The following is a 144,179-nucleotide window of genomic DNA, read 5'->3' as shown; positions in this document are numbered from 1 at the left end:
AAAGAGAGTATTCTGAGTTTTCTGAATGTTTGAGTAATACAAGGACATAGAACTGACTGATGAATTTATGGCAACAAAAGCATTGGCAACACCGATAAGAGTGATGAGTGAGGATAAAAGCCTGATTATAGAGTTAAAAGAAAACGGAAGGTGAGGAAGTGAAGATTGACTATGGAAAATGCACTCATTGGTTTTTTTTTCTAAACATGGCAGAAAAAATTGAAGATAGCTAGAAGGAGATGTAGGATCAAGATTTTTTTTTTTCACAATGTGTTTACAGGCTTCAGTGGTCAGGATAGGCTAAAGTATGCTTCAGTAACAAATTGGACCCTAAATCTCAGTGATCTACAACAAAGGTTTATTTTTCACTTATGCTATATGTTCAAGGAGGGTTGGCTGAAGGCTATGCTCCCTAGTTTCTCAGGGTCACAGTCTGATTGAGGCTCTGTTGTTTTATACTCTATATCTACTCCGTATCTCAAATATGGAGCCAACTCATTGCTGCAGCAGAAGATAAACACTAGAAAAGGATGAGTGGGGTTTTCACATTTAATTTTTCACACATCTGATTGGTCAAAACTAATCACATGACCTGCCTAACTGCAAAGGCCCATGGTAAATATAGGATAGCAAAGGAAATCTTTTGTGGCATCACTGCCTCTACTACATAAGTTGATGGGGATTATCCAATAGAAAGAATAAATTTGATATAAGAGCCAAATTCCAGAGCAAGCAAGAGGGAATGGAAATCAGTACTCTTTGGAGAAACAGTTTCCAGCAGCCTTAACTGAGTAAAGATGTTTTACCCTACCCACTGTGTCAGGAAACAGAGTGGGATATATGGACAGAAATTCATTGAACCTGGGAGATGGAAAGATGAATGTGTCCTTTTCTGAATAATTTATTTTCTCAGGGAAATAAAACCAAGGTCATCAATCAAGAATGAAGAAAAGGGAATGATTCTTGTAGGTTTTAGGAGAAAGTATGTGTGTAAATATTGGTCTTTAACAGTGGAGAACCAAGTTTACTAGACACATGAGAGAAGATGGCAGAGGCAGTATAGTGGGCTGGTTACTAGTTACTGACTGTGGAGCCAGACTGTCTGTGATCCAGTCTGGCTGGTTCACTTATGATCATGGCCTCAAGTAACATACTTACCAGCTAAGTACCTTAGTTTTCTGATCTGTAAAACTGAGATAATAATGGTAGTTATGCCATAGAGTTGCTTGGGAGTTCAAACAGAGCCTGGTACTTTGAAGTGTCAGTTGGTATCATGAGGATAGCCTAACAATGGGACAATTTTACATTGACTGTCCTAGAGATGAAATGATGCCAGTTAATATGGCTGTGTGTTTTTCCTCTAGCCATGTTCAACTGCTTAGGAAGTTCCACTGCTCATCTTGCTAGGAAGCAGGTGTAGAGTAGGTAGAGATTTCAATGTAACCAGGGTTAGACGAGATGTGTGTGAGATAGAGTATTTTGTCCAGTGCTCTACTTCTAGGTTTCTCCCTCTCCCAGGTATAACGATGTTGCATTTCTTATCTGAAATCCAAAGTATTTTTTTTTTTAATTTTCTGTGAGCCATTTCAGATTTTATAATGTCAAACTTATAAGAGCCCTATGGGATATTAAGAGGTTTAGAATTCCATTTCTGATTAAATTAGTCGTCTTCTCCAAGGAAAGCACCGTTTATGATTCCATAAAAGTGGCACATTTGGCGGAGACCAACTGACAAGTCTCTCCATGAGAAACCACCACCAAGAACTACAGAAGTCAGGTAAATTATATTCAAAGCTTTCCTCTTGGAGGTGAAAGAAATGATTTCTATACCAAATAATGTTACATTATTGGCATAAAGTTCACATCATATTTGCCTTAGGTGACTGCTTTTTTGTCTATTTTACATCCCTGAGTATCTGAACCTTGATCTTTAGTGGGAAACAATACACCAGAGTGTCCATTTCAATTTTTCTGCCACCTTATATACTGCTTTTTTGGTTGCTAATGATCTGAAGCAAATGTCACTAAGTAGAAAAGAGGAATGATTCCAATGAGACTAAATGGGCAAGTCAACTCTACCACATCTTTTCACATAGGAATCTGCGAGGTGGCCAACAGAGGAATCTGTTATTGTATAATGATTATAGGACAATTTTCTCCACGTTTTTCTTTGCCTTTAGAAATTTTTTACTTTGGCTTTTTCTGCCAAAAATTGCATCTAGCATCCTTAACAACCCATATTTTACGGAAACCCTTATACTGTTTGGCAGTAGATCTTACTATCAATTCATTGGTATTCCCCATCCTAAAAATAATAGATTTCTGATTTAAAGGGGTGGGTAGCATTTTCCAACTATCATTAAAATACAATTGTAAGTATATGCAGGTGAAAATATGGAAATAGCAAAATATGTAAATTTAGGACAAACAAAAATTGGAAAATAATGTGATCAAAGAAAAATTATAATATTTATATTGCCAATGGAGCCAGATGGGAAGACACTCCCCATTCCATCATTCTATTCACAGACGCAAAGACCTAACACCTGGACAGCCAAAGCAATAAGCAATTCTTCTATGGCATTATATTTATAATGTTTACTTTATTTGCACGGGTAAATTGTGAGTGATTTTGATATTTTTTTCTAATTTTTACTCTTTACTTTGTAATTTTTCAGTCTAAATAGCTTTTAAAAGGGAACGTATATTTTATATATGTTATATATAGTATATTTTATATTTCCAAATATTTTTACTGTATTCATGTATTACCATGTAATTAGGGAACAAGGTATAGTCTTTAAAAGACAGTGCTTTAGAGGACTTAGAAGAAATTGGTTTTATTATCTCTTATTTTAAGTCAAATTTGCAATAAAATATTTTCTTCCCTACTTGGTGTGTTTTATCACCGACGTGAAGATTATCCCTTTTTTAATGAAGAAGGTTAATTTATACAGTGAATTTTGTTTGGCAAGCAGAGAAACAAAATAGCTATCTGAGTTCTTGTCCAAAATGGAGGATATGTTTGGGTCTGTTTTGAACTGTAATCTCGTTAGTATGAAGAACAGCCATGAAATAGCTAGATTGCCTTAATGCCACAACTGAGGATGAGTTTTTAATACAAATAACTCTAATAATGTGGAGAGAATTATTGAGATGGTCTGTGTCATTGGTGAACTTTCTTTGGGTGCAGGAGGAGCTGTGGCATACCCTAGGATATAGGAGTCATCATCAAAAACTACAACTGAAATGTGATAACAGACCCTTGCATCTGCCAATTTGGAAGCACCTGTTTTAAAACGTATTTTTTAATATTGTTGACATTATTGTTATTACTGTTATTATTAAACCATCATTTATATACATTAAAACATACAAATCTTAACTGTTTAGGTGTAACTGGCATCCATATGAAGATATGGAACATTTTCATCACCCCAGAAAATTCATTCAGGCTTCTTCCCAGCTAATTTGGTTTCTTTCCAGTTTAACACTTCTATGCATAAAGAGGCTGTTTTTGTATATTATGGTGAACATAAGCACTCATTTCTGTTGGGCATATGTCTAGAAGTGCAATTGCTGGTTGCAGGATATATGTATGTTAAGATTTAGTAAGTACTTTAAAATATTTTTTCAGTGTAATTGGACCAATTCCCACTCCTCCAGCTAGGCAAGAGAGTCACAGTTGCTTCATAAACTTGCCAATACTTTGTATTGTTTGTATCTTTAATTTTACCCAACGTACAACCATGATGGATTCCTACACATATGTAAAGATGATTCATGATTTGAGTCATTTTTCATGTTCATTGGGTATTTTGCTACCCTCTATAATAAAAAGCCTGTTTATCACTGTGTGTTTTAAATGTTCGTTTTCTTATCTACAATTATGTCCTAACAATTGGTCTCTGATTTCCTAAAGGTGAGGGATGCTTTGAATAGATTTTTCTATTCCTAATGCTTAGCACATTGCTCTAGCACATTGCATATTCTTAAAAATATTGATTTGAATGAAATGAGAATAATTATTAAATAGTTCCTCCTATGTTCCAGGTGCTTTTCATGTATTTCTCAGTAATCCCCATACCAAACTTCATTTACAGATGAATAACTTGAGGTTTAGAGAGTTTTAGGTACCTACCATGGTCACAAAGCTTCTAATTGGCTTGCATTGCTATAGTCTGAAACCAAGATTGTTGGATTCAAAAACTATTTTCTTTGTTCCTCCATTCACCACAATGACTTCAGATTAAAAAGAGGCTTCCATTGTACTCATTCTACACCCATTTACTCAGCAGAATGGCAGAGGATGCTGTCCCTTCAAATATCCATGTCTCTCTTCTGTTCTCTGGGCATGCAGCTAAACTACATTTCCCAGAATGCTTTAAGTTAGATAGCATCTATTATGGCACTGGAATGTGATATAAAATTGTATGCCATTTCCAGGTCTCACCTATAAAAATCTCCCACATGCAACTTTCTACTTACTGCTCCTGTGGAACATTTGGAGTCTACATATTGAACATAGAGTTGTCATAATACATAAGAAGTCTGGGTCCCTGAGTGACTGTGTGGAACAGAAAATCTCACCCCACCCCCACACACACCCCCTGCTATCACAATGGCCTTTCACGAGTAAACATTAAGTTCTCATTGTGATAGACAACAGAGATTTCAGGGTTTGTTAGAGCACCTCAGCCTACTACAATTTTTCTCTAGGTGTTGGTGCAGAGATGAACAGCTATTAGCCTTAGGGAACTTCAGTTTGATAAACAAATGCAGTTGATCCTTGAACAATGAGAGGCTTTGTGGTGCTCTCACCCCACCCCCACACACACCCCCTGCTATCACAATGGCCTTTCACGAGTAAACATTAAGTTCTCATTGTGATAGACAACAGAGATTTCAGGGTTTGTTAGAGCACCTCAGCCTACTACAATTTTTCTCTAGGTGTTGGTGCAGAGATGAACAGCTATTAGCCTTAGGGAACTTCAGTTTGATAAACAAATGCAGTTGATCCTTGAACAATGAGAGGCTTTGTGGTGCTGATTCCCTGCACAATAAAAAATCTGAGTATAACTCTTGACTCCCAAAAATCTTAACTAGCAGCAGCCTAATGTTGGCCAGAATCTTTACCGATAACATAAACAGTCAGTTAATACATAATTTTTATGCTATCTGTAATATATACTATATTCTTACAATAACGTATGCTAGAAAAAAGATAGTTTTTTTAAGAAAATTGCGAGGAAGATAAAATATTTTTACTATTTATTAAGTGGAAGTAGATCTTCATAAAGATCTTCATCCTCATCATCTTCATGTTGAGTGGACTGAGGAGGGAAAGAGGAGGGATTGGTCCTGCTGATTCAGGGGTAGCAGAGGCAGAAGTGATCGAGGAGGTAGAAGGTGAGGCAGAAAAGGCAGGAACACTGAGTGTACATTCTATTGAAAAAAATTCCACATATAAGTGATCTGTACTGTCCAAATCTGTGCTGTTCAAGGATAAACTGTAACTCTAACACAATATGACAAATGGAGTTCTATGGCAAATGATGGAGGCAGAATAATTCTGTCTTATAAACTTACAGAATACCTCATTGAGAGGATAATATTTTTATGTCAATCCTGAAAGATCAAATCAAATTGATGGGCCTTTCAAGTTATAGAAACACTATGAAGAAATGCATGGAATAATAAAGAGCATGGTGCACTTTCTCTGGAGATTTGTGAAGTTCTAGGTAGCTGCAGTGCAGCTCTCAAAGCATGGTAACAGAGAAGCCCGATAAAATAGACTAGTAGTTGAAATTGAATATACTATTAAGAGGAATTAGAACTTGGTCTTATGATCAATGGGGAGTCATCTCTTATGAACTGTAGGGAGAAGAAATTAGAAGGTGGAAAATCATTTGAAGGTATTACAATTATCCAGGTGAAAAATAATGAAGATCAGAACTAAGACACCATAAATAGGAATTAAGAGGTGGTAGAATCTTAAAATTAGTACTGTTGTGGATGCAAAAAGAATAACATTTAGATTATTCCTTTTGTTGAATGTCTCCCACTATTAAAAAAGTATTACATAAATCACGTTTGAATGAATCTTTGGTATTTGCAGGTCTCATTCTAGAATCAATGTTTCCAACTTCTCAGAACATCTAGAAGTCTTGTCTGTACACAAAATGTGCTTATCAATAACATTTTATCAATGAAAAAGCTGAACTTTGATTCTGGAATTATTAATTTTTTACATGTCTTTCCCCAATTTATCATTTCTTTATCTACATGGAAGACAAATAGTTTAATTCCACAAACAGTTATTGAGCCACTATTATGTTTTCATACAGCAATAAATGCTAATGATAAAGAGGAGTGTAATCTTTTATCTCAGTCTTTATGAAATTCCTGGCCTAATAAAGGTAGAGAAAAGTAGGTCAAGAAGGACAAGATCGCAGCATCAAATGGCTACAATGCAGTCTAAAGGAACTGTCAAAATCAGGTGGTATGAGGGTTCAAAGTGCTAACAGGGTTCAAAAGAGTGATGTTAAAGGATTAGGCATGGTTGGTATTAGTCATGGTTCTGTGCAGACCACAGACAACGTGGTATAGGTTTTCATGATGAAGATAGTGATGATGACATGACTGTGATAATGATGATGATGACGACGATGGTGATGGAAAAGGAGAACAAGTTCCTTTTAGCATTTACAGTTTTATCAGCTACTGCTGACATCTGTGGGCACACGGCCAGGCAGGCCATTCATCCACATTCATGCCTAGTTTCCTGCATGAATGACTCAAACCACTGATTATGTAATAATAATGATAATAACTATTAGGCAAAGAGTCAATTCCCACTGTTTGTTTTTTATCTTCAGGGGATTAAAGGCAGTTTTACAAAACCTCCCTTAAATTTACAGAATAAAGAAAATACACAGGAGGAAATATACCACCAAGGATTAAAGAAGGTCATGTTAGGACCAGGGCAGGAGATACCCAGAAGCTTAGCAAAATGAATGAATGAGTAGTTTATTTACTTTTGCTCCTGAAAATATATGTAAAAACAGAATCACAAGTGGAGGAGAAAAGAGTAGACCATTGTATAAGGAGGGAAGGTAGGGAAAAAAAGTTGAAAACAAGATTTTGACTTGTTTTTAGATTAAATAGGGCTGATTCCAGACACATCGTAAATTTCCCAAAGGGGGAAAATTTTGGCAGAAAATCAGAATCACGGTTTTAGAACTGAACATTATTCTTCTAACTGTAACAAAAAAACTCTAAATTTTGGAAATAATATAATAGATGCATTCATTTATTCTCTAAGCACATACTGATAGTCTCTTTTAGACCAGATCCCATACTAGGTATTGGTAGAAAAAATGTTAAGAGAATGTTGTCTCCCTCAAGGAGTTTGCAGTCACACAGAGTGACTCCCAGGGTAATAAAAACAAGCAGTAACTACGGTGGTGAGTATTGTGGAGCTATGTGTGAGAATGCTAAGAAAGTATGGAGAGATGAAACGTTGGTCTGCTTGGGACTGTGTGAAAAGGTTTCTCAGAGAAGAAACAATCTTCAACTGGGATAAGCCATATAAGGAGTAATTAGATAGAAGAAAAAAAATGGAACTAGGCATTTAAGGCAAAGAGGAAAACAATGAGAAACTGGTCATGTATCAGTAATAATTGTTGCAGGTAAAATTCACTGATGAGTCTTAAATTTATAGGGTAAAAGCTTAAGAAAAAATAAAATTTACATATCCTCAAAGCATATCCTCCAAGGTATGATTGACTATGAAAGCAAAGATAATTTTACAGAAGTAAAATCTGGCAGAAACAACCTTCTAATGGATAGAATATAGCTTTGCCAATAACAAGACATATCAACATTATGAGCTCCGTGATATGATGCACTGAGAAAAACACAATATCATTTTGTGGTGTTCTTGCCAAAAAAAAAAAAAAATTAAATAAATAAAATAACATTACTCTGATCCCAAGAAAACACATGAGACACACCACACCTGAGGAACATTTAGCAAAACAACTGATCATTGCTCTTCAAGAGTGTCAACGTCAGGGAAGAGGAGGAAAGACTAAGGAACTATTACAGACTGTCGGAGACTAGGAGGAAATAACAACTAAAATGCAAGGTGGGATTCTGAATATGGTATGGAACCAGAAAAAAGTTAGTGGAAAAAAGGGTAGAATTTGAATAAGGTCTTTAGTTAATAGTATTTCCTCATGTCAATTCCTTTTACTTGATAAATGAACTATTGTTATGCAAGATGGGAGGGGAAGAGGAGTGAGGAATATACAAAAAGTCTCTGTAATATTTTTTCAACTTTTCTGTAAGTTTAAAATTGGTTCAAAATTTGAAAGTTGAAAAAAAAAGGAAATGCAAATTTAAGATAATGAGGTGTACATTTGGCAGATAAGTACATTGATAGAGTCTAAGTGTTGGATATTTCTAGGAAATGAGGTAAGCCAAGCCCTTCCTAAGGACTTTGGGCTTAATCTTCTAGATAATAACAGGTTATTGAGGCAGTTCAGCAGCAGAGCACCATAATGACATTTGTGGTTTATGAACAACCTTTGTTGACAGTGTGGACAAGAAGACAGCAACAGTGGAGTTGTGAACACTCAAGTAGCTATAGGCTCAGGGAGCGATGTTAAAGGTTTGTAACAGGATAGTCACAAAGTGGGTGACATAGAATGACAGACTTCCACAACAGTCTTTTCAAAGATTAATCATCATTCCCATGCAATATAATTAAAATTAAATATGAGTGTTTCCTAGGCCTATGTTATATGTGAATGTTTCCAAGGCTATTTTTCATATCTACCACCCATATACCCACGTGTGTGGTCTACATTGTTGTCCATTTTACCCTGATTATGAATTTACTCATTCTCTACCTTTTATGCACTCTTTCCTGACTTTTAGCCTGAAATTTGGTGTTATTACCTGGAGAGCACCTATGCCTCACAAGAACAAGTCAAATTTCTTTCAGTGGATCATACGACTAGACAACGCATTTTTTTCCTTCCCCAAAACATGCTCCATGTAGGCATCAAGAAACAGAGACAAAGAATTTTCACTCTTTTTCTGTGCCAAAGTTGCCAATCCATCTAGCTTATCAAGACAGCTAGGGCTGAGAATCAAGTAAGTTTTTAGTCAAGGGTAAAATTGAAAGAGATAAAGAAAGAGAGAGACAGAAAAGGAAAGCAAGAGAAAGAAAGAAAGAGAAGAGGACAGGCATAGTGGCTCACACCTGTAATCCTATCACTTTGGGAGGCCGAGGTAGGTGGATCACCTGAGGTCAGGAGTTCAAGACCAGCCTGGCCAACATGGTGAAGCCCTGTCTCTATTAAAAATACAAAAATAAATAAATAAATAAATAAATAAAAAATAGCCAGGCATGGTGGTGCGTGCCTGTAATCCCAGCTAGCTGGGAGGCTGAAACAGGAGAATCACTGGAACCTGTGAGGCAGAGGCTGCAGCAAGCTGGGATCACACCACTGCATTCCAGCAGGGGCCATAGAGGGTGACATTATCTCAAAATAAAATAAGGAGAGAAAGAAAAGAAAGTAAGGGGAGAAGAGAAGAAAGAAAGGAAGAGAGAAGGAAGGAAGGAAAGAAACAGGAAAAACAGAAAGAAAGAAGAAGAAAGAGAAAGAAAAGAGAGGTAGAGAAGAAAGGAAGAAAGGAAAGGTAGAGAAGGAAGGAAGGAAGGAAGGAAGGAAGGAAGGAAAAGGGAAGGGAAGAAGGAAGGAAGGAAGGAAAGAAAGAAAAGAAAGAAGAAAGAAAGAAAGAAAGAAAGAAAGAAAGAGAGAAGGAGAGACAGAAAGAAAGAAAGAAAGAAAGAAAAGAAAGAAAAAGAAAGAAAGAAAGAAAGAAAGAAAGAAAGAAAGAAAGAAAGAAAGAAAGAAAGAAAGAAAGAAAGAAAGGGAACCAGGGAAGGAAGGAGAAAGAGAAGGAAGGAAGGAAAGACAGAGAAAGAAAGGGAAGAAAAAGATTGTCCAAAAAAAAATTCTTGAACCTCAAAAAAGAAATAAATCTCACATCCTCCATCAGTTCACTTCTTTGGATTTGCCACTACTTATTACTCACTGCAAAATTCAACAACTTGTGTTTCCACTTGGGGTTGCTTAGTTTTCCTGTGTTGTGATTTACTCTGGAGCTTCTATTTTAAAAGACACAGAAGTGGAAAGGCCTTCAGTTACAACAAGAAGGCTGGCAAATGTATCTTTCTCCATCCTGCACTCTCTACTACTTTCTCAAATGCCTCCCTGAAAATGGAGCCCAGGTGACCATCAGGTGGCTTCATAGTAAATTGTTTTGATTTTATAAGTAGAGGAAATAAGAAGTTGCCTTCCCCAGTGATTTTCCATCTGGATTTTTATGCTAGGGATTTACGCCATGCCTTTTAATTAAGCATATCTTCCTGTTCTTCCTAAACATTTTTCTTCCTTTTTTTTTGCGGGAGAGGGGGAAGGGGGACAGAGTCTCTCTCTGTTGCCCAGGCTGGAGTGCAGTGGTGCAATCTTGGCTCACTGAAACCTCCACCTCCCAGATACAAGTAATTGCCCTGCTCAGCCTCCCGAGTAGCTGGGATTAAGTGTGCACCACCATGCCCGACTAATTTTTGTATTTTTGGTAGAGGCAGGGTTTTACCACGTTGGCCGGGCTGGTCTCAAACTCCTGACCTCAAGTGATCCTCCTGCCTCAGCCTCCCAAAGTGCTGGAATTACAGGCATGAGCCACTGTGCCTGGCCCCACAATATCTTTTCTAATAAAGCAAAGACTCCTGATAGGAAGGCTACATTAGGCCACCACCGTGTCTGTGTGTTCAATGTTATTAGATCCATTTTCCTTGAGTAAACAGATGGAAAGTCTGAATATGCTGGACACCTTCAGTGGAATTGTGGCATAGGATCCAGTGCAAAAAATATACATAGTGGAGATCCTTGCCTTCCAAGATTCCAGGCCTCCAGGTATTAGCAGAGTACTTGATTTTTTCCAGGGTCTCCTGCCCTACTTCATCATATCATGTGTAAGATTGCCAGACCCATCAGGTACAGCGCTCTCCATTGCCTTAAACATTAGAGTAGGTAAGGAGTAATCTTGGTCTTGGGTGACAAAAAGTAGGAAAGGATCCTTGAAAAAGATCTTGAAGGGAGTAAAAAAGAGACTTTTCAACAAAAAAAAAAAAAAAAAAAAAAATGGAATTTTTTTTTTTTAAATGAAGATATGCCCCAAAAAATAAATAAATAAACAAGTCTAATGCCTAAGTTGAGATGGGGAACAGAAAAAGTGAGGGAGTGGAATTTGTAACCAGAGGGCAGGGCATAGCCTGGTGACAGGGAAAGATGCAGTGAAGAGAGGAACGTATAGTGCTTGAATCTAGCTACCTGGAATGTAGCTTTGCTCCCATCAACTGGTGTAAAAGAATATGATCAATGTGGCAAATTCTAGCAAGTCTGGTGTTCAGGGTGTTGAAACTTTTGGCCTATTGTGTGGCCCTGACATGGGAGTGGTGGGATGGTGGGAGATAAGTCCAACAACACCACCCCTCCACCCCGAGAGAACTAGGGGGTATGTATTTATTTTAGGAGAGTTATCAAAATATTTTGGAAGATTCACACTCTTTCTCAGAGTTTAAATTTATTCATTCATTTTATAAAACAATGGGGATGATTCAGAAAATTTAAGAGACATTTTAGACAGGTTTTCATCAAAGTCCTTTTGTTTTCTACTCAAAATGACGTTAATAATCAGACATTACCCACATTGATTTCTCAGAATGCTCTGAGTGAGTCTTTTAGGCCTTATTCCTTTTTTTTTTTTTTTTTTTTTTTAAATTGGAGTATAGATTCAAGATCTGTTCTTTTTTAGAAGAAGGAAACAAAAAAAATTTTCTGTTGTTAAACTGTTGCTTATGCTTCCTCCTTCTTGAGGGGACTCATTCTCTGTTATACTCAAGACTGTTAGCAGGAATAATAACTATACATCATTTCATTTCTCATTTGAGAGTAAGAGGTAGGCTCTCTCCTTTCCGTTACACAGGTTTTACAAAGTAAAAAGCAGGCAAAGTTCACAGGACACACTATAAGATATAAAACCCAGAGAACATGTTACATTCGCCTTCCTGTTCCTTGCTATAAATCGTGCACTGGCGTGTCGCATGCTGTTGTAGGGACAGTACTCTCAGTCCCTTATACTGACACAGAGGCAGTGGTCAAGTAGAATTGATCATGGGACATGTGACATGGTTCCCAAGATAAAACCTCATCTATTTCACAATTTTGCCCTGAGTCAGCCCTGAGTCTAAGGAAAAGTCCTAACGACAGTGTGGTGGTGGCTCTGTTGCCATCACAGCTCCACTAGTCAGGACTATAGAAGCATAGCACCATCATCACCCGATTCATGGACTCCCCACCAGCGGAGTGAATGGCTACTGGCAGGACGCAGAGGTTCTCTATGGGCATGAGCAGGATTTCATAACAATGACAAAAAAATTAGTTTTCAGTCAACCTCCATGAAGTATGATGTGCTATATATTAAAAATATTACTTACCACTGAATAATTTATCCATGACCTTTTGAAATATGAAGAATTATCTTGTCATATATTATCATACTAAATCATCTCTCTCTTTTGTTTAATGGCAGACATTTTTAATATGCCTGTGAGGATCTACTTTAAATATTCAACCTAATATAGAATGTCTGTATACACATATCTTTTGCAGATGAAGTGAGCTGCCTTTCTTTTGCCTTGGACGTTCTAGGCTTTAGATTGAGAGATGGCTGGGCAATGTGAAATGTTGAAAGCCTTGTTTATAATTTGACCTCTTCATGTTGAAGCAGAAAGCTAAGGCTAAGAGATGAGTTGATTGTCTTAAATTCTAGGGCAAATCAGAGACAAAACTTAGACTCAAACTGAATTTTCTTGATTCTCTGTCCAGTACTCTATGCTGCACATTGACTAAGAGCAGTGTTTAGAAGCAGCTGTTGTTCAGCAAACCAAGATAGGAAAAGAATTGAGGAAGAAATTCATGACATATATAGTGAATGATGTCTAATACTGTGCTGCCAGGAAATTAATTATTTGATTCTGTGTAGAATAAGGAGTTCTACCTGAAATCCTAACATAGACCAAGTTACATGTGTACTAGCTTTGGGACATTTATTCTTTAGGAAAATATTTATTAAACACTTATCGCATGCTAGACATTATCATCAGTGTTGTCTAGGGATATGGGAAACTGGGGTGGGGACCTCCCTTCCCTGGCTCACTGTTTCTACAAGAAGGAGAACATCAGCAAATATATCACACTTGGCATCTCTAAACCTCCACACTCACAGTTTCCCAGGCTGGGAGTTGATGTGAGAGTGACTTACCACGAGGAAGTTTCAAATAGAAATTTGGCATAACTCTTCCCCTTGTTCTTTTCCTTATTTTTGAAACGTGCCTGCACAGCTCTTGGTCATGTGTTAAGCTGAGCAGTAAAGTTTCTATTCTAATGGGGGTTAGTGTGTGGTTTCCCCTCACTGTTTGTGACCAGAACTGTCAATCTGTCTAATATGAAGGCTCTACATCGTGAAACCAAATTTGTCTCACATCTATGTGAAGTTTCCTATCAGTTATACTGGTAATGAATTGGGCTGAAGTTAGAAAAAGGGATGCTAAGTCTACAAACAACCTATAGGCCATTACAGTGCAGGCGCTTGTCATGGGTGTAGAAGCAGTGCAGTCACACAGGGCCTCTGACTTGAAGGAGCCCACATTTCCATTTTGCACTAATCCCCACAAATTATGTCATGGATCTTGCCAAAGTTTTTAGCCCAATGGAGGGTACTTACTTATGGTACCAGCTGCATGGCTAAATCTTAAACTACTCAAGTTCAGCTTGAACAGGTATTGGAAGATCATTTTAGATATAATATGTGGAATATTTATCACTTTTAAGCCCTAAGGTGGCTGAGATCTATATATAGAGCTCTGGTAAGGTTCTAGTATTAAAATATGCTGGATTGTATTGGATCTGTTACTCCAAATTCAATTCAATATTGGGAATGTGGAGAAAATTACATAGCCCTGGGGCTTATTAGGTGCCTCAAGAATCACCCTTCTCTTACACACACACACACACACACACACACACACACACACACACACACATTGACCTCACATTTGTCCTGGATTAATTACTAAACTTTTTTTCTATTTTATTGTATTTGAAGAGCACATGTTAGAAATTTTGGTCCTCAGGGCCCCTCATTACAAGTTTCAGAAGCAGCAAAAACCATCTCAGTTTCCAGGTATTGGTTCAACTGAAAGTCAGATACGACAAGGGAGAAACTTCCTCTAGGAGGCAGGTGTTTTAGTCCTCATCAATTCCCTGTCAAGGAGTTTTGTTAATAGACATCAGGGAATAAGAATGCCTGCTGGCATGGGAGTGAGCAAATATGCTTCTAGAAAAACCCATGCTCCGTAGGGGACAAGGATGCCAGGGACACAGGGATCAAAGGAAACATGGAAATTAGGGAGGTTTAAATGCACTTAATGGGAAATAATGTTACTTCAAGAAAGGCTTGATGATTGGACCGCCACCATTGCATATTTGTAAACTCTAGAAGACACAATGTGATGCCAAATAGCCCTTTCTGCAATGGGAGACAGAATCCCTGAGTGAAACTCCATCTCAGATAAGACAAATGTACAGTGCCCAAGTTAACTATTGTTCAAAAAGATCTCCTAATTGAGTTTAAATTTACAGTTGATCATCTTCTTAAACAGGAAAGGCCTGATTGGTACATTTGGGCTGAAATTAGAATTTTCTTTATCTACTCACTTTTTTTCAGACACCATCAAATCTTTGCTATAGTCTTTGGAAGCCCTAAATTCTGGGTTTCTTTATCTAAAATAAGGTCTTGAGGAGTAGGAATTCCCTTTGTTTCTACATGTTTAAGGTTTGCAGCAGTACTGGAATAAACTCTTGTGTTTTAAAATATCTTTGGACTCGTTAAAAAGTGAGGTACATGACAGACTTGATGTTGAACTAATTCAGTTCCTGAGGTTCAGAGAAATGGCCTGTATTCTAGCGATGGATAACACTGGCTGCGGCTTCTAAAGGAAGCCAGGCATTGAAAATCTCTTGAGCTAAGACTGAGTAGAATACAAAGAGGGCTTCACTTTTCTTTGGCTTTACATGGCCAACGAAAATAATACTCGTTTTTGGACTTAATTACTTTGAATTTTGTTATATCTAAATTTGAATTTTCAAGGGGATCTAATCTATGGAACTTATTTTCTCTCAAGGAGTTTGATCCTGGAAAGAAGTTCATATTCAGCTATTTGGAATTTTATTATTGTGTTGATTTTACATTTCCTGTTGATTTATATTTGGCAATGTGCTGAGAAAATAGGTAGGTACTACAGGTACCTACTTTTACAAGATTGTTATAGACCAAATGAGTTAATGGAAAATGCTTAGAAAAATACTATATCAGTGTTTTCTATTAATCTTTTATCTTATCTATCAATTTGTTCAAAATTTAGGGGGTGGTGATGAGAGAAGCTGTTGGGTCTTCCATGAAGTCCAACAATCAGTACTAGTTACAGACACATAAGAGTATTTCGGTTCTGGCTTCAGTCTAATGGTAGAGGCAGATGAATAAACTGATAATTGTAGTACATTATGTGATATAACCAAGCTGTGATATGCTGTGGAAACTTAGAGATGAGAGCAACTGACAATTAAAATGTTACTACAGTTGTACACAAGGCTAGTCCAAGATAAATTGTGAATCTGAGCCTAATATTTTTCAGTGCTACAGCTAAGCCTTCCTGTTAGTGCTCCCCACCATTTTTCTGCCACATAGTGACCCATGTCCTTTCACTGGCTGCCTTCCTAGAGTTGCTCCATCCAATATTTAGTTCCAGATTCAATAACAGGTTGGTACAACAGTTGCCTGAAGCACCCATCCATATGAGCTGCCAAACCATCAGTTGAGGATTGAAAACATCACTGAATATGGAATAAGGTAGAGAAAATTAAGATTCTCAGAAAAGAAAGGACATTGTGTACTAGATGAGATTTGCAGATCCAGGCAACAGAAGCTAGCTTAGGACAATTAAACAGGAAACGAATGTATTACACAAGTCACAGAATTATTAAAAGAAAAGTCACAGAATTATTAAAGGAATTTAACAAGTCACAGAATTATTCAAAGAAAATTGGAGGCTAAGTGTTCAGGGCAATGTCTTTAAACCACACTGTGAAACTGGTCTGGTAAGAAAACTGCACACTCACTAGATAATACAATTTGTACCAACACCACTTGTGCATCAAGAACTCACTGCTTCTGAAAGCACTACTGATTCCTTCACAATGCCTCTTTGACGTAAGAAAAGCACCTTTGCAACTTCTGCAGCCACTGCAAACTTCAGATGCTGGACACTTCACTAATCTTGGCAACAAAAACAAAATGGATTATGTGCAATTCTTTCTTCCTCACACTGCTTGCTTTCTATCATATTTTGCAAAGTGCATTCACTTGATGTCTACGTAACATGCCTGAATTCAAGCTGCAATGAAGCTGGCAAAGCCATTTCTATGGCTTCTTTGTTGGAGTGGTGTTGGGAAAGTCTTAGTCAATCAGAAAACATGGCAAATGTCTATATACTAATGATAACTTTGTAGGAGGAGTGAAACTCTTTAAAAAACTTGATTATATAACGATTGATATCACAAAATATCTTATAAGGTGCTTCCGTTTCAAATTAATGGAGAAGTTTTGCTATGGTCTGAATGCTAGTGTTCTCCCTAAATTCATACACTGAAACTTGATCACCAATATGATGTATTAGGAGGTTAAGCCCTTGGGAGATGATTAGATTAGGTGATGGGCTTAATGCTTTTATACAAGAGGCTCCAGAGAGCATCCTTTCCCCTTTCACAATGTGAGAACACAGCAAGAAGGTGCCATCTGTGAACGAGAAAGCAAACCTTCACCAGACACTGCATCTGCTGTCTCCTTGATCTTGGACTTCCCAGTCTCCAGAACTGTGAAAAATAATATTTTTGTTTTTCATAAGACACCCAGTTTATGGCCTTTTTAAATAGCAGCTCAAATGAACTGAGACATAAAACAGTTTTTCTTTTTTATTTTACATGAAAGTTTGGAGCCAGAACTCAGAAAAAATATATACAAGTCCAAGTATTTCCACTATGAGCTTCTTTTATTCAACATTCCCCAAACAGTGCTCTGCTTCTCTTTTCAATGCTGAGTATATATAAAAAGCAATTTGTTTTTTGTTTGTTTGTTTTCTTGAGATGGAGTCTTGCTTTGTCACCTAGGATGGAGTGCAGTGGCACCATCTCGGGTCAACGCAACCTCTGCCTCCTGGGTTCAAGCAATTTCCCTTCCTCAGCCTCCCTAGTAGGTGGGACTATAGGCACATGCCAACATGCTTGGCTAATTTTTGTATTTTAGTAGAGGTGGAGTTTCACCATGTTGGCCGAGCTGGTCTCCAACTCCTGACCCCAAGTGATCTGCCTGCCTTGGTCTCTCAAAGTTCTGGGATTACAGGTGTAAGCCTCCATGCCCAGCCCGAAAAGTAAATTATTTTGAAGATGCATCTAGTTATTAACCTACCTGGGGGGCACCTGTGGTATTAACATTTAACTATGTGTCATAGTAAAGGTTCCCTCCTTTTCTGGAATGGACAGTATCAGGGACTCTTGTTCAATAAATGGTGTCTGATATTGTCTGATAGTCAAAGACTTCTAAAATCTGGACTAAATTACCACTTTGTCTTCTGCTACATTTTCTCCCTCACCAGATACCACAACCACACTGGACACTATAGGCTTTGCCCAAATATAGTATTCTATTTGTCCCTCTCAGTTTTATAAATTCAGGCCTTGATGCCAAATATGCTTTCAAGTTCTGGCTGTGCGATGTCACACATAAGATAAATTGGTCAAGATTTCCTCCCTAAAATAAAAATCAGTAATATTATCAAGTAATTACACAGAAAATATTCGCCATTATTATTATCTTTGTTTTTGCCTTTACTTCTCTCACTGTTGAAGTTCTACTAAACCTCCAAGTCAAAATGAATTACAAATGCTCACAACAAATGAATTCCCCACTACCACCTTCCACCCTCAACACCATGATGCTTTGTTTTCCACTTATTGCACCAATAACAGTTATACACTGTTGTCATCTCCATTGTGGCCTTCTTTCTCTATAGAAGTCAGAGTTGGTTTCATCTTTGTGTTACCCACATAAAAATAAGTTGCTTATATGGAGAAGAATTTCAGCAAATATTTGTTGGCTTGAGCTAAACGGTGATTATTATTTTGTCCCATACTCCTACCCTTTGTTAATTAAGCATAGAGAGTTAAAGGATTTTAATGGAATACAGAGTTATTTCATCATATAACTTATTTATTTTTATAAAGGGTTTCTGGAACCACACTGGAAACTTCTTAGGTGTAGGCTACACTTGAGTTGAATGCAGCACCGAAAAGCACTTTCAATCTCTTCTTCTCTTGAAATATCACTGATGGATGCTGGTGGTATTAGTCTGTTCTCACACTGCTAATAAAGACATACCTGAGACTGGGTAATTTAAAAAGGAAAGAGGTTTAATTGACTCACAGTTCCTCATGGCTGGCGTGGCCTCACAATCATAGCTGAAGACAAATGAGGAGCAAAGTCACTTGTTACTTGGTGGCAGGCAAGAAGGCTTGTGTAGGGGAACTCCCTTTTATAAAACCATCAGATCTTGTGAGACTTACTATCACGAGAACAGCAAGAGAAAAACCTGCCCCCATGATTCAATTACCTCCCACCAGGTCCTTCCCAGGACATGTAGGGATTATGGGAGTTACAATTCAAGGTGAGATTTGGGTGAGGACAAAGCCAAACCATATTATTGGTCTAGTGAAAAACTGCAGTGCTGGACATTATCAGCCAGATTCTTCAGTGACACTTTTTGCTAATAAAAACCCATTGGCTAAAGAAACTGAAACAGAAGGATTAGAAAGTGTGCTTCTCCATCTTTTTACACGGAAATCAAAGAGGAAGAGATGGCTAACACTTTTCTAAACTTCCTGTAAGGGATTGATCTAGTTTTATTTTAATTTGGAGAAATAGAGTATGTCATCAAACTTGCATCTTGAACTTTTACATTTCTGACCATGTTTTTACTGTTAAGGCAGTTATGCATGTGTACCTATATACACAGATAAGGTCTGGGGAAAACTGTGAAGATGCAATGGGGAAATATATAACAGTATAAAATATAAGCATAATGATTTAACCTGTTTGCAGACAATGTCAGCCTTACTTCAAAGCAAGTTCTAGTTGCTATTTAGTCTTCCATTGTCTTGAAGGATTTTTTGGAGGGAAGAGTAACAGAATGTTTGACTTAGAAGGAACTTGGAAATTGTACAGTACTTTCATATGATGTAGAAGTACCCTAAAGCCAGTGCAGAAGTAAGACATGATAATGGTCACATGGAGTAAACAGCACCAGTGAGACTGGAATCGGATGTTTCTATGTCACTTCCTTCTGATCAAAAGCTACCTAAGTAACTACTCAAAGATAGCATTCTTTGCTTTCTCCTAAGCATCAGGCATGCTTTATTTCAAGCCGTTTCCTTTGCAAAATTATTACTTTGCAAATATTAGCAGCTATGTTGGAAAACAACACAATTTCAGTGTTCATTATGATATGAAAGAAGGAAAGTTTTGCAAATATTTTTCTAAATATAAGTAATCCTAACTATGGGGCTAATCATTTTCCTGTTACCTTCATCCTCAATCTTAGTCTAAAAGTATATGCTGTTGAAAAACTTGTTCTGACCAGTCCTGTTTTGTTGTTTTGTTTTATTTTGTTTTTGTTTTTGTTTTTTTAAGATAGCAACACTTTTCTTTGCATCTCTTTAACTTTGGATATCTGTAGGTCCTGCTTTGGCTTTGCTCCTAATTACTATATTATTAGCTGATTTTCATCTGTTCTTGGCCATTTAGCCTACGTGGACTTGTTTCTCTGCCCTGCTAATTAGGAGTTGAGCAGTGGGGTAGCCAAAACAAGTCTGCCCAGATTCAAGAGATAACCTCATTCAGTATCAATTTTCTCATTTCAACAAACTAGGGCTTCTTACATTTGGATGCCTTCCCTTGCAATCCTAATCCACTATTTAATAAAGTTCTCAAATTAACAACCCTGGGTCCATGCAGCTTATCCAAGGGAGCCCTGTGAGCTCCTGTTAATCCAATCTCAGTGGCAGAGCCTGAGCTTGGGCTGCTTCCTGAGAAGCTATATCTAGTTTTAAGCAGCTGTGTTTGGCAGCTTCACTTGGAGAGAATTTACTAATAACTCAGAATGTAGTTCCCTCTGGGTGCCTCTGCCTGTGTGTAGGTTTTACATACCACAAGAGAATGAAACTATTGATAAAAGTTGAGCTTTACTGAACTAAATAGGAAACTCACACTGGATGGAAAAGAAACTTAGACTCTTTGAATTGTTCCCATTTAATCTGAAAAGTCCTAATTAATTCTCTTCAGTGGTCTGCATTTCCAACCATTTATGGATTACAGTGGAACAGGGAGAACTGGGCCTATGAAGAGCTCTCACATGGTTGAACACTCTTCTGTTGCTGTCTTGAAACTCTAAAAGCTGTAATCTTTGAAGGTATGTTTGAATGTGCAACCTTGAAGCATGGGGTTGAACAAAGGATGTCTATGGAAAAAAAGGTAAATGCTTTCCCTTATAATGACACTGTTGTCCAGTTTTTTTGAACAAGGCTCTCCCTTTTTTATCACTGCCCCGAGTAAGAATGAGATATATATCACAGAGTACCTACTTCAGTATGGCCATTTTTACCCACATATGGCCCTGTAAACTTCTGTCCTGGCTTGCATCCTACTCGCACATCACCTCAATGACTCAGGTTCTCTTTTTCTCTCCTTCACTGGCAGTTATTTAAAAATATTTATTTAGCACTTCTTCTATGCCAAACACCATGTTAGATTGCGATATAACTAAAATCCATCTTAATAAGGCATCAATGAGGGAATGACAGCTGTGATAACAGTGATAACAATGACCATCTACTTTCTCTCATTTCATTTTCATTATTTAAAAAAGGAGTATCTGAGTAACCCATTGTTCTGTTTAAGGTCCTTAGGTCAAAACTACACTTTCATTCCTTTTTTATTATTTTTATTTCCTGATCTCATTTTCTGTCTCTCTTTCTCAATCTGAGACTAGGTTTAGAAAAATGTGTGTGGTACAGGTGGCAAGTTCAAAATCTGTAGGTTTCAGTTTCTAGAACCTGATTCCATAAAAGGACATGTGGCTTCCATACCAATCCTGCAAATATTTTCCAAAAAGTCTTCTTTATATAATTCACCCTTTATGTCCAAGAACAATCCAAAAGCCTTGCTGCAAGACACTATCCCCCTCGACTGCCACGTGGGTCATTGCAAATACTGATCTTAGATGATATTTCAGTTTGAAAAGAGGGAGAGCAGTACACTTTCATGTGATTCCTCTTCTTCTATGGCTACTAAGTCAAAATCACAATGATACACATTTTATAGTGTTTTCCCCAAAATCCATGTATTAAAGCTCTAACCCACAGTAAGTCAGAATGTGACCACATTTGGATATAGGGCCTTTAAAAAGGTAATTATGTTAAAATGACAGCATTAGGTTGTGCCTTATTCCAATAGGACTGGTGTTTTTAGAAGAAGAGGAGATTCAGCACACAGACACACCAGGGATGTGCGTGCACAGAGGGCGACCGTGTGAAAAGACAGCAAAGGGATAGCCATCTGGATGCCAAGGAGAGAGGCCTCAGAGGAGACCTACCCTGCTGCCATCTTGGTCTTGAACTTGCAGCCTCCAGAACTGCTAGAAAATAAATTTTTTTTTTTTTTTTTGAGACGGAGTCTCACTCTGTCACCCAGGCTGGAGTACAGTGGTACTGTCAGCTTACTGCAACCTCTGCCCCCTGTGTTCAAGTAATTCTCCTGCTTCAGCCTCCCGAGTAACTGGGATTACAGGCACCTGCCACTGCACCTGGCTAATTTTTGTGTTTTTAGTAGAGATGGGGTTTCATCACCTTGGCCAGGCTGGTCCTGAACTCCTGACCTCGTGATCCACTCGCCTCAGCCTCCCAAAGTGCTGGGACTACAGGCGTGAGCCCTGACACCAGGCCAAATTTCTGTTCTTAAACCACCCTGTCTGTGGTATTATGTTACAGCAGTCTTAGCTGAGGTAATACAGATTTCTTCTCATTTTCAGGCAATCATATTCTTAAACTGCTCACCTTTTTCCCTGTCCCTTCCAGCCATTGTCTAATATTTTGAACCCTTCTTCACAGTCAACTTCCCAAATCATTTATGTAGTCATCCTTGACTTTTTTCCATCACTTATACTTAACATCCAGTTTATTAGTAAATTACATTACCTTTAGCTTTAAAATATTTTCAGAATTTGATTTTTTCCCACCATTTGACTACTACCATCTGGTGCAAGCTGCTATTATCTCTTACCTGGATGACAACGATAGCCCCCAATGGATTTCTCTGCTTCTACCCGGTCCACCTTGCAGCAGCTTCTGATAGAAACCTCCCAAATACCTTGCAACTTAGAAGAAAAGACTGTCTTTGAAAAAAGATTTCTAAAGCCTGACATGATCTACCCTACCACCCCTCTTCACCACTCTGACCTCACCTACTACCCTGTTTTACTTCATGCATTCCACTCAAGCCATGCTGAGTGTTCATTGATGTTTCTTATCAATGCTATTCATGAAGCTGCTTCAGGTCCCTTGTATGTACTGCTTTTTCTGCCTGGAATGTGCTCTTCACAGAGATATATATATATATATATATATATATACACACACACACACACACACACACACACTTTAAGTTCTAGGGTATATGTGCACAACGTGCAGGTTTGTTACAGACGTATACATGAGCCATGTTGGTTTGCTGCACCCGTCAACTCGTCATTTACATTAGGTATTTCTGCCAATGCTTTCCCTTCCGCATGCTCCCACCCCTCAACAGGCCCCAGTGTGTGATGTTCCCTGCCCTGTGTCCAGATGTTCTCATTGTTCAATTCCCACCTAAAAGTGAGAACATGCGGTGTTTGGTTTTCTGTCTTTGCGATAGTTTACTCAGAATGATGGTTTCCAGCTTCATCCATGTCCCTACAAAGGACATGAACTCATCCTTTTTTATGGCTGCAGAGTATTCCATGGTGTACATGTGCCACATTTTCTTAATCTACCCTATCATTGATGAACATTTGGGTTGGTTCCAAGTCTTTGCTATTGTCTTCACAGATATTTTCATGGTGCATGCTGTCTCTCATTTTCTATAGGTCCGTGCTCCAACACCTCAGCATAAGAGAGGACTTCCTCAGCATAAGAGAGGACTTCCCTGGCCAATTTCTCTGATCTCCCTAGATAAGACAACAGCCATATCCACTCAACACTTCTTTATGTCCCTTTAAGTCTTGCTTAATGCTGCATTATTCTTTCCAGCTGACATATCGCATATTTATTTGTATGTTTATTGTCTGTCTTCCCTCTGCAACAGAAGCAACTTAAGACACTGTCAATTGACTGCTCAGTCCCTGCATCTGTAGCAGTGCCTGGAATGTAGTAGGTCTCAATAACTCTTTCCTAAAAAATAGTTCTACTTTGTTTTTTGCCCTTTATTCTCATATTTATTCCAAACTGGTTTTTCCTCTTGTCTTCTGAATTTTCTCATATCAGGGTCTTCAATGACCTCTGTTCTGCTAAACCCTCAACTAACTTTACCTCTCAGATGGTTTTGAGAGAATTGAAAACCACCCTCCTTTTGAATCACTCTCTCTTCCTAGCATCTGTGATTTTTCTGCTGTGCCACTGGCCACTCCTCACTTTCTCCTCCTTTATGCAACCTTGAAGCTGTGCAGTTCTTCAGAGATCTCACCAGAGTCCTCCTCTCTTCTCACACTTCAGTTTCTCTCCAGGTGATCTCATAGCCTCCCATGGTTTTAAATACCATGGGATGTTAAAGTTAGGGAACTTATTTTCTCATCCAGCATTATCTTCTGAGCTTTAGGCGGATGCCGTCATTAGGAATCTAGGTGTGATATGTGGAAACTAAGTGGCAAACCTATTTGTCCTTGAGTGTTACTTCCCTCAGAAAACATTTGATTGCTTAACTTGGAAAGCTGGGAGTCTCTTCCCTTTCCCTTACTTCCCAGATTCAATTCACTAGCAAGTCCTGTCCGTTCCATTGTTGAACTGTACCTTGTGTGTCTGCTGCCTTCCCTTCATCTCCTTTATCACACTCAAACCACCATCATTCCCTGCATGGACCAATGCAATACCCATCTAAATGGTGTTTCTGCTTCTACTTTTGTCTTCTTTTAATCCACTCTCTATGCAGTCACCAGTATAATCATATGATCATGCCACTTCCTTGCTTAAAATACTTCAAGTGACCCGCATTGCAATTAGGTTTTTAAGTCCATCACGATCTGGCCTCTAGCTATTTCTTTTGCATGATGTCTCATATCTCCTGCTTCCACTCATCATCTACACATGTTTGGACTCACAAATAGCTCTTATTTACTGTGCACCTATTATGTACATTGTGGTAGTTATTTAACCTATTTACCATATCATTTTCACATTATACAAAATGAGCATTAATGTCCCTAAATTATAAATGAGAAAGCTGAATTCCAAGGAAAGTAATCATGAAACTGAAATCACATTTATTAAATGGATGAATAAATGAGTGAATGAATTTGACCAAGACCACACAGCTGGATGTTACAGATTTTGTTCACCACACAGGTTTATTGGGATGATACAGAGGTCAGTTTTTCAAAGCATAAAGTACCAAAATATAAATTTTAAAATCATATTACAGTTTGAAGTTTGTGTTACCCTATATTACAAAGGCATTCCTGCTGGGTGGGAAGTAGACAACTAAAAGGCTGAGTTATCAACATTAAAGAGTTAATTTTCTCACTAGGCAGGTAGGGCTTACATACATTAGAACTCACAAAGAACAACAAAACGTAGCATTTAAAAATTCCTGAGCGAACAGCTGGAAAAAGTCTTGTTTCGCATGCTGTTGAAGAAGGACACAATATAAAGAAATAAAGAAAGGGGGCCCCAACCGATCAACACGATCAATTAAGTCAACCAATGGAGTAACACATTGTAGACAGTCTCTGACATACAATGTAAAAGCCCCTAGAACTTAGCACTGAGCACATAACCAACAGGAGTGTGTCAAATCTGAGCTTACCAAATTGTACCCAACAAATGAGGTCTCCGCTGACAATATGTCCACCCCACTCCTACAATTGCCCACTCCATTAACCTCCATGGTTAATGTATTCTCTTTCTTCTCACCACCTGAGATGTATTCTTTTTCTTCTCTTTCTTCTCACCACCTGACACCATCTAATTATCTGCTTGTCATCTGCTTGTTGTGTCTCTGGTCTGTAACACAGGCTAGCACTTGGCAGTTGTTGGAGAAATAATGTGTTACTTGCATGAATCATGAAGCGCTAGATTGAACTGAATCCAGTCCTTAACTGAGGGACTCAGATTAGGATGGTCACTGTAACATTATGTATTCTACTGTTACCCCTTCTTGACTGCAAAATACTGCCTAATTTTCTGCTCTCAGTTTTCAGGATGGGTTTCCCTTCCCTCTTAGCACATCTTATAATAGGGAAAGCTGTGGCCTCATCCACCCATTGTCCCCAGAGAGTATGACCAGAGGCACAGGCCAGGCCCTCTTTAAAGACCCTCTGAGAGCTCCCCTGGGTAACTGTCTGGTGTCTCAGTTGCCTCACTTCCTTTGCTGCTGGCTCCAACTCAGAAGATCACCGGCTCATCTTCAAATGTGCTATTTATGACGATTCATCTAGATACAGCCCTCCAGAACCCGAGGCCCCACACCAGCTCCATTCAGCTGTGACAATGTGCCCAAAAGCTACTGCAGGTTTCACTAAACTATGGAGCAAATGTCAGACTTCCCTCGCATTATCAGACACACATTTTACATGGCCTCTTTATTGGGTTTTTATATCTTGAGGGGGTCTTAATAGGATGAAAGGGAGGCTTGCTAGGTGCAAATGAGTGCCGTTCGACTATTTAAAGGCACATTTAATTAAACTGGATTCATTGCCTGCATGGGGCAAGTTAAATGAAAACTAAATAGATGGAGTATGATTACATATTATTAAGAAGAGAGACAGCTCTGGAGACCAAATTCTTTTAACACAACATTAAACTGAGCTCATTTCATATGCACAGTTTAGCACCGGCCTATAAGGAGAACGTGTTTTGAGAAAATCAGCAGAATGGTTATGAGCTCTAAACAGCTTTTAATAAAATGCAATGTTTCAGGGAAGGAGCAGCTTCTAAGCTTCACTTAAATATGCTAATTAAAGAAAATGAAGTTTCCCACTGATTCCAGGTTCCCTTTGTGTTCCCTCTATTTTTTATGTTCATCGCACCCAGGCTACTTTCTACCTTATTTTGTAAACTCCCAGAAATGCTCCAGATTCCTTATTAAAAAGATATCAGTGCTCACTGTGAGTTGAGAAGAGAAGAAAATAACCCCAAGTCTGCCAAATTGGTGACTTTATTCAAATTGGCTCTCTGGGTCTCAGTGTCCACAGACTGAAATAATCCTCAGCTTCTAGCTGGAATCAAGACTATTTTGACAAATGGACCTCACTGAGTTTAGCAATAATAATAAAAGTAGTTTCCATCTGTTGAGTATTTGTATGAGACAGGTGCTTTATAGACATCACCCAATTTGATTCCCACCATCACCCAGGAAGATAAGTATTGATATCCCATTCCATTTGCTCAGGGTTACCCAGACAGCCAGTGGTGTTGCTGGGACTTAAACTCAGGTCTGACAAGCATCTTGCTCCCTCACTGGCAAGGATATCTGCCCTGATCCCATTCAGGGAGTCACATCCCCCGGGAGGGGGTGGTATTTTAAAAGTATGTAAAATAGTCAACATAATTTTGTATCACAAAAGAGGAGAAAAAAAACTTACACTGACTTTCAAAGCATGAACCCTTTTAAAGTAATCTTCTTGGCTGCTGGTCCACAGGGTAAAGAAAAACAAGTTGAAACATAGTTGATCTGATTTATCCATCCCCAAGTTACAATCTTCTGCTGTGACCCCTCCATTCCTCTTTCTTCTGAGAACAACATCTTGGTGTTACTGTGGAGTCAGCTCTCCCCTACTTTTGGTCCATGTGGCCTAAGCTGTATTTACCTTACCCTTTAGTTTCATGAGTTTGCACATGCCCCTGGCCTGGACAACATGTCCCAAAATGGTTCACAAGTCCCACTCCAAGAAATGAATGCCAGCCCCAGTACTTTTGTCTGGAGCTACTGAGAGAGAGAGATCCTCCCTATAGCTACTAAGCAGATAGGCTACACTCTCTTAGTGGTCCTCTTGGCACCACTCTCAGGCAAGGTGAGAACTTGCCTGAGAATGAAGCCCAGCTGAGAGATGGAAAGGTACAGAAGCCCAGTGACATTGTTTGAGAGCTGAACCCAGGCACACGTGAAGTCAAATATCTGCACATGGCCTTTTCTAGTTCATGACCCAATCAGCTCCATTTTGTTTTTAAGCTAATAGGAATCAGTTTTCTGTCACAAGCATCTGGAAAAGTATGGCTCCCAATCTCACCAATTTTACAGTAGTAGAGCCTGAAACCCAGAGAGGAAGAGCAGAATTTCTTAAAATTTGTTCTACGAATTCATGACATATTTAAGCTAAGAATCTAGAACCCCCTCCTCTCCATCCAGTTTTGTTTCCTTTACCATAACCTACTAGGCCATTGATTCTCTAAGTCCAATCACCAGACCAGCAGCAGCAGCATCATTTGCAACCTGCTAGAAATGCAAACTCTCAAAGCCCCATCCAAAACCTACTGAATCAGAATCTCTGGAAGTAGGACTAGCAATCTGTGTTCTGATAAGTTCTTCAGTTGACTCTAATGCCTGCTGAAGTTTGAGGACCTCTGTTCTAGATCAATGTTTTTGCAAGATTTGAATCCTCATCACAGGAAGACATTTTCTCTCCACCATTTCTGCTCAAATTTTCTATAATTCCTGAAGCTCGATTTTAGGGTGAGATGTTCACTGATCTCCACATAAAAAGGGGACTTTTGAATATTTGCAGAATCAGAAGTGGGTAGTGGGGTTGGGGAATGCACACGAATGGAGATACACCTTGGGAAATCTCAGGGCCTGTCCCAGCCCTCCTCTAAATCCAAATGTGGATGTAGACAGGGAAGAGGCAGCAACTCTTTAAGGGAGCTCAAGATCTGAAGCTTTGATGTCTAGGAATGGTGTAGCAAGCTAGTTATTAATATATTCCCCTCAAACACAGGGAATTCCAATGGGCTACTTCATGGCAAATGCATGAAAAACTGCACGTGTTATGGAACCTGGCACTCTCTTTGCTGCATGCTCAGCTACCCTTCCCTGGGGGAACTTGGTTTTTTCCAAAGAGAATTGTGTCTATTATACCTATGTCCTCTGAGGCCTCAGAGCTTTGGCGTTCTAACTTCCTAGGATGGTTTTCAGGGGACAAAACTGTGTTCAACAGAAAAGAGATCATCTGCAGGAGAAAGATTTGGGGGCAAGCTGAATTTACAGCCATTCTAGGAACACTAGGAACTGCTTCTGCATCTTTGCAATGCTTAGTCATAGTTATAATTCCTGAATGCTCCGCAATCTTAACTTAGTTTTTTTTCACATGTGATAAATGTAGTATTTATCACATCAATATTAAGAATAATTCAACACTAACAATAATTTGTATAATAATAGATAATACATTTTATGCTTATTATTATCTATTTTGGGACACATCTCTCCACTAGGCAGAGTAGGGACCTTCTGTGTTATTTCAAGAGACAGATGCAGCAGCTGTCACATCAGAGGTGCTCAAAAATATCTTTTCAACAACAAAAAAATTCTTTCTAAGCATACTCTTCCAAGGTCCGTCAGGGAGCTCACCATCTTGAGAAGTTAATAACAGCTACCATGAATCCAATACCTGACATAAACCAGACACAGTGCCTGGTGAGTTACAGACATTATCCTAGGTGAGGAAATTGAGGCACAGTTTGTCGCTAGTCCAAGGTTGCATAGCTGGTGAGTGGTGGAGCCGGGACTGAATCCCAGGACTGAATCCCAGTCTTAACCCCAGTAGTTTGTCATATAATGAGAAAATTATTCTTGCCATTATATCTGTCTCCCTCTCTTATTCATTCATTCATTCATTTAACCTATACTTAAGTCACTTAAGGAGAGCCTTGTCCTTACTGCTTCCACGTGTGGCTAGGCATGTGGACATCCTGAGGGAATACCCTTCAGGGATTTCTGACTTCCACAAGCTCACAGAAGGGTAAAGAGAAAGGCCCCAATACTGCAAAAAATAAATAGACAAATACAATCCAGTAATGATAAGGGACTCTTGTCTTCGATCTTCATAGCACTGTTCTTTTACAGACTGCAAACCTCTCAGTATATCAGCAGTGAAATCATAAAAAGATTGTTATTGTTTTGCTTTTTTTTCATACAGAAACAAAGCTAATTACTTTGCAACATCTTCAGGCTCTGAGGAAGATCAAATTAAGCAGGTTATCTTGGTACTGTCCATTACCCCAGGCCTGCTTGCCTATCCCAGCTCTAATTGCCAGCTTTCCTGGGCAGAAATAATTCCAAGCTGCATGCTCTGCACTTTCTCCTCCTTTTTAATATCATCAAATTTGAAATAGACATACGCAGCAGCAGAGTTGCTGGAAGTATTATAGAAGCCCAGTAGGATATTTTTGCATATTTATGAAAATAGTTTACCTTCTGCTATGACAATAACAAATGTTCACAGTCTCAGTAATTTGCCCACTTTGTTTGAGGAAAACCAGGAGGGCATTAACAATTTAGGAAGGGCTTTTGAGGGGTGGTTACACCATTATCTTATTTTCCTTAAAGTTATCATTTCAAGAGGGTATTTTTTGGTTCAATTTCTACTGCAAGGAATGTCCATCTTCTGACAATGATAAACAGGGAAACTTTTTCAATCCTCCCCAAAATGTGCCGATAATTTAGGTCAGACTTTGACAAACTTAGTCTAACAGGTTATATGAGGAATTCATACCCAACAAATATAACTTTTGCCTATTTTTTTTGATAACTACTTATGATTGACTTGTCAGTCTCAGTACTTGTTTTCAGCTTTCTAAAAATCTTTCTGATGATGTTAAGTAAGGAAGGTTGCAAGTCTGACTCAGCAATAGTTAACATGTAGCCTTTCTCTAGAAAGAGAATGAGGATGTCAGAAAAAAAATGTTTTCAAGTGGAAAGATGACTACAGTGCCTTTAATGACACTAAATCTCTGTCTGGCAGCCAATATTTGTATAAGACTATTCTAGCTACGAGAACAGTTTACTGTAATTTTAAAAAAGTCTAAAATAAATGAGCCCCAGGTGGAAGAAGCTAAATGGTATATTAGAAAGAGCAAAGGTTTTGAGATTAGACAGACTTGGACACAAATCCCCACTGTCTCACTTACTTGTTGTGGCCTTCTGGAAAATATTTTAACCTTTTCAAGCCCCCATTTCATGAGCTGTAAAATGGGGATAATCTTGCCTAGGGTTTCATAAGCTTGAGCTGACGAAAAGAACCCGTAGTTCTGAGTACATAGTGCCGGTAGAATGTGCGTAGGTGCTCAGTAACCTCTCTCACAGAGTACGTGTTCCATGTTTTACTATTATTTGTGTTATAGTTATCGTACAGTTTAAATTCTGTTACTTATATTCGTTTTCTGTGGCTGCTGTGACAAATCACCACACACTTGGTGGCTTACAGTAACAAGAGTTTTTTCTCTTAGAGCTCTGGAGGCCAGATATCTGAGATTAAGATGTTGGCAGGTCTGTACTCCCTCTGAAGACTCTAGTGGAGAGCCTTTTCTGGCTCTTCCAGCTTCTGGTCACTCCATATGTTCCTCAGCTTGTGGCTGCAAAACTCTAATCTCTGTCTTTGTCTTCATGTGGCTTTCTTCTGTTTGTCTTCTCCTGTTTTGCCTGTTATAGGGACACTGGTCACTGAATTTAAGGCACACCCAGATAACCCAGGCTGATATCATCTTGAAATTCTTTACTTAATGACATCCTCAAAGATTCTTTTTCCAAATAAGGGCACATTCACAAGTTCTGGAGATTAAGACATGGACATATTTTTTTGAGAAACACCATTTAGTACACCACACTAGTATATTGGAAACTACCATGAGCCAATTTTCACAAGATGACTTATTCCAGTTGCTTAGCTTTTTTTAAAAAAATCATTTGCAGCATTATTAAGCTGAAAAAAATACCATCTAATTCAAAATATTGCAGAGCCTAAACAAGAATTGAGAGCTTTGGGTTTTGTTGTAATAAAAACCTTATATCTTGGTATAAACTTACATAATTTGTAGCCCCACTGTCCATAGTATCTTTAACTCAGGGGATCTTTGATACTCACCTCACAAAAGTACAGTCATTTGCAAACCTCACTTTAAATAAATACATCAAATCCATATTTTAATATTTCCTTTGCCTTTAAAAATAAACCAATATAGATAGAACTTTCTGACACCCATAAAAGCTAGTTTGAGATCACTCAACTCATTTGCATGGATGACCTCTACTTGAACTCATTTCTCTGAAAATAAAAGTTTAGTGCACTACTAATTCAACTTAGAAAGTAATTGAAAGACTTCAGCAAATGAGGAAAATTCTCATTTTATAGGGACTAGGGACTTAATTCAAATGAAAAAACCTTCACTGATGACATGAGTTAATTGTGCAGTTAACATAAAACAACCCTACCTGGAATTATAAAGACTCTGAAAGTATCAGTTTGCAGGTATCAATGATTAAAAGATTCTTCAACAGAACATCACATTTCTTGAATTTTCTACATATTGTGTATTAAAGAAGATAGTCAGTGACCACTAGTAAGTCTAATACTTTATATAATTTCATTTGATAGAACCCTATTACAACCTCAAAATCTAGACATAGAGTTTCTTCAGTTCCCAAGACACGACACTCTCTCTTTTGCTGAATCCTTAACTTCTATCTCTAAATGTCAGAGATCTCATGGCTCAGCCCTAAACCTTCCTATCTAGTTACATAGCTCCTTGGAAATTCCATCCATTCCTCTGGCTGCTAATACTATTCACATGCTACTAATGCCCAAATACTCTATCTCTCTGAGGTTGAGTCCCATATCAATCTACCTATTTAATGTCATTACTTGGATACCTCATAGTCATGTCAAAAGTAATCTGCTGAAAATTAATTCTCTTTTAGGTTGGGTTCCCTAAAAGCAGAGGTTCAGACAAGAATTCTCAAGTAACTTATAATATTGAAATTGATTTAGTGATAGTCAAGTGATTTATTTAATTAGTGTTCTCAGAAGGGAAGTGAGAAAAACAGGAGGGCTGGGCAAAAAATGTGAGTGAGTCTAGCTTCAACATGATCCCGTAAGGAAGCTCTGGAATGCAAATTGTGCACTCAGCTGATCCCACCTTGAGGCAAGGAGACTGACCTTTTGTTACCACATGTCAGGTTTCCAGCTTCCTCAGGAGTGACAGGTTGTAGGACCTAGCCTCCCCAACACTGCAGCTAGTGTCTTGCTGGGGAAAACCTCCAGAGAAGGTGGCAGCTGTGAGCAACTAGCATCCAGCACTCATAGCAGCTGGAAAAAGGGGAAATCTGCCAAGAGAAAAGGCAAGAACAGGGCATCAATAACATCCACTGTAGCTTCTTAATTAATCCCCCACTACGTGGTCAAAGTTCTACCTACCAATTCTCCCTGATATCCACCATCTCTCTATTTCTTCTCCCAGTAACCTAGTGTGCAGGATTTTTCTCAGTCACTTTGCCAGCCAGGGACCTCCACAGTCAGTGATGTCCCCACCTGGACCTTGCTCAGTCCTAGGCCTGACACGGGAGGTACCCCATTCACTTGGCCTGCTGGGCCACACCTGGCTTACACACCGGCCTGGATCCTGCACTCACTGCAGGTTCCATGCTCAGCCTGCAGCTTGGCTGGGCATGCCCCAGCCCGCCTGTGTTAACGGCTCGTACCCATGTTTGGTGGTTCTCATGTCCTTGTCCTGCATCCAAGAAGAATAAGGTTATGTTGACAATCAACGGGTGAGGAGGGCAGAGAAGAATTCTACTGAGTGACAGAACAGCTCTCAGTTCCTCACAAGCTGAGGAATGTATGGAGTGACCAGAAGCTGGAAGAACAAGAAAAGACTCTCCATTGGAGCCTTCAGAGGGAGCATAGACCTGCCAACGTCTGCAAGTGTATAGCTTCTTGATTAATCCCACACTATGTGGTCAAAGTTCTACCTACCAATTCTCCCTGATATCCACCATCCCTGAAACCCCACCCTAAGTTGGGTGGTCTCCCTGCCAGTGTAGCTGGGTCCAGGGCTTTTATGAGCTCAGAATGGGTAGTACATGCTGACTGGTTTGTAAATATGCATACACAAAAAAGGTTAAAACAAAAGCACCACTCAAACGTGGGCATGACAGTGTAGAAAACCAGTTAGGGAAGGGTAGGTATATGTAAAATAGGTGAAGGGTGAGGATCAATCAGAAGAAAGCCACCAAATGGGAAAGAAGACTCTCAATCCAGTCCATGGATTTGACTTGTAGCTTGGCTTCCAGGCTTTAAACTGTCTCAGCTTGAAGGTAGGGTTCCACGGGGGACCCGCTTCTGTCTGCCTTCTGCCACTATCACTAAGCCGAGCTACTACCACGTCTTATTTCAACTAGTAAAATGTTTCCAACACATGCCTTTATGTCCACCTTACTCATCAGCAATACACTGACCTCAGAAAAGCCAGGATTATTATTTTTTAAACACAAATCTGGTGGCTCCAAATGCTATAATGTCTTCTTATTGCCTTTATAACTAACTTTGCATCTAGTACTTTGGTCCATACCTATATCACTAGAAGTTTCTGCCTTGTGACCTTCACTCATGTTATTTCCACTAATGAAATGAGAATACTATTTTTTTTTTTTTTTTTTTTGAGATAGAGTCTTACTCTGTCACCCAGACTGGAGTGCAGTGGTGCGATCTCAGCTCATTGCAAGCTTTGCCTCCTGGGTTTAAGTGATTCTCCTGCCTCAGCCTCTCAAGTAGCTGGAATCACAAGTGCATGCCACCACACCCAGCTGATTTTGGTATTTTTAGTAGAGATAAGGTTTCGCTATGTTGGCCAGGCTGGTCTCAAACTGCTGACCTCAAGTGATCCACCCACCTTGGCCTCCCAAAGCACTGAGATTACAGGCATGAGCCACTGTGTTCTGCTAAGAATGTTTTTTTCTAAGTCTCTGTTTATTTTGTTTGTTCTCATCACTCAGGTCTCAGGTTCAAGGACAATTGCCTGAAGGAGACCTCTTCTGATCTCACCTTGTTCACAGCAGTAATCACAATCTACAAGGTTATTTGTTCTCTGAAAAACCTAACTATTGAATGAGCTGGATTTGGTGTATGAAAGCAAAAAACAATTTTCTATTAACCTTGATCTTTTGATTTATTATCCTCCACACTGGATAATCCCATTGCTTCTTCAGCTCCTCTCAGATATTAAAAATTCCAATCCAGTGAAACATCCACACTTTTAATATCTTTGACTTATACTGTTTAAAGCTTTTTATCTCCCCCAGCTTGGATCTGCCTTGGGCTGGTAACACAGCATTGAACAGGTAGGGAATGATCAACTTCTTTGGGAATGATCAACTTCTTTAGGATTCCCCTAAGCTTGTGTTCCTCTCCTGGCCGCACCCAGCTGTCAATGCTGAGATTTAACTAAATAAAAAGTAGCTATAAAATAATCTGTTATTAGGTGGGAGATGTAATAAGCATACATGCTATTTTTGCAGTTAGATGAAAATATATGGTACAGTTCCATCCAGAAAGTCATGTGATTCTCCTCAGTTTGCAATTCAGTTTGTCATTCTACTCAGATAATAAGTCAAGAGATAAAAGTTAATCAGAGAACTAATCAAAATTAGTTCTTTCCCATCATTTAACTTTTTGTAAAAGAAAGTTTCATATTTACTTTTCTATTTGGGACCTACTGTAGGCAATTATAGCTTTCACAATATGATCCTTTAGAACTATGGTTAATAGCTTAATAGCCCTTTTGACAATTTCTGGATTCTTGAAAATCAGAGCCCCACTAATGTGAAGGAAGTTTGCCAACAACTGTGAACATGGGAAGTGAGTGGAAAACTGAGTGTTGGTGCCCAAGTCCCAGATATGACCTCCCACAGAATGGGCTCCTTAGTGAGAGAGGGATGACCCTAGTGGGAACTGAAACAGCCTCAAAGCTGGAGGCCCTCCTCTCCTCCCCTTCTGCACTATCCTAAGTTTCTGTCAGCACCCGACAACAAAACCTCACCACCTTGCCCCAAGCTGTTAAGAGTAAGCTTGGTTGTACTTCATATCTTGAAGATTCTTATAGGCATCTTCAGATCGTCTGGGGCAATTAACTTCTGACTGTTAGAAATGACCAAAATCCCAACTTGCGTGCCTGTTCATGGAGCTGTTTACCTTAATATCTGTTTCTCGAATTTCCCCCTGTTCTGCTATGTATTACAAAGGGTGGGGAAGCAGTGAAGAGAGAAGACTAGCTGACCCCTGCAGACTGTGTTTTTCAGGATCCTATGCCAAGAAAGGCAGTAATGGAAGATTGGATGTTCCATTAGTGGGAAGGAGGGAGAAATTCCCACTTCTATGTTTATGGTGTGATTCCCAGAAGCCACTGTTTCTCTTCTTGGTTTCCAGAAAACCCTGTGATGAGCTGCCCTGATTCCATTTTTTCACCGGGTGACTGTCACCCCAGTGCTCCAGTAACAACGCTCCCCTCTGGTCCCTTCAGACTTAGGGTAGGAGCTTCCTACCATCATTCATTTCTGGTTTGCCTCCCTCTGTACTGGATATTTTCTCAGCATCCTCCCTGTATTCTATATAGCTGTGGAAACAATTCTCTATGTTTGTTTTAACTCCTCAGAGTGGGTTCTGTACTTCTAGCTGGCTAGAAGTACTTCTGTACGCTGGCTGATCGAGGCTGACTTTAGAAAAGGTGAGTGGGATGGGGCGGGGCAGTGCAGAGATGAACAAAAACCTTTGACTGTGGTATGCAGAAGAATGAGCATGCTGTTAGAAATGAACAGGTCATCAGAAATGATTCAGACTGAAAATAAGATGTCGTTATCTACCAAAATGCTGCATTGCAGGGAGGAAGAAAATTATTCACCACCACTTTAATGCTAGCGAACCATCATACCCAAGGCCTTAACACATCAAAACCACAGGCTTTCTTTCATGCAAGAATACATTACTGGGCTTCCCCTTCCAGAACTGCTTCACTCTCAGCAGGAAAGCAAAGGGATCCTGTCGCTTAGGGAGTAGACAAGAGACCTTGTGATATTCAGGATGGGTGCTGGGGATGCAAACTTCAAAATGGTTACTTGAAAGTGGTATTCCTAACATATTCTATAACTATTAGTGAGTTCCTACCATGTGTTGTGTTGTTTTAGGTACTGGGGATAGAGCAGTGAGCAAATAAAACAATGCCCTATCTTCAAAGAGCGTATAATATGACAGTGGAAGGATGAGAGATACAAACAGACAATAAACAAAATAAATAAATAGCATTTTTAAAAATGGTGATATATGCTACAGAGAAAAATAATGCAGGGAAGTGGATAGTAAGTGTTGAGAATAGGGTGTTGAAGTTTTAAATTCAAGGTCAGGGAGGGCCTCAGAGTGGCATTTAAGTAAAGAGCCAATGGAGGTGAAGAAGAGTCATGAGTTTTCTGGGTAAAGGACATTCAGGAAAAGAGGTGGAAAAGATTTAGCATCATTTTGGGATAGGATGTGACAAATAGAAAGGACTCCAGGAAGAATTCAAGGTCTCTGGCCAGAGCTTCTGGAATAATGGCATTAGTTGAAATGGGGCAAAGATGAGATAGAGGATATTTGCTTGGGGTTGGGGTCAGGAAGATTAGAAGCTTAATATTTAGACACATTAAACTTGGTAAGCCTATTAGACATTTAACAGGGGGTGTGACATAGGTAGCTGCTTCTATGAATCTAGAATTCATAGAGAGAGAGAGAGATCCTAGAGTTGTCAGCATATCACAAGTACTTAAGCAGTATGTAAAGCCCCAAGAGAATGAAACTGAGCATAAACAGGAATATAAAAATTCCAAAATGAAGTCCTTGACACTCCAACATTAAGAGGTCAGGGAGATGAGGAGAAACTCGAAAAGAAGCTTTAGAGGTAGTGGCAAATGAGGTGTGAGGCAAAACATCAGGTGGGGGGTGTCCGGAAAGTCAATTGAAGAATGTGTTTCAAGATAGAACATGTAACATATTGCTAGTAGATGGAATAAGGTGAGCACCAAGGACTTACCACTGGATCTGAGGTCATTGATGGGGCTGCCAAGAGCAACATTAATGGAGTGGTGTGGAGAAAACATGGGGTGGAATCAAGGAAGAATTAAGAAAGAAAATGAATCCCAGCAAGGACAGAAAACACTTTCCAGGAAAGTTTCTATAAAGGGAAAGGCAGAAATAAATAGTGGCTCAAGAATGAAGTAGAGGTAAAAAGAAGGTAGAAGAATAAAAAGCAAGTTATTATGTTGGAGAGAAAGACTTAATAGAGAAAAGAAAATCATGGTTTGGAAAAAGAGGGTATAATTGCTGCCATGATGTTTTCAGACAGTGCAGAGGAGATGGGACTTGGTGCACAAGTAGAGACACTCATATCAGCTAGAAGCATGGATAGTGCATCTATAATACTGTTATACGAGTTATTAAGAAGTTATTTTTGGCAGATAGAGAGGAAAAGGGTTCCTTGGGAAGCTTTTGTTTCTTTTAAAGCAACTCCAGAAATGTTTCTTGTCTAGCAGGAAAACCCCAGCTCTTAGATGGGCCATGCTGGCCATTAGAAACTGGATCCACCCAAACAAGGCGATTTCTGCAGTCTTCTTGGGCCCTTGGCCCAACATGTGCCTGAGAACATGGCTGCCCCCACATATCCTGACGTGTATAGAACATCATGGTGGCCTGCATTTGCATATTAAAAGGCTAGAGTGGGAGGGCCATACCTAGTCAAACCAATACCCTGAGTCCTACAAAAATCAGACACTGCCTCCTCCAGCCTCCTTATATAAGCAGTCACTTTTCCACAGCACACAGGGTTTCCTCGTGCAGCTTTGGAGTTCCCCTCCCTCTGTCTCTGTATGGGGGAGCTTCTTCTTTCTTTCTTATTAAACTCTCTGCTCCATAAAACCACTCCACAGGATCTGTGTCACTATCAAAATCGGTGCCAGACTAAGAACCCGGGTGTTCCTCCAGTTATCGGCATCATATCAGCACCAGAAGGAAAAGTAGAGTATAACAGGCACAGGTGCAGGCAAGCAAGTAGATGGGGTTGGAGTTTGCAGAAGTTATTTTCTGGTTGCTTTTATTTTATCAGTAAAATATGTTGCTGAGAAGAAGGATCCAAGTCATCAACTAATAAGGATGGGGGAAGAGGTATTGAAGGTTTAAGGAAAGAACTAAAAATATGACATACTCCACTGGTACAGTGAGAGAGAAATGGATATGGAAATATATTTTCCAGTTAACACTAAGAACCCACTTGAGATTAGTGGTCATGAATTTAAAGTGAGGCCATTCATCATGGTTTTATGCTTTTCTTCAGTCGTATTCAGTTGCACAGTTGCAGGCATGGAGTAGACAAAGAGTTAGATTTAAGTAGGGCTGTGTTTTTGCCTATGATGAAGTGAGAGAGTGACAAAAAATTTGTGGATACATGGAAGGGAGGGATTATAATTATTGGTCACCAGAATTTAAGCTGGATTACAAAAGGATTGAATTGAAGGCAAGCCAGGAAAAGTGTAAATTGATATCACTGAGAAATTATAGATTCTGATGGGGTCAAAGGGAGGTTGGAGAGGAGTTCCTGGAGGTAGTGGGCTGGAAACATAGCAGAATGTGATGCTGGAAATGGAAAATATGGAGGGCACGTGGTTAGGGTAAGACAAGATAGCAAATGTGAGCGAATGGCTGAGAAACATAACTGAGAGGAACATAGGAAGAGAGGAGGTCAGTGACTTAGAAGCCAGGATATTAGCAGGGTAACATTAGGTTGGAGAGAAATTGAAATCACCAAAAAGCAGGAGTGGTATGAAAAAGAGGGACAATGAGCCAGGATCAAAAATCCTCAAAAATTAAGAGAAAATGGTCTCTAAGTGTGAGTTAATAACAGAAACAAGGAGGACTGGTATTTGGAATAGGCTGATGACCTGAGATTCAAAGTCGACTGTTTTCATGGAGAAAGAAGAGAAGATAGGAAGGAAGTGACAATGAGGAGATAAGAGGACACCATCCTTCCTTCAAGCGAGGCTTACAACAATGCAATGGGGTAAGAGCTATCATTTGAAAGGGCTATGGGGAAAATGGTATCCTCAAGACAGGAACAGGTTCTGGAACACAGGGGATCGAGAATACAAATTCTTTTAATGATAAGAGACAAGAACTTCTAAAATTCACAGTGCAAGAGTTTTAGGAAGTGAGGATAGTTAGAAGATGTGATCTGAAAAGGACTTTAGAAGGTTTAGAGTACCCCAGCAGTTCTGCCCTCTAGGGCTGCATCTCCTCATCATAAACATAAGATTCATTGAGGAACAGTTGCTTTTCAGACCTTTCACAGCACCCATTTGGGTGGCAGTAGGTACAGTGGGAGAAATCTTTGGAATGCTGTCTCAGACACATTTGAGCCTTTAGAAATACACACCTTGGAGTGTAGTGTCCTCTGTGGCCCCTCCCTTCCCCTTCAGGCTTGGCTATGCCATATTAGAAGTGACAGTTTTACTCTAGAGTAGTTGCCCGTGATGACAGAAAAATTTCTTCGTGAAGTTTGCTATCTTCTTGGGCTTCACACAGCATGGAACCCAGATATGCTGTACTATCATATCTCTAAATTTAAAATGAACTTTTGTGTTACTGCACATATTTGGCATAAAGTTTTTTTTTTGTTAAACTTTTTTTTATTATTATTATACTTTAAGTTCTAGGGTACATGTGCACAATGTGCAGGTTTATTACATATGTATACATGTGCCATGTTGGTGTGCTGCACCCATTAACTCGTCATTTACATTAGGTATATCTCCTAATGCTATCCCTCTCCACTACCCCCTCCCCACAATAGGACCTGGTGTGTGATGCTCCCCTTCCTGTGTCCAAGTGTTCTCATTGTTCAGTTCCCACCTATGAGTGAGAACATGCGGTATTTGGTTTTCTGTTCTTGCGATAGTTTGCTGAGAATGATGGTTTCCAGCTGCATCCATGTTCCTACAAAGGACACAAACTCATCCTTTTTTATGGCTGCATAGTATTCCATGGTGTATATGTGCCACATTTTCTTAATCCAATCTGTCACTGATGGACATTTGAGTTGATTCCAAGTCTTTGCTATTGTGAATAGTGCCGCAATAAACATACGTGTGCATGTGTCTTTATAGCAGCATGACTTCTAATCCTTTGGGTATATCCCTAGTGATGGGATGGCTGGGTCAAATGGTATTTCTAGTTCTAGATCCTTGAGAATCGCCACACTGTTTTCCATAATGGTTGAACTAGTTTACAGTCGCACCAACAGTGTAAAAGTGTTCCTATTTCTCCACATCCTCTCCAGCACCTGTTGTTTCCTGATTTTTTAATGATTGCCATTCTAACTGGTGTGAGATGGTATCACATTGTGGTTTTGATTTGCATTTCTCTGATGGTGAGTGATGATGAGCATTTTTTCATGTGTCTGTTGGCTGTATGAATGTCTTCTTTTGAGAAGTGTCTGTTCATATCCTTTGCCCACTTTTTGATGGGGTTGTTTGTTTTTTTCTTGTAAATGTGATTGAGTTCTTTATAGGTTCTACATATTAGCCCTTTGTCAGATGAGTAGATTGCAAAAATTTTCTCCCATTCTGTAGGTTGCCTGTTCACTCTGTTGGTAGTTTCTTTCGCTGTGCAGAAGCTCTCTAGTTTAATTAGATCCCATTTGTCAATTTTGGCTTTTGTTGTCGTTGTTTTTGGTGTTTTAGACATGAAGGCATAAAATTGAGCATATGTTCTCTCCCAACCCTCAGCAACAAGCAATAGTTCTCTCTTATATCTAACATTCTTGTTTTGCCAACTCCTCTCCTCCCTATTCTGAGTTTGAACCATCTTTGGCTCATGAGGGCATAGAAACTTGGCCAGGCAGGGAGAGCAAAACATTACTTACTGAAGTCATGTGCTTTATCCCCGAGTGGTATTTGATTCCCCTGTTCTTTGGTTCTCCATGAAAGAAAGAAAAATAAAACAAAACAAAAAAAACTTGATGATATCACTGGATAAGACAAATGTTAGATTTTCACTTTCCCCTGAATTATCTATTTTTATTTTAGTGGAAAGCTTACGTTGATAAATGGAATTATATGCACAGGAATTGGTAAATGCTTTGAAAGTAAAAAGCTATATGAATGGAAATAATTGTTTTAAATTCTTGAGAATGAGAAAGGAAGAATGAGCAGATGGCCCATCATGCTTTTGCTGGCTTTTGGGTTGGTTCCAAATGGCAAACTATTGCCTGGGCAAACATTTGGAATCAAAATGACCATACTCTGTTTGCTGAGAATCTTTCAGTGCATTGTGTACTCTGCAAGTCATGTTTACCACTCTGAAAGGACATTAAACTTGATAGAAAAAATTATGTAATTTATTAGAGCACTAGGAAGGAGTTTGAAAAGAAAGCGAGTGAACTAACAGATAGCCATATCCAAATGGCAAAGATGCTAACATGGGATGCAAGGAGCCCAAGAACATTGTGGAATTTGAAATTAAAGTGGCGGAACTTTTATCTAGATGTGAGCAAATTTTATATGCATGATTGTCCCAAAGACAAGAGCTATTTTCAAATGAGAATTGGATCTTGAATTATGAATTTTGTTCTAAACAAGTCAGAGAATATTATATTATTTTGATATAATCAATAACCTTTATGAGAAAATAACATTTTACTTATTTTGCCTGTTTTTTGTTTTTGTTTTTTTTGTTTTTTTTCTGAGATGAAGTCTTGCTGTGTCACCCAGGCTGGAGTGCAGTGGTGTGATCTCAGTTCACTGCAACCTCCGCCTCCTGAGTTCACGTGATTCTCCTGCCTCAGCCTCCTGAGTAGCTGTGATTACAGGCACGTGCCACCGTGCCTGGCTGATTTTTGTATTTTTGGGTGAGTTGAGGTTTTACCATGTTGGTCAGGCTGGTCTTGAACTCCTGACATGGTGATCTGCCCACCTTGGCCTCCCAAAGTGCTCGGATTACAGGCATGAGCCACCACGCCCAGCCTATTTTGCTTTTATTTTGACATGAAATCATTGTTTTGAAATAGCTCTTGAGGACAAAATTGAAGCAGAATGGTACATATCTGAAGAGCATCAATCAAATTATTTCAGAAAGAAAAGAAAGAACTTGAAAGATATTTAATTGGTAATAGGAACTAAGTTTTGGAGGGTGAGAACTAACATTCTTAATGCTCTCTCCAATTTATTATTTGAGACTAAAAGACAACAGTGGAAGTGTATGGAGGCTAGAGGTCATGGTCTGACTGCCCATGCAGTCAGGAAGCCAAAGCTTGAATTTCTGTGGTACCTTCAAATAGCTCTTTAGTATTAGGTAAATCTTAACCTGTCTCAGAACTTGCCATTTGCCTAAGTATCAGTTTCCTATTCTATAAAATGGAAATATTAAAACCTACTTCATGATTTGCAATCATTTAGCATAGTGTCTGGGACACAGATTTGGGATCTTGTATGTAGTCTCGGTAAATTATCTACCCAAAGCACTGATTTGATATTGTCTGAACTATTTGATTTTTCTTTAACACATTTGAGAATAAATTCAATATAATGAATATATGCTGTGTTTTCTCTCACTTAATGACTGAGTAAAACTGAATGCCCAGTGTCTCATTAAAAGGGATCTAGAAGGACCCAGACATTAGGATTTCCCTAAAATAAAAGAAGGTTTATTCTAGCCGGCTACACATTGGTTGTTCCCAATCACTCTAAGCAATTGGTATACTGTGAAAATTATTTTGTATTTGTAATTGTTAGAAGTTGGGCAAATATCTGCTAGTCCACCCCATCCAAGCTAGTCTAGGTCATTCCTATAGTATGAATGTGTTATTCTCCTCACATTGTAACGCATCCCAGGAAAGGGCATTGTGTTACATGGTGGGGTAAGGGGTGGAAGCGGGGAGTATGGTGGTCTCTAAAATGATTAAATTCTTGAAGATACTGCTTAAATGTGTCCTGTCCATGAAGTCTGTTTCTTTAGGCCTCTGGTAAAAATTAATCGCTTTACCTTTCCTCAACTAGTTTTTACAGCTCAGTTTTCCATTTACATCTCACTCTGTCTTGTATAATACTTGTATTCTTACTTGTCAATCTTCCTTAGGAATTAGCAACCTCTCTGAGAGCTGAAGCCAGTCTTTTTCTTCAGTTTTTCCTTTCCTGTGGTACCCAGCATCCAGGCTTGTATGCAACTGGTGTCCAAATACTCAGATCAATTAATCACCCTCTATAGAACCTTGAGACTTGAGAATTTTAGTTGCTGTCAGTGCATCCATAGAAGTCAATGCCCTTAATTTGGGAATTGGGAACATTTTTCAAGTAATTGTAATTGTCTACCAGCCCAGTTTAAGGTAAGAAATATTGCAGGTTGTGGAACCAGTCCTTCATGTAATGCAGAAAGCATTTTCTGGTTCTGCAGGCTTCCAGCTCCTTGGCTGAGAAATGTCACAGACTGGTAAAGCTCACCTCTAAGCCAAAGGCACATCTATTTACACAATCATTACTATTTCTGTTTCAAATATACATTTGATTCTCAAATGTTCCCCTCCCTTGACCAGCAGTGTGTCTCACTGCTCCATGTAAATTCTTCTATTTTTCAAATTATTAATCTGAAAGGGATGGAAATGGAGGCTCTTGCATGAAAGGAAAAATCCCCTGACATATGTAGTTACCTTGAAAGTCTGACATTTGCTTTTAGTTGTTACCCTTCTAAAAAATAAATAATGTCCTTTTAAGGCATAAAAAAGGGACCATTACAAACTCTGATTTTAAATATCCATAGGTATTCTGGACCAGATCTAAACATATATTTTTTTTTTTTGGCCGGAAGTGAGTATGTTTTGCAGATCTCTTTGATACTATTGTGCTCAAGCCAGCAGACCTCTGTTCTTCCTGATAGGCAAATGTAAGTCATATTTAAGAATTGTTTAAAAAAAAGTCACGAGCTGAGTCCTTGGATGTAAAGTTGCAGCTCACTGCAGATTCTGATAGTTGAGTTACAACTCACCGAAAATCAAGGGTTTAAAATGGAAACACTGACAAACCTTCAAGCCAGGGCAGCACAAATGGCGCCTTGATAATTTATAGTCTACAGACAGCTCTCAGGTTTATTATCAGAATGACAAATGCACTGTCATTGTTAATAGGATATTTCCCAGCAAGGACTTCTTGTTATGCAAGCCAGGTCCGGTATGTCATGCCGCATGATAGCAATAAAGTCTACAAGAATTTGTAATGAACTTCAATTACTAATAGATTATGGTTAATGGGAAATATGTGCAGTAAAGATATGGGTTTTTATATGCGCCTTCTGGTATTCTATGAGGCAATGATTTATGCTACAATTTATGTTAACATTTTCTACTATGAAAAGGCCCAATTTGGTAGAAAGCCACTTCATCCATAACAAATATTTAAGATAATTTTGCACATAAAATAAATGAAGGTATAATATTAGATATTAATCTATTTAATTCTAGCATTTTTATTTTTATTGAAAGTGAAGACTTTTTTCCTCTACCTGGTAGTACCGTTGGTTAAAAATTCTTACTATAAAACAAAAGCATAAAATACATTGAGGTCTTTGAGTTAAATGTAACATCTTGTATGTTAATTTCTTTGTTTAACTTCCTTCTGTAATTAAGAATCCCATTAAAATTCGATGTATACCGGTGTCCTGCTTATGCAAGTATTATTTTAAATTAAGAAAATACACAAGTATTCATCTTAAATTAAAGTGAATTTGTAATCCACGTCATGCTTTCTGTCACTATAGAGATCAACAGCTGGGATACAAATGTGGAAGTGCATATACAAATGATTTGTGTGTGTCTTTATGTCTGGGTGTGTATGACACACACCCACAGATATTACATGTAGGCCAGGTGTGGTGGCTCACATCTGTAATCCCAGTACTTTGGGAGGCTGAGGCCGGCTGATCACTGGAGGTCAAGATTTTGAGACTGGCCTGGCCAACATGGTAAAAGACTGCCTTCAGCTCTCAGAGAGGTTGCTAATTCCTAAGGAAGAATTTTCACTTTCTTCAGTGTGCACCTGTAGTCAGATACTAGGGATACTAGGGAGGCTGAAGCATGAGAATCCCTTGAACCCAGGAGGCAAAGGTTGCAGTGAGCTGAGATAGCACCACTGTACTCCAGTCTGGGAGACAGAGCAAGACTTCATTTTCAAAAAAAAGAAATTGAAAAAAAAAATTGAAAACTGCGACCATAACTTAGCCAAACGCAGACAAAAAAATCAAGAAAATTAAACTATAAATTTGAAACAATTCACAACAAGACTTTGTTAAATCACTATGAATTTAAAATTCTGAAACTAGAGTTGTCACAATCTTGGTGTCACAATCTTGGTGAAACTTGATGTTGTCACAATCAAATGTCACTGAAAGCATTTTTACATCTCTAAAGTCTCTGTGTGTGTGTGTGTGTGTGTGTGTGTGTGTTTAAAATCGCTAAAATGATTTTTACAAAGCTTAGCCTTTTAACTCAGAAAATGTGTTTTTATGTTCTCTCTTTTCTTCTTATCCCTGAACTCACGTCTTTTCACAAATCCTATATGATATCTTGCAAATGGCAGGTACAGACATGCTGAACACCTATGTGCTCACTACTGCTTACTTGAATAACCTTTGAGCCATGATTTTTCTCTCTGAATGATGACGGCTCCACAATTCCGTGAAAGACCTTCCTGTCTAAGAGTCAAACACCTGGACTGTGAAGGGAGAAAAATCCAGAAATGGCCCCATGCTATCACTTTTTAGCTTAGACTGTGGGCAAGTCTATCTAAACCTATCAAACCTCAGAGTCTTCATCTGAAAAATGATGATAATTTTAAAGACTGACTTTTTATTGTGAAAACAAAATGAAATAATATGTCAAGAATTTTATATAGTCCCCAGAAAATATAAATACTCAATTCACTGTAGATAATATTATTATTAATTGCAGCAATTCGATAAATACTTGTCGAGATAGGTAAGTATATGATTTTAATGTTTCTATAATTATTACTATTTTTTATTGTTATAATATTCTTTGCAAACCTCAATATATTGCAGGTTTAGATGTTTTGGTGAGCCAGAAAATCACCTGGTTAGTTCACAAAGACAGATTCCTGAACTGCACACATGGTTCAGATTTGGGATGGAACAAAGAAATTTATGTATCTAAAAAGCCTCCTAGGTCTTTCTTCAGTCCACAGAAATTTTAAAAGCAGTGCATAGGCACCATGCATAGAATCTGTTAATGTTCGTATTTTTATGTTTTGTTGAAATCTAACTAAATACCGTGATTAATGACTAAGTTATCTGCTCATCTTTTGGGTATTTGACATAATGCAGATTAAATGTCTAGGACTCAGGTCACGAATAAGATGAGTGCACTTCTCATCTTGATATTTTGGCCCCTTTTGAAAAAACGTTTTTCTTCCAGTGCAGTCATCCACTTTGCTACCCTCAATATAACTTATGTTATATTTTCCTTTTTTTTTTTTTTTTTTTTTTTTTTTTTAACCATTTTCATAGTATTTCTTTTGGCTTCCTTTGCAGATTAAAAAAAGATTCTGAAACAGATGGGAAATACGTGGGTCAGATTAAGCTACCTATGGTAGTTTGGGCGTGGTTTCAGCTGCTGTTACTCTAAGAAAGTTAACATCGTACGTACAAGGTAGAATGCCCTTTCTCTCTCAGGTAACACTCAGAGGGCAGGTAGTCCACCCCAAAATGGCAACTCTGCTCCGTCAGGTCCAGGGATGCGGCTCCTTGTACCTTGTTCCTCCACATTTCCAAGGGTGTTGCTGTTCTTGTCTGCATGATCTGACATAGCTGACTACGACAGTAACATTCCAGCCATCCAGAAGGAAAGAAAGTAGAAGAGGAGAAGATATCTCTTCCTTTGTCATCATGATCCACAAATTGTATTATTTCTTCTCACATTCTATTGTCTAGAACTTAGTCATATGGCTATATCAAACTCCAAGGGTGTATAAGAAATGTAGTCTTATCTGGGTAGGCTTGTAGCTAGTTAAAAATTAGACATTCTACTACCATAGAAGGAAGGGAGAGGGGGCTAGTCTCTGCCATCTCACCTCACGACTCTGTCCAGCTGGAGCTACACTGGGCTCAATATTTGCTGTTAAAAAGCCTCTTGCAGTTGGGCGCGACACTTTGGGAGGCTGAAGCGGGTGGATCACAAGGTCAGGAGATTGAGACCATCCTGGCTAACAAGGTGAAACTCTGTCTCTACTAAAAATACAAAAAAATACAAAAAAAAATTAGCTGGGCATGGTGGCGGGAGCCTGTAGTCCCAGCTACTTGGGAGACTGAGGCAGGAGAATGACGTGAACCTGGGAGGTGGAGCTTGCAGTGAACCGAGATTGCACCACTGCACTCCAGCCTGGCCAACAGAGAAAGACTCCGTCTCAAAAAATAAAAAATAAATAAAAATAAAAATAAAATAAAATAGGCTCTTGTTATCAGATACTCAGTAACTGAGGATACGTTTATACAAGCTCAAAATAATGGATCAGTTCGCTGGGATTGTTCTCTCTTGCCCAAGAGACCAAGCCACAGCCATACAGGAGTTGACTCTTGAAGATAATGTATTTTGTCTCTTGAAGATAATATATTTTGGGACAAAATAGATCAAGACAAACAGGCGCTATTTTTATACTAGAGTCATCAGGTGAGATCCATCCTGGGAAACAGAATACAAATTAAGAAGCTAGGAGATAATTCCTATATGAAACTTAAAGAGGAGGAAAAGGGACAGAGAGTCAATGAAGGTCAACATTAAAGGCAGCAAGATGTAGTGGTTATGAACATGGCCCTGGGGTTAATTCATGTGTATCAGAATTCTGGCTCCTCCAGATGTGAGAATGTGGCACACATTATATAATTTAATATATAATTTAAACCTCAGTTTCCTTCTTTGTGAAACTGGAATAGAAATTGTAACTAACTCACTCATAAGCTTGTTATGAGGATTAGATTGTTTAATGCCTATAAACACTTAACATGAGTACGACACATCATAAGCCCTCAATAAATGTTAACTATTATTAAAATGGGGTCTTTTAAATCCCCTATGGTCTGTTTTATTTAGCAAATAATCTCCCTCCATGATTAAATCTTTTTCAAGCTGGAAACTATGAATTAGATTGGCCAAAGAAAACAGAGGGAAGCAGCCAACGTGAAGAGCCAGTTTTTGCTCCACCATTCCTAGGACACACAGATGGGAAACTGAAAAGTTGCCAACTTTGCCCAAACAAATTCATGCCATGAGGCTTCTCCTGGATTAGTAAGCCCTGGCTAATTTCCTTGCCTGGGTAACTTATACAATGAGGAATAAGTTCAAACTCTTCTCCCAGTCAGTCCTGGAGAAATAAAAACCCTAATAAAAATAATTATAAACAAACCACGAGGAGGGTAATGCACCTTCCATTAAAGGCTATTGTGGGGTAGATGAAGTCTGTTGGGAAATGTGCAGTACGGCAGCAATATCTTGATAAATAAGCTAAGGCTGCAGTGTGCTCGTGCTGATAACAAGCAGCATGGAACAACTGCCTCTTCTACAAAACCCTGGGATTTATGTCCAGTCTGCCTGCATTGAAAACCAGAGAATTAACTCATGAAACTCATATATCAACACATGCAGAAAAAGGAATCACAGTACAGAAATGAAATTAGCATGAAATTAGTTAGCTGTAGAACATAAATAAAGGTACTGACACTTTTCTGCATCTTCTATAGCAAATGTCTTTGGAGAACTCACCAAACTTGGACTATACCTGATGGCTCCTGTGATTTATTTCAACATTTTCTATCCTAAGCAGGTTGTTTGCAAAGTCCTTCAAGTATCATTAAGACAAATCAGGAAACACAGATAATTCTTCAAGAGAAGAATATGATCATGGAAAGACACTGCTTATACAGAGTATCCCCGTGTGTCAGTGTAGCCTCCAGAACAATGTCTTGTATTTATTAATCCATTGCCACAGAGATTACTACAATCTGACTCAGAGTCCTAATTAATTTTTGGCACATTTAGAAATTGTGACTGTCGTTACCCAGGGAGCCTCTTAAATCAACCCCCCTTTTACTGCAGTTGCCTTTTTATGGTGTATATCACATTGAGAAATGGATTACAGGATCCTTAGCTTTAACTATCCTGCATTAGTTGATCGCGTACTATGGATGTGTATTGCACAGTTTATGAATCATAGGGGAGCTAGGGTATGGATGACAATTTAAACATGAAATTGGTGATGTCTGGGACCTGGTAGGAGGTGAGGCAGAGAAATACAGGCAAAAGTCAAGGCAATGGGATGGAAAAATCAGATATTTATGACAAGCTTAAAATGAACTTGTTAGTGAAGTGTAGTATTTAGAAAGAGTCCTATCTCGTTATTCAAGGAGGTGATTTTTTTTCATAGTACTCTGATCCTCTGATTGTTTCTTCTTCCCTTTTATGATCAGATCCCCTTCAATGTGCAAGTGGATATTTGGGGGCAATGGTGATTTAGTTCTATGAAGTCATACTCTGCATCTAAGATGAATGAAGATCACATATTTAACTTGTCCAATATGTAGATATACAGTGTGAGTCGGTAGATATAGGGTTTGACTAATTTCCTGTTATCAACTTGCTTTGGGAGCTGGGTTAAATTGTTCAATGTATTAGTATCTCAGTTTCCTCACCTATGAAATAGGATAATAATAAATAATCTTTCTAATTCATGAGGTAAGAACCAAATAAGATTTTCTATTTTGCTCTACCTAAGACATTTGGGAGGCAAGAAGCAGACACCCACAAGGACACCTGGAGTAAAATGTTATTTGTTTTCAGGTCAGACACAGACGGGAATAGAAATTGCAAGGACACTTCCTTGAGACAGCCAAAGCTCATCTCCCATTCCAAGCCCATGTAGTCTTACACTCCTGGCATCTCTCATTCTCTCTGCAAGTTGGTTCCATGCCTCACCTTCAAACCATGGCAACCCAGTGAGGTCCTCCCACATGTGGCCCACAGTGGCGACTCTAGACTTGAATCTATCTTAGGACCCTTCAGCTCAGCTACTATAGAAAGCCAACTCACCTCCTTACTGTCCTTTAGATATGTCAAGCTCATTTCCACATCAGGGCCTTTGTATTCGCACTTCTTCAAATGCTCTTCTCCCAACTCTATGCATGGTTTGCTCCTTCACTGCATTTCAATCTCTGTTCAAATCTCATTCTTTTAAAGATAGCTTCCCTGATCACTCCACTTAATATTACACCATCTGGCACTCTTTTCCCCTTATTTACTTTTATTTTCTTAATATCACCTATCATTATCTGGCATATATTTATTTTTTGTCTATTTCACCCACTAGAAATCAGGTTAATGAGGTCTGGAACTTCGTTGTTGTTGTTGTTGTTTTGCTGTGATATGTCCTTTGCTTCGAAAACTCCCTCACACCTAAGAGGAACTCAATAGATACTGATTAACTGTATATATCACGAATAAGTGAATGAATGTCTCATTGCCCCAGATTTGTAGTTTCAAATTTTTAAGAGAATTTTTAATGGATGCATTTCATAATTTTCAGAAAGACCGTTTCATCAATTTCTGCTTTTAGATTTCTATCCATGTGCCAGCTGGATAGTCTCATCAAGCAGGGTTGAGATGGGGCCATTTCACATGGTACTGAGCACAGGCACTTAGAACATGGATAGCTAAGGGAGGCAGATCCCTTAAGTTGGGGCTTGGATGGTGCAATCCTGAAGGCACCTTGGGTCTCTTGGACGACCAGCTTAGCTCTGAAAGACACAGAGGCCATCTTCCTGTGGCTAAGAATCTCAAAGTCAGAAACTAGGCCAGATCCTACAAGTACTAGCTCTCTGGCCTTAGTTGTAATTGTCCTTAAACTTTTTATTTACTCTGCATTTTGTATTGAGTTTCCATGAGTAACTAATAACAGCAGTGGTTAATATTTTTGAGTATTCCTGATGAGTCTAACACTTTATGTGCATATTTATGAAGCTTAACTCCTGGGCTTCTCATAACTATCTTCTGAGGTAGATACTATGATTCACTTCATTTTGCAGATGAAGAAATATGAGAATAGAGAGAAAATAAAGTGCCTAATGTCACTTGGTGAGATTTAATTAATACAAACAGAATTTGTACCCAGTTAAGTCCGGCTTTTCAGCCTTATTTAACAAGGTTATTTTAATCCACTCACTCCACTGTGGGACTTCCCAAGAAGTTCACATTTTCTTAGAAGTAACATTCTGATGAAGTGACACATACAAATATGATTTCAATAATAAAGTATTATGTGCAAGCTATTCTCATTAAACAAACATTTAAAATACATTAAATATACATTTGGGTCTGTGCAGTTCCACAGACTTAAGATCTAGTATTCTCTATGGCCTTTGCATCTCTTTTTATGGATGTGCATTAGAAATTACTTAATTTTTATGGCCCAGAATGGCAGGGTTTTTAATTAAGAAAGTCACCAATTTTTATAATAAGCAAATATCAAGCCCTAAAATGCTGCGCTCCATATCATGCTTTCACTTTGGGTTTTAGCAATATGCCCTAACAATACATGCAAAAAAAGTGTCTGAAAGAGTCCTAAATAAGTTAAGGTTTACACTCATACTAATGGCAACACACAACTTTGTTGGCTTTCTTGAGCTTTGTTTATAATAATAATATGAACACACAAGGTACAAAATAAATGTTTGAGAAGGAAAGAATTCACTGATGCCCCTTTACTTAGCATTTACCATATGCAAGGCACCATGTTAAACATTGAGAGATCCATGATACATAAAACAACATTCCAAATTCACCCTGAGCACTTTTTTCTGAAACACGAGAACAAACCTGAAAAGCCAGCATGTGACTGACCCAAATTTTGGTAATATCATACAGTGCAAGAAAAAATCAGGGATAGGTTTATCCCTTGAACTTATCTAGCTTCCCATTGCTAACTAGTAGGTTTTCATGGGATTTCTCTCTTTAAAAAGGCTGTGTGTTTCAATTGCATTAAAATTAAGCAGGTGAGAATTTATTTATCCTTGTATACTAAAGGTTTAACAAGGATGAGAAAAAGGCCATATTTACAAACACCAATCTACGGACTGCAATTGTTTTGCATCTTTCAATAGGATTGTTAGTTCTATTTTTGTTTGTTTTTGCACGTGTGCTTTATACAAAAGACTCTGTAAAGTCTTGATTTCCATATTTCTGGTGAAGCTCTTCCAGGTCTTCATGGCCCCATACCCATCAATCATATGTGCCTCACAGATTTCCTTTGTCAGTAGTACATATCAGTATGATTAATGATTCAGTGTTCATACTCAGGAATCTGATTGGAGAACTGTCGTTTCATTTGTTGGAACGTATAATTCAAAAAGCATTGATGAAGTTGTCCGAAAAAAAGAAAGAGCAATGCAAGTCTGTCTTACTTATTATGAACAACAAAGCTTGGTAGCTTATTAGTGTAAATAGGCTCTCTATGCCAGTATATTCCCTGGGGATAAACTAGGTGATTGAGAGGGGTCGTTTAAGTTTTTAGAGTGATTATACATCAGCATTACATGGAAGCCCTATTACATGAAAGAGTGAGTATCACACCGGGTTGAAGGCTTCCTCATTAGCAGAATGAGGGCTCATGAGCTGTTTAGTAAAACCTTACTTTTGTTTTGTTTCTGACAGGGAGTACTAATTATTTACATACTTAAAATATTTATTTATTAATTATTAAATTAGCTATTTACTTATCTAAAGATATGTACTATTTATGTAAAAAAATGATAGAGGGTTATTATTAAAAATAAGAAACATCAAATATGTTTTCAAAACCCCCCTGAAATCCTACAGTCCAAATGACTCTTGGTCTCACAGGAGGTCTTAAGAGTGACATAAGAAACTATAAAGTATCAAAATGCATTGAAGGTTTTCTAGAACCTTGCATTTACGCAATTCCTAGAAATCTGGTAAAAGGTGCATTTTAAGCTAGAACAGGTTTTAGTTTTGTGTTTTTTTGTTCTTCAATAAATTTTGTTTATATATCTGGCTATTATTTTGAGGGGAAACAGTTTATTCTCACTGTTATACTTACCTAAATTTCAAACATATTAAAGATTACATTTTTTAAAAAAAGCAAAACTATAATATTATTTTGATAAAATGTTAGTATTCTAAAATCTTGGTTTTAGAAGGTCTTTTAAAATGTGTCAAAGCCCAGACTTTAAAAAATTTGGCTGAATATAATAGAAAACTTCAGTATATCAAAAATACAAACAAAAAGCTATTAATTCACAGATAAAATTACAAGAAAAACATAATGGGAAGAAATGACAACACATGATAAAGAATTAATTTTTAATATTCTAAAGGTGCTTACTCTTAAAAATTAATAAAAATGAGATAAAAAGTACAATAGAAGAATGTACAAAGAGAAATATTTCTTCATAAAATGGCCAAATCAGTAACATAGGCTTTGTGTTCAAAGTGTTGATAAGTGCATACTTCACTAATAAAGAATCTATAGTATATATTTTATTATTATTCTAGAAAAATTTCAGACAATCAGCAAATGGAATGAATTTTATTATCAATATGCCATAGAAATTCAGTCATCTAATTTTTCTAGCTTATGTTATGTTGAGCCTGCATGTGGTCTCTCTTCCTGGAGGAGGGACAGGATAAGACCAGCAGTGTCCCATATGATTCCAAATGGAAGTCCAATAACGTCTCGGAATTCACTACTTCTCATATCCAAACAGTGCTTTATCTACGTTAATGTAGGTGTTTGTAATTTTAATATGGATATCAATGAGCAATCAGAGTTGTTCGAAATATAATTTTTGAATATACTTTTGTGATTGATAGTTATGCCCCAATCACTATGAAACTCAGATTATTATTAAAAAGAACCTTCCCCTCTTTCTTAGTACTAAATTCAGGCTCTTGTAGATCTTTCACAAGCTCTGATTTGAGATCAGGTGGTGCTGTGGCATTAAAGTTGCAGGTTTCAGTCAAAAAATCCCAAAGCAGGTCTGCAGTTTCATTACCATCAGTAAAGCAATCAGATATGTCCAAGGTGGACAAAAAGTCGTAGCACTCATACTTAAGCCCTAGGTTGTCCAGCATCTGAGTGAGGTCATCTGATGTGACATATAGGCAGAGGTCATCCTGGGGTAAGCGTGATCCGTACTTTCTCCACAGCTTGTCCCAGCCACTGCTTCCTGTGCAATAAAACACAATTCATGCTTTCATTTATTCTTTGTTTCATTTGCAGTCTGCCAGAAAGTACACTAGATGCTTAGAATAGAACAAAATAATAATCTTGTCCTTTGTGCAGTTCATATTTCAAGGAGTACGGGAGGAGAGAGAAAAATAAGTAAATATATGGTGATAAATGCTAAATGAAAAAGTAATCTGAGTAAGTGCTAAGAGGGTTAAAGACTTTGATGGGCTGCTGTTTTAACTAGGATGGTCACAGAGTCTCTCTAATAACCTGACATTTGAGCAGAGACCTGACAGCAAGCCATGAAGATATCAGGGGGAAGATGACTCCAGGAGACAGATGAGCAGCTGCGAAGGACCTGAAGCAGGATGATACTTGGCCCATTAAATAACTAGCTGGGAAGCCAGTGAAATTGGAGCTGAATGAGTGAGGGCAGAGGAGAAGGAGATGAGGTTGGAGGGATTAGGGGTGGGGAGTGGAAGAAGGCACCAGATCACTTGGGGCCCAATGGGAAACCACCATAATGCTGTCTGATAGAACTTTCTGAATCAATGGACACGTTCTATATCTGCATTGTCCAGCAGGATTGTCACTCACCACTTGTTGCTGTGGAGCACTTGAAAGGTGACTTAGGACTTGAGTTTCAAGTGTGACTGAAGATCTGAATTTTAAGTTGCATTCATTTAAATTAATTTCAGTTTCAACTTCACTACCAAAACATGGTTTCTGTATGGAACAGCACATTAGGATGACTCAATATACATTTAATAAGGTCACTCTGGCCACACAGATGAGGAGAGTACTGGAGCATAAGGGCAGAGGTGGGGAGAACAGTGAGAAAGCTACTATAATCACCTGGGGATAGGTGGGGGCAGGTCCCATGGACCAGCGAGCTGGGAGGTGAAGAGAAGTGGTGGGAGTTTTTATGTATTATACTCCTAGATCCAACAAGGCTTGCCAACAGTTTGGATGTAGGATATGGGTAAATGGGAAGAATCAGTGATGACCCCAGTGATTTCTGCGTGGGGGCCTGAGAAGACAGAATTGCCATTATTGGAGAGGAGAAGAATGAGGGATGAGCAATTTTGTATCATCAGGCCTCTGGTTTCAGGAATATAGATTTGAGATACCTAGTGGACATTCAGGTGGTGACATGAGAAAGGTAGTTGTTAGTCTGGAATTCAGACAAGAGTCTTTAATAGTAAAAATTAAAATGCAAAAAAAGAGCACAGTAATGATGATTTACTCAAATAAATGATTTTTTACTCTCTTCCCTATATAAAAAATGATGCTGCCTTGGACTGACAATAACTAGGTGGATTTCTATAAATCTTGTCCCCAAGTTCAGAATATCCTTTAGCAATATTTGTAGTATTTAATTGAAATTCTAACCCTGCAGAGAAGCTACGGAATACCTTATCTGAGGGAGACAGACATGAACTGAACTCTTCTTCTGATGCTTTATGAATGAGATGAGGCTTGTGAGATGAGCCTTTCAGAACTTAAATTTCCTCATCTGTAAAATACGGATTATCTTACTTACCTTGAATGCAACTACAAGCATTACATGAGATAATTTAAGTGAATTATTGCACAATGGTAAGCAGATGAAAGATGTGTAATAAGTGCTTATAAAATACATGAATTAGTCTGGTAGTGTATTTCCACTGATTGTAATCTTCAGACTAAAAAAGCAAACCTGCTATTCAGAAATCTGCAATCATAATGAATTTCTATTTATGGGCCTTCTAATACATGCATATTACATACACAGTCAGTACAGGCAGTAATAAAGAGCATGGTCTCTAAAACCCAATTGCCTGAGTATGAAGCCTGGCTTTCCCTCTTACCAACTTTATGAACCTGTGTCTCAGTTTTATCATCTGTAAAACAGGGGTGATAATATAATCCATTCATAGACTGCTACAAGGATTCACTGAGCTAGTAAAGTAAAGGCCCCTAGAACCATGACATATTAGTTAACATTACTGAAGTATTAAACTGGATTTGGCAAAAGCAGTATAAGAGACAACTTATAGTTTCTTTGTGCTTCTAGGATTAAATGTCTTGAGCTACTTTTGGTTCCCAAGTCCCCTTTATGATTTAGTGAGAGTAACTGACTCTCCAGAAAAATACACAAACAATACAAACCCACACAGTTCTGCATATGGTTATAGAATGCTCAAAGACCCTTGACTCTCATGCATGGATTGAGCTAAAGTTCCCAGATTTAATTCAACCCAAGAGATGAACCAAGACAAAGAATAGGCTAAATAATAAATAGCCTAGGATAATTGATGTTCTACTTATATTTCAGAAGAGGGGGAGGTAACTGTAGGATATGCTCTAGGAGAAGGTGGAATTGGAATGAAGTAGAAAAAATAAAATTTCCGTTCAATGAAAATAAATGAGGGTTGTGAGTATTTATTAAAAAATCTTTTATTCCAAAGACAGTGAAATGTCTTCCTAAATAAGAGTTTGCCGGCAAACAAGACATTACAAGAAAATCAGCATTTCAGTGGCTGAAGAGAGGCTCTGTTAACATCATTATTATATTTTTAACCTGGCAGAGAAAAAAGAACCAAACACTAACTGCAGAAAATGTGCTGGTGTCAGTGATGTGACTTGGTGCCATTTCTGAGCTGAGCAATTATGCACTTCCCGACTGATGCATTATAATGGCTCTCGGTGGGCACAACATATGGTGTTACTTTTGTTTTCAACATGATATAAACCAGATTTTTTTTTTCACTGCATTAAAAATAACACACAATGATTTGCCTCCTTCCTTACTCAGGTAAGGAGAGGACACACAGAAAGCTTCAGTGATCTTCTGGCTCATCTCCCTTAACCAGACAGGCTGCCTTTTAAATAGCAACCCTCCCAATTGATGTTTGGCTATAACATTTGCAGAAAAAACATTTCTTTGATACAATTTTAGTGTGGAATACTCCACATTTTTTAAAGAAATCCAACTCTCTTGTTCTTATGTCTCTTCTTTTTTATCCCCAGATCAAATTTCTTTCATCTCCATTATCAGGAACTTCTACTAGTTATCACTAAATGACAATCTCTTGAGTTGGGGTAATTCTGTAATAGATATTTACAAACACAGAGGAAAGGTTGATTTCCATCAAGCAACATAAATTTCAATAAGCTGACCAGTAAATGTTGTCATTTAATTCTGATTTCAATTTATTTTTCTTTCCCTAATTAGTTTTAGGGAACTAATTGTTCTTCATTGCTTTTGTCTGGCTGCTTCCATTTGCTCTGTGTGTGTGTGTGTGTGTGTGTGTGTGTGTGTGTGTGTGTCTTTTTAATTGAGTCTTTTATTCCTATTTATTAAACTCCATCTGCAAATATCCAGAAATTCCTGTGTTCTCTGATTTCATCAAGTCAGTTTTAGCTGAAATATACTCTTTTTCCTTGGATGTATGTTCAGAGCTTATTGTAGTTCTGATATCATAGGGCAGAAATAATAAACAATTAGTCAGTTCAATTAAAACATGTTTACTGAGTATTGTCTCTGTGCCAAAGTCTTTACAAAGATCTAGGAACAGAGATGAATCTCCCTATATGCCTCCCTATATACCATGAGTACTCAGTTTTGTGCATTGCAGAGCAGCTATGGATGACAATATTACCCTGCAACAAATGAACATACACAGAAGCATCTTCCCTTTTAGGTAATTATGAGGCAAATTCCATTGAGAAAGTGACCCAAAGAATCTTGATAAAAACAGAACCTAGTGTAAACCAATGTGGTATAGATATTCCGAGTTCTAGGTCAATATTCGACTTTAGGAAATGTTTCAATCTGTTGAGTAAATGAAAAATGGGGTTTAAAGAATTATTTTGTTCACTGACATCGATATGAAAATGTCTGATTGGAAATTTCTTGGGATCAAATTTGTTCCCAATGTTGGAAACTAGATTTTATCTATTTTTCCAAAAGCTAACCAATACATTTGTATTGGGTATGTTAACATAACAAAGCAACTATTGCTATTTTTTTAAAATAGGAAACTACAGTCACCTTCATCATATACCTTATCTGAGGGAGACAGACATGAACTGAACTCTTCTTCTGATGCTTTATGAATGGGATGAGGCTCATCTCAGGGAAGGGAGCAAAATAATTTATCTCAGGGAAATGTATTGTTGTTAAGCCAAGTTCATGTATGCACAGGTTTATCTAGGTGACAGAAATAGAATAAAAGGGAATTAAACTACTCTATAAGAGGGTTGCTGGGTCAACTGGTAGTTCTTTTAACTCTCTGAGAAATTGCCATACTGCTTTCCACAGTGGTTGAACCACTTTACACTCTCACCAACAATATATAAGTGTTCCTTTTACTCCACAACCTCATCAGCATCTGTTATTGTTTGTCTTTTTAATACACAGTCATTCTGACTGGTATGAGATGGTATCTCATTGTGGTTTTGATTTTCATTTTGCTAATGATCAGTGATGCTGAGCTTTTTTCCAAATGTTTGTTGGCCACATCTCTGTCTTCTTTTGAGAAGTGTTTGCCACGTTTTAATGGGGTTGTTTTTCTCTTGTAAATTTAAGTTCATTATAGATGATGGATATTAGACCTTTGTCAAATTCATAGTTTGCAAATATTTTCTCCCTTTCTGTAGGTTGTCTGTTTATTCTGTTGATAGTTTCTTTTGCTGTACAGAAGCTCTGAAGTTTAATTAGATGCCATTTGCCAATGTTTTTATTGCTTTTGGTGTCTTTGTCATGGAATCTTTGCCTGTTCCTATGTGCAGGATGGTATTGCCTAGGTTGTCTTCTGGGTTTTTATAGTTTTGGATAGTCTTTAAGCCATAGTGAGTTGATTTTTATAGAGAGTATAAGGAAGGAGTCCAGCCTCAATCTTCTGCATATGGCTAGCCAGTTATCCCAGCCCTATTTATTGAATAAGAAGTCTTTTCCCCATTGCTTGTGTTTGTCAGCTTTGTCAAAGATCAGATGGTTGTAGGTGTGTGGCCTTATTTCTGGTTTCTCTATTCTGTTCCATTGGTCTATGTGCCTGTTTTTGTACCAGTACCATGCTGTTTGGTTACTGTACCCCCCTATAGTATAGTTTGGAATCCCATTACTGGGTATATACCCAGAGGAATATTAATCATTCTATCATAAAGACACATGCACATAAATGTTCATTGCAAGATTATTCACAATAGCAAAGACATGGAATCAACCTAAATACCCATCAGTGACAGACTGGTTAAAGAAAATGTGATACATATACACTATGGAACACTATGCAGTCATAAAAAAATAAAATGAGATCATATCTTTTCTGGGGACATGGATGGAGACAGAAACTATTGGCCTTAGAAAACTAATGCAGAAACAGAAAAACAAATACTGCATGTTCTCAATTATAACTGGGAGCTTAATGATGAGAACTGATGAACACAAAGAAGGAAACAACAGACAGTGAGGTCTACTTGAGGAAGGAGGGTGGGAGGAGGAAGAGGAGCAGAAAAGATTACGATTGGGTAGTGGGTTTAATACCTGGGTGATGAAATAATCTGTTTAACAACCCCCCCGCCACCGGACATGTTTACCTATGTGACAAACCTTCAGATGTACCCCCGAACTTAAAATAAAACTTTAAAAAGAGGGTTGCAATAGAAAGTGAGAAGGTGGCATCTCAGCACTGATCTAAGAGGATATGAGGGAAGGCTGAGAGAAGTTATGAGAGCAGGTTCAATGGAAGGGAGTCCAGACTCAGCAATAGAAAGGTGAGAAAGAGTCACGGTGGGACCTTAATGCTGAATTCTGTTCTTTGTTCCTCTTTCTCCCCCACAGGTCTCAACATCTGTCAAAAGCAAGAACGGTGTTTTGGAGAAGGAAGGAGGTAGGACTATGTCCATGTTTAGGGTAATGTGAAATAAGATGAGAAAGGGCAGTTGCAGTACATGAAAGATTTAGAGAGAAGAAACCAAAAGTTGAACTTGGAGCAGGCAGTGGATGGCAATCATCAGGAGCATTTAAGTCTGACCTCAGGAATCCTCAGGAGTAAAGGAATGATGATGAGGGGATGGATTACCCAAGTTACTTGAAATGAGAGCTCCGTCATTTACTCTGGATGTTTAAGAGTTAAGTATCACATGCCCATAGGACTGGAGAATCTGGGGACATTCCAGTTATACTAAATTGATGACAATGATCAACATAGTTCACAATTCTATTTCTCTTTTCAGGTAGAATTATTTTTCACTGCAAAGTAATCATTAATGTGAAAAGCGGGTTTTTAAAAAATTAACTTATATTAAATTAATTTATTTACTTAGCATTCTGACAAACAGAGGCAAAAAAAAGCCAAGACATTCTTAGCTTTAGGAGAAAGAGAAGCAGAAAACCCCAAATAAAATATCTAAATCTTTCTTCTACTCTTGCTAAGTGGTTTTTCTTTTAGGAAAAAATGGATGGCTATAGCTGTGTAAATCTCTTCTAAGAAGTGAATATGGTAAAGGAAGGAGATCATCAAAATCTCTTTAATAATCTGTCAAATGTTATTCATTGCATACTTATGTCTATTAACAATGTTTTCTTCTTTGGAACAGCTGTCTCCTGTGCTATAAGCAGTAATGAAGAATTGTTAACTGCATATTGAGAAAGTGAATAAAACATTTCCATCATCAAATACATTGATTAAATAATTTTTGACTCAAAATACTTTTCAAAGAAAGCTAACTGATTTTTGAGTCTTTACCCTTTCTTTTGATTTTTTAAATTATGAATGTTTATTTACAGATGGTACTCATGAACCACATATATGAAAAGATATAACATAATGCAGATATGGTTATCCAGAAATAGCCCTTGAATAAACTGAGATGCAGAGACCAAATTCACATAGCTAGAAGTGCCTCAGTATTCTTGCTCCATGTATTAACATACAACACATTTCATTGAGTTCATTTTGGTCTTCAAGCTTCTTGATGCCAATAATCATCAATTAATTCATTCATGATACAGCCAGCAGAATACTATAGCCATAAGGGCACTTAGTCACTTCTCAGTTACATGTGGACTATTCATGCTCCCTTCTAAACTTCAGGCTGGCTTTGTCTTATTGGTAATATATACTTATAGATAGCTAACTTTTGGGTGCTCAGATACTTAACTTCTGAAAATATGTTAGAATAAACCAAATATAAATAAAAGATTAGATTTACCATTGAGATGAAACATATTCTAAGATAAAAAATATATGACTTCTCAATGAATTGTTATTTCTGTCTACAATACTTTTTCTGTATGATTGATGAATATCATCAAGAATAGGCTGCCTACAATGTTGATAACTAAGTTTACTTTGCAATTCTAAATGCAGTTCATAGCACTTTATTAGTTCAGAGAGAGGTTAGTAAGATGAATCCAGTTTCCATAAGCCCTTCTAAATGGGAAGTGAGACCTCTCCCACATGAATGAGTATTTTTGATGAATTAGAGATAAAAAATAGTGTATCTAAATGTTCCCTTGGCGGAGAGGTTGTGTACAGGAGCTCTCTATTGCCAAACTTTCACATAAGGTCAAACCCAGGATTACAAGCTATAACCATGTTTGCCATCTTTAAAGCAATTCCTCATATTTAAGAACAAATCAATTTTTTGACATACAGTGCCCAAGTATGGGGTCTGGTATAACTTCAGGGAGACAGAGTCTATTGTGTATCTAAAATCAACCCATAAGTACTGGTGGACAATCGATAAAGATTGCTGAATGAAAGAAGTAATAAATACTGTCCTCAACAATGTCAATGTTTCATTATCTAAAAATGTTTACTTGTGTTCTCTGTGTGATACTAGATCCCTGCCAGCAACTGGTCATGCTCACATGCCTCCCTAGAAATAAAATACCAACACAAAACACAACAAATGAACTGTTTTTGATAGGCATTTGAAGAAACCTATAGCAAGCAGTGTTGATCATGGCTCTAAGAATGCAAGTTAATTAAATTTGATGATATCTGAAATATTTAAAGCTTTATTTATTAATAAACATCACAGAGGGAAAAGAAACATTCAAATGGCACAAAGTAGGTAAAATAAATGTTTACTATTTTTGGTCTCATTTAAAATCTTTTGTCAGTTGAATTTACTCTAAGTTTTATAAAAAGGATTCTTATATAGAAGAGAAAGACATATTTTACCAAAAGAAAGAAGTAAACAAATGTTTAATTCCATTATACCTTCTAAATTGAGAATTGTTGTGAATAACTTCCCTAATACTGTGAAAATTAGCTGGTGATGATTAGAGGCCAAGGCAAGAATTTCATAATGAAGACAAAATATATAAGCTTCTTTCAAACACAGGGGTCCATACATACATGTACTATTGCTGTTTTTAAATTCAGGCTGAATGAAAATAACTTACCTGACACAACAATAATGAGAATCTTAGCATTGGTACCTAAGAGACTATGGAAGAATTTCAGGGTAGCTGGGATGTCTTTTACATAATACAGCATCTAGAAATGAGGAAAAAGAGAAATGAGATGCTTCTTTATGTTGAAATCTTTATTGCTTGGGCTAGATACTCATAGAAAGTTTGATTTTCTAGTTGAGTTAATTTTTATTGAAGAAAACACTTAAGAAATTTAAAAACAAAAGACGTTGCATGAAGACATAGAACAATAATGTGAGAAAATATTTGGGGAAATGGAAAAGTATGGTATTTGTTCGACTAGAGTCAAATGGTTTTAAATTTACTCTTTCTGGCTTCCAAAGCATAGACATTTATAGCTGGAGACACTTAGTCACCATTCCACATGGGGACATGAATCCTATGCCTATTCTATAATTTGTGAATTGCAGTTCTTCTGGGAGAAAATGGTTTCGGCACCATAAAAACAGATCCCATTTCATGGACTGTTGCTTTACAATTAAGCCCTTTGCACTAGCTTCTCCATATTCTCACAGATGCTTTTTTAAAATCACAGAAAATGTGACAGGCTCTGATGATGACAGATTCTGTAGGAAGTTGGACTAAATAAAGCATGAGGTTATCTGCTTGGCCACAGGGTGTTTAGGGGTCAGGCCACCCATTTTTAATAATTATGGACCAATCTCTGGTGAAGTACAGGCCTTTCCACCCAACACAGAGCTTGGACTGAGGTATTGACAATGGGAAATTGTTCCCCATGGCTTGCATCTTTGGACCCCAACCCCATAGACACTTCTTATATCTCATCTTCATCTTTGTTGGACAAGAATTCAATGTTCCATATAGCCTGTCCTTAGAGAACTCATTGCACAAAAGAAAAGTACTTTAGCTATGCCTCTTTCATATGAATGAATGAGATAAAATGGACCTGACCTGTACATGGCTCATGGTGCCTTAGGGACCACACTCCACATTTTCCACCACAGGGACCATAGGCAGGTACCCAAATATAGCAAATCAAAATGATGACTAATAATCTGCAATATGACCTGGCTAGAAATGCAGAGGTGGTCCATAGAAGATCCCTTAAATTTTTCTCAAAGACAGTGAAATTTTCTGAATTGACATTGAGGTTGTAAAAGTATCATGAGTGTGTGAGGACTATAGTGAGTAATAGAGAGGCACAGATGCTGCACAGAAAAATGGGGTGTAGACAGAGATGGAGAGAGAAGAACAGGACAGAGATGCAGAGGGAAACAGAATTGCTGTAAGAAAGAAGGAACAAACATGGAAGTTTTAAGAGAAATAGGAAAGAGAAGTTGATTCCTGAAATCACAACATTTATAACAGAGAAAAGAATAGGATCCAGGGTTAAGCAGAGGGAGTGTTTTTTGATAAAAGGAGGTTTTTGCAATAAGATGGAAGAAGGAGATGGTGCACAAATGCAGTTATGTTTGCAAAGTTAGTGGGTGAAAAATGAGTTTCTATCTGGTAGTTTCTATTTTCTCTATACACTGTGAAGTGAGGTCATCGGTTCAGAACGAATGATCTGGGAGAGACTGCAGGAGTAGTAAGGAGAGAGGGGAGTTATAAAGCAGTTATGTGAGGAAGTGGGAACAAAAGCAAATCTGGTAGAGAAATATCTTGGCATCCTGGACAGTGAAAAGTACTACCTGACAGGCAAAAGATTTCATCAGCTAAAGAAGCAGAGACATAGAATTGCCTGTATATGACAAAATTGGAGTATTTCTTCCTTTGACTTGTAGTAAGTTTATTCTTTTGGGGTGACTATCATAGACCAGGAAGAAAAAGTGTTTTGTTGTTAATCAAGTGGTATTGCCAAAATATGTACATTTCCCGATGGTAACCAGATTCCAAAACCCATACATCCCTTATGCTATTGAGATATATTAGTTATCTCTGGAAATCCAGCCCCATGTTATCTACTCAATAGTCACTCCTTTTCTATAACATGTGTGAGTCAGTTTGTTGGATCTGGATGATGGAAGTACAAATTTATTGAACTGAAGCATCATTTAATCTGCCCCTTCGACGATATGTCCACTACAGAAACACTCTGGGACATTGGTCCACCCAAACCTTTAGAGTCACTAGAGAATATGTTACGATGTTATCATTCTCAAATCTCTATATAAACATTCAATGATATAAAAATAAATTAAAGACTGGGTGCAGTGGCTCACACTTGTAATTCCAACACTGTTGGAGGTTGAGGTGGGAAGATCACTTGAGCCCAGGATTTCAAGACCAGTCTGGGCAACATAGTATGGCCGCAGCTCTACAAAAAATAAAAAAATTAGTTGGGTGTGGTGGTGCACACCTGTGGTCTCAACTAACCAGGAAGTTGGAGTGGGAGGATTGCTTAAGCTCAGGAGGTTAAGGCTACAGTGAGCTAAGATCATGCCACCACGCTCCAGCCTGGGTGACACAGTGAGACTCCCATCTCAAAAAAAGAAATAAGAATTAAGCCAACATTTTTAACAATGGATAACTGTAGATGTATTTTGGTTAGAGAAAACTGTTTTTTTGAATGTTAAAGAGAATCTTAGTATTATAAACATCTTTATCCTTTATTTGGGCAGATCATAGTCACTTGTAAAATTAGAAATCAGAAGATTTTCATTTTCCTTTTAAAAGTTAGAATAGTAGGTATTCATTATATATATATGTATATATATATGAAAAGTCTTCTTTTTATAATACATATTCTTACCTGAATCATATGAATAAAGTCCCACTTTTGAACCTCCTTTTTCTCCAAAATTCTTCTTTGATATTCAGATGATGTCTCGTTATGCCAAGCAAACTTTACATTCTCAAGGTTTGATGTCTTGGCTACAAGCTCTAAAATACAGAGAAGAGGTGACACACCATCAATTTTAATTGCAAATGTGGAACCCATTTCCTTTTAGAATTTTAATGTAATCAATATTATATACAAACAGATAGAAAGAACATTTTTCTTTCTTATGTCTGGGAGACCAGAGAGTTCATACTGCGTTTTTTCTAGTATTTAATGAAATTAGAGGTGAAAGAAAGAGTCAGTAAGAAATAATTACAAGAACCCTGGGCAGACACAGGCTATATTGTCTTAGTATTAATGAAGAATCAACTGGTGAATTTTATCAATGGAAAGTGAATTGGAAAGAGATGATATGTTTGTATAATTCAGGAGTAGCCAAACCACTGTCCAGGGACTATATCTAGCCTGTTACTTATTTTTGTATGAATTGCAAGCTAAAAACTTATATTGTTCTACTTCCTGACTTTGTGTCACTGCCATTCATGTTTCACGTCATTATATTTTTGAATGATTTAAAAAAAACAAAAGAAGGATGCTATTTCATATGTGAAAATGATATGAAATTCAAATTTTAGTGTTTACAAATAAAGTTTTATTCAAACACAGCCACGCTCATTAGTTTACCTTTTTTTGGCTGCCTTTGTGGTACATGGCAGGTTGATTAGTTGTGACAGAGACTGGACTGACCTTCTGAGTCTAAAATATTTACTATTTGGTCTTTGCCAGGAAAAGTTTGTGAACTTTTACTGTAACCCACTAAACCTAAGCTCTTTAAGGTTGGTTTAAATAATTCTGGATCAATGAATGAATCTCTAAGCATAAACATCAAAAGGTAATCATTGATGACAACTGGGGAATGGATTAAGTGTCAATAGAAAAGGGAGTTTATTATTCACTGTTCACATTTTGAGATGTTTAGTCATGCCTGCCAAGAACTAATTCAGTTCTTCTCCCACTAAGCTTGCGAAAAGCATACCACAGTAACTGTATTATTAATCATTCAAGGGAACAATTTGAGTTAAGTCTTTTGGGATAGGATCTGGGGTAGAGGACCAGGAGTTACAGGTACCTTTGTATTTGGCAATTTGTTCAGCACTTGGCTCAACAACTTCATTGTTGATACAAACTCCTGGGTATTGAGCCTGAACTTTGGAGACAATTTGAAGATCAATTTCACCTGGAAGATAAACATATGAGACAGGTCACATCATTCCAGCAAGAAATGATTAAAAACAATTTTAGCTGATTTATTATTTGCCCTACCTTTACTATGAAAGCCTAGCATAAATAAAGAATGATGTTCAACTGCTGCCCTGCCATGAGGCCCGTGATGCTGAACAGTTAGGTTCTAAGTAGGCATAGTAATGTGACTTAAGGAGGGCTGTGAGTGCCATTCATTCGTTCATATGATCTTTAACATCTATCACTATATTTCATCAAATCAAAGATGCTGTTGATTGTAGAAGGAAATTAACCCTTATTTTTGTTTCACCAAGTTAGAAAAAAAGCCACTGTCAATTATAATTTTAAGATTTTATCAACTGGACAGCATAACAATATCAGAGGTATTAAAATATGAAAAAAAAATGCACCTCAGAATTGGTAGAGTAGGCTAGGCCAGAAGAGTACAAGAAAAAAAGTCAGATTAAAAAGGGGTACAAATAAGTCAGGTAAAATAAAGAAGAAAAACATGTCAGATATCTGCCCTCATAAACACTGTTATCTGTGACACAGACACAGAAATAGCCCTGGCTCAGTTGAATCAAGGTAGGAAAGGGGAAGAGAACATGTGGGGAGAGGACGATAGATGAGGCCAGCGTGATGGTGCTTCATGGGGAAAGATCACTCGTGAACTCTGTCACTCTCAGGGTAAATGGGAGTTAGCCCAGAAACTGGGGGGAAGTGAGGGATTGCAGATACAGGGGACAAGATGACAGACACACACACAGAAAATAAAAGAGTGTATTTGGAACTACTAGCAGTCTGGATTTCTTAGAATATGGAGCAAGGCAGGGCCTCCAAGCAAGAGGTGATTCCAGAAAGGTATGGTGAGGTGACTATGAGCAAGGCAGATATTTATTCATACTTATATTATTCATATTATTATATGAATATAATATAATAATTATATTATTCATATATATTATTCATATTTTACCATGTTTCAGGCACTACACTAGGCTCTACAGAATGATTATAAGAAGGGTCAATAGATACCTGCCCTGGTGAAAATTCAGCCTGTAAGGGATAGTGTAAGAGAGATGACAATAATCAGATGGACTTGAGTTTTAAACCTGTCTTCTTCACTTACTCGGTGTATACGACTTTGGGCAATTTGCTTTACTTCTCCAAGCTTCATTTTTTTAATTAGAAAAATAAAAATAATAATAGTACCTGATTTATTAGTTGTGAGGGTTAAATGAAGTAATGCATATAATGCACAGTGCAAAATAAAGTTGGCACTGAATAAATGTTAGCTGTTCATTATTTTTATTGTTATCTTGAGTCCATCTCTTGAAAATACTTCTCTCCCTATTGCTGATACCTCCAACTTATGTTTTGCACTTTTATTCAATTAGGTTATGATGTTGACCTTCATTAAAATGGAAATACCTCCTGGCAAGATTAGCATAGGAAAATGATGTTAGTCTTTAACATTTGGCATAAATGACATTAACAGAACCTTTCCAAGGTTGCACATGGCAGGAAGCAAAAGCAGAGGTCATAAGACTGGGAGGTCTGGAAGGAAAGAGATGAGGAAAGTAAACCAGGAACAGAAGATGCTAGACTAGGAAAAGACAGTGGTCCAGGAGCATATGAGAGTCCCAAGTACTGGCAATAGGAGATGGCATACATGGTGCATGTGGAGGGAAGGAGGGAGAGTGGGAAGGAAGCTGAAATAGAGTATGAAGTCACTTATGTGACCATTTTCTTCACAGCCAGCCCTACCTACTTAAAATCGTGTATTTCTTCACTGATAACTATAGCTGCCATTTATTATTGGCCACCTACTAATTGCCAAACACTGTGCTAGGCTCTTTACCTGGAACATCTCATTAATCCTGACAGCAAGTTCCATGATATTATTAATGTTCCCAACTGGATTAGGTGATTTGAGTATGTTGACATTCAAGGGATATTGATATACCTGAAGTTTAAGTCACATTGGTCTAAATCTACAATATTTGTTCTTCTAACTACTTCATATAAGAGTAGAAAGATAACAAATACTAAAAAGACATGAAAAGCCTTTTATTCTTCTGTTCAGCAACCATTTTGAAGGGAAAAAAAGATAACTAAGACAAAAGCCTGATAAGAATAGCTGTGGGCTAATGGGAAATAGATTCTAGTTTGCCCCCAAAAGACTAGAGACCAAAATTTTCTATTCTTGCCTCATATTAACCTAGTCACACATTTTAAATGAAAAATTTGAGGATCTCAAATTTGACATTTTGAAAAAGATAACTGAAGTGCAATTATATTCCCTCAGGGCTTGATGAGCTCTCCTCCAAAGATGGACTTAGACATTTCAGGTTGGCCTGGTTGGCAAAATATATCTAGCACAATCTAGAACATGTTCACAGCCAGGCAGTCCCTCTTCCTGGGGCACGGATAGAGAACACAATGCTAGAATCACAATTGACATACGGAAACCATTGGTTTGCATAACAGCCTCTAGAGTGTAAGCCCATGTGTGCTGGATTCCTAGCAAAAATAAATTAAGTTTAAGAAGAGGCGATAATGCAACTATTTCCTTAAGAGTCAATTAGAACATAAAATCTATTTCTGACCTCATAAGTAGGGTGACCGTACGTGTTTGTCAGGGACATTTTCATTTTATACCTGTTGTTTTAGTGTCCATCTGCTTTTGCTTTTGGTCCTAACTTGTTCATATGTTTGTTGGCCACATAAATGTCTTCTTTTGAGAAGTGTCTGTTCATATCCTTTGCCCCCTTTTTGATGGGGTGGTTTGTTTTTTTCTTATAAACTCATTTAAGTTCCTTCTTAATTCTGGATATTAGACCTTCGTCAGACGGGTAGAGTTCAGAAATTTTATCCCATTCTCTAGGTTGCCTGTTCACTCTGATGATAGTTTCTTTTGCTGTGCAGAAGCTTTTTAGTTTAATTATATCCCATTTGTAAATTTTGGCTTTTGTTGCAATTGCCTTTGGCATTTTTGTCATGAAGTCTTTGTCCATGCCTATGTCCTGAATGGTATTGCCTAGGTTTTCTTCTAGGTTTTTATGGTTTTGGGTTTTACATTTAAGTATTTAATCCATCTTGAGTTAATTTTTGTGTAAGGTGTAAGGAAGGGGTCCAGTTTCAGTTTTCTGCATATGGCAAGCCAGTTTTCCCAGAACCATTTACTGGATAGGAGATCCTTTCCCTGTTGCTTGTTTTTGTCAGGTTTGTTGAAGATCAGATGGTTGTAGATGTGTGGTGTTATTTCTGAGGTCTCTGTTCTGTTTCATCGGTCTCTATGTCTGTTTTGGTACCAGTACCATGCTGTTTTGGTTACTGTAGACTTGTAGTATAGTTTGAAGTCAGGTAGCATGATGCCTCCAGCTTCGTTCCTTTTGCTCAGGATTGTCCTGGCTATATGTGATCTTCTTTGATTAGATATGAAACTTAAAATAGCTTTTTCTAATTCTGTGAAGAATGTCAATGGCATTTTGATGGGAATAGCATTGAATCTACAAATCAATTTGGGCAGTATGGCCATTTTCATAAAATTGATTCTTCTTATCCAGGAGGATGGAATGTTTTCCCATTTGATTGTATCCTCTCTTACATCCTTGAACAATGCTTTGTAGTTCTCCTTGAAGAGGTTCTTCACATCACTTTTAGCTGTATTCCTAGGTATTTTATTCTCTTTGTAGCAATTGTGATTGGGAGTTTATTCATGATTTGGCTCTGTGTTTGTCTATTGTTGGCGTAAAGGAATGCTTGTGATTTCTGCACATTGATTTTGTATCCTGAGACTTTGCTGAAGCTGCTTATCAGTTTCAGAAGTTTTTAAGCCGGGACAATGGGGTTTTCTAAATATGCAATCATGTTGTTTGCAAACAGAGACAATTTGACTTCCTCTCTTCCTATTTGAATACCTTTTATTTCTTTCTATTGCCTGATTGCCCCGGCAACAACTTCCAATACTATGTTGAATAGGAGTGGTGAGAGAGGACATCCTTGTCTTGTACCAGTTTTCAACAGGAATGCTTCCAGCTTTTGCCCAGTCAATATGATATTGGTTGGATAAGTTTGTCATAAATAGTTTTTATTATTTTGAGATATGTTCCACTAATACCTAGTTTATTGAGAGTTTTTAACAAGAAAAGATGTTTAATTTTATCAAAGGCCTTTTCTGCATCTATTGAGATAATCACGTGGTTTTTGTCTTTCGTTCTGCTTATGTGACAGAATATGTTTTTTGATTTGTGTATGCTGAACCAGCCTTGCATCCCAGGGATGAAGCCAACTTGATCCTGTGGATAAGTTTTTTGATGTGCTGCTGAATTCAGTTTGCCAGTATTTTATTGAGGATTTTCCCATTGATACTCATCAGAGATACTGGCCTGAAGTGTCCTTTTTTTGTTGTGTCTCTTCCTGATTTTGTCATCAGGATGATGCTGGCTTCATAAAATGAGTTAGAGAGGCATCCCTCCTTTTCAATTGCTTGTAATAGTGTCTGAAGAAATGGCACCAGCTCCTCTTTGTATTTCTGGTAGGACTCAGCTGTGAATCCATCTGGTCCTGGACTTTCTTTGGTTGGTAGGCTATTAATTACGGCCTCAATTTCAGAACTTGTTATTGGTCTATTCAGGGATTCCACTTCTTCTTGGTCTAGTCTTAATTGAGCTGGGGGGAAGTGCCTAGGAATTTAACCATTTCTTCTAGAGTTTCTAGTTTATTATGTAGAGGTGTTTATAGTATTCCCTGATGGTAGTTTGTATTTCTGTGGGGTCAGTAGGGATATCCCCTTTATCATTTTTTATTGTGTCTATTTGATTCTTCTCTCTTTTCTTCTTTATTAGTCTAGCTAGCAGTCTGTCTATTTTGTTAATTTTTTCAAAAAACTAGCTCCTGACCTCATTGATTTTTTTTTTTCGAGGTTTTTTTGGGTCTCTATCTCCTTTAATTCTTCTCTGATCTTAGTTATTTCTAGTCTTCTGCCAGCTTTTAGATTAGTTTGTTCTTGCCTCTGTAACTCTTTTAATTGTGATGTTAGGGTGTCAACTTGAGATCTTCAAGCTTTCTGATAGGGCCATTTAGTGCTATAAACTTCCCTCTTAACACTGCTTTAGTTGTGTCCCAGAGATTCTGGTAGGTTGTCTCTTTGTTCTTGTTGGTTTCAAAGAACTTCTTGGTTTCTGCATTAATTTCATTATTTACCCAGGAGTTATTCAGGAGCAGGTTGTTTAATTTCCATGTAATTGTGTGGTTTTGAGTGAGTTTCTTAATCCTGCGTTCTAATTTCATTGCACTGTAGTCTGAGATGCTGTTATGATTCCAGTTATTTTGCATTTGCTAAGGAGTGTTCTATTTCCAATTATGTGGTCGATTTTAGAATAAGTGCCAAGTGGCAATGAAAAGAATGTATATTCTGTTGATTTTGCAGATGTCTACTAGGTCCAGTTGATCCAGAGCTGAATATCCTTATTAATTTTCTGTCTCATTGATCTAATACTGACAGTGGGGTGTTAAAGTCTTCCACTATTATTGTCTGGGAGTATAGCTCTCTTTGTAGGTCTCTAAAAACTTGTTTTATGAATCTGGGTGCTCTTGTATTGGGTGCATATATATTTAGAATAGTTAGCTCTTCTTGTTGAATTGTTCCCTTTACCATTATGTAATGCTCTTGTCTTTTTTGATCTTTGTTGGTTTAAAGTCTGTTTTGTCAGAGACTAGGATTGCACCCCCTGCTTATTTTTTGCTTTCCATTTGCTTGATAAATTTCCCTCCATCCCTTTATTTTGAGCCTATGTGTGTCTTTGCACATGAGATGGGTCTCCTGAATACAGCACACTGATGGGTCTTGACTCTTTATCCAATTTGTCCATCTGTGTCTTTTTAATTGGAACATTTAGCTCATTTACATTTAAGGTTAGTATCATAATGTGTGAATTTGACCCTATCATCATGCTGCTGTTTGGTTATTTTGTACACTAGTTGTTGCAGTTTCTTCATAGTGTCATTGATCTTTATATTTTGATGTGTTTTTGCAGTGGCTACTACTGGCTTTTCCTTTCCATGGTTAGTGCTTCCTTCAGGAGCTCTTGCAGGGCAGGCCTGGTGACAACAAAATTCCTCAGCATTTGCTTGTCTGGAAAGGATTTTATTTCTCCTTCACTTATGAAGCGAGTTTGGCTGGATATGAAATTCTAGGTTGAATTTTTTTTCTTTAAGAATGTTGAATATTGGCTCGTAATCTTCTCTGACATGTAGAGTTTCTGCTGAGAGGTCTGCTGTTAGTCTGAGGGGTTTCCCTTTGTAGGTGACCTGGCCTTTCTCTCTGGCTGCCCTTAACAATTTTCCTTCATTTTAATCTTCAATCTGATGATTATGTGTCTTGGGGAGTATCTTATTATGATTTTCTTGTGGAGTATCTTAATGATGTTGCCTGTATTTCCTGAATTTGCATGTTGGCAGTCTTGTTAGGTTGAAGAAATTCTCCTGGATAACATCCTGAAGTGTGTTTTCCAGCTTGTTTCCATTCTCTCCATCTCCTTCTTGTACTCCAATCAATTGTAGGTTTGGTCTTATGAAGTCCCATATTTCTTGGAAGTTTTGTTCATTCCTTTTCATTCTTTTTTCTCTAATCTTATCTGCATGCCTTATTCCAGGAAGGTGGTCTTCAGACTCTGACATCCTTTCTTCCACTTGTTTGATTCAGCAATTGATACGTGTGTATGCTTCAGGAAGTTCTTGGGCTGTGTTTTTCAGCTCCCTCACATTGTTTATGCTCCTCTCTAAACTGGTTATTCTAGTTAGCAATTCCTCTAACATTTTATCAAGGTTCTTAGCTTCTTTGTATTGGGTTAGAACATGCTCCTTTAGATCTGTGTAGTTTTTTATTACCCATCTTTTGAAACCTACTTCTGTCAATTTGTCCATCTGATCTTCCCTCCAGTTCTGTGACCTTGATGGAGAAACACTGAAATCATTTGGAGGAGTAAAGACAGTCTGACCTTTTGGGTTTTTAGCATTGTTTCATTGATATTTTCTCAACTTCTTGAGTTTGTCTAGTTTTGGTCTTTGAGGCTGCTAGCCCTTGGACAGGGTTTTTGTGGAGACTTGTTGTTGTTGTTGTTGATGCTGTTGTTGTTGCTTTCTGCTTGTTTGTTTTTCTTTCAGTGTTTAGGTCCCTCTTCTGTAGGGCTGCTGCCATTTGCTGGGGGTTCACTTCAGGATCTATTTATCTGGTTCACTCTTGTGACTGGAGACGTTACTCAAAGAGGCTGGAGAACAGCAAAGTTGAGTGCCTGCTTCTTCTGGGACTTCTGACCTTGAGGGGCACCAGCCTGATGCCAGTAGAAACACTCCTGTATAGGGTGTCTGACAACCTCTAATTGAAGAGTCTCACCCAGTTGGGTGGCATGGTGAACAGGATCTGTTGAACACAGTGCCTCACTTGGGGGGAACCCACTTGTCCGGGCTGCCTGGATTCCTCAGAGCTACCAAGAGGAAAGGCGAAGTCTGCTGGTCCACAGAGACTGCAGCCATCCCACCCCATAGAGACTCAGGCCCAGGGAGATTCGGGTTCAGTCCCTGAGCCTCTGCCTGGCGTTACTGGAGTTCGGGTGGGGAAGACTCACCCAGTGAGGAAGGATGGGTCAGGGTCAGGCCTGAAGAGGCACTCTGGCCACAGACTGCCACAGCCAGTGTGTTGGACTGGGAGGGACAAGTCTTGGGACCAAGCAGTCCAGCCTCCCTTTCTCCAGCAGGGGAAAAGCACAGCCTGGGGCTATAGAGATGGATGCCACCCTTCTCCTGCCCAGGGAGCTTTGTGTTAGGCAGATGTGAATCTCAGTGCTGTCTCCTGCTCCTCCCCCAAGGAGCTCAAATAGCTTTGACAGCAGGCAGCCACAGCCAGTGCTGGTCACCCCTCCCCCCAGGAGTTCGGTAGGCTTAAGCAGATTCCCTCCAACTGAGAGGCTAAGAGTCTGTGCATTCTTGGGTTGGGACATTATTCCCTGGTGGTGTGGGTTCACGAGTGGGATCTTCCAATCGGTGGGTTGCACAGTTCTGTGGAAAAAGCACGTTCACCCATTGCCTCTCTTGGCTGGTGGGAGGGGACTCCCCCATCCCATGGGGCTGTCCTGTGGGCCGCCACACCACACTGTTCTTCTTTCTCTTCGTGGTTCACGCCAGCCTCCTAGTCAGTTCTGATGAGAGAATCTGGATGCCTCGGTTGCTGGTGAAGTATTCACAAGCTTATTATGGATTTTTTCGATGGGAGCCTCCAAACGCTGCTGTTTCTAGTTGGCCATCTTGGCCCTGCCCTGTGTTATTTTTATAATAGATATTAGTATTTCTTACTGTTATATATATGTAAGAAATAATACAATCATCTATATCTATAGCTAGCTATATATATCTACTTCTATTTACATACATATATGTATCTATAGAAATGCATGTATATGCATATATCAATATGTGTGATATTATTTTATTTCTATATATATTAGTTTTTATCTATGGCTCCTGGCTTATGATTCCCATAGCCCTTACTAATAGTCTTTTATTATAATGTTATGGTGCTTTTGGCATCAGGAGCAGACCTCAGAAAACCTTTCACCTACACAAGACAGGACTAAAACATTTTTCCACCTTTCTGATTGAGGGTCATAAGACCTCGTTTCAGAGGAGGTCCTGTCCCATATTCTAGAGGTATTAATGCTGCACAGAGAGGCCAAGAAGAATCTGAACAGATAGGCCTCACTGGGTTTCCCCACTCAGTCTATCAGTATTAGATTGCAACCTTTTTGTCCAATCACATTACTACATGGTTGTCCATGCTTCAGTCATGCCTATCCAATGAAGTTTTCATAAAAGGCCCAAGAGAACAGGATTTGAAGAGCTTCTAGATAATGAACATGTGTAGGCTCCTGAAGGGTGGCATATCCAGGCAGAGCATGAAAGGTCTGTGTACCTTCTCTCATACCTTACCCTACGCATCTCTTCATCTGTAGCCTTTGTAACATCCTATATAATAAACCAGCAAACGTAAGCCAGTTTCCCTGAGTTCTGTGAGCCACTTTAGTAAATTAATCAAACCCAAAGAAGAGTTGTGGAAACCTCAACTTGAAGCTGGCTGCTCAGAAGTTCTGGAGGCCCAAACTTGCAACTGGTGTCTGAAAAGGGGACAGTCTTTGTGGAACTGGGCCCTCAACCTGTGGGATCTGACATTATTTTCAGGAAGACAGTATCAGAATTGAATTAAATTGGAAGATACCTAATGGTATCTGCTGCTTGGTGTTGGGAGAAAAAAAACCTCATGCATTTGGTCATAGAAGTCTTCAGTGTAGAATATTGTGGTGAGAGAGCAGAGGAAAAAGTTTGAGGTTTTCCCTCAGAATATATACATATGTCCATATAAATATATGTGTGTATATATACATATCTGTAAGATATAAAACCATAAAATAAAATATTCCTTGACATTGTATTCTATATGATTTGCTTTTCAGTATCCCTCAGAAATAGGAGACATGTATTTTTAAAAACTAATTTATACCCATAATCTCCAACATAATATTGAAAGAGAAGAACAAAGTCGGAGAACTGACACTACCTGACTTCAAGACTTACTATAAAGCCATATTAATCAAAACAGCCTGGTATTGGCAAAAGAATAGACAAATAGATCAGTGGAACAGAATAGAGGGACCAGAAATAGACCCACATAAATATAGTCAACTGATCTTTGACAAAGGAGCAAAGGCAATACAATGGAGCAAAGATAGTCTTTTCAACAAATGGTGCTGCAACAACTGGATACCTACCTGCAAAAAAAATGAATCTAGACACGGATCTTACATCCTTCACAAAAATTAACTCAAAATGAATCATAGAACTATGTGTAAAACATAAAACTGTAAAATTCCTAAAATATAACATAGAGGAAACCTAGATGACCTTGGGTATGGCGATGACTTTTTAGATAGAAACCAAAGGCATCATCTATGAAATAATTAATAAGCTGAACTTTATTAAAATTAAAAACTTCTGCTCTACAAAAGAAAATGTCAAGAGAATGAGATAACAAGCGTGAAAGAAAATAATCGAAAAGAGCACATCTGAAAAAGGACTATTATCCAAAGTTTACAAAGAACTCTTAAATCTCAACAACAAGAAAACAACCAGTACAATTAACAATTGGGTCAAAGACATAAACACCTCACCAAAGAAGATATATAGATGACAAATAAATATATAAAAATATATTTCATATCATATGCTATCAATGAAATGCAAATTAAAACATTAATGAAATACCATTACATACCTGGAAGGGCCAAAATCCAGAGCACTAATGACAACAAATACTGGGAAAGATGTGGAGCAACAGGAACCCTCATTCGCTGCTGGTGGGAAAGGTAAATCTGGGGCCACTTTGGAATACAGTTTGGCAGTTTCTTAAAAAACTAAACATAATCTTACCATAGGATTCAGTAATCAAGCTCCTTGGTTTCTACCCAAAGGAGTTGAAAACTTATAGTCACACAAAAATCTGCACATAAGTGTTTATTAGCTTTATTCATAATTGCCAAAGCTTGGAAGTAACCAAGATGTGTCATTCAGCATATACACTGATAAGTAAAAAAACAAACAAACAAAAAATCTGTGGTACATGCAGAAAATAGAACATCATTCAGCGCAAGAAAGAAATGAGTTACTAAGCCATGAAAAGGCATGGAAGAAACTTAAATGCATATTATTAACTGGAGGGAGCCAATCTGAAAAGCTTACATGCTGTATGATTTCAACTAGATGACATTGTGGAAAAGACAACATTATGGAAACAGTGAAAAGATCAGTGGTTGCCAGGGGCTGAGGGGTGGAGGTGAAGGGATGGAGCATAGATGATTTTGGGGGCAGTAAAACTACTCTGTATAATACTATAATGGTGGATACATGCCATTATACATTTGTGTAAACCCATGGAATACAATATCAAAAGTAAACCCTAAAGTAAACTATGAGCTTCTAGTAATTATGTGTCAATGAATGTTTATCAATTGTAGCAGACTGTAATTCTGGGAGGGAATATATATATAATGGGGAGACTATCCATGCTTGAGAGCAGGGGTTGTATGGGAAATCTCTGTACCTTGCTGTCAATTTATCTGCAAACCCTAAACTTCTCTTTAAAAAACCTTTCTTTAAAATAAAACAACAAGGACAAAAATACTTATTTTTATTTTTTTGAGACAGCCTTGCCCTGTTGCCCAGGCTGGAGTGCAGTGGTGCGATCTCGTCTCACTACAACCTCTGCCTCCCAGGTTCAAGTGATTCTCCTGCCTCAGCCTCCCAAGTAGCTGGGATTACAGACACGTACCATCATGCCAGGCTAATTTTCATATTTTTAGTAGAGACGGGGTTTCACCATAATGGCCAAGCTGGTCTCGCACTCTCGAACTCCGGTGATCTGCCTATGTTGGCCTCCCAAAGTGCTGGGATTACAGGCGTGAGTAATCATGCCTTGCCAACCAAAAGATTTATATAATCCTCTTGTCTATAAAAAGAAAAGCGGGGGGGGGGGGGTCAATAGTTCAGATCTGTCATATTACAGTCTTGTTTAACCATTTAACATTTAGTTCATTTAGTTTTAAGTATTATCTTTTCTTGAAACATTCACCCATGCTGTTTGTTATCCATCATCACTCAAAGTTTCTTCTTCCTTTATCTTCCTTTCCTGGCCATCAGGAAGTTTACTTTGTCTCTTCTGTCCCTACTGGCAATGCCCTTATGCAGGCCAAGATTATTCATCTTTGGAATACTGCAATAATATTCTAAAAGGTCAGCCTACCTCTGGTCTTGTATTCCTCAAAGCCCTTACCATGACAACCATTTTAAACACTGCTAAGCAAACCCATCACTTCCCTGCTTAAAATCTTCTAGCGACTATAAAATGCATGCAGGTCAAGCTGCTCCACTAAACATAGACTATCTGCCTGGCCCTTATTCTCATCTTTCACAGTTTTATATTCTGAAATTTGTGGCTCCAGAAGCCTTGAATTGCTTGCATTCTACCCTCTTTCCTTTATGTACCATCCTCTCCCATGCTTTCTCCTCTGCCTAAAAAGTTCTCCCTCACTTATTCACTTCAACTGGCTAACTCCTACACATCTAAAACTCTACCACTCATAACTGATAATCTTAGTGGTCTTTCCCACAGAGCCCAGAAGCAGCATGAGAATCCTCCCGACACTACCCATCAATTGGCTGGAGCTGGCAACACAGATAAAACACACTTGTCTTTACTGATCTAAATTACTGCTTTTCTTCATTTATATGATATACTAGCAAAGGCTTGGTTCCAATAAGTTTGTTAAAAATAACTAAGGATACTTAAATGCTGGATTGAAAAACTGAGCTGGTTTGATCATTAATCATTGCAAGCATATGAGAGGTTATTATACGCTATAGAACCATGAACCATCAGAATAAGAGATTCAAAGTTAAAAAAACAAAACAAAACAAAACAAAACAAAAAACAAAAACAAAAAAACAGTGGCCATTTGTCCTTTCTAACTGAATCCTTCAGAGCAGGACCCACAATGTTATGAATATGTTCCAGTATCAGGTATGAAGTGCTCTACAAATGCTTTCAGAGAGAACACAAGCCAAACTAATGTTTCAAAATAATGGCAGAAAGTAAACTAGAATTGAGTAAAATAATTCAGAAATTCTCAACAAATTCAGGGGTAAGTGAAAAAAATGTGGAAGGCAACAAACTACTTTTATTGTACATTGCAAAACTTTCTAGGAATATTAAACTTGAGATCCAGAAAATGGCATTTAAGGAGAATAGGGCAATACATGCTCAGTTTATAGTCAGTCTCTTCCCACATGTGACCTCTCATGGTCATTGCTTGGTCATAACTCTGATGATTGAGGACTACTTAGTTTTGACCTCCTAAGGCCTTTAGATACAAACACACCAGCAGCTGTTTGGGTTAACAAAAGCCCTATTAAGAAGTGACATTAAATGTTTCCCCCTAAAGAAACAAAGTCTACAGCATTTTCTGTGACAAATAGAGAAATAATTTTGATGATTAAACAAACTCTATTCAAACATATCATAGTATTTTCTTTCTTTTTTCCTTTTCTCCCCTTTTGTGAATAGCAAGGCAAATTAATGATTTTTCAGTCTGTGCTTGTGATGATGATGTAACTGATTTTCTCAGTTGACCCCATGTGTGTAATTTTAGCAAAGTTGGGCAAATCCAAATACGTATTAGCATAAATCAATGGGATACAGAGCACTTCATTTCAATACGCAATGTTTAGAAAGATATGCACCAAATTAAAATCAAGAGTTATCTAACGGTGACAGAATTATAGGTTATTTTTAGTTCTCTTTTTTTGTTTATAATTTGAAATGTTTCTATAAAAATTTATTCAAATTAATTATTCTTGAAGTGTTCATCTCCCAGTTAGAAAACATAACTGGGATGCTTACTTTTATGTGTCATCTCTACTGGGTCGTGGGGTGCTCAGATATTTGCTTAAACATGATTCTGGATGTGTCTGTGAGGGTGTTTTTGGATGAGATTAATGTTTGAATTGGTAGACTGAGTAAAGCAGACGGCCCTTCCTCATGCAATCAATCCAAGACCAGAAGAAAACAGCTTGAGCTGGAACTGGTCATTTCTGACCTTCACACTCAGACTGAAATATCAGCCCTTGTTGAGTCTCAAGCCTTCAGGCCTGCTGGCTTTGAGACTAGAACTTACACCATGGGCTCTCCTGGGTCTCCAGCCTACCAACTGCAGATCTTGGGACTTGTCAGCCTTCATCATCACATGAGCTAATTCCTTATTTTACATATTAAGATATATACATGTGTGTGTGTGTGTGTGTATGTGTGTGTGTATATACTATAGTAAATATAGTGTGTATATATATAGTGTGTATATATAGTGTATATATACATAGTATATACTATAGTATATATAGTGTGTGTATATATATAATCTTGTTGGTTCTGTTTCTCCAGAGAACCCTAATTATTACAGGTCTAAATTTATTCTGTTATTATTTTATATGCAAATGACTATCCCAAGGCATTTATCAACATATATGAAACAACTCACATTAGCAACAATTTGGTCTTTAGCTTACTGTAATCATTTAACCTCTCTATGCTAATTACCATATTTATCACTAACACTAGTACCACATTTACCACTAAATATCTAATTAAACATTTTTATTTTATTTTAATTAATTTTTTTTTTGTTTGAGATGGAGTCTCGCTCTGTCACCCAGGCTGAAGTGCAGTGGCATGATCTTGGCTCACTGCAAGCTCCACATCCTGGGTTCAAGGATACTTTGTAATGCAAGTTGTTCTCTCACATTCTGGAGGCTTACATTTGGTTTTATAAAATCACATGTATTTGATTTTAAAAGGCATGACTATATTATAGTAAATGTTAGTATACTGAAGATGTGATTATACCTTATATCATATATGAACTTTATCTGGTGACTCCAAGAACTAGTCTTCTGAGTGGGAGACTTTCTGTTCTGGGTAAGTGCACTAGTAAAAGAGGCTACAAAATGAAATTCGTATTGCTTAAAATATATGGATAAGTAGGTAGACAGCTGATTAGATGGATGCATGAATGCACAGACAGACTCACAGACTGCTACTAGTAAGATAGTTACTTGGATGACTAGAAGAATAAAAGTATGTAGGAAAAAGAGAAGTCACAAGTTGGAAAAATAGGTTTTCTAGGTGCTCTGCTGTGACATTTAAAAAAGCATGTTTAAAGGGTAGGATGTGAAGATAGGCTGAAAGGAAATCCCTATCAAAAGCTCTACCAATCCCCTACTTTTTAGCTAGCACATTATGTGAAATCCTATTCTTAGGACACGGCTTTAAATTGAACATACACTTCCACTTGCATTGTTGATGGACATACATTTCTGCTATTTGAGATCCCAAGGCAGTCAAGGGATGGAGTTAGAGCGGTTTTCCAGATTCTTAATTCTTTTTTTTTCTTTTAGTTTCGGTTCCTGTGGCACTGCCTTTAGCACACACCAATTTTGTCCATGCACATTGTAGGCAGATAGTGAGAAGTTGAGAGTCTTATGTGTCATGTCTCTTCTGTCTTAAACTGGTCTGTTATTATAAAATTATAATCCCAGTTTACTACTATTCAAAGGCAGAGAACAGAACTTCATGACATGATTGGTGGTATATTAAATGTTTTATTAATCGCATAATGATTACAATTAACTCATGCCAGCCCTAGCTAAATGTCCCAATCTTTTTTCTTTATCCTTATAGTGCTACCAGAATTCTGCATGCTTTTCATAGGGCATTTAAATCTCTCTTGAACTCATTTGCTCATCTACAAAATGGGGAACTATAACTCACAGTCACTCCTTATATCATATGGTAACTTTTAAAAAATGCTATTTTTATAAATTTTTTAAGTTTAATTTCTCTATGCCAACCTTATCGACAATCTTCTACTGTAAAATCAGGACAACTGATTAATATAGTTAATTACCTCAAAAATTTAATTCCAATATTTACTTATTGTTCAGATTTTGAGATAACCAACAAGAACCAAAAATCAAAGCCTGAGACTAATTTGGGAATTTTGTGTGCTATACTGTCTTTCTTTCAATCATACACTAAGGATCCATTATATGCCAGGAAATGCCCACTGTTGGGCTTACAGAGATAATTTCTTAAAAAGTTAATAGGCACATTGACATTGCTCAAACTCGTTAATAATCAGAGATGAAAATTAAAATGGCAATACAATATCATCTGATGCTTGTTGGACTTGTAAAACATCAGAAAGCTAAAGAATGCTAAGTAATGATGGATATTCAGACAGAGAAACTTCATCCAGGCCACTGAGAATATAGACTGGAGCAGCCACAATGGGGACTAATTTGGTAATACTTATTCAAATTAAATATATGCATAACCTATGATCCAGGAGTTCTGAATTGAGCATGTAATAAAAATGCATAAGCCAAAGAAATTCTCACATAGGCGGATAAGGAGATATTGAACCACGTTCACCACAGCATTGCTTGGGATAGAAGTGGGTTAGATGAAAAGTTATAAGGCAGAAAAATTGTGGTGGATGCACAACATTCAACATTCTGCAACAGTCAGAATGCATAGATCAGATCAATACTTAGCAATACAGGTAATCTTCAGGTTATAGTACTCAGTGACAATGCAAGAAAGAGTAATCTATTGAGGGAAACCAGAATAGGTGATCTCAACATCTGCCTCTTTGACAAGAAAATTATTTTTGAGCTAAAGGCAATTAAGAAGCAGCAAATGGAAGGAAAATTTTCCCTATCCTCTTGCTTTTCTGCCTAAGAGCAGGATATAAATTCTCCTTTACTGGAGACAAGTCTAAACTCTTACCGGCCCAGAGACAGCACCAGAGGAATCCGCAAACAAACTTACTCTATTTTCCACCCATATATTTACCTTCCCACAGTTTCCCAGCTTTGGAAGCCTAAAATAATTTTCCTTTGCCCTGTCATTTCCCCACAAGTTTATTTTTTGTTGAAGGTGATCTACAAGCCAGAGTTCCAAACCACCACTTCGAGTTACACTTCCATGGGGTTTATCCCATAAGATCAGCACTGCTCGTTAATAAACGTGTTTGTTTCCGTCTTATTAATCTATCCTTTGTTATAGGGATCAATCCCAACTAAGAATTCATGAGGGTTGAGGGGGAAATTTTTTTGTTCCCTACAATACATATTGTATACACTACATGTATATTGTATAAAAATATACAATAGGAGAATAAAAATGTACAGAGTGGTAATGGGAAACATAAAACACATTAAGTGCAATAAATTATAACAATGGTATAACGGAATTCTTCAGGGCAAAGAGTGAAAATACAAAGCCAGAGTTAGTGACTGTAGTGAGGACAAGGGAGACTGAGTCCAAGGAGAAGAGCAGGAAATACTTTGTGGAGGATGTGGAGGATATACCCCTTGGGCGAGTCTGTGTATTCTACTGTTAGCTCTCTTCTTGGTTTTGGGTGACTTACTTTAGACTACTTTAGGCTCTAGAACTTTCTCTATAATAATAATGAGCAACTACATAGGTTCTGTGTGATATTTATGGATGAGGTTTTGGGATAATAGGAAAAAATCATGTGCTTCAGGAAAAATCCGACCTGGGCTTGGAGATCGGCTCCACCATCTATTACATGATGAAATGCATCTTAAACTATCTGAGCCTCAAAATATCTGAACTTCAGCTCTTTCATTTTTAAAGGAAGTCCCCACAGAGTCTCCATGAGAATAAAATGTGATTACATATGTCAAGTGACTAGCAAAGTGTCTGGAAAATAATAAGCCTTCAGTAACTCTTAGCCCCTCTATGATTCCGCTTCCAAAATAGATAGCACGTAGGCAGTTTATGTTATTATAGCATATAAAGGGAAAGAAAACTTTTTACTAAGCAATATTGAGGAGCAAATTTTTGGAAGCTAGTTGGTTATAAATTTCTTAAAAATGTAATAAATTTTAGTTTTATGAAAACTTGTTTTCTAATCAGCTGAATTGTGGATTTTTTTTTTCACTCCTATGTAATTTCCTACTAAACAAAATATGCTGACTTTTTGATTTGGGAGGTTAATGAAAACTGATTTATTAAAAATCTCCTTCTCTGTAAATCTCAATTTTTGGTACTATCCTGTCCCTCAAATCTGCCACAGCGATAGAATTAATTCCCGTGTCTCCATTCTGGGCTATATTGAGTATTTTACTTAATTTTAAAGTCAGATATTTTTGTGGTTATAATATCCTGCTTTCACACAAGCCGTATTTTAAATGCATCATGCTTACATTCAATGAAGAGCAGATAATGGAGATCTCTGAATGTGGAACTTATAAGATCAAAAAAAAAAAAGAAAAGGAAGTGTCTCATTTTCCAGACAACTATTCTCCACTCCCTGAAGTTCAAGGATACGTTTAATAAGATAGAAGAGAAATGCTACATTTTTTAAAATCCAAAGATATTTAATTTAAAATGGAAAAAAATGGTGAAAAGAAAAAATTAAGGCTGGGTACAGTGGCTCCTGCCTGCAATCCCAGCACTTTGGGAGGCCTAGGCTGGTGGATCACTTGAGGCAAGGAGTTCATGACCAGCCTGGCCAACATGGTGAAATCTCTACTAAAAATACAAAAATTATCTGGGCGTAGTGGCATGAGCCTATAATCTCAACTACTCAGGTGACTGAGGCACGAGAATCACTTTTGCCTGCGAGACAGAGGTTGCAGTGAGCCTAGATCGCGCCACTCCACTCCAACCTGGGTGACCCAGAAAGACTCCATTTCAAAATAGTAATAGTAGTAATAATAAGAAGAAGCCTATAGAAAGACAAAACAACTCAAATTTCTTATTCACTAGAATTATCCTATGCAAATGTGTGGGCCTCTCTGTCCTTTAAATTGCATATGTGTAAAATGGATATAAAATGATTTATGTTATAGGGTTAGAGGCATTGTAAAGATTACAGGCATTATATGGAGATAATTTACCATACAGTTCATGATATATAGTAATTACTCAAGAAAGTGAAGCTATTATACATTAATTCAACCAATTTTTTGAGCACCTACTAAATGTCAGGTTCTAACCACTGGAGACGTAGCAGTGAATAAAACAGGCAAAAATACTCTATTTTTTATGGATGGTGAGAAGTCCCACGGAGAAAACCAAAGCAACAAAGAAAAGGGAAGCTACAGTGTGAAGGCTTTGCAATTTTCAACTGTGTGGTCAAGTAGGCTTCAAGGAAAAGGTGACACTTAAAAGAGGCTAAAGGAAACTAGGAATGAGGGAAAGGAAGATGTGCCTTATTAAACGGGCAGCTCCAAATGGCAACTCAGAAGAGTGCTCATCATGTATCCTCATGCCTGGCTTGTCTTTCTGACAGGTCCTACACAAAATGAAACACGAATTCTGCTTGAGAACCCTGGAGCTTCCCCGAATGAGAAAATCTGCAGGTCAAGAAAATAGGGGATTAAAGACTGTGGCCATATCTCCTGCCATTCTATTTCAGCCTATCCCTACTTCATTTCTCATATCAAAATATATATTATCAGCAGGAAAAATTTAATTCTATTACATGTTGCATTAAGATTATTATCATTTTTGTTCCCTCTACTAGAATATCAGGCAGTAAAAAAAATGGTTTCTAGGAAGAGCGATTGCTCACGTAACTCCGTGCTTGGAGATGAAAGATAATTTCAGCTGTGGGTTTGCAGCCAGGGCAAGAACAATCTGGTTGTGAACTGCAATGTGAAAGGTAGAAGATTCCTGACAAGATCCTTTCTTTTCTTTAATTCTCTGTTTCTCTCTCTCTCTCCCTCCAATCCCCTGGTACCTCAGTATTGAAGCAGTCTGTCTGTATGAAAATATGAGTATAAAATATTAAAATAACTATAAAGTTTCAAGAAGGAGATTATAAATATAAATTCTTCGTCAAAAGGCTGTTGCCATTTGTTTTCCCGTGTCTTCTGGCCCTTGGCTCAGGAAATCTACTGCCTAAGGGTTTTGCAACTGCAGGAAAAAGTGTTCTACAAAACACAAACTTAGAGAAAATGCTTCAAAGGGTGCTGAAGATTGAAATGTACAGATATTTGACGGAAAACTCAGAAAAGATACGTCAAATACCTCAAGAAACAGAGGATAGCCACCATTCTCTTGATCAGCATCATCCTCGCCATCCTCAGAGCTGAATACTCGGTTCTAGGCACTGACAATCTACGGGCTCTGAAGAAAAGCTCTGCTAATCTACAACATAGCTGTGACCGCTCTTTAAGTATTTGCACAGGTATAAAACCTTTACAGAGCCGGGCGCGGTGGCTCACGCCTGTAATCTCAGCACTTTGGGAGGCCGAGGCGGGAGGATCACGAGGTCAGGAGATGGAGACCATCCTGGCTAACACGGTGAAACCCCGTCTCTACTAAAAAATATTTAAAAATTAGCCGGGCGTGGTGGCGGGCACCTGTAGTCCCAGCTACTGGGGAGGCTGAGGCAGGAGAATGGCATGAACCTGGGAGGCGGAGCTTGCCGTGAGCCGAGATCGCGCCACCGCACTCCAGCCTGGGTGACAGAGGTAGACTACGTCACAAAAAAAAAAAAAAAAAAAAAAAAACCGTTACAGGTGAATCAAAATCTTCTGAAGAAAAGCCGTCAGGAAAACATACTTATTGGAGCAGTGCTTTGGGCTTCAGCTAATTAGCTGAAGGAGATGAAGGAGAGGCCAGGGGGTCTAGTCCCTACCATCATCTCTCGTATATAAAACTATAGTTTCGTTTTTTTCTCTCTCTGGCTAAAAATTAATAATGCAGAAAACTCAGGACATAGAAAAAGGTAAAAAAGTAGAAAAGAAACATCTCATTGCTCCCTAAACTTTTATTTTTCTCCATTGATCAAATCAAGGTTTTTCTTAGTCTATCTAGGTGAGATTATTATGATGTATATAAATTATTTTGCCTTTCTCTTGAATGTTAAACTATGAATATATCAAAATTTATTTTAATGTGTTATTTGTAGTGGCTATACTATATTCTTTTAAATGGACATGTGAAATAATTCATTTAATCATTAACCTTTCATATATAATATATATAAAAGTATACATTTATGTAAAATACATTTATATTTGTATTTGTATATACTTTATACATGGAAATATATATGGATATGTTTATATGTGAAAATATAATTTTACATTTGTCTTATATATACATAAACTATACTTTATATATTATATACTATATATAACACATATACTAACTATACTATATAACATATATAAACTATACTATATATTATACAATATACTATATTATATAATATAGTATGCTTACGTAGTATACTATATATTATATAATGTATTACCAATTATATATTATATAATATATTACTTATATATAATATGATTACCTATTTTGTGTATATTACCTATTATGTAATATGGAGTATACTTTATACTATATATTATATAAGACTATATTATATATTATATAATTATATTATATTACATAATCATAAAGTATATAATACTATTATATATTATATACTATATTATATAATAGTATATATAAAATAATATAGTATAGTATATATTATATACTATATTATATAATAGTATATACTATTATATAATATATAGTATATATAGTATTATATAGTATATATAGTATTATATATAACATCATATACAATATATAGTATATATAATATATATTATAATATAGTGTAATATATACTATGTATTATATATAATACTATTCATCTTATATATGTATTATGTATACTATATATTATTGTTATAATAAAGTATATATTATATACCATATATACTATATAACATACATAATATAGTTATGCTATATAAAATAGTATATATGGTATATAATATATATGATATATGCTATATAATATAGTTATAATATAAAATACTATATTATATATTACATAATTATAATTATATAATGCTATATTATATAATTATATTATAAATAGCATAGTTAATATATACACATATAACTATAGTATAGTTAATATAAACACATAAATATACTTAAAATTGACTATCTTCAGTCTCATATATAGTTTCAGATGTTTTGCTATTGTGAGGAGACTGAAAATGAGCCATAAATTTTTGTGCAAAAATATTAATTTTTTAAAGTTAATTCCCATAATGGGAATTAATGATTGGAATAAGACTCTTGATCTGTGATGATATTTTTAAAAAGAGTGATAAACAACAACAACAACAAAAAACCCAACTACAACGGTGGCAGGTGCTCAGAAAGGATGCAGGCTGAGGAACTGTAGCATAGTCCTAGCAGCCCTCCTGGACTGGCAACGCCAGGCCAGTTGCTAGAGCCCTGGAGATGGCGGGTGGGGAGGCAAGGCAGGATGTCCAGGAGAAAGCACTGAGGCAATATCTGGGATTGTGGTAATATGGAAGAAAAGTAGCTGTTTATCAAGAATTTCAATATTTTTAACAACCAGCAGGGCCAGGCTAGGGCATATTAGATAAAAATCAGAACTGTTCTTGCTATAGAATGCCAAATTACTTTCAGGGAAATTTTAATTTCATACCCTTACCTTTTGCACATGAAAGCTTCCATATCATTGTAACCTCATCAGTATTATATGTTATTGGTTTTTAAGTCTTCTTGAATTATTCTTAGTAAACATTTGAACTTTCCTTTTTTTAAATTTTGAATAAAATATATTATTAGCTAATTAATCAAATATTTTTTCATTATTTCTCTCAGATTGTTATTGTTAATAGAGATCAAGCTGAAGGAGACCCAGGGAATTGATCTCAAGCCCTGTAACCTCCCCAGTTCCCTTCAGGCATATATTATTAGGTTCACCATCTATAAAATGAAGATAACAACAGGTCGCCTACACCAGAGTTACATGACCATGTATATTAAATTGCAAAGTTTTATTCAGTGTGACTGTCAAGAGGAATCTTACTCACTAATTAAGACACCGCAGACCAAAATGGCACAAAAACTGGCAAGATACAAATTTGTCCTTCAGCAAAGTTACAAATAAACACATGCCATGGACTTTTATGTAGATTGTAAATAATCAAAATTGGGAACGGAAAACACTCTAACATTAACAACAACAAAACAAAATGAGAACCTACCATGTTGCTTTTTTTCTGTGTCACCTGTATAAGCCCATTGCTGCATTCTTATTAATTCTAAAGCTTTAGAACTAAGTTTATTTGCTTTTGTAAGTATACAGTCATTTAATCTGCAATGATAGTTTTGTCCTCACTTGGTTCATTATCCCTTGTTTTGCTGTTTCAAACCTTATTGAATTAGCCAAAACAATCTTGTTTACTCTACTTTTAATGACAATCATTCCGGTGTTCTAACACTATGTTCCATTCTCTCAAATCTGTAACTCATCTGTCTTTAACAATACCTCAATGTTCACTGAAAGTTTTAAATACAATACGATGGGGTAAATTATTTGGGTAAAATTATGAAGAATATTTTATTTTTAATCATATATTTAATAAATGCCTTTAATAAAATGATGCCCCAAACTATAACTGTGTTTATCTAAAGTAGTTCTAAATCTTGTAGATTAGTTTATGATTATAATCTATAACCTTCTGATAAAGGAGTAACTGCTATGATGCTGCATATAAGTACATTAGTTTTTACTTATTTTTTGTTATAAGTAATTAAAATCCATTCCCAAAATTGTCTGCAGGTCTAGAAACCTCATTAGAATACCACTTCCTCAATACAACAAACATGGTAATAGCCACACTATTCTGAAAAAAAAATCCTACCTCTTCTCTAGAAAGTGACTCATAAAAGAAGATTTCAAGACTCAAAGCATGTTTAATGGCCCAAACACACAAGAAATCAGCGCCTGAGTCCCTTCCATAACGTATCTGTAAAGTATTTCTCCAACCTATGCTAACACCACTAGAATGACAGATAACTTTTTATCTCCCAAGGAGTGGAAGTTATTTTCTATTTATGGACAAGTTTCATCATTAACATGCTCTTTTACTTTTTTTTTATTTTATTTTTTTAGATGGAGTCTTGCTCTGTAGCCCATGCTGGAGGGCAATGGCCTGATCTTGGCTCACTGCAACCTCCTCCTCCCGGGTTCAAGCAATTCTCCTGCCTCAGCCTCCCAAGTAGCTGGGATTACAGGCATGTGCCACCATGCCCGGCTAATTTTTGTATTTTTAGAAGAGCCGGGGTTTCACTATGTTGGCCAGGCTAGTCTCGAACTCCTGACCTAGCAGGTGATCCGCCTACCTCGGCCTCCCAAAGTGCGGGGATTACAGGCATGAGCCATCAGGCCCGGCCAACATGCTCTTAACACTGAGCCAAGAAATCACTCTCTGAAGCTTTCAACCATTGGCACTTTGAGGGCAAATATTCTATTGTTTGCCCATCAGAAAATACACAAAAATGGCAATTAGCACAATCAAATTCTTTTTTCCAAGCAAAAAATACCTCAGTTCCCTACATTTTCTCACACATTTTAAATTTGTTGATCTGTACTGTTGGCTTACTATGGATCATTTCTAAATATTAACCTTTTCTTCCTGCCACCTCCTAGTTTCTAAACCTGACACACTGGATCTTCCAGTTCCTACTTGAATTACATTCATTCTATTGCTGTCCAATCAGCTTAAAGTATTAAGCTTCTGTGTTACCTTAACATGTCATTTATGAAAGGAGACAAGATTAATAATCTGATAAGGTTAGATTGTCAAATAGCTAGTCATTGCTAAGTACCTAATTTCTCTTGTGAAAGGAAAATAAAATCTTGGGACTCCAAACTCACTATGTTAAAAGGAAGAGTAACACTTGAGAACTGGGTCACACAAAATCTGTCTTCCTTTTCGTATGTAAACAGATATGTGCAATGATAGAAGGCCACTGTTTCTCCAGGTGGCCCCCCTCCTTTTACATATAACATGTGGATTCAGTGAGTACTAATCAAACCCTCACAAGAAAGTGACCACTTACCTCACTACCTACCCTCCCTATTACGTTCTTTCCTCCTTCTCTCCTGCTTCTTTTCCCCCTTTAAATATTGAAGCCCTCAAACACCTCTTTGGAAAAAGCACAGATCACAGATGCTACTGCAACCTGTGTCTCTTTCTCTCAGTTGCATCCTCAATCTTGGTAAAATAAACCTCTAAATTGATAGAGAGCTGTCTCAGACACTTTCTCCCTTAGCAAGTTAAGAATTAATTATTAAATCTGTTTAGTGCAATTTGTTGGACTGGACTGAAGTCAAGAGATCTGGGTTTTGTTCTGCCTTGTTGGTCCCCAGGTTTCTTATTTGTGAAGTGAGAGTGTTGATGGTCTCTTAAGTTTCTTTTAGGTTTTAACGTCTGTAGAAATGCTGGTGTCTACATGCTGCAGAACAAGAGAACCATCAAACTGCTCTCAACATATGTCAGAAAAATTATGACAAAAAATATTATGAGGGTTGATAACACCTGTATTTCATATGTGAGTTGCTTGCGTGGATTAAAAAATTATAAATGTATATACAATTATTGGTATAGCAATGATATAATGGTTGAGTTAATATACAATAGGTTAATGAAAATAGAAGCAGGAAGCTGGATTAAATGTGATTATTTGAGTTGTAGTTCTTTCTAACTCTTAAAAAATTTTCTGGCATTTGAACATAAGAATCAAATAGTGGGAAAGATAAAATGATTATCCTTTAAGCAGAGCCCAGAGCAAGGAGAACACATTGGCCATGACTGCTTTCTGGAACATTTTTTCAGGTATAAATATATGCACTGTAAATTAATAGCATTCTCTCTTACCAAAAAGAATATGGGATTCTTTTCTCCCATGTACCCTCTAGCATGAAGGCAACACTCATTAGAAGTTGTAAAATAATGAACACCCATTGAGTGGTTTAATTTATGGAAGCACCAATGCTGATGGATCCAAAAGTATGTTCTATGAGATTTAGAATATATGCATTACTCTCAAAACCTAAAAACAATTGCAGAAATTAACAACATGAATACTTCAAGACCCTGAATAAAGCAATTCTGGCTACTCATTGTATCTCATTAAAGCACACAAGCTCATATACATGAACATACATGCATAACTTTACACTTCCCAGTTTGTTCTCTGTAAAAGTTACATGGTCTGTTTTTCTGTTCATGGTTTGTTCTCCTCTCTTTATTCCTATTGGGTTCATATAATATTTATTTCATACATTTTCCTAACATTAGAATGCAAAATCTATGCATAACAGTGTTATTTATCAGTTATACTTTATTGATATGGAAGATGACTCAAAGAGTTTGCCATCTATTTCCTTTCTTTCGAATTTCTCAGAGCCCTAATAATTGCTTGGCTTCTAAACTGAAGTGCCAAGCACCTTTTGCAAAAACCTTACAGTCTCTCTTAAACTATGAAAACTCTTTCCACACAAACACCAGACTCAAGAGGAGAAGCTAATCGATAGGGCACATGTGCATCCCCTCCCTGCTCATGTTTCTGAAAAAAATCAAATAGACCCCCCCACCTCAAAACTGATAATTAAGTGGTATAAAAGTAGCAATTTCATCTAGGAAGGCTTTTAGCTGGTTTGCTTTTGTGTGTTTTTGAAGCATGGTGGGAGAAGTGGTAGCACCATTATGAATGCTTAGAGAATATTTGCACCAAAGCCATGTGCCTACCTATCTGTGCAAACAAGGAAAGAAAATCGAGGTAGTAAAACCTGTAAACTAAGACAGAAATGGGACCCTATGAGATACATTACAGGAGCTGAGCACAAAGGACTGAACAGGATCAACGGCTTCATTTGCTAGGGACTGGAGTTTAATGAATGATTTGGAAGGATACTCAAGCCATGGGACAATACAAAACTTTCAGGCACCCTGTAGATCATAGAATATGTGGGAAGACCATTTCTCTAAGGCAAGGATAGAAAGTTCCTTGCTGTATAGTAATGCATTGTTCTGCAGTCAGGTCAATAATAGGTGATTAGATAACCATCTCTCAGTTGCTCCGTGAGCACTCAAACTAACTGAAGTAGAGTGTCCTCTCCCCTCAAAACACTGGTTTTTCAAGCAACAGACACCTAGACCTAGGGATTTTAAATGCATTGCTTTTGATTTCATATAACTTGGTTGGGTAGTGAAAACTAAGTATATATAACTTGAATTTTTCTTGGAGTTTTTCTTATATTTCTGATTGATTTCTTATGAAAAGTGACCTTAAAGGGCACCCACATTCTCCCCAAGGCAGAGCTTGTTATTAATACATTATTGGGGCTCAGTCAGAAGAACTCCAAGAGTTGCTCCCTCTATTTTGTTAAGTTCTCTATATCAGCTTCTATGCGCACCTTTATGTAAGGACTCACCGTGCAGGCCAAATGTTCCTTTCTCTAGATAGATTATAAGCATCTGGATAAATTTGCATTAGAAATTCAATTAACTTTATATTAAAAGGTCAATTAACTTGGCCATGATAGAGATTATTTTTAATTACTTTTTCTTGTAGGGCTTCTCTTCTTGTCCAAGCACAAGTGACACTATCAAATGATGGTCTCATTGCCTGTTGGTTGCCTGAAACTCATATCCAAAACACACAGGAAATAACTGTCTTGGTTAAATGAATTAATAAGACATTCTTTAGACAATTCATAAGTATTATAATTTTGGGGACTTAAAGTATCCGTAACCAATAACAAAGTATTTTAGCTTAAATACCCTCCATGGTATTGTTCATGACAATCCCCTTCATTGTCTGTCTTTGTTGGTTTCATTTTCTTGGTGCAAGATGATAATAAAGTAAAATGATTTTAAGGATTACTTCTTATTACACTATATCACAGTGTATTTCAAGAAAAATTAACAAATAATGGCATTACTAGTCAACGATCTCTGTCAGGCATGGTGGCTTATGCCTGTAATCTCAGCACTTTGGGAGGCCGAGGCAGGCAAATCACTCAAGTTTAGGAGTTCAAGACCAGCCTGACCAACACGGCGAAACCCCATCTCTACTAAAAAATACAAAAATTAGCCTGGTGTGGTGGCGGGTTCCTATAATCCCAGCTACTTGGGAGGCTGAGGCAGGGAGAATTGCTTGAACCTGGGAGTCAGAGGTTGCAGTGAGCCAAGATCGTGCCACTGCACTCTAGCCTGGGCAAGAGAGTGAGACTTCATCTCAAAAAACAAACAAACAAAAAAACAAAAAATTAGTGATCTCATTTCATCAGAGAGTTATCTTTGTGTTAATATGAGCCACAATTCAACTCATTCATGAGGCACTAGAACACTTCTACTTAAGAGGTTCAAGGGATTACCACTTGGCATTAAGTTACAAGTGACAATAGGGTCCACTTGATATCAGATTGTAACCATTATTGAACTATCACTCAGGCAAAACAAAATAACTAAAGATAAATATATCAATAATATATCTACATATTTCATACATAATGATGCATTAACCCAAACTTCCAGATGAGTAGCAACTTAAAAATGAAGCAAACACTGTTCAGGAGTTGATATGAGGAAAAGTCTTGAGATGAAACTTATTTCACTTTTGCAGAAGAAAATAGCCTTCACCCTCCAGGAGCACTAAGATGTCCTAAGCGTTTTGTAAATGCTACCTATATCACTCTCACTACAACCTTGTGAGATAACATTCATTGTTCTCATTTTACTGATGTTTCAGCCAAGATCATACAGTTCATTGGAGGCCGAGTTACCTGTGTTCATCTACCTTTCCAGACTTTCAATTTTCCCCTAGAATGAAAATGCTGGATCTAAAAGTAATGAGACTATAAAATGCCTGTAAAAGGGTGCTTAGGGCTGGGTGTGGTGGCTCACGCTTATAATCCCAGCACTTTGGGAGGCCAAGGTGAGTGGATTATGAGGTCAGGAGTTCAAGACCAGCTTGGCCAAGATGGTGAAACCCCCATCTCTATTAAAAACACAAAATTTAGCTAGGTGCGGTGGTTGGCGCCTGTAATCCCAGCTACTCAGGATGCTGAGACAGGACAATTGCTTGAACTCGGGAGGTGGAGGTTGCACTGAGCCAAGATTGCACCACTGCACACTCCAGCCTGGGTGACAGACTGAGACTCCGGAAAAAAACAAACAAACAAACAAACAAAAAAAACCCGAGGGGTGCTTAGGAGTGTTCTGAATGCTAGAGGTAATTCTAAGCATTCAGTTTTGGAACTAAGAGGAAGGGAACAGATTAGGCCCATGCCACTCAAAGAATGTGTTCACAAGAGTGTAAATTAACTCTGTCATTGAGCACAATTTTTCCCCATGGTGAGACTTTCTCAATGAAAAAAGCTATGCATCAGTTTATATTCCAGTGCATATTTCTAATCTTCACATGGGCAAATAACAGTTTGAAAAGCAGTAACCAGTCCATGAACAAGGCTTTAAGTGGCACAAGCTTAAGAAGCTTCTTATGAGATTTTCCTTTTCTGTGAGTATTTTAATCATTTTGGATAAGAGTTATCCTTAAAGTTATCCTGTTTGATTATTTGATTTTTCATTTATCAAAAGAATAAGTCACATCCCTTTTCACAATAGAGATAGTAATGAAGGCTAGTGTCCTATACCCTGTAAATCTCTGGGGGCATTAATGTTAGTTGAAGTAATATTACTAGTTTTAATAAGCTGATCTCTTCCAATAGCAAAAAAAAAAAAAAGAAACCTGTCTTAAAAAATGAACAATATTGTCATCACACAGCATAATGTTTGAAGTGAAATATAAACTTTAAAAATATATTATTCATACCTGCACCTCCGCCTATGCTTAGAATCTTAATTTCTGATTTTGTGTCTCCAATCCTGAAAGAAAAAAAATTATGTAGTTTTAGAAAAACGTGTTAGGTGCTTTGTGAAATCTGATTATCTAGTCTAGTTGAAGAGAACAGACTAAAAATACAATGAACGAAAACTAGGCCAACATGAAAGTTCCCAATTATACCAGTTATATTGCCATCTTTAGAGTATATTTCAAAATACAGGTTTTATTCATTCACAATCTTGAACTGGGAGACTTGGAAATGGCAGTATGTACATCTCAGAGGTAGAAAATGCCATTTGTTTGAATATTGTTTGGAGAACAAGAATAGAAAAAGTGGAGTTTCCAGTCTGGTAATATAATAAGCCACCCATCGTAGATAGGGGAAAGGCTCAGGTGGTTCCCACTATCTATAATGTCTTCCTTCTTTCCTCCCCTATCCCTTTTTTTTTTTTTTTACCTTACTTTTAATGAACAAATGTTTATTAAACATGTATTATGTGTATTCTATCCTAGGCATGAAAAAAACAGATATCACTTTGCTCTCAAAATGAAATGTGAGACAATAAAGCCCTGAATTATGACTCAGGTACTAGAAATAGAATGAAGTAGATAGACTGGGAAATAAGCCAGTAGGACTTGCTGTTAGACTGATGTGAAGACGCAAGAAAAAAAAAAAAAATATGGGTGCACAATGACTTCCCTGTTTCAGGCTTGGATGACTGGGAAAAGGGTGATGCCAAAAAGGAAGCTGAGAAATATAGTTTGGTAACAAGCTTATGTTTTGTCAGGGTTTTTTAAAAAAATAAATAAGAATTCGGCAAACATTTGAATTTGCAAGATTTAAGCTGGGAGAAGAGAAATCGGGGCCAGGGATGTATTCTGGAGAATCATCATCATAAAGTAATAGTCAATGCTAGAAGAGTAGATTCCATCACCCAAAGATACTGCAGAGTTAGAGTAGTAGTGGATGGTGATCCAATATCAACTTCTAAAGATAACTGGATTGTGAAGAATACACAAAGAAGACAGAGAAGAAAAGAAAGCACAGAGAAGTACTAGAGTAACTGGAGGCAGAGAAAGCCCTTAGTCGTGGCAAAAGCAGCAGAGTGTACTACTTAAAAAAGGAAAAATCTACATCGAATTTGGCAATATGAGTGTCTTTAATAATAGTAGTTTTTTTAAAGTTCATTCATGTTTTTAATATAAAGTTTGAAGTAATAATTTTAATAATTCCTAGAACATTGTTAAGTGCTATGGGGTTTAGATAGTGATTTTTTTTCTTTTTTGTTTTCTGTCTTTCTTTCTTTCTTTCTTTCTTTCTTTCTTTCTTTCTTTCTTCTTTTTTTTTTTTAATTATACTTTAAGTTCTAGGGTACATGTGCATAACATGCAGGTTTGTTACATATGTATACATGTGCCATGTTGGTGTGCTGCACCCATCAACTCGTCAGCACCCATCAACTCGTCATTTACATCAGGTATAACTCCCAATGCAATCCCTCCCCCAACCCCCCCCCCGTGATAGGCCCCGGTGTGTGATGTTCCCCTTCCCGAGTCCAAGTCATCTCATTGTTCAGTTCCCACCTATGAGTGAGAACATGCGGTGTTTGGTTTTCTGTTCTTGCGATAGTTTGCTGAGAATGATGGTTTCCAGCTGCATCCATGTCCCTACAAAGGACACAAACTCATCCTTTTTTATGGCTGCATAGTATTCCATGGTGTATATGTGCCACATTTTCTTAATCCAATCTGTCACTGATGGACATTTGGGTTGATTCCAAGTCTTTGCTGTTGTGAATAGTGCCGCAATAAACATATGTGTGCATATGACTTTATAGCAGCATGATTTATAATCCTTTGGGTATATACCCAGTAATGGGATGGCTGGGTCATATGGTACTTCTAGTTCTAGATCCTTGAGGAATCGCCATACTGTTTTCCATAATGGTTGAACTAGTTTACAATCCCACCAACAGTGTAAAAGTGTTCCTATTTCTCCACATCCTCTCCAGCACCTGTTGTTTCCTGACTTTTTAATGATTGCCATTCTAACTGGTGTGAGATGGTATCTCATTGTGGTTTTGATTTGCATTTCTCTGATGGCGAGTGATGATGAGCATTTTTTCATGTGTCTGTTGGCTGTATGAATGTCCTCTTTTGAGGAAAAGAAGACTGAGGACTGCAGTCAGATGGCAATGGGATTAAAAGTGAGCTCAAAAATGAGGAAGCAGGTCTAGAGTCTGTTGAAAAAGGATGAAAGAGAGAAGGATAAGAGATGACTGCTACAGGGGAACCATGAAGGGAAAAGGATGGTGTTTGTTTCTTTGGATTGTGGGATGATAAACAAACCTGTGTTTTGTCTTCACTGCAAAAGCTTGCACAGTCACAGGATGGGAACAAAGGTTGAAGTAAGGTTCTAAAGGAATCTTGCAAAGTCTAGGGTCAAGAACACCTATAAATGAGTTGCCTTTTTCAGTTCTAATTATCCTCCAGTTCATAATCCTGTATCCGAACACATCCATTTCTATCTTAACCTTTTGTTCATTCTTTAAAATGCTTACATCTATGACAGCATAGGGAGGCTATGAAGCAGAGGACCCAAGTTGAAATCCCAGGTTACTGATATGTTACCTTGAGCAAGTTATTTGACATCTCTGTGAGATAAGATAATAATATCACCTCTCTTGTAGGATTATTAGTAACTGTTTCTAATTCATGGAGAAATTGTGAGGATTCAATTATTTAATTCATGTAAAGCTCTTAGAAATGTAACTGCACATGACAAGCACTCCACATATATTAGCAATTATTATGATTCTAGGCACATGTAAGTGACTTATGTGAATCACCTCTTTGAATCCTTAAAATTCCTCTATGAGTTAGATACTATCATTCATCCCATTTCACATATTATAATGACATCAAATAATTATTGAAAACTTACTATTTTCTAGCCAAGGATTTAAAAGTTTTATATGCAACACCAATAACCAAGTTTACTATTTATAGTTATATACTATAATTTTTCCTGCCCCCAAGCCCTGCCCCACCATCTACCCCCAAACAGGGAATTGAAGAATTCCTCCATAGGGAAACAAATCATCTCAGTAATAAAGTTAACATGATTTTATATCTGAGGATCACCCAGGAAAGAGCTGAGGCCACACTCAATTATTCAGTGAGCTACTCACTCAACAAACCCTGCCCTGACTTACACAAAGAGAAACTGACTACATTTTAGTGCCTCATTATTTGATTGAACAGAAAACCAAGGCTTATTAGGCAGTTGGGGAGCTGTCGAACATAAGAAACAGAGACTGAAAGAGGTAGAGAGAGCAGAGGAACATTTTGTAATGAATAAGAACGTATTACATCTGATAACGATGAAAAGAATGCTATAGAAAACATTCTTGGAAATTAAAAATATAATAGTAAAAAATTAATAGATGGGCTGAAAGAGAAAGTCGTAGCAAACTGGAAATACAAGAAAATTAGGTAATCAAGCCAGGAAGTGTTTGATGAGTAAAAGTTTCAGAAAAATAAAACAGAGGGGAGGAATGATTACCAAAGTTCCTCATAACTGAAGGGTCTGAATCTCAACTGAAATAGCCCAGGGAGTACCCACAAAATGGGTGAAAAGGAACCATTTCACAACTCACTATTTTAAAATTTCAGAGAACTAGAGATAAGATTCTAAAAAGTTCAAAATAGGGAAAACAAAACACAAAATGTAAAAGTTATTCCACAAGCCAAGGATGAGAATTTTGAGTAGCATTTGATTTCTTTTTTTCTCTTGTGTGAGACAGGGTCTCACTCTGTCATCTAGACTGAGTGCAATGTCACAATCATGTCTCACTGAAGCCTTGATCTCCCGGACTTAAGCAATCTTCCCACTTCAGCCTCTGGAGTAGCCAGTGCTACAGATGCACGCCACCTTGTTCAGCTAATTTTTTTACTTTTTCTGTAGAGATGGGATCTTGCTGTGTTGCCCAGGCTTGTCTCAAACTCCTGGGCTCAAGTAATCCTCTCGCCTCAGCCTCCCAAAGTGCTGAGATTACATGCACGAACCAACACACCTGGCCAGTATTTTATTTGTTAACAGCAATTCTGGTATCTAAAAGACAATGTAAAAGTACCTTTAGATCTATGATACAAAACCGTTTTCAGTATACAGTTCTATATCCAGTCAAACTGTCTAACAATGAACATAGAACCAAGGGATTTTTAAATACGCAAAGTCTCAAAAAGTTTACCTCTCATTCACTATTAAAGCTTTTAAAGAATTAGTTCAGGAAACAAAGGACTAAGGAAAAATGAAAGGCATGAGATACAGAATCAGGGAGTTAAATACTTCAGAAAGAAAATGATTCTCAGAAAGTGAAATAAACTCCCTCCTTAACAGTTGTATAGCAGGCCAAAGCAGATCTTCCTAAACTGAAAAAAAGAACAGAGGGCTTCAGAAAAGTTGTTCCCTTGGGGCAAAATAAACAGATTCCTTGATATGTTTGAATATATTGAGACGAGATTAGTATATCTGCTTCGGAATCAAAGTAGTAATAGGTACATAGAGAACTAAGAAAAGAAACCAAAATTAAGGCAATAGTCAACTCTAGGGAAAACAAAAAGTTGTACATAAAAGGAAATGTAAGCATAGTCTAATATATTGCTCAATTATTAATATGTACATAGGCAAAATAACATAAACACTCAAATTATTTAACCAAAATTTTGACTAAATATAGTGACATGAAAGGGTGGGAAATATGCATGCTAATCAGCTATTTTAATACAGCAAAATGAAGAAATAGAAAAATAACATGTTATTTTGAATTATGAAAGAAAATTCCATAAATAACTAAAAGATTTCAAAGTGCTGAAAGTGGTTGCTTCTGGAGAGTGAGAATCAAGAATGGAGTGGGTGGGATTTGTTATAGGCCCGACCCACTTTAGAACCATTTGATTGTTTTTAGAACCATTTGATGTTTTAAAATATGAGCATGTCTTGCTTTAATAAAAAGTTAATATGCTCGCTCCACACTCAATTAGCACAGTGAGCCACCAACTCAACAAACCCTGCCCTAACATACACAAAGCATATCCTAATCACGTTTTGGTACTTCATAACTCATAGACAACTTTAAGCAACAATTTTAAAGGTTCTTCAGCTAAATCTTATTTCAAACACTACCTTCAGGAAAAAATTACTTTTTAAATAAATGACACTGAGTCTGATCATTCCTAACTATATACTATTGTTAAAAGATACACAGTGTGCCCTTAAAAATTCTTCAGTCTTTCACAGATTTTATAATATTTCCAGTTAGATTTAAACTTTGAAGATAAGGAAGGGGTCATCCATCATTTATTATGTTATCTCCATCCACAGCACCTCTTCAAACCAAACTCTGTATGGCTGAAGAAAACCAAGGATCTGGTAAGCTACAGACATGAGCAATACTTTTGGTACTGAAAAAGAATTGAGAAATTAACTCATTACCTTTAACTTTAGAAGTGAGCAAGAAAACCCAAAGAGGTTAACTATAATTAGTTCCTAGATACGAAGTTATCTGTATTTGCCATCTGCTTTGATGTTTGGCATCCTTATCCTATTATATATTAATTTTTAATATATAGTATCCTATTTTTTGAAAGCTAACATTTAAAATCTGAATCATGTTAAATAGAAAGGGAAATAAAATTTTATATACATCTAATAATGCCTGCTCTGGTCAGACATAGGTGAAAGAATTTCAGGCCTACAATAGAGAAATTCAGCAAAAGATAAAATACCACTTTCCTTTGCTGTTTGCAAATTGGATCCATAATCATTTCTTCCCAGTTTTCCATTATTATTTCCTGAAGCAGAGTGAGTTACAGCAAATCACCCCCAGATAGGTGATTTGATTATCTTTAGCATGTGGAATCTGTTACTCTCATAATGCTTATCAGCTCTGGCACAAATTGAACACATTAATCACCCCAAAAAAGAACTCAGCAAGAAGGATAGGAACCAGTGAGTTTCACTGATAATGAGAAAATGGTTCTTTTTTTAAGGAACACATTGCTAACATTAAGTTGAAAGAAAAAGACAATTTTGGGGAAGAGAGTGATAACTATAACAATGGACAAGGAAAATGAATTTAAATGGATATTATGAGAACTGAGGGACTCAGTCCTCAGGGCAAATCGTACTTTGGCAACTATTTGTATTTGATTCTAATGAAAAGCATACCAGACTCCCTTTGGGCCTTTTTGGGGATGTAAAATTTGGAGAAGGGCTGAAAAGTCTGAGTTCGAAGATTAGCATCTTATCTTTTTCCAAATGAACATGGATTTATGCCTTCAAATGGTTAACAATTATCTCTATGAAGCTGGAAATACAGCACAAATGGGAGCCTTTGAGTGTTTAAAGCAAACGTGGAACCAAAGCACTGCAGGAGAAAGGCAGGGCAGGGCAGCGAGGAGGGGGACGAGGGGGAGTTGCTATCAGTAACTCGCCCTTATCCCCGTGCCCAGCCTGCGAGGCTGAGCTAGACCCATCTATCACTGACGCACAGCGAGTCTCAGGCTTGTCCCTTTGACAACAACGTCCCTTTTGTTACCTTGCTATTATGCCTGGCAGCTTCTTGTCCATGAATTCCTGCATGCACTGGTGTTCCGTGGAATGGCTGAGAAACCTCCGGAAAGATTCAACATATCTCCCGTGGTCAGAAAACAAGCTCCTCATGGAAGATGCCATGTTTGGTTTTCTGAGAAAGACAGAGTGGGAAGCAAGGTTTAACTTCCCCTCCTTCTCTTCCCAGTTCCCTCATTCTTTCCCCACCCCCACCAGTTTCTATCCAAAAAACAAAAAAACAAAAAAACGCTAGGCTTGTTTTGAATTTAACATGCACCAAAGGCTGGCGTGCAGAGCTCATTGCTGACTCAATATTTGAACAGCACTTTGCACTGATACTTTAACCCCTACACGGTTGTTTTATAAGAAATAGAAGTACTAAAGCAAGGCTGTAAATACACTGCTAAAACTTTTCAAACTCCTGATGTTGAAAGGTCATAAAAACAGACTGTATTCAAATCACTTCCTGTTTTGTCAGCAGAGCCACAAGTAAGTTCCAAGTGTGAAAGTGACTGTTCAAAGTGGCAAACGCAGGATGAAAAGGACAGCTACACAGCACTCTCAGAAATCTACAGCAGTGAAATCTTTGAAAGACTGTCATCTGCCTCTGGGCTTTCTACAGGATTGTTTTGGCCTTTACATCCCTCAGCACTTGAATTTTCAACTTATCTGCTGCATTTCTTCAAATGCTGATTTGTGGTAACTCAAATTATCTTAAGAGGAAGTCACCAAGGAGGAGCCCAAGAACTCGTAGCTAGAAGCTGTCAGAAGCTGCATTTAGGGGATTGAGAGTGGTGAGAGAAGTCTTGGAGCAAGAATGCAGGACACCAGGGTAAAAGCCCAGTCCGTAGAATCCTTCCCTAAGCACTTTGAACACGACGAGGTCAAAGACACTTCGCTTGGCTGGTTGAGCCTTTGGAAACCCAGTGGTGTCACCCACCAGAAGACCCAAAGCTTCAGAGTACTCACACACAGTCTTTCTCCTGGGAAGTGGTCTTTAAGAAGGTATCTAATTCTTTATCTAATACTGAGTTGTTAATAATAGCATCCAACTCATGGAGGAGTTGTGAGGATCAAATGAGTTAACTCATTATAAGTCTCTTAGAAATATGTCTGCTTAAACCGTCCCCTTCTAATTGAGTTCCCAAACTGTCCTCTAAGCATTCAAAACACTCCCCAACTCCCTTTGTTTTCCGTTTGTTTGTTTGTTTTTGTTTTTTGAGATGGAGTCTCGCTCTGTCGCCCAACCTGGAGTGCAATGGTGCAATCTCCACTGACTGCAACCTCTGCCTCCTGGGCTGAAGTGATTCTCCTGTCTCAGCCTCCTGAATAACTGGGATTATAGGCGCCCGCCACCACGTCTGGCTAATTTTTATATTTTTAGCCAGGCTTGAACTCTTGACCTCAAATGATCCACTCACCTTGGCCTCCCAAAGTGCTGGGATTACAGGCATGAGCCACCATGCCCAGTCCCCAATCCCCTCCCCCAACTCTTTTATAAGTATGTTTTGTTCTCACTATTCTTAGAGCCAGTGCTTTTACCCTAGGGGAAAATGGAACATCTGGATAGGCAGATTGCCATGGATGACTCTGTCCTTAATGAACTGTGTGACTTTGGCTGAAATATAAGCTGCAGTTTGCTCATCAGTAAAATGGGAACAACGAATTTTATCTCATAGGGTTGTAGTGAGAATAATATAACTAATGTTTACAAAGTTCAAGCCAGTCCTTTCTGCAAATAATAATAATAATAATAATAAAATAACAAAAACCATCGTCACTTTATTCATGGAAGTTGAAATTTGAGTTTCATATCATTTTCATATGTCATGAAATGCTATCATTCTTTGAATTTAACCATTTAAAAACATAAAATTTATTGGTAGCTCATGGGCTGCACAAAACAGGTGGGTAAGGCTGGGTTCAGCCACAGGCCCTATTTGGTCAAGCCCTGATTTAGCTCCTCTGCCCTTCACTCATCCTTGGATAAGGTCTTTGCTAGTTCTCTACTCACATCTCTATCCAGCCAGCCTTCCGTTTCCTCAGATTGACTCTGACAAACTTTTGCTTGTATTACCATCTTCCATTTTTCTCTTTAGAGCTCAACCCAAATCATTCATTCATTCATGTGTACATCTATCTGTTTTTGTTTCATTTTAACCCAAACCAAAAATGGCCAATAATGTATTCATCTATTGAATAAATGTTCAGTAAGAGCTGCTGTTGGCTATTCTGCTGAGGAATACTCCTGACATGACTTTCTCTTGGAAAGCTGCTGCTAAGACCTCCCTTAACTGAAACTTGGTCTTCTGAGACTATCACCTCCCTTGTCTGCTGTCAGATATTCTCCAACAGAGCCTGTTCTTCATGTTGATCCCATTGAGGACTTCCTTTCTATTCCCACTGTTTCCACCCTACTTGAGATTCTCTTTATTTTTCACTTATTGTGCTATTTAAAAAAAAAAAAACACACACACACACATACTTTTAAGTTCAAGGGTACATGTGCAGATTTGTTACATAGGTAAATATGTTTCATGGGGGCTTGTTTTACAGATTATTTCACCACCCAGGTATTAAGCCTAGTACCCATTAGTTATTTTTCCTGATTCTCTCCCTCTTCCCACACTCCACTTCCAATAGGCCCAGTGTGTGTTTTTCCCATCTAATGTTTCCATATTTTCTCATTATTTAGCTCCCACTTATAAGTGAGAATATGCGGTATTTGGTTTTCTGTTCCTGCATTAGTTTGCTAAGGATAATGGCCTTCAGTTCCATCCATGTCCCCACAAAGGACATGATCTCATCCTTTTTTATGGCTGCTTAGTATTCCATGGTATACATACATCACATTTTCTTTGTCCAGTCTGTCATTGATGAGCATTTAGGTTGATTCCATGTATTTGTTATTGCATATAGTGTTGCAATAAACATTCACATACATGTGTCTTTATAACAGAACAATTTATATTCCTTTGGGTATAATATACCCAGTAATGGGATTGCTGGGTTGAATGGGATTTCTGTCTTTAGGTCTTTGAAGAATCGCCACGTTGTCTTCCACAATGGTTGAACTAACACTCCCACCAACAGGGTATAAGTGTTTCCTTTTCTCAACAACTTTGCCAGCACCTGTTATTTTTTTACTTTTTCATAATAGCCACTGTGACCGGTGTGAGGTGGTATCTCATTGTAGTTTTTATTTGCATTTCTCTAATGATAAGTGATGTTGAACTTTTTGTTCATATGATTGTTGGCTGCATATATGTCTTCTTTTGAAAAGTATCTATTCATGTCCTCTATCCACTTTTAATGTTTTTTTTTTTTTCTTGTAAATTTATTTCAGTTCCTGGTAGATGATGGATACTAGACCTTTGTCAGGTGCATAGTTTGCAAAAATTTTCTCCCATTCTATCAGTTGTTTACTCCTGTTCATAGTTTTCTTTTGCTGTAGAGACGATCCTTAGTGTAATTAGTTCTCATTTGTCAACTTTTGCTTTTGGTGTCTTCATCATGAAATCTTTGTCCATGTGTATGTCCTGCATGGTATTGCCTAGGTTGTCTTCCAGGGTTTCTATAGTTTTGCGTTTTATATTTAAGTCTTAATCCATCTTAAGTTAATTTTTATATATGGTATAATGAAGGGGTGCAGTTTCAACCTTCTGCATTTGGCTGGCCAGTTATCCTATACTGTGCTATTTTTTTAATTGGGTTTCCTGCTTTAGGAATCACACAGATCCTAACCAATTTTATTGCCACTGTCAACTTCATGATTTTTTTTTTTAAGTTTGGATAAAGACAGTCTTTTCTTTCTTTCATAATATTTAGTCTCCCCACTGACCCCCAAGTCAAGTACAAGATCCACTCTGCAGCTCCCCCAATAATTATCCAGAATTGTGTCTCATTTTATCTCTAGTTTTGCATTTATATCCCCTTCAAATTGTGCTGTTTCTCTGGATACGTTCCTATACTTCTTTGCCTACAGCCTCTCCTCATAATAGTTCCTTCTGTAACATGCTGCTTCCTTTCTTACCACATCCATTGAAAAATTTTCTATTCTTCATATGCTACCACTTTCATATATCCTTCCATATTTCACTCAAAATAATCAGCACTCATGCTCATAATTTCTGATATTCTTGCAAGCATTCATCCTTGTGTTACTGTTGTTTAATATATTTGCCTTAACTCCCCTGCTTGTCCCCATGTGACTTAGCTCATAAAGACAGGAACTGAGTCACAGCTACTTCCCCGATGTGTTGCCCAAAGTAGACTTTCAGTTCTTTTTTAAATAATTAAGAATGTGCTTGAACATTTACACTCTTGAGATGTTCTCTGCTATCAGATGTCCTCCATCCTTTTCATTATTGAGTAGCTCTATATGTTACCAATAACACCAGAATTCCATTCCTTGAACACTTACTATGTGCCAGAAATTGTATGGACCTTATAAAATTTAATGTAGTATTTACTCTTTGTAGTACCTCCATCAACTTCCCCCTATTACAAATGAGAAAACCTAGTTTCTGAGAGATTAAGCTACCTAGCCAAAAATTGCAGGACTGGTGTTGAATTGTAGGTCTGTCAAATCCCAGGACTAGCGCTCTCACAAAAATCTTTATATTCAGCCAAAACCTGCTGCCCTGTAATTCTTAGATAGTACTCCTATTTCTGGTTGCTTAAACTAAACAGAAGTAATCCAGTTCTGTCTCCATATAACAACCATTAAAAAACTTGAAATCAACCATCAGGACAACCTTACACCCCAAGGTGTCTCTTTCATAGCTCCTAATTATTTCTTCTGCAATATAGTGTTATATAATTCATTACTCTGGCTCCTCCTTTGGAAATACTCTAGTTTGACTGGGTTTCTTTAAAAGGTGATGTTTGAAAATAAACACAGTATCCCTAAAGCTACCTAAAAAGTGGAGATTTATTTTCCAGGCTTACACTAGTGTTTCCCAAAGTTCCGCCCAACCCAACTTCTTTCGGATTTTACTCTGCAAAAAAAAGGGTTCCACAGTCAAAGAATTTAAAAAGTGCTGAACTGAGTAGCTTCCTCTGGATATTTATAATGCACATTAGTATATTAAAGATTCGTAAAACCTTTGTCACATGTCCTCTTCAGATGCAAATATATCATGGCTACGACGTTTCTCTGATTAGTCTTGCAGTCCCTCAAAAGACCAAAAAAAAAGAGGAAATCTTGTTGCTTTCAGCATGATTTGTGTTTGATTAAGTGCTGGTTTCAGCAATCACAACTTCCTTTTAAAATTGCATATAGAATATCTGTTTCATAATCCATACTGCATCTGGAATTTCCTTCTAGCTGGCTGGTTGGAATTACCGAATCTTGAAAATCTTTTCTTCCCTTTTTTTTTTTTTTTTTGGAAAATTGAAGCAACAATCTAGCACATCTATCATTTGCCATGACTTTTCAAAAGTTACCAGCAATGACATCAGTATTGCTTTTATAAGTTCTTTCAGCACACTGAAATGTAATTTTTTAGACTTTAAATTATTGCCTAATTTAAAATTCTTATTTATTTTCTTACCTATTTTGGGCATCCATCCCCTATTACATATCAATTATTAAGCTGTTACTGTGTCAAAGTGCCTTATATACTTCTAACACTCTGGGGGATGGAACTATTGATACCATCAAGTGAGACTCAGAGCAGATAAATAGTATAAGACAGCATAACTCCTAAGAGAAGAGCCTGGGTTCAAATTAATGTTTGATTCCAAGGCTCATTTAAAAAAAATTATGCCATATTACCTCTCACCTTTCTGTGTCTTTCCAACATGAAGATTATTTTCCATGTTACAGAAGATAGGAGCAAAGAAAAAGTGGAATAATTCTGTGTTCTTTCTACCACCTTTTAATAGAACACCATCTTTGCTAGGTCAAAAAACAAAGGCTTTCCCTTGTTCATTCTTCTTCCTCTGTATGTGGTACACCAAAAAATAAACAAATGAACAAAAGAGAAGAAAAAACAATAGCAAAGTCTTCAGGACCCATTTTCTTTTACACAACATTGTTCAGATATTTCTGTTCATCCTGGTCTTTAGTCTTCCGAACACCATACTCATTGGTCTAGCTTCTTATTCTTATGTCCGATCATCTAAATAGCACAATACATAGTAGGTATATGTTAACAGCAATATTGCTAAAATATGTTAGTCAAATAGGTCAAAGAATCCCATTTTCTTTTCACTTGACAAGAATGGAGGAAGACAGTATTTTATACAAATTGATTGATTTACTTGATCTGCTAGCTTATTTGAAATTTATCAGGAAGATTGATCCAACTGTGGTCTCAAAAGAAGGATTGGAATTATAGCACATAAAATTTTAGAGCTTGATTAGACTGGTAACTTCAGTCAAATATAATAGGCATCAGGAATCTTACATTCCACAGGAGACTTAGGTTAGTTTCTCATAAACATGGAAATAAGAAGCAAGAAAATTTAATGCTATACAAGCCTTGCCTCTTACTAGGTAAATCTGCTCTAAACTTTTTTTTCCATATATAAAAAAAATGTGGAAAGATGAGAGGTGAGATGATCTTTAAGCTTTCTTGAAGTTTTAGTTAAATGCCTTCCATCTTTTAAAAAGATAAGTTTTTGTGGGCTTGTGAAATTAAAAGTAGTTGTATATATATTCATAGCTAGTAGAGCCACTGTATCTAAAGATTATCAATAAATCATAAGTGATAACCTAAAGATGGTCTCTGGGTAAGAAGCCCCTTCACTTTATGGTATTAGGCAAATTTACCAATGTGAGTTGCTTAAGGTCACACAGTTGGTAATAATGCCAAATATCTTGTTACTATTAATGACTTAGTTGTTTCAATTACACTTTATTAATGTGGAGTTTATGATAGTTTCGTTTTAATTAACTTAAAACAAGAAAGGCCCAAAATACCCAATCAGGGACAAACCAAACCATCTTATGATGCAGATGAAATACTTGGATGATAATTAATTGAGAAGGAAGAGAGAAGATGGACAGACAAATCCTGTTAAAAGACATAAAGAGTAATCCTGTGAAATTCTAGAGATATAAAGCTTATATGAAATATTTAGGATGTGAACAAAGAATAAGGCACAACAAAAAAGAGTCTGTGAACTAACTTTCCATTTAATAATAAAAAAAATTTTTTTAAGTCACCTTGAAAGTACTAGATCTCCTCTCAAAGGTAAAGGTCAGTAAGTATTTAGAACCTGGAAAATTAACAAGAACCTGACAGCTATCAAAACAAAAAAGCAAACAAAACTACAATAATACAATTTGTGAAATGAGATTTTGCCTCACTGCTCTTATAGAGGGATTGTGGTAAGCAAACTTCTCTGGCATCTGGTGAAAAAGTATGTGCTCAATATACCAAAAAATATAGTCTATGAAACCTCAGGACTAGAACATTCTCCTGGGCTAGAACATTCTTATCTGAGATGCCTTGTAATATGATTTGGCTGAGTCCCCACCCAAATCTCATCTTTGATTATAACTCCTACTGTCCACATGTCATGGGAGGAACCCAGTGGGAGGTGACTGAATTATAGGGGCAGGTCTTTCCCATGCTCTTCTCATAATAGTGAATGGATCTCTCTAGATCTGATGGTTTTAAAAATGGGAGTTGCCCTGCACAAGTTCTCTCTCTGCCTGCTGTCATCCACGTAAGATGTGATTTGTTCCTCTTTGCCTTCTGCCATGATGGTGAGGCCTCCCCAGCCACGTGGAACCATGAGTCCAACTAAACCTCTTTCTTTTGTAAATTTCCCAGTCTTGGGTATGTCTTTATCAGCAGTGTGAAAACGGATTAATACACCTTGCTTGGGCATGTCTGAGAACATATGCCAGTGGGGCCCAAAGACTACTTTTTAAAACTTTTAAGCATAATTTTTATATGATAAACTATACAAATCTCAAGGATACAGGTGGAGGAAATTTCATATATGTATATATCCATATAACCATTGCCTGGATCAAGTCTCCTTTCTATAATATTTACATTTCTAGTCTCCTAGAGGATTAGCTCATGTCTGCAATCAACAATACTCTCTCCATCCTGAGACAAACACCATTTGGACTTTAACTTTCCCAGATACGTTTTGCTTGTCTTGACCATCATATGAAAGGGTCATACAGAGTACTATGCATACTATAGTCTTTTGTGTCTGCCTTCTTTAACTCTACATAATATGTTTGAAATACACCCACATTTTGTGCATCAGCAGTTCATTCATGTCAATACACATTCCATTATATAAATATTCCATAATTTTTAAAACCATTTTCTTTTACTTAATTGGGCATTTGCACTCTTTCTTCCAGTTTGGGCTATTAGGAGCAATGCTGGCAGAAACATTTCTGCACCTGTCTTTCATGGATATATGCACTCATTTCTATTATCATGAGTGAAATTGCTGTGTCATAGGACATTTTTTGTATTGCCAGTCACATTTGCTTTACCCTTCTGGGAGTATGTAGCAGTGTCTATATTTTAGTCAACGAATACTGACTGCCTTTTACATCTTTAACCAATGGTATGGTGGAGCTGATTGTTAGAATTTCAGGAACTTTGTGAGCTGGTTGATATCACATGAGTAGCTAGAAATGAGCCATGGTGGGAGTATTTATGTAACTGAACACAGGTCTGGATGCTCACTGCTTGCAGAGTCCAAGTAACAAGAGCAATGTCTGGTAGAAAGAAATAGAGACTTTGTTAACCAATACGACTAAAGTGGAAGTGGCCAGATTCCCATATAAAGCAACCACTTTGATTTTTTGTGGGAAGGCAGGAATTTAAAGAAGGAAAACTTACTAAGGAAGGCAGGCAAGAATTGGCCTGAGTACAGTGTCTGTGTGTCTTGTTCTGGTGGCTATCTTGAGTCCTGGTCCACCTTGATCTCTGGCAGATGTGTTCTCAACAATGGCCAGTTGTTAACTAGTGGCCTTAACATATCTCTAGAATTTTGCAACTGGGTCTTCAGACTTGGTCTGTCTATCTCATGATTAACCCCTGGGACTTCTAAGAAGGCACATACTTGGATACTAGCATCCAGTTTAGATAAATGTGAAGGGAGTATATGGTGAGAAAAAACGGGACATGAAGTATATTGTAAGACTAAGGAAAAAGGCTTCTGCAGTTTGCTGCAAGGTTATATCTTAAAACCCAAGAGAAAGGAGGAAAAAAAAAAGTTTAAAATGCATTTTGAAGTTAAGCTGCCCAGTTACATTTACACCATGAAGACTGGAAAACTCTATGAATCAGGTCTTTAAAAAAAAATCTCCTTGGAGAGCAGATTGTTAAACAATTAGCAGTGTACTATTGTTTTTAGCCCTGTGATTATTTGCAAAGTGGCTTTGGAGAACTTGAACCTTCTTTTAAACTGGCTGAGTTGTGGTAATGCCATACAGGCTACCTTTCTCCAGTCTCTAGCATGAACTTCCTGAAGCGTGTGGCTAATGACTGTATGTGGGAACCACCGGAAGGGGTGGTGCCATCTTCCAGCATCTCTTAATTAATTGGTTGTACCCTTGCTATGATCTAGAGACAGAGATATCATTGTTCCTATGTCTACCAGTTACTAGTAAGGCATTGGGCAGGTTATTAATGTTCCCTGAGCTTTATTTTCTTACCTGTGAAATAGAGATAATAATTCCTACCTCATACAAATTTGCGAGGATTAAAAGAAATAGTGTGTATCAAGTTTTCAACCTAATGCCTGGCATATAATAAACTCTCTGGTGTGAGGTTGACTTCTTTAACTTTCAGTTCCTTCATTTATGGGATGAACACAGTAATGCTGTATTAGTCAGATTTCAATACAAATGGCAAAATCTCTGTCCAGTATTCCAGAGATAATTTTTAATACGGGTAGCTCATGATAAAGGTGCTGGAACTGAAAAGCAAACAAGGAAGGTGAGCAAGCCCTCAGGACAGCATGCCCTTGCCACCTGTACCACCTGTAGGAGCAGGTGTTATCTGGAGCTCAAGCTGCCTAGTTTGAGGTAGAACAATGGAGGGGACACAAGCACTCTTGAGGATGCTGCCTGAAACACCAGGACATGGGCAGAAGTACCCAGTGTCTCCTCTTCCTGACCCCTCATCTCTACCAATTTTTCCACTTTCCTAAAACTAGCTGAAACCCAATTGGCAAAAAAGCATGGGTGATATAACTTGCAGGATTCAACTTTTTGAAGTACTTAGTAGAGAATGGGAAGGACCAGAATGGTATCTAGCATCAAACAGGCAATAACCAGAACAAGTGGCTACTATAGTATATTAATTTGTTGTGAGAGTGGAAAAAGAAAAAGGAAAAAAAAAAGCATAAAGCAAAATACCAAGACTGTATTAAGTACTCACTGAATGCCAGATAAAATAGTGAAAACAAAAGTTGGCTATTATGATAGCTACAGGTCAATGAGGACTAGTACTCATGAACTCTTTAAGAAGACTGCCTTTGTTTGATGAGGGTATTTGGCTGAAAACTATTTCTTGGGAATCTATCAGGGTTTTGGGATACTCATCAGTGGGCACCCGATAATGGGAGGTCATTAGGAGTCCCATGATGATGGAATTCCTTTTCAGATCTGAGAATTTCAGAGCTGTCTGTCCCTTTCTCCTCCTGTGCTCCCAGGGGATCAGGAGATAGATTAACAGGCCACTCCCACTCCTGTTTTTCCATGTTACTCTGCTTACTAACTCCCTACGTGACTTTGAGCAAGCACTTAATTCAGTTGCCTTGAATTTCTTCAATTGTAGGGAACTAGATGCCATCATTCACTTCCAGTTCTAAAATTCTAAGATTACTTGAGTTTACACCTGTTAATCAGAGACACGGCTCATATTTCAGGCTGGAATTATGGATGTCATTTGTAAGACATTTGACACTCGATATATCTCATTCTCTGACTCTTTGGTGCTCCTCCTTCCCTAATACAAATTCAAAGCTACTTTGCATTTCTAAGCATAGATTATACGATTGTGATGCACTAACAATTTGGAAAACATAAGGGGATCAAAGTAATTACCCATATGTTCTCAGGCAGTAGAAAATAATTAAAGTCTGTTTATCAACATGGCTAAAAACAAAAGGCATATGTATTCAATGTTTATTTTATTATTTCCTACTTAGGACTCTAAGAGCTGTTGTTGTTATTGTTGTTGCCTTTAGAGACAGGGTCTCCAGGCTGGAGTACAGTGGCACAGTCCTCACACACTGCAGCCTTGAACTCCTGGGCTCAAGCAATCCCCTTGCCTAAGCCTCTTAAGTAGCTAGGACTACAGGCACAAGCCACTATGCCTGGTTTTTGGTTTTGTTTTGTTTTGTTTTGTTTTGTTTGTAGAGTTGGGAAGTCTCACTGTGTTGCCCAGTCTGGTCTTGAACTCCTGGCCTCAAGCAATCCTGCTGCATTGGCCTCCCAAAGCAGTTGTTGTTAAATGTAGTCAATGCCAATAGAAGTAGTAGCTCTTCTACCAGGATGCATGGGGTGTCAGTCTCTTCAAGTAGCTCAAAGATCATCTCTGGCAAAATACATTTCAGAGTTATCAATTTGGCACACATTTTGTGCCATCGAGTGAAATTTGCAGTTAATAAACACAAATTTATGGTTAAAAACAGAGGCGTAATGTTCCCAAAAGTGTATTTAAAGCCTTTCTGCTCTACTACTCCAAATTAATACTTCCACTGGTGCAGTTCTAGCAGTAGTGAAACACAGATTGGGTCAGAGATGGTGAGAGTTTATGGAGATTAACTCAATAATTTTTGAAAATTTGCTTTTCGATAATTCTGAATTGATTTGTGGATTATCTTGTCTCCAAAACTCCATATTACTAAAATAAAACAAAAAAAAAAAAAAAAAAGGAAGAAAAGACAATTGTTTAAAGTACAGTGATTTTTGTCTCTCACAAATGTATGCTGTTTTATATTGTGTTTCTAGTTATGGTGCCTAATGAAATTAGTTGAAATGTTGGCAGGCCAGGTCTCACTAACGCAGGCTTCCATGGCAACTGTTTCAGTACTGGCTGAGTGGTTAAGTTAAATATTAAAAGCCGGTACCCTTACATAACTGCTGGAATGTAACAAACACCCACCAGGAGTTTTGCTTAGGCCTTTCCTGGGCCTTAAAACATGACAAAATAACAAAGGAACTCTTAACAGAATCTATTTAGGATTAAACAAGTTTTACTGTGGGTCTGAAGCAACTCCCCAGGCCTCCACAAACAAGTTTATTGGAGGTCTGTGGGAACTCTAGGAACCTACATGATTTAGCAGGAGACAAGATAAGGGTAATCACACCAGTACCTGAACTCATTACATAAAGTAAATTTACTGAGGCTCCAGAGAAAGGTTTTTAGGACTCAGGCCTTAGGTACAGATTAAAAGAAGGTAATCACTTACGTCATTAGATGAATGCACACTTACATGTAGACATACAGCTTAGAAGGTATATAAGCTTTGGAAAACTTTGTCATTTTGAGTTGGTCTCGTGATCCAGGCCTTCTCCCTGTAACTGGTTACGGAAATAAAAACTCTTTTAATTTTCTCCCCAATTCATCTGCATCTTGTTATTGGTCCACAAGAAATAGCTGCCCTACCCTGCGTTTGGACCAGGAACAAAATGTCAAAGTTGATTAAAACTTTTCACAGTACATATTTGGTCTTTTACTAGTCAGATAAACAGTGAAAAGCTCATGTTTTTCATAATGTTGCTGCTAGAATCATTTTTCTAAGTTTCATTTTTATCACCATTTCATCTCTAGTCAGGATAGGAAATTAATGCATATTGGAATTTAATTTGTATGGGGAATTCATTCATTTCATTTAATTTGTTTTAAAATACTAACTGCAATCGGTATTGAAAGGAGATATAGCTCAAACTTCTTAATAACCATATCCAGGGAGACTTCCATAGTGAAAATGTGAGCTGAAAGTAGATATTGATGATATTCAAGAAAATAATTTCAGTAAATTTCAAATGAGCCAAAATCATGTATGAAAATTCAACTTGGAGGCCGGGCGCGGTGGCTCAAGCCTGTAATCCCAGCACTTTGGGAGGCCGAGACGGGCGGATCACGAGGTCAGGAGATCGAGACCATCCTGGCTAACACGGTGAAACCCCGTCTCTACTAAAAAATACAAAAAACTAGCCAGGCGAGGTGGCGGGCGCCTGTAGTCCCAACTACTCGGGAGGCTGAGGCAGGAGAATGGCGTAAACCCGGGAGGTGGAGCTTGCAGTGAGCTGAGATCCGGCCACTGCACTCCAGCCTGGGCGACAGAGCAAGACTCCGTCTCAAAAAAAAAAAAAAAAAAAGAAAAAAGAAAATTCAACTTGGAATTAGAATTCAAAGCAAGATCTCCATGAATACAGGGTGTTGCACCTGCTGCTAGGTGGCAGACAGAGGGAAGAATAAATGAGCTCCAGCTTTTGAGAAATTTAATTAAAAATTATATCAAACCTGGGATTCTCCTGAAAGAATTTGTTCTTACTTTAATAAAAGTTGTTTCTCATGGAGAAGCAATTTTAATTTTTGACCAGGGTTGCAATTCTGTGCTGAAAATGACCTTTCTATGAGATCTTGTTCATTTTTGCAAACACAATATATCCTCCCTGCCCTCAGGACCTTCCTTTAGCACCCAGACAGGACAGCATTTGCCAAAATAATGATAGGAATGCTCTGAAGACAATAGCTCTTCTCTAAATTTTATTACTATAAGTAGAGTATGACAAAAATCCAGACCACAGGCAATACTGAGGTAAGAGGCAAATCACATCTGCTGCTCAGATAAAACATTTTCATTTCCAATTTTTAAATTCCGAGAGAGAACCAGAGCAGATCAGTGGCTTTCCAGGGTTAAAGGCTGTGGGAGGGTGAGCTACAAAAGAACAGCAAGAGGGAGTCTGTATGGAGAGATGGCACCATTCTACATTCTGAACATGATGGTGGTGAGGGACTAATTGGCTAAGTTGGCTGTACTTCCTGGGTCAATAGGGACCTCCCTAAGGGGACTTTCCTCTAAGCCAAAATGAGTCATAGCTGCCAGCTAAGGGATTGAAACTTCAACCAATCAAAGAAGACTTTCCCCTAAGCCAAAATGAGTCACAGCTGCAAGCTAGGGGATTGAAACTTCAACCAATCATGTAGGGAGTTTAAGCTCTGGGATGCAGCCCGATGTTTTTAACCAATCAGGCCCGCCAATCCATAAGTGGATAGAAAATAAGCTAATTCTATAGGACAAAAAAAGGAAAAAAGGAGGGGTCCTAAGCGGATATAAGCATAAGACACCCAACCCAGAAAGGGCTAGCCTTCCAGGGAACACATGGAAACTGCTTTCGCTTTCGTTTTACCTTCGTTTTCACTTTGATAAATCTTGCCGCCTTGCATACTCTTTGGATCCGCTTGTTTCTCTCATGGAGCTATAACATTCGCTGCTGCAGTCGGCTTCATTCCTTGAAGCCGGTGAGACCACGAACCCTTGGATCTAGAAAAGACCTTCAATCGGGAGAAGACTTCTCGTTTCAGTGACATTTGTCAAAACTCCTAGAACTGTACACCAAAAAGAATGGATTTTACTGTATGTAAATTTTTAAAAATAAACAAATTAACATTGTCAACTTGGAAACTTTGAAAAAGTGTGTCAGTTTTGCTTTAGGTTAGACAGACTCATCAGGAGGCTTGATGTTTAACCTGTCCCCTCCACCTCCCTAATTCCTTCTTCCCACCTCTCCTCAGTTTCTCACTTCCTTAAATTTTTCTAGGATTTCCTCACTTCTCTTCCTTTGCACACACACCAAAACAAACAAACAAACAAACAAACAAACAGAAAAGCACCAACTTTGAGAGCCAAGGCCTCAGATTAATCATGGTGATTAAAGAATTCACACCTGAGAAGGAATGTTCCAAAAGTCAGGAGAATATGCTGATGGAAAAGGATCATAGGGAAAGTGTGTGTGTGTGGGAGAGGGGCATGCTTTCACTCTTTTATTTTTGTTATTTTTTTATTTTATTTTATTATTCTTTTATTTTCCCTGTGAGTCTAAACAGAGGAAAGAAGAGGAGGATATTATAATAATCATATCTTATATTTGTAAACTGTGTTATAGTTTATATTCATCTTCAATTAACTTCTTTAATACTCCATCACCCTGCATTGCCTGCATTTTCCAGATGAAGAGACCATGGCCCAGAACAGTGAATTGCCAATGGTCGCGGGACTAGGATGTGAAAGTTTGGCTTGAGGTATGAATTATGCTTTTTACCATGCATAACCTCTGAGCTAAGAGTTTCTGAAAGAAATGTGTAGGTGGCAGTGTCGAACTTCCAAGCAACAGGAGGCATTAAGAAAGGCATCAAGAGATACTATCTTACTCCTGCACAGACGTTAGTGTGGAAGTGGTGAAAAACGAATGCTAATACACTGCTGGTGGGAATGTAATTTAGTACAACCTCTATGGAAAACAGTGTGGAGATTTCTTAAAGAACTAAAAGTAGGCATACCGTGTGATCCAGCAATCCCACTACTGGGCATCTACTCAAAGGAAAAGAAGTCATTATAGCAAAAAGACACCTGCACACATACGTTTTTTAAGCACAATTCACAATTGCAAAGTTATGGAACCAACCTAGGTGCCTATCTCCCAACGGTTGGGTAAAGAAAATGTGATATATATACGCTGTGGAATACTACTCAGCCATTAAAAAGAACAAAGTAATGCCCTGCAGCAACTTGGATGGAGCTGGAGGTCATTATCCTAAGTGAAGTAACTAAGGAATGGAAAACCAAATACTACATATTCTCACTTATAAGTGGGAGCTGAGCTATAGGTACACAAAGGCATGCAGTGGTATCATGGACATTGGAGACTCAGAAGTAGGAGGGTTGGCAGGGGTGAGAGATTAAAAAACTACATACTGTGTACAGTTCACACTACTCAGGCGACAGGTGCACCACAATCTCAGACTTCACCACTATACAATTCATCCATGTAACCAAAGCCCTCTTGTATCCCAGAAGCTATTGAAATTTTAAAAACATTTAAAAAATAAAGACATCAAGAAATTTTAGGCCGGGTGCAGTGGCTCATGCCTGTAATCTCAACAGTTCGGGAGGCCGAGGCAGGTGGATCACTTGTGGTCAGAAGTTGAAGACCAGCCTGGCCAATATGGTGAAACCGCATCTCTACTGAAAATACAAAAATTAGCTGGGTGTGGTGGCATGCACCTGTAATCCCAGCTACTTGTGAGGCGGAGGCAGGAGAATTGCTTGAACCCAGGAGGTGGAGGTTGCAGCAAGCCGAGATTGCTCCACTGCACTCTAGCCCCGGCAACAGAGCAAGACTGTCAAAAAAAGAAAGAAAGAAAAATGGCCTGTTGCTCTTGGGAAATGATAAGAAGTTATAGATGATGGAATGTTGACTGTGAGAGGAAACATTCATTCTCAGAATCAAAGTCGATAGCCACTGGGTATCTATGTCACTATGTTGCTTCAGAAAAATACAATTTTTAAAGTTATTCCTTGAAATATTTCAGGCTACTCATTTTTCCTATGTTTCTCATAGTGACTCTGCCTACCTATTACTTCCTCTTTTCTTAACTACTGTGCTTACCATGTCTTCTATTACTCAGTAACTCAGGGGAGAGATATGAATGGGCTCAAAGCACCAAAGCCCAATAGAGAACAAGACATGAAGCAGAGGTCTCCTCACCACACCTATTCCAGGTGCTGTTTCAGGTTTCTGTTCGGCAAGCAGCTACCAGGTCCACTTCTCCAGGTCGACCCCTGATGCTGAGAGTGAAACAAAATCATTCAGAGGATTCAGATAAATGCCTTCTCTGCCTAGGTGGGCTAATGTCTGTTTCTATTGCTTATAAAGGGGGGTCCTGAATACCACAAATGTTTTTAAACAATTTTTTTCTGACTGTATTTCTTGAGACCTTTCCATTCTGCAGGTCTCTCAGGAGTCATATGGAGAGGGTACAGTTAACCCAAGCCAGCAGCTTCCTGGGTTCTCCTTCAACCAGAGCAGATCAACTTAGTTTTCTTATGAAAAAGAATTTCTGCTACACACACACAAAAAGTCTGGAAACTACACGTGGATGACAGGAAAGAAGTTCTTTTATCTTTCTTGAATTTTTCTAGACTTTCTCTGTATACCAACACAGAGCCTTCCAGACCCAAGTCCTCCAGGTTCCCATGGAAGATTTAGTAGTAAAGAGTCCAAGCAGCTGCCTGCTATCTCCTCAGCAGCCAGAGCTGGTCCTGCTTCTCTTTGTTACCTGGGTCCTGGAGACTGGGGCTGATTTCTGCCACTTCTTAGCCATCTCATCTTGGACAAATACCTTACTGCTGCTGAACTTAAATTCTTCTCTCTGTAAAATAGAACATGAATAATACTATTCTGTCAACCTCATATGACACCTGTGAGGCTCAAATGATCTAATAAGTATCACCTTATGCATTTATAAATTATTCGATACATACAAGATGAAACTATTATAACTATTACAGTCAGCATAAAATCTTAAATCAGTTGGTGAGCTTGTTTCCTGGATATGAATGAATTAAGCTAGTCTATTCTAGGTAAAAACAGTTAGCTCTTTTCATAGGAGGATGCATTGACTTATACCACAGCTCTGTGGTTAAATTCTGATATGACACTGATGTTTTATTTTGTTTTGTTTTGTTTTCTTAGACACGGGATCTTTCAGTGTTGCCCAGGCTAGTCTTGAACTCCTCGCCTCCCACTATCCCTCCACCTCAGCCTCCCAAAGCAATGGGATTACAGGCATGAGCCACTGTACCCTGCTGAGATTTTATAACGTGTAATCTTTAAACCTCAAGGGCCTATAGGCTTTGTCAGAAAAAAAAAAAAAAAACGAAAAGAAAATTTTGACAGTGGCCACGATGGTTGCAGTCAGGCACATAGGTAATAAATCCTAGGACTATAAAGTAAATTTGACCTCTTGTCTGTGTAACTGGAGTTTGTTAAGTATTTCACTGACAAGTACAGGTTATAAACATGCGTATTGGAGGTAGAACAAAGACAAAATGGAATCAGTCACCCTGGACCAGATCCTCAGATGACTAACCTTAGTCCCCACCTGCTCAACTGCATGTACATCTCATATATATATATATATATATGTCTTCTATGGATAGTGTTGTAGCAGGACGAGCCGTGGACAAAACCTCTCAGACACCGAGATAGTGAAGGGAGCGGCTTTAATCAGCTGGGAGCATCAGCAGGCTAGCATCTGAAAATCCGAGCTCGTCAGGTGCTCAACTTCTGTCCCTTTTAAGGGCTCACAACTCTAAGGGGGTCCGCGTGAGAGGGTCGTGATTGATTGAGCAAGCCAGGGGGTACGTGACAGGGACCGTAAGCACCGGTGGTCAGAGTGAAACAGAACAGATCGGGAGGTTTCACAATGTCCTTCCATACAATATCTGGAATCTATAGATAACATCAGTTGCTAGGTCAGGGGTCGAATTTTAACCACCAGGCTCAGGACTGGCAGGCCCAGGCCTGGTTTCAGGTCTGGTTCCTTGGTTTCGGGTCTGGTTCCTAGGCACTGGGCTACTTGCCTTTAGTTCTGCTTCTCTTTCCTTTTCTGAGTATAAAACAATATGAGAGGGTCTCTCTCTTCTCTCAGTGTCACCAAACACCAGACAGAATCATAGGAATGTAACTACTACTTCTTGGCCCTGCTTCTCCCACCTTCTGTACCACCTGCATCCTTCTATTAGGAAATTATGTACTGTGCCTCATGGAACCTACTTTGGAGATATATTTTTATGTGTAGTGATTATTTTACTAATTTGTACATTTATAATTTCTATGAATTTTATTAAGTACTTTCAATGTACAACACTATGTGATTCTATGCTTATTTTATGTAAAAGTGGATTGGTCTAGGTTTTATGAGTTTTGGTTATTAGCCTGAAGAGCTTGAAAACTACTTAACTACAAAGTAATTGTTAATTTCACAGCAACTTCACAAGAACAAAGTAGTTGCTGAGAAGCCATTGCAAGTATTTGAGAAAATTCATGTGATGAAAAACAATGTGTTAGTAAGAAGCAGAGTAATTGGATTAAAAAATAAGTAATTAGAAAGGTAAAAAATACCTTTATTTGAGAAACTGAAAGAATGGCTTTGCCCATAGAAAAGTAGGATCCAGCTGGAGACACTCAATGAAATTTTAGAACATGAAAAACTTTTCCAATATAGACAGAATGAAAAGAGGAAGGAGTACAGAATATTATTGTACTGTAACTTGTATCCACTTTTAACGACCACCGCCACCTGGTGGCTTGTGGCCCTGTTTCCACTGAAGAGAGAAACCCTGTTTATTCTTGATTTTGCAGACCTAAGCGGGGATAAAACAGGATAAAAAGAACACTGGCCTGTAACACCAGGGATCTAAGTTTCTGGAGCACAGGGGTTAAAGACCATAATATGTCTTGTCCATCTAGATCCTTTAACTAAAAATATCTATACTTTAATGATTTCTTATGAAATTGCAGCCAAAGCTGGAATCCAGAAAGAATTCTGACATGAATTAAAATCTTCACATCCCATCATGTATGTTGAATTACTCCTTTTTTTTTTTCAACAAGCCTCATGTCTCCCATCCTGTTAGACCTTGGTAGTTTAAGCCCATATCTCTCTCCTGAGTTACTGAGTAATAGAAGACATGGCAAGCACAGTAGCTAAAGAAAGAGGAAGTGATAGGTGGAGAGACAGTCACAGTGAGAAAGCCAGGAAAAATGAGCAGCCTGCAATATTTCAAGGAATAAGTTTACAATTGTATTTTTCTGAAGAAACATTGTGGGATGAGTACACATAGCTGCTACTGATTTTGATTCTGAGAATGAAACTCCCTCTCACGACCAACAGTCCCTCACCTGTAACTTTATATCATTTGCCAAGAACAAGCTATTTTACAGCTTCTTGATGCTTTTCTTAATGTGTTCTGTGGCCTGGAAATTCTACTCTGTACACATTTATTTCAGAAATCCCTAGTTCAAAGGTTACCCCTGCTATAAAGGCTTCCAACACCCTCTCCAAGCAGAGGCAACATTTCTCCCTTCTGTTCCACAATTGATTGCATTTTGTTTTCACCTTACTGTATTCTTACTAAACCCTCATTATACTCCTATCTAAACAACATGTACTGTCTTAGTCTGTTTGGGTCCCTATAATAAAATACTATAAACTAGGTATCTTATAAACAATAGAAATGTATTTCTTATAGTTCTAAAGGCTAGGGAGTCCAAGATCAAGACATTGGCATGTTCCATGTCCAGTAACAATTTGCTTTTTCATAGACGGAGCCTTTTAAATATGTATTCTCATTGTGGAAGGCGCAAGGGAAGTCTCTTTTATAAAAACACTAATTTCATTCATGAGGTTTCTCCCATGTGATCTAATCATCTCTTAAAGGCCACCACCTCCTAATAATATCACCTTGGGGCTAGGGTTTCAACATGTGAATTTTAGGGTGACACAAACATTTGAATCATAGCATGTGCAACATCTACTTAAATGTGTATCAGTATCACTGCACTTTAGCCTTCTCAGGAACAAACATTGTGTCTTTCAAATCTGTATTCCAGATATTTTTTTTGATTGTTGGCTACTAGAATAGACAGTGCCTCTATCCCACCCTCCAGGATGACAATTCTAGGGAGAAATTTAATAAGCATTTGACAGACCTTGAGAACATATAATTTTATGGAGGGCAGGAGGTGAATGCAGAATTTCTGTAAGAGTTTGCATACTTGTAACATTCATGAACCCTGAGCTTTTAATCAGTTTCTTAGGGCTCAGAAAACATAGGTGGTATTAGAGCTCAGAAACCTAACAAGTGAGTTTCATCATGAAAGATAACAAAAGGTTTGGCTCTTTTATTGAGGATACATTCATTGACAACATGTAGACATAGTTTTGGGGGCTCCTCCATTTCTCTAGAGAGAACGCCTCCATCTTTACCAAGGGTTTAGCTCCCGACCACCTATCCATGTTCTGGATACAAGGTGAAAGAGGATGTCCAAGAAGCCTGAAGTTAAGCATTCAGAACGTGGAGGAAACAGAGGCAGTCCAAGAAATAAAGATCGAAAACCAAAATAATACTACCAAGAGCAATCTCAAATTGATAAGAAATTGTCTAGAGGACAAGAGTTCTATGAAAAAGAAAATTTAAAATTTAAAATATAATTTCCAAGATAGATTCAGTAAAAGGGTTAGGAGATAAAATTAAGGCTATCTCTTAAAATTATAGCAAAAAAAAAAAAAAAAAAAGTAGAAGAGGGGTTCAGAAGGGGTACAACCAGAAAGATGACATCATGAGAAAAACTTGATGAAGGAGCCATGCTGAAAGATGTGGGCAGCCTCTAGATAGAAAAAAAACAGATAGAAAGAAGATAGAAAAAAACAGAAAGTCAGTTCTCTTCTAGAGCCTCCAGAAAGAAATGCAGTCCTACCAACACCTTGATGTGAGCCTAGTGAGATGCATTTTAGACTTCTGATCCTAGAACTACAAGATTATAAAGTTAGGTTGTTGTAAGCTCCTAAGTTTGTAGTAATTTATTACAGCAACCATAGAAAACTAAAAAGGATCATATTGCACTTGTCACTTATTATCTTCAGTGGTGGTTTCAGGACATTTACACTAGTCCTGTGCCCTTCATCCTTAATCCTTGATCCCCAGGAGTTTATCCTTCCCATAGTCTCTGTTCTGCACCCAGCCATCTCTGCTCACTGCAGTCCTAACTCCTTGCTGGCTCCTGATTCTCTGGATGCCAGAGTGTCATAGAGTTATCCCAGACACAGGCTGTCCTAAAGGTTGGAGTTGTCCCACCCTTAGCCCCTAATAATGACAGCATTGACAAAAATACTAACAGTCCGCGCTGACCCCCAAGAGCTTCTTTGGCATTATTATACAGACAAAGAGGACCTGTACTATGTCTCCCTCCCACTCTGCCCCGTTGGGACTCAATGCACTTCTGTGACTTTTTAACACATGAATCTTAATTATCTTGATTCAATTCTTTATGCACAGTTTTTAAACAATAACGACAAAAATGCTGTCAATTAGCCAGCTCTTCTCTGGCTAAATCTTTGATGTCAGTCACAAAGACTCTACCACTGGCATTCAGTTCCCACCAATGCACAAATAATTATTGAGTAAGGATCCTTTCTTTCAGAGTTGCAAAGGATTGCAGAGACTGCTGAAAACTGCGATCTTCAGTGAGATATTTAAGGGGAAAAGCGTAAGTGGATTTATCAAGAAGTACATAATGACTAAGGGATCCCAGACTGGGCTCCTGAGCGCCCAGAGCCATTAGTAATGGGGGAGACAACACGAGCGATAGGAGAGATCTGGAAGAGACGGGGAATCTGTGGGCAAGGTCAAGTTCACCTGAGTTCAGAATCTAAGTCATATAACAAAGTCCCTGGATCAATACCAATTTGCCCCAATTACCCATTTTCCTCTGATCTAAGACTAAAATCAAATTATGCTCAGATCAGCATGAAAGGAGGCTTGGTGGGAGTTTAATATCCATAACCTCTGTCTGATCTCTTTTACGGAACACTGGGAGGTGGCCTGTAAATGTAAAACAAGACTTGCAACAAGGATTTTGCATCAGGCTGGCAAAACCTTGTTTTAGGAGACAACCATACTGTCAGGGATAAAGAACAGATTCTCCTGTCTCCAGTGATCCTCCAAGGTTGTTTTTATTATAATGGAAATTTCCAAGGCTTTATGCAGAGCTCACATGTGGATGAAAGAGCTGCTGCACCAGCAGAGGTATAATTGTCTTCTGCTGTTCCTGAAGTCAGCACATGGTTGTTCGTTAATTAACGTTGCACCGCATGAGCATAGCATTTCCAAACTGTGGTTTACTAAATAAGACTTCAGTGAACACAGTACTGCTGCTCCTTTCTGGTATGTACTTCCAATTATAATTTTATTCACTTTTCATTTGGCATATCCATAGTGAGCTTCTAGTGCAATAAGCTGCATTATTAGATGCTATAGCATACATATAGATAAATAAGATGGAGTCTATGCCTCAAGGTACTGGAAGCTGGCAGCTAGGGTGACCTCTAGAGGAATGTAGTGTGTGCAGTCACCATCATGGAGTTAAGAATACAAACTCCAAATTACTTCGCTTCACTCTAAGCTTTGTATTTTTACTATCAACAGAAGTTTTTCCTTAATAATTTTAGTTGCAAAATAGAAGATTCAAATAATGTACAAACAAAATTGTTAGCCTCTGTTGGATACTGTGGTTGCTGGTTAATCCTCATAATAACCTTATGAGGAAAATTACATTACCTCCCAGTTGTATGTAACCTGCATTTCCCAAATGACCATCACCAATAAGTTGAAATAATTGATTGACTATCACCTATATTCTACTTGTTATTGCCCTCTCTCACCACCAGTAAAGGACCTACCAGCATTTCTATTCAAACAAGCCATTGTTCATGCAAAATGATTTAAGGCTGTTCACTCCAGCTGGGCTCACCTCACTGGCCCAACAAAGCCTGTGCTACAGTTGGGATCCCTTCTCTGCTAACATGAGGAAACTCGGGTTTTGTGAATCAGTAAGTTGCTCAAGGGTGCACACTTAGATCATCAATTTATACTTCAGACTTCAAGGGCACTACCTTCCCTCTGTAATTCAAACTGATCAACTTCTCATCTAAATACAAAATCATCACATTTTATCCCACTTGTTTATATTACTTCATATTACTTGTTACTTTCATAATCACACAGATTAGTTTCCTTTAGCAAATAAACTAGAATTGCGGCAATTAAGTGAGAAGGTTAGGGCAGAAGGGTCATGGTCTGAAAGTTTTCACAAGACCAAAAGGCAGTGGCTCCTGAGGACGGGGAGCTCAGAGACGCATTGTAAAGGCCCAAGGTTGGGTCAGCTGGAAGACCAGCCCTCATTGTCTGTCTGGGCAGAGCACAGTTTAGTCAACATTATGTACTTAAGGCTAGTAAATACACCATAGACTCCATTAGCTAACCAGCAATCTATATAGATATTAACCAGTTGCTCACTCTATGCCAAGCACATATGCCATTGTTTGGTGACTTTCACCTATTCATACAATCTTCTCAACAAGTCTGTAAGGTACTTCGGGACAAAGAAAGTCTCCTGCATCTTGTGCTCCCTTACCACTTTTTGCTTAATAGATTCTGTTGTTTCAAATTCTAAAAGGAAGAAAATTAAACAATTCTAAACCAAATGATCTTTCTCAAACAGGGTCAGTGCCCTCTCTTGGGATGCAAATCCTATGTATCTTATCTCAGTGAATAACTCTATAGTCAGTCATTGATATGGCAGGTTCAGGCTTTTGCTCTTCCTCTTTGAACATCAGTGGGTGCATTTTATTTCTCTCCCTCTCTGTCTCTTTTTTATTTATTTATTTATTTATTTATTTATTTATTTATTTTTTAAGCAGGATTAAGAAAGCCAAACCCTCAGCCTCATGTGGAAAGAGCTCATTTATTGAAACTAAAATATCTCTTCTTGGAAGGCCATGACCTCAGAAAGGTGAGCACTTTACTTTTTCTAAGGTAGTGAATATTTCATCTCTCTTACTTCGGATGAGTATTGAACCATATATTATTCCTGCTTGATCCCCTAGTTTGTTCACTGCTGGCTCCTTGTACCTCTCTCATTTTCAAGTGAGAGCTTCAAATTGCACAGGAATTCCAACTGCCCCATTCCTTTTACTCTTGACATTTCTATGAGCTTCAAGTACTCCATGAGAATTCTGTTTCTGTGTGTTTACCAACTGAATTGGCATGGACAGAAGGGCGCATACCCCACACCATTTGCAGGAGCTATTTCTTATGATCAGTAATTTTAAAGCAACGCACCTCCTCGGGCTCTTAAATATGTCATCCCAGGAGCTGCTGCTCCTTTTTTCCCATCTCCTTCATCATCCATGTGTCAGACATGCCTCAGGCCTGCTGGACATCTGCTGTTTATCAGTGGGCCCCTCTCCACCCCCAGTCCCCTGGGAAAGCCCTCTGAGGACTGAATTATTGGAAACACAAGCATCCACAGAAAATACAATGCAAATCTTTTAGTTCCCAGCTTGGCAGAAACAGGTAGTGAACTAACTGAAGGTTTACTCACTGAAGGCTCGTTCATAGCCAAAAAGAAAAACAAAAAATAAGTAATTTCCCTGCATCTATGGTTACTAAAGTGCTCTGGGAGCTTAAAAAGGTAATTTGATCTTTTTTTGAGAAATAACTAGGGACCACATATTTTCTGTAATTCTAGTGATATTTTGATGAATAAAATAACTGCAAGGCAAGGCCACAGACTTACTGGGGGAGACAAATATGTAACAAGACAATTATAGCAAGTGTGAATACTGCCATAAAAATGTTGTTTACCAATAGGAGTGCAGAGGAGGGTGCCTTAGCACAGCCTATAATGGAGTGTGGAAAGGAGAAACCAAGAAATTCTCTGGAAAGAAATGGCGTCAAAATTGAGGCTTAAAGATCTAATAGTTGCTATCTTTTTAAAAAGTAAGATATTGGTAGAAAAGAGAAAAAACTTCTTTATTTGTGTTGTCCTTTAACTAGTATTTATTATTAGCATGCCCTGGGAAATCTGTAACTACTGCTTCTTCAGAATTCATTACACCTGGTGAGTCCCATGGGCCAAGACCCTCATATAATTTCTATGCCTTTGCTTAATTAAGACACTGTGATAGACTGGGCAGACATTTTTTGGCAATTTATGATCAGCTGGAGGAGCTTAAGCCTTAAAGCAAAGCTGTGAAAATATGCAGTTATATTTATATAAAAAGTAGTGAAATTATAGTCTTTTCATGTCTTGATCAGCCAAAAGTTGAAAAGGTACATTGTTGTGGTTGACAAGCTGCATTTATAGTTTTTATTGTTTTCCTAATCACTAAAAGCCATTACAAATAAACAGGAAGAGAGAGACACATATTCTGAGTTTGACACTTGCTCTTTTTCATTAGGTATTTGGATTCCAGGTCAATGTGAAGAACTTCCCTAAGACACATTGCTGGCTAACACTGGGATTAGTTACTCAAAGAGCTTTGTAGTGTAACCATCATTAAGACTTTTACGGATGTCTTTATTTAATCAGCTAGGTTTAGCAGAGTTCAGCCTATAGATTGTGGAATGAATAGAATGAGCCCGATGCCTGTCTTATAAAATGTTTTGAATTTGTCAGTTCTAAGTGTAACACTTCAATCTTTCACATGTATCACCATGTAGTACAGTGTTATTCACCCATCCAAGTTCATAGAAGATTCCAGGCTCTGCACCAAGTGTTTTGCATCTATAACAGGGATAAAGTTTTAGAAGTATTTTCTCACTAAGTTTTCTTATGGTTGGACTGATTTCTTTCCTTGCACCCTGCTAGGGTCTGACTGTTTCTGCCTCCTAAGAATTTTTTATGTTGAAATTTTAACTCCTAAGGTGATGGTATCGGAAGGTGAAGACTTAGGGAGCTGATTAGGTCATGGGTGCAGATCCACATGAATGGGATTAGTGCCCTTATAAGTCACTCAAGAGAAAGCCCTCACCTCTTCTGCCATGTGAGGACACAGTGAGAAGGCACCAACTATGAACCAGAAAACAGGCCCTCAGCAGACATGGAATTTGCTAGTGCCTTCATCTTGGACTTCCCAGACTTCAGCATGGTGAGAAATAAATTTTTGTTTTTTATAAGCTACCCATTTTATGGTATTTTGCTGTAGTAGCTGGAATAAACTAAGATACAGCCAATTTCATCATTTGGGCTGAACTTTGAGACTGAAATCTTAAAGAAATGAGGACAAAATGATATAGGACAGTTACATTCAGACAGGAACAGAAAAGCTTACACTTTCCCATCCTGTCAGATAATGGAGGTAGAAAAAAAAAAGTAGAACAAAAAGGTTCTTATTCCCACTGCCCCACATAAGAAACATACATCAAATGCAAAAATGTCTTTTACAAACATAGAAGTAAGCACGGAGCAATACACAAATATCAGAGGAATAGATTATTTTCCAAGGCAGAGCCAGCAGGCACCTAGAACAACTTGTGCCTTCAGTCAGGTGCCAGATCCATTGTGGCTCCAGAGCAATTCTGTGGGAAGACTGTATAATGGGTTCAGGTGATGAGTCCACAATGAAGCTCTGGCTCTCCATTGTCTGCAGTTGTTATGACAGGGATTTAAGATTTCCCAAATGCTCCAGAAGGGGTGTGGAAATGTTGAGAAAGGAGTAGGCAACCTGTCAGAGGCCTGGGGTCAGAGTGGATAGGATAAAGTGAGGGTGGACTTGAATACACACAAACGTCTGAAACCTTGGATTCCAAGAAGCCAAAGCTTCACTCCAAAAGGATAGGCAGAGCCAGGCAGAGCTCAGCAGTCCTCAGACAAGGAGAGGTCGACTGGCCTGTCCACAGCTGGGCATAGAGGGCATCTGAGAACTCCGCTTAATCTGAATTTTTTTCTCTCCACTATCACAAGGACAGAGTAAACCCTTCATACACCTTGGTGTCATTCCAGGGAAGTTCAGGGGTAGGAGAGAGAATCTGAAAGTCTGAAAAGCATCTAAAACAGATTCTGTTAACTAAATGACATATCAATTACTACATCAAACCAAGATCACACGACTGCCTCCACTATCAATGGGGGTGCAAGTTTACAAAGACTAGTCTACATATAGAACTCCAAAAGGCCCCTGTTTTTCCCACATTTGGCTTTAACATGAGTACATTTGCAGCCCCACTGCACGTGTGTCATTTCATTGAATTCCCAGAACAAACCTGCGAGGTAAGTATTGCTATTACTCCGATAAAAAAAACAGATCCAAAGAGGTCATATACTTTACTCCCAGTTTTACAGATGGACATGTAATGTGAAATTAGTTCCACATTTGCATATAGATCAGTCTGAATCTAAATATCATGTTCTTCCCATGATGACTCATGAGTTTCTTTGTTTCTTGAATGTAGAAACATGACGCTTTGTGTATGAAGGAAGATAAATGTAATCGATGTTAGGTATGCAATGTGCCTTTTGTCTTCAGGGACTCTTATTGGGACCTATAAGGAGACAAAAAGGAAGGACAAAGGATTGTCATCTAGTAGGTCTAAAGGTTAGTGTGGCATAACAGAGAGATGGGTGCAGAGCCTCTAGAAGCAACAGGGTTAATGTTAGAGCTGAACATTGCATCTTTGGAGTTGTTTGTTGGAGAAATGAAGAAACACAAAAATAATGATTGTTCAGGAGGTAGCAAGGGACATGTGTTGGTTTAATTAGGAGAGGTGAGAGCAGAGCTGAGCTATTCAATGAAACAGACATTTATTTAGCTCTTAATATATACATGACACAATGAGAGAATACAGTGATACCTAAACCACAACAGGGTACAATAGGATGTAATATTACACAAGACGGTGCACTGAAACTGATTTTTTTCTTCTTGTTTTAAAAGCAGCTTCTTTCTTGCTCTAACCTTTGTCAAACTAAAAGCAAAATCTGCACCTGTGTGGAGGAGATACAGTGCAGAGCTCTCAGGAAGGACTGAGCCAGTTAATAAATTTGCAGCCCCTTTTCACCTTGTCACCATCTCACTCTCTACGGCAGTATCTGTGGCCTCTATCACACATTTTGCTTCTCTTATTTTCTTTATACTCTTATCCAGTTCAGCTTTGTTTGTCGGCTCTTATGCAACCTACACAAGTGGAATTCTCCTTGGACTCTTTCGTCTCAAACATAAATTGAAAACCACAACTTTGGCAATGGCCTATTGGACACATTTCAGTGCACTCATATCTCAACCAACTGAGTCAAGGGGGCCAACTTGTTTTTACTAACAACCTAAAGACAAAGGCTCTTCAGGGCCATGAGAAAAGCTTACTTTGAAAGTGCAGTAAAGGGGATTTTAAAGAAGAAAACAAATGGCAATTGAATTTTACTGTTTCCAGGAAACAAAAAATTAGAGTTTGTAGACTCTTAAACTCAGAATGCTGGAAAAATAATTGGGCCTTTATTTGTTCCCTTTAGAGAAGAGAGAAAAAAAAAAACCCTTAATTCTCCTGGGATAATTAACTGCAGATGGAGAGTAGGTTCTTAGGAATTTCTCATAAGGGAATCAATGGCACATCCTGCCCACCCTGTCCCCAAACTAGATCAGCTGCTTCCTGGCCAGGAGCCCACAATTATCCCGTGACATCAGTGACACTGGCAGCTCCCCTACATACCTGACCCAACCAATAGCTCATGCTGAGAATGGTACCTGAGAGGCCCCAGTGAACTGCCAGGGTGGCATGGGGATTTCTCATTGAGAAAGAAACCTTCCAAACCATGACTTTGCAGTGTGCTCAAGGTTTACATGGGATTTTCTGGAAAGATAGTTGCGGGGGTGAAAGGCACGTATCTATACTTTGCCATTGCCTTTTTCTAGGGCGTTAGCGCTCTTGCTCTTCATTTTTACCATGACAGAAAATATGGAGCAATCAAAGGAACTCTTTTCCTGTATGTGCAGAGATATCATGCACAAATCTGGTAACTCTGAATGTGCAGCGAGAGGGCCTCAAGAGCGCTCATGAGTTCAAGGTGGAAAAAGCCCCTCATGACTCCTGTACATCCATCCTCAAACTGACACATGTTGGCTCTTCCCTCATCCTCTAGAGCTAAAACATAAACCAAAAGTGGCCCTACACTCCTTCATAGGAACACATTGCCCATGAACTTTTGAGTCACATAGCCCCATAGGCAAACATAGGTGAGAAAAGCTTGGGGAAAGAACTTGAAAGTAGCATGAACTAGAGAACACTTTGGAAGAGTTAAGAAAAGCTGCACTTTTTTCCCCCTTATGTCTAGGAGGTCCAAGGACTGTGAGGAAGATTCAATAGGACTATTCAATAGCTAGTTATTCACAAAATTTATTTCCTTCCACACTGTAGATAGCGTTTCCCAATCTCCTTTGCAGTTAGGTGGCATACAACTGCATTCAGCCAGTGGGAAGTGGGCAGAAGTGATTTTTGACCTTGGCCACTTACCCTCCTGTGTACAATTCTTTCTCTTCACTTGCTGCTGATTATTGACACTCAGGGAGATCCCAGAGGCTCCATGCTGAAAATGGCAGATCCTCTTTCAGCCTAGATCTCTGACTCTCTAAACCCTTCTCTCCTCTTCTCCTTATAAGTAGAAGAAAGACCAGAGCATACTGTCTCTCCCCCTGCCTAGCATTGAGAGCACAGAGGAAAGAAGACGTGAGAGCATGGTGAGAAGGAGGCCAGTCCTTGCTAGGCAACAACCCTGACAGCATCTTAATCTTGGCTTTCTAGCCTCCAGAACTGTGATTTTAAAATGTATTGTTTAAGCCAAACAGTCTATGGTTATTTTGTGATGGCAGCCTGAGCAGACTAATACAACCATAGATTCCACTCTTGCCCCAATCCTTGTTTTACATGATGAAAAATAAATGTCTTTATTTTGTTAAGCCACTGAGATGTCAGGCTTTATCTCTTACAACAGTTAGTGTTTACATTTCTGATACAAAGACCGTGCAGAGTTAATCAAGTGTGTGATATCCCTTTTCTCAAAATGTGCAGGTTGGTTTTTTTTTTTTTTCTTTGAAATGGAGTCTTGCTCTGTTGCCCAGGCTGGAGTGCAGTGGCGCTATCTGGGCTCACTGCAAGCTCCACCTCCCAGGTTCACGTCATTCTCCTGCCTCAGCCTCCTGAGTAGCTGGGACTACCGGCTCCCGCTACCACACCAGGCTAATTTTTTGTATTTTTAGTAGAGATGGGGTTTCACCTTGTTAGCCAGGACGGTCTCAATCTCCTGACCTCGTGATCTGCCCACCTTGACCTCCTAAAGTGCTGGGATTACAGGCATGAGCCACTGCGCCTGGCCCAAGCTGGATTTTTATATGCAAGCTCTGCCTTAGTGCAAAAGATTCCTTAGGGTCAGCACCCAAGATTATTACAAAAAAAAAAAAAAAAGCTAATTAATACTTCATTAACAGATATTTAAAAATAAGAGTACTTATTTAGGCCAGCTAATTTTTCAAACATTTTATGACTCTTAGCTCATTTCATTCTCATAGAAATCTATGAGGTATAATTCTTATTATCACTGTTTTATAGATGAAGACACTGAAATAGCTATTGCAAAATCATAACTGAGAAAGAGATCTGACCTAACCAATTCCATCTTGCTTCTAACCTCCAAGCTGTCCTCGTTCATTCCGGGGTGTAGGGTGTAGAACTAACTTTGGGAGGAACTTACTTTATAGTGTAAAACAAAGATGTTAGCAGCCCTTTCTCAAAACAAACCTCCTTCTTTCCTGGGGACTAGACTGCTTTTGTAAGACTAACAAATTAGCCACAAGATTAGAAGTCATGGTTTAGGAGTCATGCAGCTGGAAGCTACAAGATCTGATCCTCCCTAAACTGCTCCTAAGATCAGTGCTTGAGATTTTGCAGACCCTGCACTTGAGGGATCAGCTGGCACCCAGTTTATTGAAACACTCAGATCAATAAACTGACTCATCTGATCTTGTGGCCCCCACCCAGGAACAGACTCAGTGAGATCTTGTGGCCCCCACCCAGGAACAGACTCAGTGAGAGAGGACAGCTTCAATTCCCTATGATTTTATCTCGAATCTAACCAATCAGCACTCTAGACTCACTGGCCTTCCTCCAACCACTAAATTATCCTTAAAAAGTCTGAATGCTCTGGGAGATAGATTTGAGAAATAATAAAACTCCAGTCTCCTGCACAGCCGACTGTGTGTGAATTTTCTCTTTCTCTATTGCAATTCCCCGTCTTGATTAATTGACTCTGTCTAGGCAGTGGGCGAGGTAAACCCACTGGATGGTTACAACCCTGAGGCACAGAGAGGCTGAGTGACCAACCCAAAGTTTCACAGGACACAGTAGAGTCAGGATTTGAACACAGGTATTCTGACTCTAGAGTCTATCCCCTTAACCACTACTCATACTAATTCATTTATGGTTTTTTTGGTCCATGCTTTCATTTATTTTCTTTAACCTACAATAAAACTTTGATTTTTACACTGGCGGAGGATGACGTAAGAATATTGCAAATAGAAAAATGTTAATTGAAAGACCAAATTTAACTTATTCTACAACCAGAAATTATCAGGCCTATTTTCACCATGAATCTCACAAACTGTGCTCTCTAGACCTTGGGATGAGAGGGCATGGGCTCAGAGTCTGAGAAATCTCTCTCCCTCACTCCCTCTGCTAAGAAGATTCCACATTCTATTCAAGTTTGAGAGACTCTGCTTGGTTGGGGCCTGCTCAAGGGCATGAGCCTGCATTTATGTTACTCCTATGCTTTATACTTGGCACATCACAGACCATGAAAAAAATAATCTGGTGAAAATGGCAACTTTGGATTTTTAATCTCAGTTGTTAAAATTTTTCCAAATATATTTATCTTTGGAATAATCTAAGGCCTTTATCCCCCTAAGGTTTACCTGGCTTACTTCATACTGCTTTTACTTTTCAAGGCAGTTAATCTTTTGTAATAACATTTTGTATTCAGTTATATTCTTTTGCTTAGTTTTCAGCTTTGTTATTCTCCAAGTTGATTTTATTAATTAATGCAGAGAGGGCCAGGAGTATCTGAATTAATTAGGTGATAGTGAACCAGGAGGAAATCACAGGCCTCAGCATGAGACAAATCTGGATTTAAATCCTAGCTCTAATGCAGTCCATGACCTTGAGGAGGTCAGTTAGGTTCACTGGGCTCAGTTTCCAAATCTCTAAAATATAAGTGACCCAATGTACCTCATAAAATTGTTGAAAGGACAATTACTTGTTTGAGAACATGTTACTGTAGTGTTTATAACCTATCAATTGTATAGCAAATGATGATGATGATGATGATGCTAATTAAAAGAAAATCAGACTTTAACACTCCACTGTCAACATTAGACAGATCAACAAGACAGAAAGTTAACAAGGATATCCAGGAATTGAACTCAACTCTGCACCAAGCGTACCTAATAAACATCTACAGAACTCTCCACCCCAAATCAACAGAATATACATTCTTCTCAGCACCACATCACACTTATTCCAAAATTGACCACATAGTTGGAAGTTAAGCACTCCTCAGCAAATGTAAAAGAACAGAAATTATAACAAACTGTCTCTCAGACCACAGTGCAATCAAACTAGAACTCAGGATTAAGAAACTCAATCAAAACCGCTCAACTATGTGGAAACTGAACAACCTGCTCCTGAATGACTATTGGGTACATAACGAAATGAAGGCAGAAATAAAGATGTTCTTTGAAACCAATGAGAACAAAGATACAACATGCCAGAATCTCTGGGACACATTTAAAGCAGTGTGTAGAGGGAAATTTATAGCACTAAATGCCCACAAGAGAAAGAGGAAAGTTCTAAAATTGACACCCTAATATCACAATTAAAAGAACTAGAGAAGCAAGAGCAAACAAATTCAAAAACTAGCAGAAAGCAAGAAATAACTGAGATCAGAGCAGAATGGAAGGAGATAGAGACACAAAAATAACACTTCAAAAAATCAATGAATCCAGGAGCTGGTTTTTTGAAAAGATCAACAATATTGATAGACCATTAGCAAGACTAATAGAGAAGAAAAGAGAGTAGAATCAAATAGATGCAATAAAAAATGATAAAGGGGATATCATCACCAACCCTACAGAAATACAAACTACCACCAGAGAATGCTATAAACACCTCTACACAAATAAACTAGAAAACCTAGAAGAAATGGATAAATTCCTGGACACATACACTCTCCCAAGACTAAACCGGGAAGAAGTTGAATCCCTGAATAGACCAATAACAGGCTTTAAAATTGCGGCAATAATTAATACCCTACCAACCAAAAAAAAGTCCAGGACAGCCAAATTCTACCAGAGGTACAAGGAGGAGCTGGTACCGTTCCTTCTGAAATTATTCCAATCAACAGAAAAAGAGGGAATCCTCCCTAACTCATTTTATGAGGCCAACATCATCCTGATACCAAAGCCTGACAGAGATACAACAAAAAAAGAGAATTTTAGACCAATATACCTGATGAACATCGATGCAAAAATCCTCAATAAAATACTGGCAAACTGATTCCAGCAGCACATCAAAAAGCTTATCCACCATGATCAAGTGGACTTCATTCCTGGTATGCAAGGCTGGTTCAACATATGCAAATTAATAAACATAATCCAGCGCATAAACAGAACCAAAGACAAAAACCACATGATTATCTCAATAGATGCAGAAAAGGCCTTAGACAAAATTCAACAGCCCTTCATGATAAAAACTCTCAATAACTTCAGTATTGATGGAACGTATCTCAAAATAATAAGAGCTCTTTATGATAAACCCACAGCCAATATCATACCAAATGGGCAAAAACTGGAAGCATTCCCCTTGAAAACTGGCACAAGACAGGGATGCCCTCTCTCACCACTCCTATTCAACATAGTGTTGGAAGTTCTGGCCAGGGAAATCAGGCAAAAGAAACAAATAAAGGGTATTCAATTAGGAAAAGAGGAAGTCAAATTGTCCCTCTTTGCAGATGACATGATTGTATATTTAGAAAACCCCATCATCTCAGCCCAAAATCTCAAGGTGATAAGCAACTTCAGCAAAGTCTCAGGATACAAAATCAATGTGCAAAAGTCACTAGCATGCTTATACACTAATAACAGAGAAACAGAGAACCAAATCATGAGTGAACTCCCATTCACAATTGCTTCAAAGAGAATAAAATACCTAGGAATCTAACTTACAAGCGATGTGAAGGACCTCTTCAAGGAGAACTACAAACCACTGCTCAATGAAATAAAAGAGGACACAAACAGATGGAAGAACATTCCATGCTCATGGATAAGAAGAATCAATATCATGAAAATGGCCATACTGCCCAAGGTAATTTATAGATTCAATGCCATCCCCATTAAGCTACCAATGACTTTCTTCACAAAACTGGAGAAAACTACTTTAAAGTTCGTATGAAACTAAAAAAGAGCCTGCATTGCCAAGACAGTCCTAAGACAAAAGAACAAAGCGGGAGGCATCACACTACCTGACTTCAAACTATACTACAAGGCTACAGTAACCAAAACAGCATGGTACAGGTACCAAAACAGGTATATATACCACCAATGGAACAGAACAGAGCCCTTAGAAATAATACCACACCTCTACAACCATCTGATCTTTGACAAACCTGACAAAAATAAGAAATGGGAGGAGGATTCCCTATTTGATAAGTGGTGCTGGGGAAACTGGCTAGCCATAAGTAAAAAGCTGAAAGTGGATCCCTTCCTTACACCTTATACAAAAATTAATTCAAGATGGATTAGAGACTTAAATGTTAGACCTAAAATCATAAAAACCCTAGAAGAAAACCTAGGCAATACCATTCAGGACATAGGCATGGGCGAGGACTTCATGTCAAAAACACCAAAAGCAATGGCAACGAAAGCCAAAATTGACAAATGGGATCTAATTAAACTAAAGAGCTTCTGCATGGAAAAAGAAACTACCATCAGAGTGAACAGGCAACCTACAGAATGGGAGAAAATTTTTGCAATCTACTCATCTGACAAAAGGCTAATATCCAGAACCTACAAAGAACTCAAACAAATTTACGAGAAAAAAACAAACAACTCCATCAAAAAGTGGGCAAAGGATATGAACAGACATTTCTCAAAAGAAGACATTTATGTAGCCAACAGACACATGAAAAAATGCTCATCATCACTAGCCATCAAGGAATGCAAATCAAAACCACAATGAGATACCATCTCACACCAGTTAGAATGGTGATCATTAAAAAGTCAGGAAACAACAGGTGCTGGAGAGGATGTGGAGAAAAAGGAACACTTTTACACTGTTGGTGGGATTGTAAACTAGTTCAACCATTGTGGAAAACAGTGTGGTGATTCCTCAAGGATCTAGAACTAGAAATACCATTTGACCCAGCCATCCCATTACTGAGTATATGCCCAAAGGATTATAAATGATGCTGCTATAAAGACACATGCACACGTATGTTTATTGCAGCACTATTCACAATAGCAAAGACTTGGAACCAATCCAAATGTCCACCAATGACAGACTGGATTAAGAAAATGTGGCACATATACACCATGGAATACTATGCAGCCATAAAAAGGATGAGTTCATGTGCTTTGTAGGGACATGGATGCAGCTGGAAACCATCACTCTCAGCAAACTATCACAAGAACAGAAAACCAAACACCGCATGTTCTAACTCATAGATGGGAACTGAACAATGAGGTCACTTGGACTCGGGAAGGGGAACATCACACACCGGGGCCTATCATGGGGAGGGGGGAGGGGGGGAGGGATTGCATTAGGAGATATACCTAATGTAAATGACGAGTTAATGGGTGCAGCACACCAACGTGGCACATGTATACATATGTAACAAACCTGCACGTTGTGCACATGTACCCTAGAACTTAAAGTATAATAATAAAAATACATATATCTGTTGAAGGTCCCAGAAGTTTTACTTTAACGTATTGATTTTTGGCCCATGAAAGGCATATGATTTGGCGGAAAATATAAACCCAAAGGTTATTATGTATTGCTCTGTAAGATATTAAGAAGTTTTATATATAACCCAAATATCTTAACATTTTAAAATTAAATGTTCTATAAATACCTACCTCCTCAAGTATTGTTTGAACTATTTTTAATATCTAATTGTTTCTCGACCTAATAATGAGTTGAACAAAATCCTTACCATGTATTCATATTATAATTACATCGGTGTCCTAATTATATCTTTTGAAATTATACTTTAGCAATAAGAATAAAAGTCATGGCCGGGCGCGGTGGCTCAAGCCTATAATCCCAGCACTTTGGGAGGTCGAGACGGGTGGATCACGAGGTCAGGGGATCAAGACCATCCTGGCTAACACGGTGAAACCCCGTCTCTACTAAAAAATACAAATAACTAGCCGGGCGAGGTGGCGGGCGCCTGTAGTCCCAGCTACTCGGGAGGCTGAGGCAGGAGAATGGCGTAAACCCGTGAGGCCGAGCTTGCAGTGAGCCGAGATCCGGCCACTGCACTCCAGCCTGGGTGACAGAGCAAGACTTCGTCTCAAAAAAAAAAAAAAAAAAAAAAAAAAAAAAGAATAAAAGTCATAATCGAAATGTTAGCACTTAGCATGGGAAAGATTCTATCAGTCAGGGTTTACTCAAGAAAAACTGTTTGCTCTAAATAGTCCAAATTAAAAAGATTTAATGCAGATGTAGAGAAGCCTACACAATCATTGGAAAACTGGAGGAAGCTGAGGTCAATGAAGCCATGGTAGACAACCTCAGCCTCGGCTCCCAACTGAACAGTTCCCTGTTCATTGTTCATTGTCCATTTTCCTTGAACTTCTAGACATTTCTCTTCAGTCATCACAGTCTGCAGTGATGAAGGGCATTGTTTTCTGGTGGAGCCTCTTAGAATCTCACAGCTGTCCACATTTCTGCCTATAACCACCTCTAGCCTGTCGTTCACTTCAGCCTTCCAAATCTTCAGCAAGGGAAGGGACTTCTTGGTCAATCAACTTGTAAGCATACGGGGAAGGGAATTCTACAAATATAGCTCCCAACTTCTCTGAAAGACAGAGGAACCCTTAGAAGGGAGTGTTGGTGATGCCAAATTGGCAATAAAAAACCCTTGACTACAACTCAGCTTGGCATCTAACTGTGTAGGGCACTCACTTACTTCAGGAAGGGAGCATTTACTTAGTAAGGCAGATTAAAGGATCACTTGGTTCAAAAGGACTCAGACAAAAGTGGGCTAAGTGATTTTTAAACAGATATGACCAAGCTGAGGAATACCAAAGACTTATTATTTTTCAATCAGAGAACACAGCATGGAATAGCAGGAAGAGTACCAGACTGGAAGCCAGGGAATCTGGGATCCAGTTCAGCCTATCCTGAACTTGCTAGCTGAGGAAGCCCTCAGGGCAGTCACTTCACCTCGCTGTAATTCAAGTTTTCTCTTCTATGAAACAAGGAAAATAGTATCTGTCATGCCTCAGAGAATCACCACAAGGTTAACATATATGGAAATATTTTAAAGTGTACAAGCACCATATCAATATTAAGGTCCCCCTATGAACATGAAGACGTAAGGTGTACTTGGCTTAATCCGAAGAAGCTTCCAACACAAGGCTGGATTAGGAAAGATGAAAATGAAGAAATAAAAGTTGGACTGGGGCCAGGTGCAGTGGCTCATGCCAGTAATCCCAGCACTTTGGGAGGCCAAGGCGGGCAGATCATGAGGTCAAGAGATTGAGACCATCCTGGCCAACAAGGTGAAACTCCGTCTCTACTAAAAATACAAAAATGAGCTGAGCGTGGTGGTGTGTGCCTGTAATCCCAGCTACTCGGGAGGCAGAGGTAGGAGAATCACTTGAACCCAGGAGGCAGAGGTTGCAATGAGCCGAGATCACACCACTGCACTCCAGCCTGGGTGACAAGAGTGAAACTCCGACTCAAAACACACACACACACAAAGAAAGTTGGACTGGGAGCCTTACAGAGTTCACACATATTTGTAACATTCTTCAGATGTGGTCTGCACAAACTGGAGTCCAATTTTATAAAGAAAAATCATGTTTTGAATGTTGCCAAAGAAATTCCTAATTAAAATGGTATGATCCTTAAAGGGTTTTTTGGGGGTAATGGAGGGAAGATCAGGAGGATCAAAATAGAATGCATATATTTGAAAATGAATATAATATTTGGCCAAAGATGGCCAGGCGTGGTGGCTCACGCCTGTAATCCCAGCACTTTGGGAGGCCGAGGCCGGCGGATCACGAGGTCAGGAGATTGAGACCATCCTGGCTGACACGCTGAAACTCCATCTCTAATTTAAAAAAATACAAAAAATTAGGCGGGCGCGGTGGCAGGCGCCTGCAGTCCCAGCTACTCCGGAGGCTGAGGCAGGAGAATGGCGTGAACCCGGGAGGTGGAGCTTGCAGTGAGTCCAGATGGCGTTACCGCACTCCAGCCTGGGCGACAGAGCGAGACTCCCTCTCAAAAAAAAAAAAAAAAAAAAAGTGGCCAAAGAAAAATAAAAGTTCGACCTAATCAATTTGCAGAAATGCCTAGAAAATAAACCATCTTCTAAATATATCAGTGATTTTAGAGGATAAAGTATGAGGAAGGGAGGGAGTTGTCCGTCAGAAAAAAATGTATAATTTTACAACATTTTATTTTTATTAAAAGAGAGCAGGTGTTAAAACCACCATGAGAATTAGGTCATTAAACCATCAACAATAGACTAATATTCCCCCCAAATTCGTGTATTGAAATTCTAATTCCCAATATGATGGTATTAGGAAATGGGGTCTTTCATAAGAGATTAGTGATTCATGAATCGGTGAATGAAATTAGTGCTCTTATTAAAGAGATGCAAGAGAGATTCATTGCAAGAGAAATCCATTGTAAGAGAAGACACAGTGAGAAGACAGTCATTGTCTGTGAACCAGAAAACTGAGCCTCACCAGATAACGATGCTGATAGTGACTTAATCTCAACTTTCTGAGCCTCTAGTACTGTAAGAAATAAATTTATGTTCTTTATAAACTACCCTGCTTATGGTATTTTTGTAACAAAAATTTTTGTAACAGCGCAAATGGACTAAGATACCATCCCTAAGTAGGGCAGTCATCCTGAAGTAGTTACAACCCAACAAAAACAATGGCAAGACCTAATTGAAAAATTTCATTCCTGAGATGTAATAAAGCAGGTGAATTTAGTAATGGGAAATGATTCTGCGAGGGACTTTCAGCATTATCACCCTCCAGAAACATGTCAGAAAAATCTAGAACATTATTCTCTGGGTGGGAGAAATTTTGAAGAATGCATGCTACCTTATCAGCTCGCCGTTCCTCCCTGGGAGACTGATGCTTCCCAATGCACAACTCAATTCAAAGCAACAATGTACTCTGAAATTTCATCTTCCTTCCTTCCTTCCTTCCTTCCTTCCTTCCTTCCTTCCTTCCTTCCTTCCTTCCTTCATTTTTCTTCTTCCCGAGACAGGGTCTTACTCTGTTGCCCAGGCTGGAGTGCAATGGTATGATTACACCTTACTACAGCCTTAAAATCCTGGCCTCAAACTATCCTCCCACCTCTGCCTCCTGAGTAGTTGGGTCCACAGGCATCCACCACCATGCCTGGTTAATTTTTTAAAGTTTTTGTAGAGACAGGGTCTCACTCTCTTGCCCAGGTTGGTCTTGAACTCTTGGCCTCAAGCGATCTTCCTACCTTAGCCTCCCAAAGTGTTGAGATTGTAGGTATGAGCCACCATGCTCAACCCAGAAAGTATTTTTATGTAAAAATAAATTATGCAATGGCACTTTATGAACTTCAAAGAAAAAATACTTTCTTTGTGTTGTTCTCATTATATCTGAGGATAAAAATGATGATTAAATTTCTAAATAAAACATATTCTGTTAATTTACAACTTTTCTCAAAATGTAAGGGTTTAAATTGTGATTAAAAGTAGTAGGTAGAGTGCATAGCAGCATTACTTACAATAGTCAATAGTCAAGATTAGAAACTACCCAAGTGTTCATCTACAGGTGAATGGAAAAATAATTTGTATGTATATATATATACACAGTGGAATATTATTTAGCCTTAAATGGGAATGAGACTCTGACACAATGCTACAACGTGGATACATCTTGCAGACATGCTAAGTGAAATAAGCAAGCCACAAAAAGACAAATACTATAAGTAATAAAATTCTTAGAAATGAAAAGTAGAATTATGTTTGCCAGGAGCTGAGGAGAGGGGAAAATGAGGAGTTGTTTAATAG

The 144,179-nt window shown here is 38.1% G+C and overlaps 1 protein-coding gene and 1 long non-coding RNA gene across 2 annotated transcripts; one reads left to right on the top strand and one right to left on the bottom strand.

Moving 5' to 3' along the window:
- Positions 1–53,961: 53,961 nt before the first annotated feature.
- LOC140712562 (histamine N-methyltransferase-like) lies at positions 53,962–103,492 on the bottom strand. The gene is made up of 6 exons (XM_073019648.1): positions 103,254–103,492; positions 96,640–96,692; positions 67,150–67,257; positions 65,991–66,121; positions 63,248–63,341; positions 53,962–54,844 (listed from the first exon to the last, which is right to left on the bottom strand). The coding sequence occupies exons 1-6, from the start codon at positions 103,388–103,390 to the stop codon at positions 54,489–54,491; spliced, it is 879 nt and encodes a 292-aa protein (XP_072875749.1). The 5' UTR covers positions 103,391–103,492; the 3' UTR covers positions 53,962–54,488.
- A 290-nt stretch (positions 103,493–103,782) lies between these two features.
- On the top strand, positions 103,783–130,362 carry LOC140712563 (uncharacterized). The gene is made up of 2 exons (XR_012094177.1): positions 103,783–104,272; positions 127,762–130,362. It is a non-coding gene; the product is annotated as an uncharacterized lncRNA (long non-coding RNA).
- Positions 130,363–144,179: the final 13,817 nt, after the last annotated feature.

This window comes from Chlorocebus sabaeus, chromosome 10 (assembly GCF_047675955.1).
Source record: "Chlorocebus sabaeus isolate Y175 chromosome 10, mChlSab1.0.hap1, whole genome shotgun sequence".
NCBI lineage: Eukaryota > Metazoa > Chordata > Mammalia > Primates > Cercopithecidae > Chlorocebus > Chlorocebus sabaeus.
This window is presented reverse-complemented; position numbering and strand designations above follow the sequence as displayed.

What these genes read in the sequence shown, in the direction of transcription:
- LOC140712562 (XM_073019648.1), bottom strand. Translation starts at nt 103,390, where the DNA reads ATGGCATCTTCCATGAGGAGCTTGTTTTCTGACCACGGGAGATATGTT. An exon ending in AAGCATAGGCGGAGGTGCAG is followed by an intron (nt 67,258 to 96,639) that starts GTATGAATAATA and finishes TTTATCTTCCAG; the next exon opens with GTGAAATTGATCTTCAAATT. An exon ending in TCTCATTATTGTTGTGTCAG is followed by an intron (nt 54,845 to 63,247) that starts GTAAGTTATTTT and finishes TTTATTGCACAG; the next exon opens with GAAGCAGTGGCTGGGACAAG.